Below are 139,448 nucleotides of genomic sequence, written 5' to 3' on the forward strand. Positions count from 1 at the left end.
CACTGTGGGTGTTCCTGCCACTCTTTTGAGCCTGGTTCATCCAAGGCCCCCAGTTTCTAATCTGGTTGGGAAGGATTTATTTTTGGGTCCCCGTAACCTAGCAATGGGCTCACATGACCAGTGGCAGCTGCAGGCTGAATATACCGTTGGATCTTGGCTCCTGGCAGGGGGTGTAGGCCAGACTGTGGGGGAATAAAGGGAATGGAAAGGCTCTCACCTCTGTTTTCCTCAACAGCCCCCTCAGCCCAGTCCCCACATGTTGGGCGCAGGGGTGGGGGCCTGGGGAGCAGACATGGCTGGTGTTGGCACAGGCTCTCTGGGCAGCCGGAAGCTGCAGTGGGGAGGTCCCAGCTGTGAGCCTGCTGTTGCGTGGGGAAAGCTGGATGTCCATGTGGTTATGTGGGGGTGCAGAGAGGATGTGATGCTGGCATCCTGGGGGGCAAGCCCAGGCTGGGGGAGCAGGCGGTTGAATGGACAATCTGTGTTGTGGGATCTCAGGGACACCCCTGGTGGATGCTGGAATCCCAGCATTCAGCTTCTTCCCTTTGTTCCCTGTTACATTGTTAATATCCCTGGGAAAGAGAACACATTAGCTGCTATCAGTGTGAGCGGATTTATCTGCCTCCTTCCTGAGAACAGGTTTTTTTTTTTTAAAGATTTTATTTATTTATTTGACAGGCAGAGATCACAAGTAGGCAGAGAGGCAGGCAGAGAGAGAGAGAGAGAGAGAGAGAGGAGGAAACAGGCTCCCCGCTGAGCAGAGAGCCCGATGCGGGGCTCAATCCCAGGACCCTGGGATCATGACCTGAGCCGAAGGCAGAGGCCTTAACCCACTGAGCCACCCAGGCGCCCCCTGAGAGCAGGTTTTGATGGAGTCAGAGACAACAGAATAGGGGAGTGGGTGCCACTAAGCAGGTGAGGGGCTCCCAGGAGGATGCTGTGGGTGTGTAAAAGGCATTCGATAGATAGTTACTTAGTAAGTGGATGGATGGATGAGAGAAACTTGGTTAGCTTCCTGATCTCCTCTTGAGGGTGTAGGAAATAGTGGCTGGGGGTGGACGTGACCAGGTCAAGAGGTGTGGATTGGCAAGGGCAGGACAGTGCTGCCCCGAGGAGCAAGTCTGGAATGGAGAAATCAGAACTCAGCCCCAAGGGACGCATCATGATACTGATGAGAGGTGGTGCCATTGCCCCCATGGGACAGGAGTCACTCCAGGGCATGCGTGCTGCTTGCGGGGTGATGGATCTCTAATGTGGGTTGTGGGGCCACCCCAGTTTCTCCACCTCCGTCTTCCCACATCCTCCTTCACGTTAAACTCTGAAGGGAGGGATCACCTGGGTGGACTGGGGATGGAGTGTCAACAGCGGCCCCAAACCCTGACTGAGATCATTTGATGAGATACGGCGTCAGCAATGCCTCCCCAGACGGGGTGCCCCAAAATTAGTATCATCACCATCATCATCATCATCACTGTTATTATTATTTCCTTAAAAGATTTATTTATTTGAGAGCGAGAGCGAGAGCGAGAGAAAACAAGCATAGGGAGGGGTAGAGGGAGAGGAAGAGAGAAAAATCCTCAAGCAGACTCCCCACTGAGCACAGAGCCCCACGGGGCTCTATCCCAGGATTGTGAGATCATGACCTGAGCCAAAAGCAAGAGTTGGATGCTTACCTTACTGAGCCACTTACCCCTGGGCCAGGACAGACAGTTTCCCCTCTCTCCACACTCCCAAGCCAAAATGGCTTCCAGCAACTGAGAGGATGCTCCAGGATCTGTGGCCTCGATGAACCACCTTTCCTAACAGCTCTCTGGGAGGAGCCTCAGGACCTGGAGGCTTGGCTCTCCAGCTACCATGCCCATTGCCTGGCCAGCCAGGGTAAACTGTACTAGCTTCCCCAGGCCTGAAAAGAAGGCTATGTTTATATTGCAGGCTTCATATCCTTATTAATAAGCTGTGTGTGTGTGTGTGTGAAGGAAGTGTTGCCCATTTTAGAGAGAGTAAAACTAAGGTAGATAGAAAAACTAAGGGACAGATGGCCAACTCACCAGCCAAGGCCTTACCACCAACCAATGGAGTAGAGCCCAACTAGAATCAAGGTTTTCTTCCCAATCCAGTGCTCCTCTATAGTGCTCTCTCTCTTTCTATAGTGCTGGTGAGTCTATGTCTGCTCTAGCTCTTTCTCGGTCCTTGGAAGGGGACCATTGGCCGGGCCCCTGCAGGAAGCATATGGGTTCTAATTAGGCTTTATCTGACTCAAGAGGGTTTGACCGATCTCAAGATAATCTTGCCAACATGTCAGCACAGGGGTTAATAAAAACATTTTACTGTCTACAGGTTTACATTTGGTATTTTCATTTGATTTCCCCATACTAAGGTGTATGTTTTGGTTTTGGCTATTTCCTGGAAGGCCAATGGCTACTTCTATGGAATAGGCTTTAGGGTTTCAGCCCAGAGGCTCATGACAGGTCTCCAAAGAGGTCCTGGGGGCATGAAGGAAGGTGTAAATACTTTGGCTTCAAACAGGCCTGGGTCTAAATATTGGCTCTGGCACTTTCTATCTGTGTGATCTGGGGAAAGTCTTTTGGGGGATACTGGTGATCACTGCTTTGCCTCTGGGCTGGTCAGTAGCCTCCCCGCGGTTGACTTGCGGCCGGGGCAGCCACCTTGCCCTTTCTGGGTTTTCTGGGTAAGTCATTGTTCTCATGGTTCTTTGGGTTGGGTCTGGTCTTCCTTCCCTTTTGGAGGCAGAAAGAGTTTGTGGATGGACAAGTCTCAGGGCAGAGGGCTCTGGAGTAGGTATCATACCTGAATTCCTGGCTGAGGCTCATGGTTCTGCTATGCATGGCTTCACCTCTCTGAGTCTCAGAGAGACTCAGATGCTCTGGCCTGTAGGGTATCTTACAGCTCTGCAATGTTAGGCTCCCGTCCTTGGGTGTCAGTCACATAGCTGGGGGAACTGAGGGTTTCATGGTGGGAAGCCATGCCCCTCCACCTCACCCCCAAAGCCTTGTCATGTGGCCTTGGGCCCTCTACAGATAGTGTTCCGCAGCTCAGTCCTGTCCTACAGATCCAGAGTGATCTGAGCCTTCCTGAGTTCCTGGTGCCCGGTCTGTCTTCAGGGAACAGTCTGTGGTGGCAGCACCTGTGGAGGCTCGTGGGGATGTTAGATTCCCCGCCCCCATCTCCATCAGTTCTCACAGTCCACACCAAATAATCATACAATCTAAGAAAACAATAGTAATGTGATTTCTGGGGGACAAAGGCAGGGTTAGGACGAGTCCTTTAGCTCCCCTCCAAGCCTGAATGCTGCTCTTGAACTTGTCCACTGTACACATTTGGCAACTGTCCAAGGAGTCAGCCCCTGGGACCTTAGCCCGAGCCAGGCCTAACCCTAGTACTCTGTGTCTCCACTGACTGGCCTGCTGCAAGAGCATCTTTGTTCTGACGTCACACAAAAGCATACAATGGCAGGGCTGTCAGGAGCCTCAGGATTGTCTAGCCTATATTTTCTTTGGACAGATAAGAAACCAAAGTCAGAAATGGGAAGTGACTTGCCCAGGTTCATACAGCTAGTAAGTGCCAGAGCCAGGACTTAAACCTAGATTTTCTGATCCTAAGTACCTTTTATACTTCATTAGGAGGGCCAGGAAGTTCTCTCCTGACCACAGTCACCTGGCCCCATGAGGGTTTTGACATGCCACTCCAGCACCCCCAGAGACGTTGAGAGTGGTTGGAACCACCCCCGAGCGTCAGCCGCAGGGGCACTGGTGCCTGACTCCTTGTTTCAGTGGCTCCAAGGGGCTGGGTGGGAAGCAGGAGGCCATTAGGACCCAGAAGCTCCCTGAGCATGCCGCTCTGCCGGCTGCCTCTCACTGCTCACTGCAGTGGTTCAGGCTTCAGCAGCCCTGGAGAAGCATCAGCTGAGAGGAGCTATCACATGGGAGCCGGGGAGCTGCTCAGCAAAGGTAGGAGTTGCCGACTAGGCCAGGAATGGGACCAGTCCCAGGGCCTGCTGGGTTGCGCTGAGGTACTCTGCAGGAGGGTAGCTCTGTGTCCCAAGGACCAGCCCACCCTACCTTATGGTGGGCAATTTCGTTGAGGGATGGGCTCCCAGGTATCTCAAAGGCAGTACTGGGGTGTGGGCACCTCTGAAGCCTAGAGATGGGGGTTGATCTCCTGCCAGACGGAGTACCCACATCCTACAGACAGGCAGGGTTCCCCATCTGTCTTACTCCATGTCATAGAAATGGGTCCCCCGCATCCTAGGAACAGGTCCCTTGGTATGTAGGCTGATGGGCAGCTCTGCATCCTGGGTGTGGGCAACTCTACTGGGGAGAGGTGTGGTTGCCCCCTGGAGATCTCCCCTGGCTGAGAAGGGCCATGCTCTTGTCTGAAGGAAGGCCGTGCTCAGGTTCCTGGGATGGAAGCTCTCCGTATTTGGGGAACAGGTGCATGCGAATCCCAATGACACCTCTTTGGCCTTGGGCTGGGCACTTATGCACATCTTGCATCCTGACACAAGGATATTTGTAACTTGACCATGCCCTGGTTAGGGGGCCAGACCTGAGCCCCTGTGGGGGCAATGCCTGCTAGGTACTGGGAGGTCCTGGAGGTAAGGGAGGGCTTGCTGGCAGGAGCAGTGTGAAAGACAAGAGCGTTTGAGAAGGCATGATGATGTGAGCTAGGAGTGGAGTGAGGCTCTCTGGGCTTCCCCCCTGACACCATGATGTACAGTCCTCCCCTCCTTAACCCCCATCCGTCAGTGAGGGAGTGCTGGGGAGGAGGAATGTTGGTCCATCTGTTATGACGGAAATGGGAATCCTGGAATTTAGGAGTCAGGGTAGAGATCCTGGCCAGGCCAAGGGGGCTCTGGAAACGAGAAATGTCCAGTGCTTTCTTGTCTAGGGCTTTATCATGGCTGCACAGTAGCCTCTCCATCTCCACGTGGAAACCATGTCTGCTTCCCTCAGTCTGGGACCCTGGGAGGGCCTAGCTGGCAGACTCTTGATGTCCATGCAGACACAGAGGGCCTTTACTCCTTTAGCTCCCAGGGCCTCAGAGCCACGTCTTCTGGGCCCCATTCCCAGCTGGAAGGGACGAGGAAGCCACAGCATGAAGAGTAAGGGGCAAAGATGCCTCCCCTCCCGTAGCTTTCTGGCTTTTTCCTGGCAGACTGTCTTATGAGCAGCTGATGTCTCCACTTTTGAGCCCTCTCTTCACCTTCTCTGTAGATCCCGAGTCTATGTGGCCATTTTAACTGTGAAACAAGCTTCTTGTTATCCCCAGGGAGAGGCACATCCCTAGGCAATTGTCCAAAGTTAGGGTGGCACCTGGAGACCAGGTTACCCTTTCCAGAGCAGAGTCCCCTGGCTGGCACACAGCTGACCTACTGAGTATGTTTGAAGCTGGTACGAAGGGGCAGGGACTCAACAGACCAGTTTGAATTTGATACAACTCACAAAGCTATATTGAACACCTACTGCACTCATGGCAGGCTTGAAGTTAAATTAGTGCATAGCTAGTGATAATGCCCAAACCCAAGGGTGATTTTAAGGCTGTCACAATGGGGAGGGAACAGGGATGGTCTGCCGCACGTGGTTCACTTTATTGTAGTCAGAGAGGTGTGGGTTTTTAAACCGAGTAACCACCAGGCCCTTGGTGGCCCAGGAACTCAAGAGTCATCAAATGTTGTCTGATATGGGAATCTTGGAGGTCATCCAGTTCAACCTTCCCATTTTTACAGATGAGGATACCATGATCCAGGAAACTTGTGACTTGTCTACAGACAGCCCATCAGACTTGGCATGCCCACAGTTTGCCTCAAATTTGCATACTGTCACATATCATACTGGGAGAAACTGGACTGCAAGAATCGGATATGGAAATGAAAATAATTTTTAATTTCATTATTATTTCAATTATATGCAAACTTAATATGGATAATGAGACACATAGAACATTTGATCTGTCATTTGGTCAGGAGAAATGAGAGATGCTGAAACCCCAGACTTCTTCCCCTCCCTATTCCTTCCAGTTGTCTTCTCTGCTTTATGGTCACCCATTTCCTCCCCACTCTTATCCCTGCCCCCCCAGACACCTACTTCTTCATCCTTGCTTTGGAGTGTGCTAACAGTCCAGGGCCAAGAGGACTCTGGGCCAGGGATCTGCTCCAATGAGCAGAGATATCCAGACCCAGGGAGTAGGAGGTTAGGAGCATTTCCTCTCCCACCTGCAGGAGCACAGTGGCCTTGCGAGGCTGATGAGTGGGTGAAGAAGGGCAGCTTTCAAGTGACCTATGCCCTTCCGGCTTTTGGGGGCAGTGGAGCCTGGACGGCTGACATCCCAGTCTCCTTCCCCAGATGGCAGCTCTTTGTCTTGGGGCTGGTGATATCACAGGAGACTAAAGTACAGTCCTCCCCCCTTTCAGGTGATCTCTTCCCAGTGGTAGTCCCAGAGCACTGACAGACATTTTTAGAGACGGTTCAGATCCAACAACTATTTACTGAATGCCTACTGCATTCCAGCTGCTGTGGAGGGCATGGTCAGGTGGGCTGGAGTACTGATCCTGAAGCCGGAGCTCTTGGGTACATACCCAGACCTTGCCGCCTTTGGAAGTTACTTGACCTCTCTGGGCCTCAGTTTCACCAACTGCAAAATGGGGATGAGAGTAATACCTGCCTCAGAGATTGTGTGAGGATTTGAATGAGCTTATTTACATACAGTGCTTAGAACAGGGTTGGGCATTTGGAAACCACCTTTATAAATGTTAGCGCTTATGGGTGGTATTGTTATGAAGTCTCACAGGATCCTCCAAACAGTCATGAAGTGGCCGTTATTCCCTTCCTTTTACAGATGCCTTCATGAGGAAACTGAAATCCTAAAGAGTCACAGTAATTCCCAGACCTGGGACTGGAAACCGGATCTCATGTCCCTTCTATGCCCCAACAGCTCCTGCCATTCTGAGAGACAAGAAATCAGGAAATTTACATAAGCAACTTGAAAACTGGGGCACTATCCTGAAACTCAGCGGGACCCTAGGAGAGGGAGACAGAGGATTTAGAATCTCTGGATAATAGTCCCTGAGAGAGGAAAAGGGCATGGAGAATAGAGGCAAGGAAAAGAAAAAGGAACCGGCGACCAGTCAGAAGGTGGAGTGCTGAGTGAGTGAGGCTCCGGCATCAATCATGTCTCCTGCTTCTTCCAGGTCACCAAAGGCAGACCAGAGCCAGGAAGCAGAGATGAGCTTCTGAGCCCTCCATTCTATTACATGCACAGCCAGGCCTGGAAGGCTGGCGATTAGAGCCTGTCCAGGAGGCTCCAGCAGGAGGCGCTCTCTCCCCCCATCCCCCCCCACAAAATTGGCAAGCCTGTTAAGCCTGGGCCTGGGCTGGCCATCCCAGGGTCACTGGACTAGGATGGGGGATGGGCCTGTGACAGGAGGTGCCCTGGGTGTCCTCTTTCGGCCCCATGGAGTCCTCTCCCATCCCCCAGTCATCAGGGAACTCTTCCACTCTGGGGAAGGTCCCTCAAACCCCAGGTCCCTCTACTGCCAGTGGGGTCCCAGAGGTGGGGCTGCGGGACGTGGCCTCGGAATCTGTAGCCCTTTTCTTCATGCTCCTGCTGGACTTGATCGCTGTGGCTGGCAATGCTGCTGTGATGGCTGTTATCGCCAAGACACCCGCCCTCCGAAAATTTGTCTTTGTCTTCCACCTCTGCCTGGTGGACCTGCTGGCCGCCCTGACCCTCATGCCCCTGGCCATGCTCTCCAGTTCTGCCCTCTTTGACCATGACCTCTTCGGGGAGGTCGCCTGCCGCCTCTATTTGTTCCTGAGCATATGCTTCGTCAGCCTGGCCATTCTCTCGGTGTCGGCCATCAATGTGGAACGCTACTATTATGTTGTCCATCCCATGCGCTATGAGGTGCGCATGACGCTGGGGCTGGTGGCCTCTGTATTGGTGGGCGTGTGGGTGAAAGCCTTGGCCATGGCTTCTGTGCCAGTGTTGGGAAGGGCCTCCCGGGAGGAGGGAGCTCTCAGCGTCCCCCCAGGCTGCTCACTCCAATGGAGCCGCAGTGCCTACTGCCAGCTTTTCGTGGTGGTCTTTGCTGTCCTTTACTTCCTGTTGCCTCTGCTCCTCATCCTTGTGGTCTACTGCAGCATGTTCCGAGTAGCCCGAGTGGCAGCCATGCAGCACGGACCGCTGCCCACGTGGATGGAGACACCCCGGCAACGCTCTGAGTCTCTCAGCAGCCGCTCCACTATGGTCACCAGCTCGGGGGCCCCCCAGACCACCCCACACCGGACGTTCGGGGGAGGGAAGGCTGCAGTGGTCCTCCTGGCTGTGGGGGGACAGTTCCTGCTCTGTTGGTTGCCCTACTTTTCTTTCCACCTCTACATTGCCCTGAGTGCTCAGCCCATTTCGACTGGGCAGGTGGAGAATGTCGTGACCTGGATAGGCTACTTCTGCTTCACTTCCAACCCGTTCTTTTATGGATGTCTCAACCGGCAGATCCGAGGGGAGCTCAGCAAGCAGTTTGTCTGCTTCTTCAAGCCGGCTCCAGAGGAGGAGCTGAGGCTACCAAGCCGGGAGGGCTCCATTGAAGAGAACTTTCTGCAGTTCCTTCAGGGTACAGGCTGTCCCACGGAGTCCTGGGTTTCCCGACCCCTCCCCAGCCCCAAGCAGGAGACACCTGCTGTGGACTTTCGAATTCCAGGCCAGATAGCTGAAGAGACCTCTGAGTTCCTGGAGCAACAACTCACCAGCGACATCATCATGTCGGACAGCTACCTCCGTCCCGCCCCCTCACCTCGACTGGAATCATGATGGGCTTCTAGCCACTTGGAGGGAGATGGGGCTGGGGCCACTTATAACTGAAGTTATTCAATGAAGTGAATCCCACCTTGTGGGATTACCTATTCCCAGCTAGCAGGGGCTGGGGCTGGGGTCTCTACACACAGCTTTTGCTTAGTGTTTTCTGGGTCAGGAACAATGCCAACAGAGAGGATGAACGTGTGGCAAAAGCCTTGGACATGGCTATGATCCTTGACTACTGGGGGAGGGAACCTGGTGAGATGGTAATGAGAATAAAGGGTCACGAAGGTGAGATGATGCCTTTCAACCAGTGAATTTTCCATGCCTCAGAAGCAGGGAAACTCTCCAAGGGTAGGAGTTGGAGGATATAGAGCAGCAGGCCGGGTTTGGAGTTATCCTGGGAATCCCTTAGGGTATTTCATTTTTCAGTGTAATTGTACAGGGCAGTAATTGTATTCAAGCAAGGTAAGAAAATGACCTGTGTCTTCTCCTTTCCTTGCTAGGTTTAAAAAGAACTAAACGAAGTACAGCTAAGTGTTTCCATTTGAGCTAATGGATCTTTTTCTAGTTTTAGAACTGAGGTTTCCTTAACCAGAGAGGGCCAGCTGGGTATATTCCTTTCCTAAGTTTGGCCAGAAGCAAGGGGAAATAGCAGGCAGGGTACAAAGAGGAGAAGGCAGAAAAGCTGACTGCAGCTCTGTCCCACCCTCTGGGAACAGCCCTTCTGTTCTATTTTGCTGTCTCTCTCCTGCACATGGGAGATCAAGCTTCCAGCTTGATCTCAGCAAAGGCAAGGATACAACAAGATGGCTCTTTATCCTTATTTTTTAGAATGAAGAAGTGGAGAGATTGGGGTTTGGGTGGCTGAAGGTGGGGGTTAGTGTTTGAATTGCTAAGGTGGATGCATACAGAGAAGCCAGAAAATCATCTTGACCAATAATACTGTAAATTTTTTTTCTTCCTAGGATTGGCCTCCTTGATCTCTCTCCTCATGGCAGTGACCCACCTCCAGCCCCCTGGACTATCGGGTACAAGAGACTAAGGTTGGGAATGGGAAGGGTGGGGTTTCCATGGTCCATTAAATGCCTCCTACTCCCATCCATCGCTCTCAAAATTAGCTTCAGTGACAAAGACTTAAGTCTCTCTCCTATCTGCAGCCCTGGGTTGGAGAGAGGGCCTGAGAGTTGGGTTCAGATGTTCACTAATTGAGACTGTAGGAACTTGTTGGTTGGTATCAGTGGTGGTATTTGCAAGGGAAGGGGAATAGTTGCAAACTGGACAGGACACCCATCTGGGACTACTTGTCTATCCACTTCCCTCAGTTGGATCAAGTAACATTCAAGGGTTGAGGCAGGACAAGAGGGTGCTTTGATCTGTATTTGAACAAATTCCTGGCTCACTGAACATTAAAGGGAAGACGGGCTGGTGGGAGTGGGATAGTTTCCCCTTTGAATGGCCAATAAATACTTTTTATTATAAAAAGTTATTCTGATATCAACATTTACTATTTCAGTTCAATTCAGTGCATAATAGTTGAATACCTAGTATTCTCTGGGACCCACACAGTCACTGCCTTTGAGGAGTTCATAGTCTACTTTTATCAGGTACCTTGTATTTTTACAGAGCACTTATATCCGGTAAAGCATTAAAGAATGTTTGAGAAATATATTGGAGAATACATTGGAGCTCAGTCCACTGCAGCAAGATACCTACATGGAAGCTTCCTGTGGATTGTGGAACGTGTGAGGGTTGTAAATGAAATTCTAGCTGCAGAAAAGAATTTATTAAGAAACTGGGCAAACAGCTTTCCCCCTTTAGATGTAGGAGAATTTACAGGTTTCTGTCTTCCTACCACCAAAGTTACTTTAGTCTAGAACCTATTACACTGAAGAAATCCCTTAGATAGTACATCTATCAAGGAGAATCCTTCGTGATTGAAAAACATGCTCTTCTCACTCTCCTCCCTTTTAAGATAAACTCAGAAGGGAGACATCTCACTTGTAGATAAGGGGTTCTCTTCAAACATCAGGGTTCAGCTAGTAGGCCTTAAGCATCGCCAGCAGGTGGCAGTGTGAGTCCAGTGGAAACAGGAAAGGAGCTTGCATGGGGGAGTTGGGGGTGGGGAGAGGGAGTGAGGAGAGGGGAGAACAGGAAACATTGTCTGGCAGCCATTTTGTTAATTTATTTTGTCTTCTCCTTTGCCTTGCCCTCCAGCCCTTCCTTCACATCCATCAAAAAAGAAAATTTTAAGTGCAAGGATATCTCTAACTCAGGCTTGTATTTCCTGACACTGAAATCACTGGTGTTTATTACAGAATTTGACATAGGCTGGTTCATTTGCCACTTATTTTTCCCTGAGTGGATCATGAAGGAAATAAAAATTTCTATTATGTTGACAATTCTCCCAACAGTTTCTGCCATGACCATCTTCCAGTTGTTTTCCAATCACCAGGACCACTTGGTAAAGTTTGCTGTGTAGTTCTTGGCTGTGAAAGCTCTTGCTGGACAAAATCTGACCTCTCTAGTGGGCTCAAGAATCAACAGGTTGAGACATCTGACCCGTCAGTTACTTTTCCTGCACCTGGGTGGTGTTGGGGTAACTTCCAAGCCTAGATGAAAACTTTCTGTTGTCAGGTCTCCCCAGTGGCATGGTAGAAAAGGGCTGAATTTGGAGGCAGACATCTACTTTTCACTGTGTGAACTTGGGAAAGATGCTTAATTTCTCTGAGCCTATTTCTTCATCTGTAAAAACAGGGGTAACATTACCTACCTCACAGGGTTGTTGTGAGGATTAAAAGAGATGACCATGTGGAAGCACCTAGCCATACCTGGCAAATAGGTACTCAATAAATAATTGATTCTACCCTTTCCTCTTGCCCTATTCCCCCACAAGTATTGATTATGGCAAAGCCATCCTTTTTATTCTAACAGTCATTTGGGAATGAGTAGGAGGCTTTTCAAACTTTCAAGAACTGGCATTATGAAGTTATAGTGGATGAAGTTGTTTACGGTGGCTCTCAAGAAATCCCTAATTAATGAATTGTCATAATATAGACCTTTCTGTTTGGACCTTATATGCTAAGGTTTAGATTCTATTAGGGAAATAGTTTGTAATCTCGGGGAACGGTTTGGGGGACAACAAGAGTTCTCTCTGGAATGTATGGTGATAGTATTTGTGCAGCTATTTGGCAGTAAAGGTAATTCACGGCCACTGACATGGGTAGTACCCAGGATTATGAATGAAAAGGCTCGGAGACTGGGGCTTTTTCATGGAGGTTTATTTTCAGGTGATGCTAGAGCTGACAGACAAATTTACTAGACCCTCCCTTTTCGGGTAGTACCACAACAGGAAATTTCAGTAGGGAGATTCACAGGTGGCACTGGTTTGTTTTGGGGTGTGGGCCCGAGGTTAACTGATCTTGGTAGAAGTCCGAAGCACCTAACGCGGAATCAGTCATTTATCCGCGCTAAAGTGGCTTATATTGGAGAAAGGTATCACGGACATCTTGTGGAGAACTACACGCTTACCTTTCAGGTAATAGAATATTTAGCGATTTCAGGTGGCCCTCTGTCAACACAGTCGCTAGGCAATTCGTAGATAACGGCACAAGGACCTGGATACATCCTGAGAGCAAGAAACGGGAGGACAAAGGGGAGGGGAGAAGGGGATGCTAAGGTCCTAGGCGTGGTCAGCCTTACAGATCTCAAGATGTGAGGCGTGGCCGGCCCTAGGCTCTGCTGTTTGTTTTCATCCTGTAGATCGGGTTAAGACAACCCCGACAGAGTGTTGTACACTTGGGAAGGGGCTTCGGGTCTCCACAGCCAGAAATCAAGGGGGCTTTTCTGGCCAGTGAGAAATTCCCAGCATAAATTCCTGTGCGCGCTGTGGACTCGTATCTGGGAATCCCCACCCCTCTTCCAAAGCCTGCTGTGTGACCTCAGGAAGGCGCCACCAACTGGGGAAGCCAGTCCCTGCTTTTTCTACATTAACTCAAATAAGGCAGCCGAAAACGAAAAGAGGCACTAAAGTCGAGCCGCGCGTACCAGGTACTCCACGAGCCACCGCTACTCCGCTCGGACTCACCGGTACTCTCCTCGTACTTCCGCCTTCCGTCACTCCTCCTCTACCCCAGCGAAGAGTTTTGAGCAGCAACCGCCTTGGGGCGTTGCCGGAAGTGTCGTAAACGCCGGATATCCGGTTCCTTCGGGCGCTCAAGTAGCTGACGGAGAGGGCCGCCGCCCAGCAGTAGACGCTGTCTCAGTCGGCAGAGCCGCAGACTTCGCGGTGTTGAGTGAGCCCGGGCTCGGTCCCCTCTCCCGGCCGCCGCCATGGGCTGCACGTTGAGCGCCGAGGACAAGGCGGCGGTGGAGCGGAGCAAGATGATCGACCGCAACTTGCGGGAGGACGGAGAGAAAGCGGCCAAAGAAGTGAAGCTGCTGCTACTCGGTGAGGGGCTGAGGGGGGGCAGCTGGCGGGGTGAACCGGAGGGCCTAGGCACTTGGGAGCCCTTGCGGGAGCGGGGGGTGGAGGGAGTCAGTCCCGGCCGGCTGAAAGGACCCCGAAGGGATCGGGAGGGCGTGACGGCCGCGGGGCGGGGTGTTGGGTTGGTGGTTTAGGCCTGGGAGGGCGTGATGAGGGGGTGGGGTTTAGGATTGTAGGAATTGGGCTGGAGGGAGGGTGTGACTCCGAGCTGGATCTGGCCTTTAGTGTAGAGAGCTTGGGAGTACGGGGCAGGAGGACAGTGAGACTGTATTAGGAGTACGCGAAACGCTGGTAAAGGAAGAGCCGATATTAGGGAAGGTTTTGCAAGGGGTTAGAGTGTGTGGGGCTTGTATAATGGATTACGAGTTTAGAACATGGTGATACTCTTGGATGAAGTTGGGATGCTTGAATGATTAATGTAAATGGAGGGGCAGGTACAGAGTGGTCACGTAAGGACCCTGTCGTCTATTAGCAAGTGGGCATTTTGAACTGTTTGTATAAGTGGAGGAACCTTGGATTAACCAGGAACATGAAGGTGTGTGGTTGAGATAATTTACAAGTCTCAGGTATAAAGGAAAAGAGCTTGGGTGCAGAGGCTGTCTATCCTTTTCCACCTTCTATCATTTTTGCTCTCTTGAGGTTTTATAACAACTTCCCTTGTTTTTATAAAAGGGGAGGTGGTGTGAGCTGAGGAAATTTAAGGACTGGATGGTTTGAGGTTTGTAGCAAAAGATGTAGTGGACAATAGATTACATACTGAGAGTTGCTGAATAGTTGCTAAGTATGATGGACAGTGGGAATGGAGTTACCTTAGAATAAATTATGAAATTTGGTACATTAAAAAAGCTGTGACAGACTTCTGGTGAGCTGTCTCTCCAAACTAAAAACATTGGCTTCAGAAAATTACTGTTTATTTCACCTGACATTCGTTTTGAGCAGCTTTTAGGTACAGTCAGATGCATTTTACTCAGCACGATTAGTTTAAACATTTTTGAAACTGGTTTCTAGAGCCTCAGTAAATCATATAAAGTACCCTGGCATCAGCATACCAATTAGTTAAGTCACAGTTTCTTTACTATGAGTATTTTCTACAGTTCTGTTAGAGAAGAATAAGTAGGAGTAATGGTTTCTGTAAGCAATAGAACCTCTTTTTTTTTTTTAATAGAACTTTTAAAAACAATTTTTGAGAAAAAGAAGTTGCTTTAGGAGAAGTGCCAAATTTCATGGTATAAAGCTCTGGAGAGCAGAATGCACCACCATAAAACAAGGGTTATTTTGTATTCCAGGTTGTGCTGGGTCCCCATGCCAGTATCTTCATATTGACATATTTAGTGGTTTGTAGATTGCAGAAGCCCTAGGAACAGCTCTTCAGATATAGGGGAAAAGTTATGCATTGGAGCTTGAGCTTTTGGTTTGACTATCTGACCTTTCATAACAATGGATTCAAATTGTAATTCTAGACTGCCACTCTCTGTTTAACAGGTATCATTTGTGGATGGACATGGTCCGTGGCACATAGTAGATGCTTCTTAAATATTTACTAGTGTAAACCACTTAATGTTGGAGATTGCTCCTTGGGCTCTTTCAGATGTTTAACATAAGCCATAATACTCAAGGCATTAATGTTGTCTGTATTGATTGATTGGTTATGAAATTAAAGGTGTATTTTCATCTTGCCTTGTTTTACCTTAGCCCATCAGAGATCCCCTCAGGACATTAGCCAATTGTAATACAGTTATAAACTGAGGCTTTCTTCCAAATGGCAGGATTTGGCAGGCAGAATTTAGGCAGGCAAATGTCTGGAAAAATCTTTATTCGGGATTTTATAAATAGTGTATTTAATTAAAAACAAAATAAAACACATGATGACTTAGCAAACTGCAAAAGCAGTAAGTAAAAATCAAAGTACTAAAACATTTGCTTTTAATTTTTACCAATTTCATTGTTTTAAGTAAGATTTTTTAATATTCTTGAGCAAGTTAACAGATATAAATAGTTGCAGACACAGATGTTTTTGCTTGAATCATATCATAATGCACAGAAGTTAAAGTCATCCCTTATTTTCTTTAAGCAGAACACACTCATCAAGTATATGGATAACTTTTTTTTTTTTTGCTGTAGAATACCTCCTTTGATGCACATGCAAGTCATTTTTACTTCATCACTTTGAAACTGTCAAACTTAGTCTAAGTGGAGGTATATTCAGTTACCTGTGTTTTTCCTCTCACCTAACAGGTGTTCATTAGATACTACTGGGGTTTTTAATTTTTTTTTTGGAGGGATGTAATTTAGTATAGTGATAACAATAAGAGCTATAAAGTCAGACTATTTTAAATTCCAATTCCCATTTACCAGCTGTATCCTTGGGAAAGTTACTTAGTCAGTTTTGCTCTGCTCCATTTTCTCATCTTTAAAATAGAGAAAATAGAGGCACTATAGGAATGCTATGAGGATTGATATGATAATAATTTAAAGTGGAATACAGCCTGGCACATAGGATTAGCTCAGTGAATATTAGCTATTATTGCTATTATTTATTTATTTTTTAAAAAAGATTTTATGTATTTGACAGAGATCACAAGTAGGCAGAGAGAGAGGGGTCAGTAGGCTCCCCGCTGAGCAGAGAGCCCGATGTGATGCGGGGCTCAATCCCAGGACCCTGAGACCATGACCTGAGCTGAAGGCAGAGGCTTAACCCTCAGAGCCACCCAGGCACCTCGCTATTATTGTTATTATTAAATCAAAAATAATGTTACAGATTATAGGTACTATAGAAATTCAAATTAAGAAGCCAGGGTGGGCTCTATTAGTTAAGGAATACCTAAGTGTTACAGTTTTTTGATTACCTTTGATTTGAATTTCCTTTAGGTGTGTTCTTGGGAAGTTTCTTGGTGTGTTCTTGATAATGTCAAATTAATGTTTAATAACAATATTATGTAGGAAGACAAAATTATATTATGCAAAGCTTCCCAACTGGAGTGCAGTATATAGGATGGTATACAAGTGTGCTGTTTGTAAATTTTTTTATAGTTTTGAAATTTCATTTTTTTATTTTAAAATTTTTAAGGTTTTTATTTATTTATTTGACAGAGAGCTTGAGAACACACAAACAGGGGGAGCTGCAAAAGGAGAGGGAGAAGCAGGCTCCCCAGGGGATGCAGGGCTCAATCTGAGGACCCTGGAATCATGACCTGAGCTGAAGGCAGACACTTAATCGGCTGATTAATCTACTGAGCCACCCAGGCGCCCCTATAGTTTTGAAATTTTATATAATTTTCATAACTTTTTGAAATTTTGCAACAGTTGAAATGATATTTGAACATTTTTTAGTATGATTTCTTCTTTAAACTTTGGAAACATGGCAGTTGCAAATACTAGGAAGGTTTATGCCAATTAGTATTTATTATCATCTGTAATACTTTGTATTTTTTCATGTCATAATTTTATGATATGAAGAAAATACATATTATTTTTTCCAAGCCCTTCCAGCTTACTTTAGTAAGCCTTAGAAATACTATCATTTTCAGTGTGTGCCATCATGTGACAAAAGTTGGGAAGCACTGGTATAATGAATGGATAAGAGTACTTGCTTTCAGAGTCACATAGAAATGAATTCAGTTCTCACCTTCACTTACTAGGTGTGAGACCCAGAGCATATAACTTAGCCAGTGAATCTTATTTTCACATATATAAGGTGGGGGTGATGTCTGTTTTGTAATATGCGATAGGATAATATATGTAAAATGTTTAGCAATAAGTATTGAGTATAGGTAACTTCTGTTATTATGATAATGTCTGTGAAAGCTTTTCATTTTAGCTACTTTTTTCAAGGGTGTTTCAGACAAATGATTTTTTTCAAATAATATATTCTTTTCAAAGGTTTTCAAGGAGTTTTAATAAATATCACTCTTGTGATATTAAAAAGAATTAAGTACTATAATTTAGTTTTGTAAGTTATTGAATGGTTTACTCCTGTGCTATCTTCAGATTTTATTTCTTGATAATTCCCCTTAGCAGATCTTGAGAAAACATTATTATGCAAAATGAGATTAATGCTTTGTTCTCTATGATATTTTTGGTGGTAGTATGTCAGAAATTAAGTTGTGTTCAAAGAATTAGGATCCTCTAATTCACTTAAACCTTAAGTAATTTTTGTGGTGGTATTTCTCTTGTTCTTGAATTTGACTGAAATTAGTTTAATGTAATAATGCTGTTTAGGAAAACCTTAAAGACACAAATTTGTAAAGTGCACATAATGTAAATGTTTAAGAGAATATAAAGAGAAGAAACTGTTGTAGTGTTTGATTTTCCCTCCAGTTTTAACTGTCTTCATTTTGGTAAAATTCTTTTTTCAGTGTTTAGAAAGTTAAAGTTACGTTTAAGCCTTTATCTCTCCAGGCTATCTGTTACCTGCTTAGCAGTCATCTGTATCATACATGTAATTGAAGCTGCTTGAGCTGAGTAACATTGTCTTTGGAGCACTGTTTAATTGCCCCAGTTTTTTTTTTTTTTTTTAAAGATTTTATTTATTTATTTGACAGAGAGAAATCACAAGTAGTTGGAGAGGCAGGCAGAGAGAGGAGGAAGCAGGCTCCCTGCTGAGCAGAGAGCCCGATGCGGGACTCGATCCCAGGACCCTGAGATCATGACCTGAGCCGAAGGCAGCAGCTTAACCCACTGAGCCACCCAGGTGCCCCAAATTGCCCCAGTTTTGATACAGTTCTCTATGTAGATGAAGTAACCTATTTTTCATGTCTTGGTATTAGTAAGTTGTAACAGAAATGAATATATCAGATACAAACCAAACAAAGAAGAACCAGAAAACCAAATTTGTTTGACTTGTACCTGAATAATGGCCTGGTAATCTTAGAAACAAATTTCAGGAGGGTATAGTCTTTAGTGGATTTCCTTTGATTTTCAAGTTGGACTTGGAAGATACTTAAAAGTTTAAGAGATTTGTGGGATGCCTGGGTGGCTCAGACGGTTAAGTGGCTGCCTTCAGTTCAGGTCATGATCCTAGGGTTCTGGGATCAAGTTCTGCATTGGGCTCCTCACTTGGCAGGGAGCCTGCTTCTCCCTCTGCCTGCTCTGCCTGCTGTTCCCCCTGCTTTGCTGTCTCTCACTCTGATAAATAAATAAAATCTTAAAAAAAAAAAAAGTTTAAGAGATTTGTTAAGGGCTAGTGGAGATATTAGTGTGTTCATTGTTCCATTACTATTTTGCTGTTAGGGACTTTGTTTTGTTACCAAGTGTAATTCACAAATGGGTAAATGTTTCTAATATTCATACAAAAAGACTGAGTTTTTGGGATCATTGTTAGTGTTTTATATCTAGAAAAATTTTGTTGCTTAATTTTGAAATAGATAGTATTCTAAAGTTTTTCTAGTTGCTCATGTAAATCTACTGCTGTATAGTCAGGGAAGTCTCACCATGATTAAAACATACACTTATTTATTTATTTATAAAGATTTTATTCATTTATTTGTGTGAGAGAACAAGCAGAGGGAGTGGCAGGCAGAGGGAGAAGCAGGCTCCCTGCTGAGCAAGGAGCTCTATGTGGGTCTCTATCCCAGGATCATGACTAAGCCATAGGCAGAGGCTTAACCAGCTGAGCCACGGAGGTGTCCCTACCCTCTTGTATTGAAATTGTGCTTGTATCTCCTGCCCTTATTTTTTTTTTTTTTTTAGACTTTATTTATTTATTTATTTGGTAGTGGGCAAAGGGAGAAGGAGAAGCAGACTCCCCACTGAACAGGGAGTCAGTCAGAGGCAGGGCTCACTCCCAGGATCATGACCCCAGCCTAAGGCAGACCCTTAGCCAACTGAGCCACCCAGGTGCCCCTCTCCTGCTTTTATTTATGTGGTCTGATATTAATAGTTACTACTCTGGTGACATGGGGACCATATAAATCAGACTTCTTGAAAGCTAATTAGAAAGGTAGCTTGCTTCTTGTCATCTTGTAATTTCCTTTGGTAGTTGAATTTTAAAATCAAAATAGTAATCACTTGAACTTTAAGAGGTTATTATAGAGATTGTATAATGGATTTGGATTTCTGTTTTAGTCATGTATTGATATCCCTAGTTTTTATACTTTTTTATTAAATGGAGAATGTTGTATGGAAATGGATTTTTCCCAGGATCTTGGAAATTATATTTTACAGATGTAAATTATAGGATTGTTTTAGAGTGACATGCTTTTGATGGAAGATTTCCCCCTCTGTTTCATGAAGTTAGAACATCAGAACTGATAACTTCAAAACAGGGTTCTGTTTGATGTAATGATATAATCACTACCATGATTTATATAGGTAAAGTGGTTCTGATGTATGTGTTAGGATAATGCAGTCCTAAACTTTCCATGGCAGTTATTTCAATGTTGAGTTAGTTATTTTTGAAAATAAACATTGAATGACTTCAGGTTAGTGATACAAATCTCTTTCACCGTTTCTTAGCATTAATAAATCCTCACATACTTTAGTTAATTTCAGGTGGTTAAAAACTAATTTCCTTCCTTTCTTCCTCTGCTTCTTTTTTTTTTTTTTTTTTAATTTTATTTATTTATTTGTGGGAGAGCATGTGCGAGAGCACAGGGTAGGGGGTCCAGAGGGAAAAGCAGACTCCCCAGCTGAACAGGGAAGCTCACCACTCAGGGCTGTATCCCAGGACCTTGACCTGAGCCAGCAGACGCTTAACCGACTAGGTCACCCAGCCACCCCCTCTTCTCTGCTTTTTTTTGTTTGTTTGTTTTGGGTTTTTATTGTTGTTTTAATTTTTTATCTTATATAAAGATATTTTTATACAATATACTTATTGTATTATCTATGTTATATCTATATAAATGTATAATATTTATTTTTATTTTCTATATCTTCTATATTATAAATATATCTTATATTTTCATCTTATAATAAATATATTTCTTACCCTTTCATTTTTGTTACTATGGTAATAACTAAAATAACTAAAATCCACATTCACATCTTCATCAGTATTTATAGTTTTTTGAGTTTTTCTAGACTCCTTACAAGTTTGTGTGCGTGTGTGTTTTGTTTTCAAAGATTTTATTTATTTATTTAATGGAGAGCACAAGCAGGAGGAGCAGCAGAGGGAGAGGGAGAACCAGGCTCCCTGCTCCGCATGGGGCTTGATCCCAGGCCCCCTCGGATAATGACCTGAGTCAAAGGCAGACTCTTAACCAACTGAGCCAGCTAAGCACCCTTACAAGTTTTTTAATTAACTTTTTATTATGGAATAATTACACATTTATAGAAAAGTTGCAGAGATGTAAGTACATAGAGTACCTGTATACTCTTCACCTGGTTTCCCTTAATGTTGACATCTCACATAGCTATGGTACATTTCTCAACATTGCACAATATTGGTGCATTAATGTTAACCAAACTACATACTTTATTGGGTTTCAGCAGTTTTTCCACTAATGTTCTTTTTCTGCTTCAGGACCCAATGGGGGATGCTGCATTGCATTTAGTCAGGGCTCCTTTTTATTGAGCTTTTTGGTTTTCAGTGTTGGCAGTATCTCCAGGGAGGCTCATTTATTAACTTATTTATGATTTGGTATCTCTGATCCTCTTTTATGTGCACAGGTACTTTCTTAGCCTGGAGATAATTGAGAAATAGACAAAACTCTTAAGCAGATAGGGGTGCCTGGCTGGCTCAGTCGTTAGGCAACTGCCTTTGGCTCAGGTCATGATCCCAGGGTGCTGGGATCGAGCCCTGCATTGGGCTCTCTGCTGGGCGGAAAGCCAGCTTCTCCTCTCTGCTTGTACTCCCTCTCTCGCTGTATCTCTCTCTCTCTCTCTCTGCCAAATAAATAAATAAATAAAATCTTAAAAAAAAAAAAAAAAAACAACTCTTAAGCAGTTAAAGTTGTGGAGATACAGGAGTAAACAATGGTTAATTTGTATGGAATGTAGTTACAGAAGGAGTAGCTGATTTGGGGAGGAGGATGAAGAAACATGTCAGGGAAATACTCCCAGAGGAGGTAATATCTGACATGGACCTTAAGGGACAAATAGGAACTCTTAAGACAAAGACAAGAGGGAAGTGCATCCAGACAGAGGGAATAATATGTACAAAGGCTCAGAAGTATGAGTGAGCAAATAGTTAGATTTGCCCGGGATAAAGGGTTAGTATAGGAGGAGTGTGGGAGATAAGGCTGGAAAAGTATGCAGGGGATTTGGAGAGTGTTCTTTTGAACTTTTAGTCTTTAAAACCATATTTTATTTTATAGCTAGAAATAAATATAGATATAATTTGGGGCAAATCATTTAGGGACTTTGCATTCTCCTCCCTCATTTCACTGCTAATTTATGCTGTAACAAAAGGTTAGTAAAAGTAAATACATGTGTGAATCCCAAACTTTTGGGTTTTGACTTACAGCACTGATGAACATTTATATGGTAAGGGAAATTGAAATTGTAGGAATCCTTATGACCTGGCAACTCAGATTATAATGGTTTGTTATTTGTGAATTTTTAAAATGTGGTATTTGCATTCGATTGAACAGATGTGTAGAAAAGTGCTGTATGCTGCATCATTGTTTGGGAAACTTAGGTAGGGATATAATTCTAACATTTTCAAGTGTAAAATTTAGGGATATATGGGTTTTGGTGAATGGATGTAACATTACAATTAACTTTGGAAGATACTCCATTAAATATAAAAATTTATTTGTATGGTTTAAAACTGAGTATTTTACATTTCTATCACAAGAAAATTTTGAGGCAGAGCTGGGAAGAAATACACCTTTGCAAAAATAGTTTCAGTCATGTACAATGTACATACCATATAATTTAGCGTTAGCACCAAAATGGCTATTTGGTGCCCTGCTTTTAAAGAAATAAAAGGAAACTTACTCACCAGAGGCCAAAATTAGAACATTGAGGCAGCCAGAGGATAATTCCTCTTCTTGCTCACAAATAACTGCTCCCTTAAGCATTCTTTTTATATATCACAAAAGTGAAGAAGAAATCCCACTCTCCCTCTAATTGGCCACATGATCTTTAGTGACACTTAAGTTACCTTTTTCATATCCTCAAGTGATAACATTTTGACGAGAGCTATGTGGCGAAGAGAGCTGCTTTAGTCTAGGATTTCACATATTGTGATCTCGAAGTTCAGGATGACTTTTTCTGTATCGTCTAGGGCAGAGTCCTCAGATAATCTGATTGGTTTTACTCATCTTTTGGAGCTTGGACACACAGGATGTAGATCCTCTGTCAGCCTATGACTGAGTGGTTTCTGTGTCAGGTGTTTACCCCTATCTAGTCACAGAGAGAGGCGTGACTCAGTTATGTGGGGGATTGCCTACTGAGGAGGCTAAGGAGGGGTTTCTCCAGGGGTTATGGGCAGGCATATATTCTGAAGTTATGTTTAATATATCAGTTAAGGTGTTTTTTGTTTTCTTTTTAAGATTTTGTTTATTAGGGAGCAAGAGAGAGAAAGAGAAAGAGCCAGAGCACTAGCTGGGGGAGGGACAGAGGGAGCAGCGGACTCCTGGCAGAGCTTGATCTCAGGAACCCAAGATCACGACCTGAACTGAAGTAAAACGCTTAACCGACTGAACCACCCAGGCACCCCTGTATCAGTTAAGTTTTATCAAAAACTTCTTATATGTGCTTAAGCCTTTTTGGCTGTTGGTATGTGATTGCTTCCCAGAAAACTCTTTTTCAGGGGCACCTGGGTGGCTCAGCCTGTAAAGCTGTTGATTTTGGCTCAGGTCCTAATATCAGGGTTGTGAGATCCAGTCCTAGATCCGACTCCATGCTGGGCTAGGAGGCTGCTTGAGATTTTCTCTTCCTGCTTCCCTTCTCTTTCCTGCTCCTCCACTCTCCCTCTCTAAAGGAAAAAAATCTTTTTCACAGTAGAGACCCATTATCTCTGTCCCAATCTCAATGTATTGCTTTTACCTTTAATATATTTATTCATTTATTCATTCACTGAACAAGTATTTGAGTAGTATGTTTCATGCACTCTTTTAGGTGTTGGGATATAGGATGTTCAGGACAGATTTGTAGCAGTTTATTTCACTGAACTGGATGGTGGGTGCAAGGGAGCTGGGGTGTGGGGTTTGAGAGGTTTAGAGGGGAATAAGGAGAATAGAGCTTGTGAGTGAGTTCGACTGTATTGTCAGATGTAGTTGTGGGGTGAGAGTTGAAGACCTCTGCCAGGAAGGGGTGTGGCACTGAATAAAGATAGCAGAGGAATGGAAATCTTCTGTTTCTGTTAACTGCCCACATTGAAAATTCCATTCATGGCAGCTGGCATTTACAAAATGTGATTAGGCAACTACGGAATCTCATAGAAACTCAAGCTGTTCATCCCACAGTTATTATGTGCCTACTCTGTCCTAGATATGGGGGGGGTAGTAGAAACAGAAAGAAGGCATTGTTTTGTGCTTTCGAGGAGTGTGCTTTTTTGAGTTTAGGACTAATGGAGTCATAAACAGGTACAAACTCAAGTAATTACAGTAATTTGACCAAGTATTAGTGTTGTGGTGTTTGACATTAGCTAAAGGGCCAGGTTGAGCCTTGTCAGCATGCCTTTGAGGAAGAAGTACACAGATATGGAAGGGTTTTCAAGTCATACTAGAAAGAGTTTAATTATCATTTTAGTAAAAATCAAGAAAACCAATTAGCTTATGAAAAGCAAGATTAGGATCTGGAAAGATAGTCAAATAATTTTTTTTAGAGTAGCCAGACCTGGCTAGAGATAAAAAGAGGCTGGGAAGGACAGTTTAGGACTTAGTTTTAGAAGTTAATCTCTAGGACTTCTGCAGAAAGGTAAGACTTGGTGTCAGCCATCAGGAGTAATGTCTCCCTTAAGAGGGAATGAAGATGGTTTTGGCAAGGAGTTGGAAGTTTGAGTTGAATGAAGTTTCAGGGATGTTCATAAGTAGAGGCTTGGCACACTTAAGAGGGACAGTGGCCTAGGTAAAGCGATTATTTTGATATTTTAGGCTATGGAAACTTGCTGATTTCACAGATAGATCTAACTGCACCATGTGACCACACATTCCTTAACTTTATTGTATTTGTGTCCTGCAGTTCCAGGTACATACAAGAGACGTGTTTGTTTAAAACAAACAAACAAAAAAAACACCTTTTTAAAAAATTTGCTCCATGATGTTTTTCCCAATTGTAATTCTGCTAATGGGTGGGCTCTGGAGAGACCAAGAAGAGTGCCTTGGTCTAGCACTGGCTAGAGTGTTATCTAAAAATAGTGCCATATTGGGACGTAGCTATGCAGACCTCCAGAAAGAGGGCTATGTCCTAGTTATAATGTGTGCTTTTAGAAATTTCAGGATTTCTCCATAGAAACAAAGGAGTATTTAAAAGGAAAGATGTTTCAGTTGCTCCTGGAGCGCTGGGCTCCATCCTGGGACTGCAGGATCATGACCTGAGCTGAAGGCAGATGCTTAACCGACTGAGCCACCCAGGCATGCCTGGCATCGGTTTTTATTTATTTATTTTTAAAAAAAATTTTTTTTTAAAAAGATTTTATTTATTTATTTGACAGAGAAATCACAAGTAGATGGAGAGGCAGACAGAGAGAGAGAGAGAGGGAAGCAGGCTCCCCGCTGAGCAGAGAGCCCGATGCGGGACTCGATCCCAGGACTCCGAGATCATGACCCGAGCCGAAGGCAGCGGCTTAACCCACTGAGCCACCCAGGCGCCCAACATCAGTTTTTAAAATTAGTGTTACGGGACCCCTGGGTGGTTCAGTTGGTAAGCTTCTGCTTTTGGCTCAAGTCAGGATTCCTGAGTTCTGAGATCAAGTCCTGTATCGGGCTCCCAGCTCAGTGGGGAGTCTGCTTCTCCCTCTGCCCCTCTCCCTGGTCATGCACACGCTCACTCTCTCTCTCCTGTAAAAACGGATAAGTAAAATCTTTAAAAAAATAACATCAGTATGTATGTAAGTTGAATATGTTTACTCATGATGATTTACTTACATTAGCAGTTCACTGACCTATAAAAATTTTACAAAGACATTATAAACATCTCTTGTTTTTCATACCTGTAATGTAGTATATATTGCAGGAAGAAGTAGGGAGAACACATGTTGGTGTCTGCTGTCCAGTAGCTCCTTAAAAATAAAATTTAAGACGTTTTTAGGTAAATATGATTTTACAATAGATTATGTACTAGTGAATTATTTTTCATCAGACCCTTGTTGGTGATCATACTTACCTGCACACATACTTCTTACTCATTCTATTTGATTTTTTTTTTAAGATTTTATTTATTTATTTCACAGAGGGAGAGAGAGAGCAAGCAAGCAAGTGTAAGCATGGGGAATGGCAGAGGGAGAGGAAGAAGCAGGCTCCCCCGTTGAGCAAGGAACCTGACATGGTGCTCCACCCCAGGGTTCTGGGATTATGACCTGAGCTGGAAGCAGACACTTAACCAGCTGAGCCACCCAGGTTGCCCCTATTTGATTGTTAATAAGATTTTTCTAGGGGTGCCTAGGTGGCTCAGTCATAAAGTGTCTGCCTTCAGCTCAGGTCATGATCCCAGGGTTCTGGGATTAAGCCCCACATCAGGCTCCCTGCTCAGTGGGAAGCCTGCTTTTCCCTCTCACACTCTCCCTGCTCGTGTTCATTCTTCCGCTGTCTCTCTCTGTCAAATAAATAAATAAAATCTTCAAGAAAAAATTTTTTTTTCTAAATTAATTCTACCCTTTTATCCTCTGCAGATTACCTGCCCTCTTTTATTGAGAAGACCATCTACCTTGGCTATTTCTTCCCCTTTTCTCTCAAAAATCTCTATAGCTTCCTCCTTTATCCTTTCTTCCTCTTTATGTAAGATGTCATTTAGATGTATATTGTTTTAAGGATGAGTCTTCTAAGTCGAACTGATTCCATTCCCTCCTGTTGTTGGGACCTTTCAGACCCTATTCTCTGTAAATCCTGTCCCCTGCCCATTTCCTTCCCTCCTGCCTGAAGTCATCATCAGTTCCTGCCTCTCTAAGCCGTAGGTTGTATCTTTGCAGTTCCTTTGAATTCCAGTTAATTAAAAAAAAAAATTTAAAAAATGAAGCGTTCAGACCTAATAATAAAGGGTTATAGAAAATGTTAGAGAATTATTAGTGCCATTTGGAAATGATAAGAAGAGGGGCTTTGAGCTGGAAGTTTCAAAAAATTAGAGCAGTAACATACAGTAGGTGCAGTGTCAGGCTCAGCCATGTGAAGAATAGAAAGGATTAATTTGAGAAATGCATAAGAAGAGAGATTTCATTACAGCTTGATGTAAGGCGAGAAGAGTGAGTGGGTTCCAGATGATTCTTAGATTTCGTACTTGGAAGAAAGGTAAGATGGTAGCACTTCTTGATGATCTGGAAGCTGCATGGTTCAAAGACTAGGTATAAAGCAGTTCTCTCCCCCCCCCCCCATTCATTCTTTATTTCTGTAAAATGTCCTGGAATGCCCAATAAGATAAATCTTATATTTAGTTTTGTATTCAGTAAGAGGTGCCTTTAAGAGGTGAAACTGGATGCTTAGTAAAACTTGGGTGGATATATGTAGTTTGATAGTAAAGAAAAGGACAAAGGGACATCAGGGAACCTTGAAAAAACTTGAGAGAGGCAGGGCAACATACTTCTTTAAAATCAGCACCTTTATAGGATTAACTTAATGAAATGGGTAGAAATTGATTCTTTTTAAAAATTTTTTAAAAGTTTTATTTATTTATTTGACAGAGATCACAAGTAGGCAGAGAGGTAGGCAGAGAGAGAGGAAGGGAAGCAGGCTCCCCACTGAGCAGAGAACCTGATTCTCTGGGGCTCTATCCCAGGACCCTGGGATCATGACCTGAGCTGAAGGCAGAGGCTTTAACCCACTGAACCACCCAGGCACCCCTAGAAATTGATTCAGAGAGTAATAGACTCATTGATTGTTTCATTCAGTCCAACATAAATGGTAGAAATCCTGTTTTCAATATGTAAAAGAATGTGAACATTAGTTCATTGACCTCTGCTTTTCGTAGTAAATTTAATTGGTGCTAACATGGGATCATCTGGGAATTTTGTGTCTTAAACTAGTATTTCAAATATAGCGGGTATGCTTTTATATTCTCTTCAGAATTGAATTACTATTTTTATTTTTTTTTGTAGGTATGCATGGCAGAAACCACTTTTTAAAAAAGATTTATTAGAGAGTGAGTAGGTATGCAGGCAGAAAAGCAGAAGTGGGGAAGAGAGAATCCTCAAGAAGATTCCTTACTGAGCACAGAGCCCAACAGGACACAGGGCTCAGTCCTCATGACCTGAGCCGAAATCGAGAGTTGGCTACTCAATGGACTGAGCTCCCCAGTCACCTCTGGAGAAAGCACTTCTTTCTAGCAGTATCATTAAAAAGTTCTTTGTTTGTTAGTTAACATAAATAATTAGTGCTACCCCTATTTATTATTAGATTTATTATTATTATTATTATTTTTAAGAGCAGAGATAAAGTCAATTCCTTTTTGAGTCTGTAAAAATGTAGATGCCTGGAATTCTTAAATTATTTGAATTTTATTTTAACTAACAGTTTGGATTGGTAGTGTTGAGAAATATTTAGTAAAGGATCATGCTTATTAAGCTTTAGTAATATATCTGTTCAACAATACTTTCTTGCCTAGCCAATTTATGTCACGCCCAGTTCTAGGCCCTGGGAATACAAGGAAGAATAAACCATTATGGGGTTTATATTTTAGTGAGATAGAAAATGAACAGATTGTAATGTGAAGAAGTGATAAATGCTTTGAAAAAATATAACCTAGAGTGGGGAGAGAGTATGATGGGGTGGGGACTATTTAGATTAGTCAGGGAAGGCTCTTTTGAGGGAAGAATAAAGTATTACAAAAAGTTACTCCGGGTGGATTAGGGGGGTAGGAAAAGAATAAATGAAACAAGATGGGATCGGGAGGGAGACAAACCAAAAGAGACTCTTAATGTCACAAAACAAACGAGGGTTGCTGGGGAAGGGGTGTAGGGAGAGGGTGGGGGTGGTTTGGACATTGGGGAGGGTATGTGCTATGGTGAGTGCTGTGAAGTGTGTAAACCTGGCGATTCGCAGACCTGTACCTCTGGGGCTAATAATACATTATATGTTTATAAAAAAATAAAATAATTAAAAATATTTAAAAAAATATAAAAAAAAAAAGTTACTCCAAGCAGAGGGAATAGTAAATGGCAAAGGGCATGAATTAGGATCTAGCTCACTGAGAACCAGTTTGGTATGTTGGAAGAAAGGCAAGAAAACTGGTCTGACAGGAGCAGAGAGAATGAAGTTGAGAATGATAGGAATTGAGGGTGAAGCGATACGCAGGGGCCAGAGCATGTTTGACCTTATTGCCTATGGGTTTTATTTTGAGTGTACAGTTGAGATACAACATGGAGTTAGAGGTGCCAACACCTTCACACCCCACATACTGAAAAATGTTTTGTAAAACATTTTGACTCCCCAAAATTTAATAACCTGCTGTTGATTGGAAGTGCTGCCATAATATAGTCAGGATATATTTTGTTTGTTATATGCATCATATATTGCATTTTTACAATAAAGTAAGCTAGAGAAAAGAAACTTACGAAGAAACTATTACAATACTGTACTGTGTTTATTGAAAAAGAAAAAGTCATGTGTTAAGTGGACCTGTGTAGTCCAAACCTGGGGGCAGAGTTGTGACATGATTTGATTTTTTTTTTTTTTTAATTTTAAAAACAAAGTTCAGCGCAGCTACTGAGTAGAAAACTAGCTGTAGGAAAGGCAAGGTCTCAAGTGGTGGACCATTTAGGAAGCTTTAACAATGATCTAGGCTTGTGGTTTCCAGTGTATTCATGATGGTCCATGTGGTACAAGAAAAAATGTTACCAGTATATTTATACTTTTTTTATTTTTATTTTTTAAATTAAGCTGGGGGAGTTGGGAGGGCCTGGTGGTGGGTATTAAGGAGGGCATGTATTACAAGGAGCACTGGGTGTGGTGCATAAACAATGAATCTTGGAACACTGAAAAAATAAAATAAAAATCCATAACATGGATTCTTAACCAAAAATAAATAAATAAAATGTATATGCAGTATTGAGGGAAAAAAATTAAGCTTCATTAATATTTGATACACATATTGGTACTGGTGCCACATTCCATTTGTGTATTAGTTACATGTGACCTACCATTTTTGGCTTGAGCAACTGGGTGAGTGCTGGTATTTACTGAGGTGAGAGAACAGGGAGGAACAGTTCATGTTTGGGGGTAAGCACAGGGAAACAGTAGCTCAATTTGGGGAATTTTAAGTTTGAGATGCCTCTTAGAAATCTAATGAGATTTATCAGGTAGGTGGTTAGATATATGACTCTGGTGCCAAGGTGAGAGATAATAAATTTGGAAATCATTAGTGTCGAGGCAGTATACAACAACTTTGGAGCCAAACTGTGTGAATACAAATTTCAGCATTGTCACTTACTGACTTTAATGGTGGACAAGTTAACTTTGTCATCTCTTGGCTTCATTTATCTCACCTATAAAATGGAAATAAGTGTTTGCCTCACCTTATTGTGAGGATTAAATGAATTAATAAAAGCAGAGTGCTTAGAACAGCATCTGGCATATAGTACCCAATAGATACTATTATTATCAGTTTATGAATGGTGTTTGAAACCAGGAGATTAGATGAGATGAGCTAGGGAATGGATGTAGGTAGAGAAAAGGGCCCAATGAAGGAGTGCTCAAATAGTAGAACCTTTAAGATTCAGAGACAGGAGGGAGGAGACTGAGGGGTAGGGTAGGGGTACTGACCAGGAAGTTGTGGGGTCTGGAAGCTTGCCTACTGAAGGAAACATTTCCAGGGAAGAAGTCATCATTGGACAAATTCTGCTCAAGAGGTCGAGTAAGATGAGGACCTGGAATTGATCAGTGGGTTTGTTAAAATGGAATTTGTTGGTGACCATGAGAAGTGGTTTCAGTGAGAGTGGTGGATAAGAATATCTGATTGGAGTGGGTTAAGGAGAGAATTGGAGGTACAGAATTGGAGAACATGAGTATAGACAACTCAGAGGAGTTTTCTGCAAAGAGAAGGAGAGAAAAATAGAGTGGTAGAGGAATATGTGGAGTCGAGGGAAGGTTGGAGTGGGGGGTGTGTGTTGATTTAAAATGCAAGATAATGCAGCAAGCAAGCTTCTATACTGATGAGAGTTCCCCAGTGGGAAGAGAAAGCTTCACATATGAGTGACTTGGGATAGTTACAGTATCCAAGACCTTGAGTAGGTAAAATCTGGTAGTTTAAGGCACAACTGGAGGGATTAGTTTTAGAGACTGGCAGGGACTCTTCATCCATTGTTGAAGGTAGAGAATATTATTGGGGGGGGGGGCTACAGATAGATTGGTAGATTTGGTTTTTGAGTGCTTTAATTTTTCTAAAAAAGAGAGACAGGTCATCAGGTGAGAGTCAGAAGCGAGAAGGAGTTTGTAAGGTTTGAGAGAGGGAGAGGAAGTGGTATGAAATAGTCATCTTGGAAGATGGAAAGTGAATTGACTGGGGAAATGCAGGTGAAATGTCAAGGAGTTCCAAGGGCTGACCTGACAGTTGGTGATCATTAAAGTGATTCCAGTTGAAGGACCAGGAAATGTGGTCTTGAGAGCATATGCAGTGAAAAAGCAGTGGGGACAGTGCTTTCTCTGCTTCTATTTTGAACTCTTGTCACATGACTGAGAGGATTGCTCTTGGAACATTCCTCAGATCCATGGATATTGACAGAGTAATTAATTAAAGCGAATAGGCAAAAAATGAGCCATTTCACTTTTGCCTATGTTCAGTTTCTGTATCATGATATATTTCACATAGAAGATGAGTTCCTAGAGGTGTTTATGTTGCCATAGCTCCTTGAGCATACCTACTTTACACAAAATCAAGTAAGTTCTGGGCTACTTTTAGTGAATTATATTTGGCTGCTAAATTATGTTAAAGTAAAAAACTCTATTAGGGAAAGCTTCGTAATTTTTCTTATTAGAAAGCCTCACTTAAAGTTTTCCCTAGGACCTGTGGTTTCCATTAATCTAGGATTATCACTCATGTTGATTTCATACTTTGTGTTTGATTACAAGTGAGTTCAAAGTCTGGTTTTCTTTTCTTTCAGGTGCTGGAGAATCTGGTAAAAGTACCATTGTGAAACAGATGAAGTAAGTTGGAACATGGCATTTTATAAAACCACATTTCCTCATAATGCATGAAAGTCCATAGTATCTTTTTTTTTTAGGTCCATGGTAATGATTTGTGGTTTTCTTTTTAAAGAATCATTCATGAGGATGGCTATTCAGAGGAAGAATGTAAACAATATAAAGTAGTTGTCTACAGCAATACTATACAGTCCATCATCGCAATCATAAGAGCTATGGGACGGCTAAAGATTGATTTTGGGGAAGCTGCCAGAGCAGTAAGTGTTTCTCATTTCTTCTTCACTTAACTGTCTTTTAGTAGGTGGGTTAAGCAGAATTTGTTTCATCTTTTAGGGAAATGAATTTAAATAACAAGCTAAGATGTAGCCAGGTACTGTGTGCTCATTCGAAAAGTATTAGCCATCTGCTTTAGGAGATACTCGATTACCACCACAAAGAGGAGTCAAGGAAATGGGATTGTGTGGATATCCTGTAGGTTTCTGTGACAGCCATTTTTTATTCACTCTATTATAGCACAGTCTTATTTAGTAGTAGTAAATGCTAGTAAATTGAAATAATCTAAAAGAGATAGCTCTGCTTTCTGTGGTGTAAAGATAAAAGGCACATTTCAGTCTCCTAAAATATACTTGAAAAGGACATGAACACTGGGGTGCCTGGGTGACTCAGTGGGTTAAGCCTCTGCCTTCAGCTCAGGTCATGATCTCAGGGTCCTAGGATCGAGCCCTGCATTGGGCTCTCCACTCAGTAGGGAGCCTGCTTCCTCCTCTCTCTCTGCCTACCTCTCTGGCTACTTGTGATCTCTGTCTGTCAAATAAAAAAACAAAATCTTTAAAAAGAAAAGAAAAGAAAAGGACATGAACACTAAGTCAAAAATTTTTAAAAATATATTTTATTTATTTATTTGACAGAGATTACAAGTAGGCAGAGAGGCAGTTAGAGAGAGGAGGAAGCAGGCTCCCAACTGAGCAGAGAGCCCAATGCGGGGCTCGATCCCAGGACCCTGGGATCATGACCTGAGCTGAAGGCAGAGGCTTTAACCACTGAGCCACCCAGGCGTCCCTAAGTCAAAATTTTAAGGACAGTTTTTAGGTATTCCAAAATACCATATCCCTGTACTACATTGGACAATAACCTACGCAGTTGGGTTATATCATGTCCTAGGATAATTCTTGTACATGTCAGATATTTAAAAGTTGTGTTCATTAATTATAATACTTAGTATGCCATGAAGTTCTTGTTTATAAATTAGGATGTTTGATGCAGCAGGGGGAGGGCCAAAATGAAGGCAAGAGATCTATTGTATCTCCAGCGTACTCCTAAGAGAAGGCTGGGGATGTATAGAACAATTTCCTAGAACTAAGGGAGTCATCAGCTGTGTTCAGGATGCTGTTCGTAGGTGCTATGGACAATAAAAGGAAGTGACTTGGGGAGGCTGTCTGGGAAGGCAAAGCCCATGTGTCTGTGAGGTAGCTTAGGAACTCATAGCTGCTTTTAATTTATCAATTAACAAGCTATTAATGCAGATTAATATTCAGTAAACAAGTGGGGAAATTGTTGTTGGGAGAAATCATAAAAGAGTGGTTATAATTGGATGGTATTCGGCTAAGAATCCTAGAAGTGAAATAAGGGAAGAGAGGAGGTGGGGTAAACGTAAAATGTGAAATTGTAAAATGTAAATATAAAATGATTGGAGAGAAGAGCAGCAGAAGAGGGGACAAGGAAATGTGTGAGGCATGACTTTTATGTTTTTGTTAAAAAAAAAAAAAGGTGCTGCATCACAATTAGAGACTTTATTTTTCTAAGCCTCTGAGAGGGAGAAATAGGATAAGGAATCTAAGAATAAGCAGTGCATTTCTGTCTTACATCTTTCCATCATTTCTTTACCTCCTGCTTTTGTTTCCTTCTTTTTCTTTCTTCCCTCTGCACCCCGCTCCCACCAAGCTCTCTCCAGTGTTATTTTCCTCCCTTTCCTCATGCCTCCCTGTCACCTAACTCTGCGTCTCTTTTGTGTTCACCTGATCCAGAAACTGGTCCATGCCACTGCATTTAGTCCCTTCCGTTTGTTGGCTTTTTCTTCATCTCAGTTATTTATGCCACCTTTTCATTTCTTCCTTTATTTCTCACTGTCTGTCCTCTTTTATATCTCTTGATCATCCCTCCTTTCTTTTCTTTCCCTTGTCAAATTTGTTGTTATTTAATGTTTGGGTCCTCACACTACTTTGTCACCAATACAGTTGACATTTTCTGTCCTTGTCCAGTTGCACTGCTGTAACAAAATACCACAGACTTAGTAGATCATAAACAACAAACGTTTATTGTGTCCACTTCTTGGGGTTGGAAGTCTGAGGTCAGAATGCTAGCATGGTCAGGTGAGGGCCCTGATCATTTGTAGGCTTCTCACTGTGGCAGAAGGAGAAGGGAGCTCTCAGGACTCCCTTTTTAAGAGCACTACCCCTTCCCTTCCCTTTCATCTTTCCTTTTTCTTTTCATTCTTTGGGACCTGGGTTTATTTTTAAACTACCTGACAAGTAAGGGTGGGTAGAATAAAGCAGAATTATCAGAGTTTGCATAGCCCTTTTCTGTCCTCTTTATATCTCATGTTTTAGATTTAAAAACTAGCCACTTACGAGCTTTATGACTCATGAGTTTTGATCAAATCTCTTTTAACTTTCTTTTCCTCTTACTGTCTTCCTCCTCCCCTTATTTACAGGACTTTTATTATTATTATTATTTTTTAAGATTTTACTTATTTATTTGACAGACAGAAATCACAAGTAGGCAGAGAGGCAGGCAGAGAGAAGGAAGCAGACTTCCTGTGGAGCAGAGAGCAGAGAGCTCGATGCAGGGCTGGATCCCAGGACCCTGGGATCGTGGCCCGAGCCTAAGGCAGAGGCTTTAACCCTCTGAGCCACCCAGGTGCCCCTGGACTTTCATTTTTTGGGGAATCTAGAAACTGAATTTTTTCCTGAGGGATTTATTTCCCTCACTAGGCTTCCAGGCTTCTTAAATAACTCAGTCTCCTCTTCTTCCTGTTCCTCTGTCTGAACTGAAGAGGGGAGAAGAGAGTATTTTTTCCTTAAACTCGATTAATATTTTACTCCCTCTGACGTGTTTAGATTTTACTTCTTATAGGCTAGTTTTTTCATTTCTCTTTTTATTGTAGGCTTCCTTTGACAGAATGGGAATGTGTTACATATGCCTATCAGAAAAACCTATCAGTTTTTCTGTCAAAAAATCATGAGTAAGCAGGATAGAGATCTGGGTGGCTCAGTGGGTTGAGCCTCTGCCTTCGGCTCGGGTCATGATCCCAGGGGCCTGGGATCAAGTCCCGCGTTGGGCTCTCTGCTCGGGAGGGAGCCTGCTTCTCCTCATCTCTCTCTCTGTCTGTCTTTCTGCCTATTTGTGATCTCTCTCTCTCTGTCAAATAAATAAATAAAATCTTTAAAAAAAAAATCATGAGTAGGGGCGCATGGGTGGCTTAGTTAAGCATCTGCCTTTGGCTCAGGTCATGATCCCAGGGTTCTGGGATTGCCCCATGTTAGGCATCCTGCTCTGCGGGGAGCCTGCTCCTCCCTCTTCCTCTGCCTGCCCCCTCTTCCCTCTGTGTCAGATAAATAAAATCTTTAAAAAAAAATCATGAGTAAGCAGGATAGAGATCTGTAGGCCATTCAGAAGAGATCTTTTTAAGAGATGGTGGTATGTGGTAGGGGGACCAAAATCATTCCTCAGCTCAGCTCTGCACTTCTAACTACAGTGCAATGAGTAGGGGGAACGACTTCATTGTGCTTCTCTCGGACTGCCCTGCCTGGAAAGGTCTCTGTAATTCTTCTGTTAAAATAATGAAACATATAATGTGCTTGTGTTTGGAGAGACTCTAGTCAAGTCTTTAAGAAGTGGAGAATCATTTGTCTCTCTTTCTTAACTCCTTTCTTCAGGATGATGCCCGGCAATTATTTGTTTTGGCTGGCAGTGCTGAAGAAGGAGTCATGACTCCAGAACTAGCAGGAGTGATTAAACGGTTATGGCGAGACGGTGGGGTGCAAGCTTGCTTCAGCAGATCCAGGGAGTATCAGCTCAATGATTCTGCTTCATAGTAAGTAATTTTTCCATAACAGGAAATAATTGGGTGGCCCTAAGAAAGTTTAGGCTCTGTCCTTAACAAAACATGTAAGTAACAGATACTCTTAGGACTCTATAGCATCCCTTGTAAAGATGGTTTCAGTTTAGGGTTATATGGCCCCTGATCAATTTGTATGACTTGGAGTAAAACATTGCCTCTTGGAATGCAAATGGGAGAATTGGCACCATGAAAAGTAGCTCTGTGGTTATTATTTATAATAAGTGAGTGAAAGAGGAGAGAAATCTTTTGGAGCTGGATCCTGGATCTCCTCCAGTGCTGTTCCCTCTACATAAGAACTTTGCATTAATTTCCAACTCGTAAGGGAAATTAGAATTGTGATATCCTTTTTTATGCACCCAGCTCTGTGGCTGGGCTGCACTGTGGATGTCTTTGGTACCAGTCACCACTAACATCTCTTTTGCCAGATCACAAAGTAGACTTTGTACAGAAAGAGAATGTTGAGTCTTGGAAGGAAGTCAAAGCATCTGTTTGTCAAGGAAATTCTCTTAAGTGTTAACATAGTTTGAGAGAATTTGTAATTAATACTTGAGCAAAGCTTTACATGCTATCCTATTTTGCTCCTTTTACAACATGTTTATTTATAAAGACCTATATTCAGAATGTACTTTTTAATGTGCCCTTTGGGGACTTGGTAAGTCCGTGTATCTATATCTGTACTAATTGGGGACACTTTTAGGCGTTAAGGTATTTTCAACAATATTCTATATCCTACCCCTTCATTATTGTTTAAGTTGTAATAGGAAGGAGTTAATTTATATTTGAAAAACTTAGTTATTCTTGAATGAAAAATTAACTTGAGAAACATTTCAGTATTCTTGCCCACATTTTAAAGTATTTTTTAGTTGCATATGTTGGTAGTTTCAGTTACTCTCCCAATAATCATGAAAGGTGTATTGTTACTTTATTTCATACATTCATTAAGCTCTGAATCCTGTAACTATACCAGAGAACATGTGATTTTATATAGGGTTTTTCCATAATGTTTGATCAAGGCTTGACTCCTTCCTTAACATTAATGGTGGTAAGTACCACCATTTTAGTTATAAAACTAAGTAGTTTTATAGAAGCTTGTTAATGATTGCACTTAGAATAGTGCAACCTGTTCTTCAGTTTTCTGACCAAAAAATCTTTAGTAGGAGTCCTGAAGTTACCAAAAATTAGTTGAGCTTTAAAAAAAATTAACTTAGCTTTGAAGCAGTCTTTTAATTCTTCCACTGAATAAATTAAATTTCTTTGGAAGTGTTTACAATTTGTTTTTGACTTAGATTTAAAAAAAAACACAACTTGGGGCGCCTGGATGGCTCAGTGGGTTAAGTATCTGCCTTTGGCTCGGGTCATGATCTCAGGGTCCTGGGATCAAGCCCCGAATTGGGCTCTCTGCTTAGCAGGGAGCCTGCTTCCCCCTCTCTCTCTGTTGTCCTCTCTGCCTACTTATGATCTCTATTTGTCAAATAAATAAATAAAATCTTTTTAAAAATAAATACCAATGCACAACTTTTCTGTTTTATGAATGAAAACAGGAAATAGTCATTCCTAATGAACATAGTTCTTAATTTTAATTTTAGTAATTCAAACAACATTGTCAAATGTCCTATCAAATATCAGAATATACAAATGACCCATTAACTTTAAATGTCTGAGGGCTTTTGGTTTGGTTTTTGTGCTGTGCAATACACTGTTGATTCAGTATTTAGCATTAAGTCTCAGGAATCTTCTTTTTTTCTCCAAGATTTTTTTTTTCCCCAAGATTCTTTATTTTTAAGTAATATTTACACCCAACATGGGGCTTAAACTCACAACCTGGAGATAGTCACATGCTCTACTGACTAAGCCAGCCAGGCACCCCAGAAATCTTTTTATAATAATAACATTTCCATATTTGTTTGCTTTTAATTGGCCATGACAGCTTAATTTTGGTAGAATTAAAACCACTTTTGTATAGCATATATAGAACCTACTTTAATTGTCCTATGTTAGGTTCATATTTTTCTCATTATCATTTCTCTAATACTGAAGCTCTGATTTTTGCTTTGCCACTTTAATGACAGGTTCAGAATCCACTTTTGGCAAGGAACTAGTTTAGTCTGTTGATTTGCTGTATATATGGTTGACTTCCCCAGATAGTAACAAATACGTGTTTTATTCAGTTACCTAAATGATTTGGATAGAATATCCCAAACCAACTACATTCCAACTCAGCAAGATGTCCTGCGGACAAGAGTAAAGACCACAGGCATTGTGGAAACGCATTTCACCTTCAAAGACCTGTACTTCAAGTAAGTCATTAGCCTTTTTGCTAGATGTGTGAAAGACAAATATCTTTCCTTTAGTTTGTATCTCTTAATCAGGGTAAAATTTCTCTAGGCAATATTCTTCGGTTTAAAAACCTACCATCATATTCATTAGTCAGTATTTGAATGTTTTAACTGAATGGGGGCCCACACCTTTCTTCTTTGTCCAAAATAGCATCGAATACTTTTGTCCATTTGGAGGAATTTAAATTCAAAATTAAATTGTAAATATCAATAGTTATCAATTTATTTTATTTTTAATTTTATTCTTTTCAGCTGCTTTTTTGTTGGAATCATCAAAACAGGTATTGAATGTTTGTTGTTTAGAAGGGTAACAACAATACTAGGGATAGATACTTAGTGATGTTGCTTTGTTCTGCCATTTTGATATTAAAATAGAAATGCTTTGCTTACCAGTGTGTCGATCCTTCCTGAAGCACATTTAGGTTTAATGGAATGGAGCTAATATTGTCATGGCTCTTGGACTGATTTGTGCACAATTACAGCTAAGTTCTTACTATAGTATAGAATGGAAAATTGATACGGCGATAGAGGTATTTTGGGGAAGTACGAGATATAACAAGTGGTTGTTTTAGAGAGAGAAAATTCTAGTACAAAATACAAAGGACTTTCTTATTAGCATAGGTCATTCTAATATAGACTTCAGCTTGTCTCTGCATTAATGGTCTTTTGTAAATATTAGAACTGTCTTTTTGTTTCCTGCTTTCTGCTTTTGTGACCTTTGAGATTGGGAGTAAACTTTCCTCTTCAATATATGATGTTTGTTCCAGCTGCCTCCTTATGTTCATATGTGGTCTGTTTCACTCAGCACTGTTGCATGCAGATGTAACTTCTAGCTGAGAGCTTCTCTGTGTTCTTCTCTCTGAAAATAGTTGCTTCACAGGATTTGTGAAATCCACACAAAGTTTAGGTATTTCTAGATACTACTCGAGGTCTTGAAATCTTAGTAAACCAAAATAGATCAGAAACATGGTGCAGGAAAATAGCAGTTCAGCTAAATATTTGTAGAATAGAAGAGCTGCTTATCTTTAGCACTGATGAATTTATTTAATTAGAGTAGCAAAGGTTATATGGATTTATCACCCTTGCACCATAAGAATGAGATGTCTTTTTGTGTACCGTAAGATTTGTAATCCATTTATAATTAAATGTGGTGAGCTTTATTTAGTGTGGGAAGCATTCTTATTGATGTTCTCATGGATTGATCTTTAGTTGGGTAAATCCTACTGGTCTTCTTATGTCAGGATCAACAGCCAGATGTAGTTAAAGTGCTGCACCAGCTTTATTGTGGGTATGTAGATACCTTGTTATGAAGTACTATCACTTCTTCCTTTTCCTCTTCTCTCTAGGCAGAACCACTATCCATTCATTCAAACATTAATTGAGCATCTACTATATGCAAGGCATTGTGTAATTGCTTACTTGCCTCTCGGTTATGAGGTAATGTTTATAAAATGTTGATCTGTTAGTGAATTATATTGTAAATGTTAAATGTGCTAAAAGTCCACCTCGGGGATGTCACAGTATTCTACCAGTTTTATGGACTTTGTAAAAGAAAATGGAGGGTTGAACTGAAATTATTGGTGTACCAGCGTGTCTGTCTCCCCTTGAAAGACTTCTGTAGTGATATATATGATGTTTGCTTTCCTAAAACATATAATAGGACCGTGTATTAAAGCCAGCTTGTGACTGCATCATTCCAGGTGTCATGACCAAAGACTGAAAAAAACCCTGCTAGATCAACCAAAAGAAAAGGCTGGGTCATAAAGAGATGAGATGACTGTTCTCTTTCAAGCATACATTGAAAAATTACTCAGTTATGTCTTATTTCTCTCAGTCTCCAGGGAAAAATTCTTTGGAAATAGACCTCGAGTCACTTTAGATCTGACATACTAAACCGTTTGGCAAAGCTTACCTTTTAAAATTTTGTCCTCGGGGCGCCTGGGTGGCTCAGTAGGTTAAAGCCTCTGCCTTCGGCTCAGGTCATGATCCCAGGGTCCTGGGATCAAGCCCTACATCAGGCTCTTTGCTCAGCAGGGAGCCTGCTTACCTTCCTCTCTGTCTGCCTCTCTGCTTACTTGTGATCTCTGTCAAATAAATAAATAAATCTTTAAAAAAATAAAATAAAATAAAATTTTGTCCTCATCACGTCTGTCTTCAGAGTATCTACTCATTTGTATGCATGCCTCCTCAGATGCTGGTACCAGCTAAGAAAAAAAGCACTGCATGTGTTCCTTTTACTGTCGGCGGTAGATGAGGACTGTTGACAGAAGTACAGCAATTGAGGCAGGATATCCAGGAAGCCCCCCAGACAGGAGTGGTGGACTAAAACTAATCTGGATTGGAACATAAAGTTTGTGAACAGCTGAGGCTTTGTTGTTATGAATTACGTTCAAGTAAGATGTAGAGTTGGAAAATACTGGTTATGTTTTGTTTTTAGATAATTGGGTTCTTAGAGCCCTACCCTGAAATATAATTTACTTTTCCCCCATAATTAATCTCTAAAATATTTTTTCCCTAAAGTAAGGAAAACATATCTCAGCCATACCTTAATTAAAAAAAAAAAGGAAAGAAAAAAGAAAGAAAGTTAAAAATTAAGGAAAACAAACTTTTTGGAAGCACAATGCAAGTTGGAGATTTGTATTTTTTCATAGTTCTCTTTAACTGAAGAGGTAAAGCATTTGGAGGGGTAGAGTGGTGTTATGGCTGAGAGCCTGGGTGCTGGAGTGCTTGGTTTCAAAGCCCCAGTCCCCCTTTGTTAGTAGTGTGCCTTTAGGTACTTAACATACCTGTGCCTCAGTTTCTTCATCTGTGCCCTGGAAATAATTGTACTTACAGGAGAGTTCTGAGGATCAAATGAGTTAGTGTACTTTTGGTGTTTAGGATCATGTCTGGCATCATGGTAAACAATAAATATTAGTTAGTATTCTTTTTATTACCTTAAGTTGTATTATTCAGCTCTTCGTTTTTCCTTTCTTCCCCCCGCCCCCGCCCTTTAATCCATTTCAATGCTTATTCTGCTGACTTTTGGCACACCTGATACAAGCTTTGATAGAGAGAAGGTGCAACTAGTTATTTAAAATGAGAATTTTAATTATTCCTAGATTTTATTTTTACATGTTGTTTTCTTTTACTTTTAACCACAGAGTACCACAGAGTATTAGATTGACTATATTGTATCTGCTTCTTGTTTGTCTTTTATATTGTAAATGGGGTTTTGAATATGCAATAGTGGGAGGTTCCCTAACCATTTCAGTTTAGGGAGAGGTGTTAATTTGTGACCTTGCTGAGTTTGTGCATTCTTTCCCTTTACTCAGGATGTTTGATGTAGGTGGCCAAAGATCAGAACGAAAAAAGTGGATTCACTGTTTTGAGGGAGTGACAGCAATTATCTTCTGTGTGGCCCTCAGTGATTATGACCTTGTTCTGGCTGAGGATGAGGAGATGGTATGTTGGATCTTCTGGTAAAAAGCCTGGTTCATGTAGCCGGGAGAAGATTTTGTATATCCATTTGTGTATCCATTTTTTCATTGAGCCAAATCTTGATTCCTTATTTTTTTCCCCTATGAGTTAGATTTTTAAAATACTGATCCGCGCCCTACTAATTCTTAAGAGATAGGACAATGTATTGACTATGTATGTGGGCAGGGTTAGGTTCTCTTGTTAGCCAGTCTCTTCCCAGCTCTCAGCCTCTAAGAATTAGGAAAATGAGGACCGACTTAGCTTTTGTGGTATCTGTCTAGCTTATTTCCATCCGTGCCAATCAGTGCTTCTAAAACTTGTTGGTCTGTTTTGTTTTTTGTTTTTTTTTTTTCATTAACAAGTTCATTCACTTTTACTTTTTGCTATTGACACCCTTTTTTTCCCCCCTCAGAACCGAATGCATGAAAGCATGAAACTGTTTGACAGCATTTGTAACAACAAATGGTTTACAGACACTTCAATCATCCTCTTCCTCAACAAGAAAGACCTTTTTGAGGAAAAAATAAAGAGGAGTCCATTAACTATCTGTTATCCAGAATACACGGGTAAGGGATCATGAACGAATTTGTTGGAGGTATACATCCTAGATGAACACTTTAGTGACATTCCTACACCTGCCTTTTATTTTGAACAGTGCATGTATATCCTTATGGAAATTGTTCACTGGTAGTGGTATTAACGTTAAGCATGTGATTAAGGCCCCTTAAGTCCAAAGTGCTATTCCATACATAATTGAGTTTATTGTGTTTATTTTGTATTTCTGTCCTCCTCATTTTTTGAGGAAAAGAGAAAAAAGATAAAGATAAAAATTTGGTCTATGTATGTTCAAAAAAGTGCAAGGATAAGATGCAGTCATTGCACTTAAGACACAAGCTGTAGAAAGAGGGAAACAAAGAATTTCATTGTAGTCGGAAATGTTCACTAGCAGAAGAAGGGGTTACTACTGTGGGTTCAGTGTCCTCTTTTTTCTAGAGGAAATGACACTCATAGTGAGATAATGAGAGTATGAATTAGAAACCACCAGGCAAACAGGATTAAAAGCATTTTAGGAAGAAGGAATAGCATATATGAAAATACAGAGGTAAAAAAAAACCAATGACATGAGGGGTGCATGGGTTGCTCAGTTAGTTGAGTGTCTGACTCTTGATTTCAGCTCAGTTCTTGATCTCAGGGTCACGAGTTTAGGCCCCTCATTGTTTTTATTTTTATTTAAAAAAAAATTTTTTTTTTTAAAGATTTTATTTATTTATTTGACAGAGATCACAAGTAGACAGAGAGGCAGGCAGAGAGAGGGAGGGACGCAGGCTCCCTGCCGAGCAGAGAGCCCAATGCGGGACTTGATCCCAGGACCCTGAAATCATGACCTGAGCCGAAGGCAGCGGCTTAACCCACTGAGCCACCCAGGCGCCCCTCCTCATTGTTTTTAAAAATGAAATTGTTTAAAAAAAAAATTACATGATATGTTTGGAACCTAGAAGGAATTTGATATTACCAGAGCTTAACGTGGTAGGAAGGAGTCTAGTGTGGTGGGCGGGGATGCTCATGGAGAGCCTTGTATCTGATGCTGAGATAGTGCGGAACTATTGAAGGATTTTGATTGGGGTCCCTGAGGTAATGGAAACTGTGCTTTAGAAAGATATGCTATAAATGGCAATAAAGATAGATAGTAAGGGAGTTGAATTAGTAAGGAGTCTCTTAGGATGCATAAAAAACTTTTTGGCATGGGTGTGAAGATACTGGGATATATCCTAGAAGGGAAGGGCAAGAATGCAGACATATCTTAAGATACGGGTGGGGTCTTAATCCCAGGACTCTGGGATCGAGCCCCATGTCAGGCTCCCTGCTTCTCCCTCTCCCACTCTCCCTGCTTCTGTTCCCTCTCTCACTGCCTCTCTCTGTCAAATAATTAAATAAAATCTTTAAAAGAAATGAGTTTAGAACTAGGAAATAGAAAGCTGTCAAAGACCCTGGAAGCACTTCTTTCTCCTCCTCTTTTTTCTCCCTCCCTCTGTGCATCTTCTTCATTCTCTCTCTGCTTAACAGCTTTCTATGCTATTCAGTTTATGTGATACAAGATGGCCCTCCCACAGTGTCTCTGCTGCATTTAAAAGTCCAGGGTAGGGGCGCCTGGGTGGCTCAGTGGGTTAAGCTTCTGCCTTCAGGCCCAGGACCCTGCTTCGGGCTCTCTGCTCAGCAGGGAGCCTGCGTCCTCCTCTCTCTGCCTGTCTCTGCCTACTTGTGATCTCTGTCTGTCAAATAAATAGATAAAATCTTTAAAAAAAAAAAAAAAGCCCAGGGTAGGGGGCACCTGGTTGGCTTAGTCAGTAGTCATGTAGAGCATGTGACTCTTGATCTCTTTGTTGTTAAGTTTGAGCCCCACATTGGGTGTAGAGGTTACTTAGAAGTAAAATCTTAAAAAGAAATAAAGACCAGGCTATGCTGAAACTGGTTGGACCCAAGTTTAAATTCCTAGGAGAGAGATTCTGGCCAAGGTTAAGGCCAGCAAAAATCCTTAGCCCAGTCAGTCAAAGTCAGGGACACAAATATGAATGCCAGTGTTGCACCACTATAACTTTTAGGTCAGAGTTGGGTATTCCCAACTCTGGGAAGGAGAATTCTTGTTAGCTGAGCAGATGCTGTAAAGCTTTCTGTAATAAAGTGAAAGAGTACAGCTAGGGTAAGGAAGTGGGAAGAGTACTACCAGAGTTCTGCTTTGGTTGGCTGCTGGTGCTGTGATCTCAATTGATATTTAGAAATTTCGAAGCATTTTTTGATGATTTCGATGCATCTTTTGACCATCCAGGTGGAGTATCTAATAGGCAGATATATACGTGGCCTTGGCGTTTGGTGGGATGTTGACGGTTACATGTGTTCATCTGAGATGTTGTATAAATACAACATGGAAATGGATGAGATGACGACGACGCCTGATGTTGCAGAATGAGAGAGAAATAGCAGACTCTGTTGGCAGGAGAGAAAGAAAGGTTTTTGCTGGATGCAAAGAGAAAAATCAAGAAAGCCAAAGTATCAAAAACTAAGAAATTTAGAAGTGAGGGGTTGTCAGCAATGTTGTGTGCAGACAAATAAAGTAAGATACACATTGGAAAATGGCCTCTGGAATTAGCAGTCAAGGAGATCACGAGTGTTACTGAGAGCGGTTGTCCGTGAGCATAGAGCCAGGGTCGTGAGTTACTGAATGGGAAGTAGAGAAATGAACGCAGTGTAGCCTGCTCTTAAGCAACTTGGATTACAGAGGAAGGAAAGATTGAAGAATGTTCATCGGCTTAGTGGTAAGTTTTTATAGCAAAAGAGAAGTTGTGAAAAGTGGATATAATTGGTGGAGCAAGATTTGTAAGCAGATGGAATTCCATACAATGGAATATCACTCAGCTATAAAAAGGAACGAAGTCCTGATGCATGTTCCTGCTTGTTTGAACCTCGTAAATGTATGTGAGGTGAAAGAAGCCAAACACAAAAGGTCACATTTGTGTGATCACTTTTATTTTTTTTTTTATTTATTTTTTTTTTATTTTATTTTTTTTTTTTTAAGATTTTATTTATTTATTTGACAGAGAGAAATCACAAGTAGATGGAGAGGCAGGCAGAGAGAGAGAGAGGGAAACAGGCTCCCTGCTGAGCAGAGAGCCCGATGTGGGACTCGATCCCAGGACCCTGAGATCATGACCTGAGCCGAAGGCAGCGGCTTAACCCACTGAGCCACCCAGGCGCCTGTGTGATCACTTTTATATGATATACCCCAAATGGGCAAATCCGTAGAGACAGAAAGCAGGTTGATTAGTGGTTACCAGGATGGGGGGATGGTTAGAATGAGGGGAATGAGGAATGATTACTTAATAGTAATGGGGTGTTTTTCTAGTTGATGAAAAAGTTTTAAAACTAGAGAAAGGTGCTGGTTGCATAACATTGTGAATATACTAAATGTCACTGTATTGTACACATTAAAATGTATGTTACATAAATTTCACTTCAGCTTAAAAGAATCTTGCTAGAGGAGTTAAATTTTGAAACTTCCAGGAAGACCACTCTAAGACCATAGGTACAAATGTGTGGGGGATATAGGTGACTTATAAGTGAGGTGGTAGGCTCAAGAGTTGAGATGTAGTTTAAGCCCCCTGGCCTTTGTTTTCTCAGGGAAGTTGGAAATGTGGCCAGGATTGGGAGGGAGGTGAGCGTTAGGTGAGTTCATAGAAAGTAGCCAGGTTTTAAAGTGGAGAGAAAACTTAAGTAACAGGATTGACAGTGTTCTAACTGGGAATCTTCCACATAGCAAAGAGCCCTCCATGTCATATCTTTTTTGGGGGACGAGGTTGGGGGGAACACCTTCCAAGCCTGCCTTCCATCGACTTCATTCCCACAGTCCTCATTGCCCAAGTATCAGTTATCTCTTCCTACCAGACACAATTCTCTTTTCAGAGCTCTCCTTGAATTTACGGAATTTCTCAGATCTCAAAAAACCTATTTCAGGCACCTACCAAGCTATCTTCCTTTATTATTCTAAGTATTCTGTTTAAATAACATCCTTTCTTTCTTAAGCTTTTCTTTGTTTAGTTTTTTTTTTTTTTTAACCACTTAGTGCTTGGTATTTGTTGTAATGCTTAGTGTCACTTAACTTCATAGATGTTATTTGTTGAAAACAGCCTCTAGTTCACAGGAATAAAATCTCGTGTGTTTAATTTTTCAAGGTTTCCTGGTTCTGTAGTCAATTTCTAGGGATATTCTCAAGGTTCACAGGTAGATGAGATGGTGTAGGAAGCTTGTGGTTAAGAGTGTTAATTACAAATGTTGAAAGTAAGGTTTACTTTTGAGACCCTGCACCTTTTAAAAAATGACAGCTCCATTGAGAAGTAATTTATATGTCACAAAAACACATTTTACTTATTTTTATAAAAACACATTTTAAAGTGTATAATTCAGGCCCCTTTCCCTTTTATATGTACTAGTTTACTAGTACCTTTCATCATATTAGTTTACTAGTACTAGTAGGTACTAGTTTACTAGTACTTTTCATCATATTGCCATAAGGCTCAGAAGCTAAGCCCTTTAAAATTGATATGCTTTTGAAAAGAAGCATTTTAATTCTTTTGAATTGTTTTATTTCAAGATCATTCCAAGGAGCGTGGGCTCTCTGACCTTTTCAACAGTTGTGTTCTAGCAGTTCATCTTCCTGCTTTTCTAATTTCCTTTTATGCATTCTAGGTTTTTTAGTTGAAATATCTAAATGGAAGGGGAAAAAGAAAAAGTTTTGTTTCCCTAGATCTTTTTGTGTGATGATTTTGTTTTTTTTTTTGGTGTCTGCTCTCAAGAAAAATCTAATAATTAGAGAAAAACCTAGTGATTACAGAAGTAAATCTGTCTTACATTCCTTTGGGTCATAATCCCTCTCTTTATATAAGTAAGTGGTGATGGCCTGACATAGTTACATTCAGGCAGCTGTAATGATTTGAACTGAGAATATTGGGTGTCTGCTTCAGGTTCCAATACATATGAAGAAGCAGCTGCTTATATTCAGTGCCAGTTTGAAGATCTGAACAGAAGAAAAGATACCAAGGAGATCTATACCCACTTCACCTGTGCCACAGACACCAAGAATGTGCAGTTTGTTTTTGATGCTGTTACAGATGTCATCATTAAAAACAACTTAAAGGAATGTGGACTTTACTGAAAAGAGGTGGATGTTAATAAAAGGTAAAACTTCAGACATTTTAGTTCTAGTGCTATAATGATGTCTCTTGACTGTAAACTTTTCTAATTAAGGATGTTCTTCTTTTCTAGTTATTACAGTGTGGAGTGTTGAGACCAGACTTCTTTTGCTGTCTCATTGGGCAGCTACAAGCATGAACGGGACCAGGGAATGGCAGCAGCATGCAGAATCTTAGCACTCTTTAGCACAATCTTCTGTATTAGGGAACTCTTAATTGACACGAGATGCTAAAGTCAGACATTGGAATTGGAACAGCTGTAAAGTATGATTTGATCATCAAGACATCACTTGGATTTCATAATCTCAAATGTTTAGGGCTGATGTGAAGTTGAGGTGCTGCATTCCAGAACTTTAATATGTAGCTTATTCTTTTTTTCCTTAACAGACCACCAGTAGTTCATTTTTAAAGATTTGTTTTTTTTTCATCGAGAGAATAACGTGACTAAATTTTATTTGTTTGCAAAAGAATCTTTATTAAAACACAATCTTAACTATGCACACGATGTGGCCAGATCATCTTAAAAATTTTCCTCTTAGTAGGAACTCTTTGTTTTTAACTTTTGGTATGGTCAGAACATAATATTTCCATAATTACTTAATTCTTTACGGTTATTGGGGCTATGATTGTAGCTTTTTTGGATGAAATTTACGTTACTCTCCTGTTCAAAGTACCATTATGGTTTCTAAATGGTAATTACATTGGAGAGTTCTGTAATAAGACTCTAGCTCTCTAACTTTTGTTTAAGCTTATGGTGTAAGGTTAACCTGGTTTATGCTGATTACCAAATCATTAGGTAAATGTTGATGTAGTATGTAAAGTTAGCTTCTTGGATACAGACACAGCCAGGGCAGCTGTTGATTAGAAATGCGAATTGCTAAATTCCAAACAGAAACAGTGACTTTGCTGCTACAGATTTACTAAATTGACCACTTTGGTTCTTGCTTGTTTGTCTCAGTCATAGGGAGTTCTGTAAAAAAAGATGCCCCTTGTTTTCCATCTTCCATGACCTTTTCTGTTGGGAAACATCTAAAGTGTATTAACAATGCATGCTTTTACTTTGTAAATGTGGTGCCAAATCCCTGTTTGCCATTGTTTTTATTGTAGCAATGTTAATTGTAGTAATCCTTAGTCAGTACCTTCTTTTGCCGAAACGATTGCATTTTGGGATTTTTTCCACAATGTTGTGTGTACAGATTTTAATCTGTAATAGTTGGCAGCAGTATTAAAATGGTGAGTAAAGAGTCCAGGTTTGTTCCTGTTTGTAACTAGTTCTTTCTGGAAATATTTTCTTCTGTTTCTTTTTGTCCCCACTGAATGTGCTTTGGCCTTTGTCTAAGAATGGGTTTAGGTAGAGGGTTCCCTGAAGGGCTAGTCTTCTGGTGTAGTGGTATTGTTGAAACTTGGTCTGACTGAGGGTCTTATGTCCTATCTGTGTAAGTGACATGCAGTCATAATCCATTTTCCAGGTTTACATTTTGGTTTTGTGGAGAGCTTTATTCACCTCAGCCTGCAGGTCCTTTTGTATAATGTACAGCAAATGTCCTTAAATACGGAGTGGGCCTTTGGGGGAAGGCAGATAAAGAGAATGCATTTTGAGCATTCCAAATCAACAGATTGAGCAGTGCCTTTTGGGGTCCAGTCTTTTTGGATTGGATTCTGTGTCATTTTTTGATGTAATCTTTTACTAGTTTAAAACAAAAAGATTGGTGATCATCAAAGCTGGTTCAGAAAAGCAAGTGACAGCAGTTCAGTGCCTTTATTGGAATTTTTTTCTTACTCTTTTTGGAAAAGTATAACTATGCAGATGGTATAACTGTTATTATCTGAACAGTTTGTTTTTTTTTTAGGGTTGGGAAAACTGGATCTAAAAGAAAACGATCAGCTTCAATTGGTGATGATTAACTTATGCCCACATAAGTTGATAGTCCATGCGCATTTTGAATATATCTTTTCCTCACTGTATTCTGTGATACAGGATCATCTGGAAATGAGAATTGGTGGAAAATTGTTTTAACTAGTTTTTCTACAGTCAGAGCTAATGGGATGATATTGTTGATGATCCAAAATAACAAATAATCTAAGTTAATTATACTTTTTTAATCATACTTTGAAATGCACTTTGTATTTTCATTCAAATATGTCTGTCTGATATGTTCATTTTTTAGCTTTTCTGTTAATGAAAAATGGTAGTTCTCCACTTTTCTGCTTTTATACCATTTACGTTTGTTCTAAAGATCACCTCCTACCCTACCATTCCATGTAACTTATTTAAATACACATTCCTTGAGGACACAGGCACACAGTTCATCAAGTCAGTGGTTTTCAAATATGCCTTAAGTCAGAATCAGGATCCATCTCAGTGATTAACTCTTGGCCGGTGGGCTAGTGATATATAATTTTTAAAAGGTGATTCTGATCATTGCTTTGCAAATCACTGTTGTTATTTTGAAATAAAGATCTTTTCTAATAGCAGAGCCAGAGTGTGGGGGTGAAACATCATGTGTACTAGCCTGGAGAAAAAGGATTGATACTTGTAATCAATGAAACTAAAAGTTGCCCTGTATCTTTTCTGTGGAGAATGCTGGAGGTTTGTGATGGACCGCATTTCAGTATTCATGTGGCCAGGCTTTGGACCATCTAAGAAACCAGCACATACAAGAAAATTAAATTTTAATGAATAAAGAACAGTAAATAGACTCTAGTAGGAAGGACTGCAAGCAATAGTTTTTATTTTGTTGACAGTCACATCTTCACCTGATTAAAACCTTGGGCTATAAAAAAAAATGCCATTCATTAGGCTCTGTGTAAAGAGGAAGTATTCTCCTTAATGGCCAGTCCTCCCCAACCATATAAATTCACACTTGGAACAGATTGCACCTCCTGACATGAATATTCCAAAAACTTTTGGGGCACCTGGATGGCTCAGTCGGTTAAGTGTCTGTCTTTTGCTCAGGTCATGGTCCTAGGGTCCTGGGATGGAGCCTTGAGCCCCACATTGCCTCAGGCACCCTGCATCCCTCCGGCTCCCTGGCCAGCGAGAAGCCTGCTTCTTCCCCTCTCACTCCCCCTGCTTGTGTTCCCTCTTTCACTCTCTCTCTCTTTGTCAAATAAATAAAATCTTAAAAAGAAAAAAAAAAAAACCTTTACAGTTATTCAAAGTGGATCTTGGGATGACATTTCATCTTGATAGTTTGAATTCTAAATCTCTAGTTCAGTGGATCGTTTTATTATTATTTCCAGTAATGGATTGTTATTTTTTTTACAAGGTGCTGTACTCTAAGAATAGGTGAACCAAATTTTTAAAAAAGTATCTTCTTGCCTTGTTTCTTACTCTCTTATGTGTTGTTTGTGTTTTATTACATGCACATTATTTAGAGCATTTAAAAATAACTGCTGGTTCTTCTAATCCATTTGCCCACCTTATAGTCTTATATCCTGGCCACTGTTCTCCTATACATAGCTGTGACTTTCTTTGGAAATCCTTGCCTAGCCTGACTAGTTACTTCATGTATGTATGCATTTGTTTAGCCTGGTTCTGGAGCATCCTGTTGCAGAGCTGGTCGCTGTATTAGCAGTTACATATAAGGTAAAGTTACTCTTTCCCTCTAATTAAAAACCTCCCTTTGGTTGATCTTTTTCCCCTTCCAGATATTGAAAAAACCACAGTCCTCTACTCATTTAAACATACCTAAAAGAGCACTGATTTTCTTCACTCTTATTATTCGTGAATTCCTTCATATCTTACACTGAATTTAAGAACAAAGTTATTTCAGTTTCCCAGTACTGCCAGGTCATTTTTGTGTTCTTCAGGCTTCATAGTACATACAAGTAGAGCTCTGACCTGGACCAGCCACAGCTTTCCACGTAGCTTTATGGCTGTCTAAGCACAAGAGCGTACCGGCTACTTTGAGGCCTGAAATTAAAAGTTGGTCTTGCTTCAACCCTCAGGAAATAGAAGATTTAGGTGAGGCACTGGGGAACAAACTTCCTGGATGGTCTGGATCTTTGTTTTATTATCTTTGTTTAGTTTTTAACTACCCCCCCCCCCCGCCCACCCCCAGCATTTTCTCATAACTTTTATGAATTACTTCTGCTAGGAGAGCATACTCTAGAACAAGTCAGGACAGGCTAGTTTTTTTCCTGATACTATGTCAAGCTTACATACCTGGCTTGACTCAAGTCTTCTTAGGAATTAAAGCTAATCCAGAAGGTTATAATAGATACCTGAAGTACAAAATTTACATATACAGATTCCCTGGCTAAACTCTACTAAATTAAGATGTTGGAGACAGGTCCTGAGAACATGTATTTTTAAAAAAACTCCTCTGTGGTTCTGATAGAGCTAACTGGGGCAACATTTGCCAATAACTGAATAGGACCTTATGTTAAAGATCAACACAAATGGGGTCCTTGGGTGGCTCAGTCAGTTAAGCATCTGACTCTTGGTTTCAGCTCAGATTATGGTCTCAGGGTTGAGAGATCAAGCCCTGCTCAGACTCTGCTTGAGATTCTCCCTCCCTCCTTTCTGCCCCTCTAAAATGAATAAATACATTTTTTAAAAAAGATCAGCATAAATAGTAGACATATAACCTTAAAAGTCACTAGTAAACAACTGAGGTATTTTTTATTTGCCAATAAATAAGCAGCTTTTGTACCATTTGTACATGACTTGGAGTGCTCGTCACAAAAAAAATTAGTAAGAGAACTGTTTAGTCAAAGAATATTCCACTTTTGTTACAGAGTATTTAGTTTTTATACAAAATTAAGACAAAACAAGAGACTTGGAGTTTCCAAACATTTGTTTCATTTGTGTTACTGCATTTATTCAGTGAAAATTGAAAGAAACATCAAAGATAAAATCCCATGATAGAGGTCTAGCTATATATATGTAATAACATGAATATTCATTTACAGTTGGTAGATAAAGAGCAAAGCTTAGCTCTAGATTATAGACTGGGAAATCTGTTTGAGACAAGGCTGGGGAAGGAGTAGGGAAGGGGAATGATTGAGGAGTCAAATAGAAAAGTCTTTGTATGCTTGCTGCTAATGTTGCCCTGAAATCTAATGGGAATCTATAAGGTAGCAGAAATAATTCAGTATTAGAAAATATGCTGCTGGGATACACCATCTCATATATCAGCATCCAGATGTAAGACCTTTGACAGGTGGAATATTCTGTAAAATGTGATTTATCTCTCACCTATCCTCTACTAACCCCCTGTCCCCCACCCCCATATTCCTTTTGGTTATCCAAACTTTTAACTAGAGGCTTGTTTAAATGTAAGGTTCCCAGCAGACATAATTCAAATCACAAGAAATTAACTGTTTTTTTTAACTTTCCATATTTGCTTATGGAGGATAAAGGTCCTGAGACCTCTCGAAATCTTAGAGAGAGAGCTGTTTGTCACACCCGGCTCTGGTCTTTTCTCTGCTTCAACCAGCTATGAAATCTTTGTCTTAAATCCTTATTTGTTACCTAAAGGTAGACTAAATTATTCCTTCCAGCCATAATGTACTGTGGGTGTGATACAGTTGAAATAATATATTTAAAAGTGCTTTGTAAATATTCTTAATGACACTCAAGACGTACTGTACTGCAAAACAAGTAATCTTTTAAGGTGATACCAGCAGATGTATTCAGTGTAGCCGGTTTTCTTCTCAGCGTTACTTTTCCCATATTCGTTTTGAATGCCTAAAATGAACTTCAACTATAAATTGCTCTAAAATTTGTTAAGCGGGGTGAAAAGAAAGGTCTTCACTTCATTTTGTGTTTAAATCCACTTCTTCATTTCTGTTCATACTAGTGCTTGCTTTTCATGGCCAGAAAAGCAGAAACGTACCCTTCTGCTGTCTGCACTGTCTGTTGGACCTCACAGAAATGTCTTCATGTTTTTACCTAGCAGGAACACCAGAGGCTGGGGCCCTGGGCCAACACTGAAGTCCTCCTGGAATCTGTGCTCCGGGGGCTGTGCCGGGTAGAGAGGGCAGTGGGAGGTAAGAGCTCTTCACCCTTCACCACCTTCTCCACCCAGCATGGCCGGCACACTTTGGTCTACGGCACATCTCCAATTGTAGAGCGGGTTTTGAATGCTGTTATTTCTTCTCCAGGGGATGGGACTACCCTGATTGGAACTGTTTGGGGTACATGGAAGTCCATTTTTTATCAGAGTAGGAATTGTTACAAGTAAATGTGTCTTTTATATTGCTTTTAAGACTGGATTTTTGTGCTGCTTTTGCCCATAGAACATATAAATGCACATTACCAATTATATTGTGTTTTTTCCACTATTTTTTTATTGTGGTAAATCACACATAACATAAACTGTACCATCTTAATCATTTTCAAGTACATAGTTCAGAAGAACATTCACTGTGTGGTACAGCCATCGCCACCATCCATCTCCAGAACTTTTTTCACCGTCTCAGACTAAAGCTCTGTATCCATTAAACACTAACTCCCCATATTCCCTCTTCCCAGCCGTGGTAACCATCACTCCACTTTGTCTTTATAAATTTGACTACTGTGATACTTCTTATAAGTGGAATCATACATTTGTCCTTTTGAGTTAATCATACTGTATTTTTGTAGAAAAAGAAAAGCAACTGTCATCAGATTCACAAGAAATGGAACCTAATTCACATTTGGCTTACTGACATCAGTGTCCAGCTCACTGCAAAGGAACTGCATTCAGATCTCTGCCCTCTAAGGATATGAACAGATCATTAATTACACCTTCAACAAATAAAGCTATTTATATTTTTGTTTTATGCTAAATTCACATTCAGATTTGAGGCTGATTTGTATTCAGTTTGGAGATGATACTGTTAAATAGCTATGATTTAGGATGGCGTAATTTAAAAATAACCAAGAATTTGGTTGGGAGTGGGAGGAGCTTAGGGAAATAAGAAAATTGACTTTGATGTTATAGTATATGGTGGGCTTTCAGTAGCGTGTTGCATATAGAGAACACTGGCTTGGGATTCAGAAGACCTGTTTTGGAATTGTAGTTCTACTTCTAGCAGTTTGATCTTGATGAAGACATTCCACATCTCTGGGCCTCAGTTTCTTACCCATAAATTGCTAGTGAATAGTCCAGTGCCTAGACTATTTTAAAATTCTAGAAGTTTGCTCATTTTAAGAATAAAGATCACAGTTTGTGAAAGTAGGGTTTAACTGGTTCTGACCTACCTTATTACAAAAAAGATTTCTGAGGATGCATAAGATTCAGCATTGTAGTGTAAATTTAAAATGAAGCAAAAATATAAAGATAGTGAAGTGAGTAGAATACCAGAAGATGAGGCCCACTGGCTCTGTTTTCATGCTGGGACTAGAGGGTTGGTCCTACATGAACATCCATAACCACGTAGACGGTTGGTCTCTTATAGTTTGGCCTATAACCCAAGTCCTGCTTGGAGTCAGAGATCAAGGAAAAGATAATGAAAGAAGCAAACAGTCTGGTGCAATTTGTGGTGAGGTTGGGCTACCCTAATTGAAGATGGAATAAGTTAGATACATTAAATTTGGGGCCTGAATAGACAAGATCTTAGCCATAGTAAGGATTCTTAACCTGGGGCTTCAGGGCTTGGAAGACAGAACTATATTCCTATCATGTTGGTTTCCCTTTTAATACTCCAAATTTGCATTTTTAAATACTCTGAGAAGAGGGCCATAGGTTTCATTGGACTGTTAGAGGGATCCATGATACAAAAAAAGAATCATAACCCCTGTATATTGAGTTAAAACAAACAGATTAGTATAGTAGGAATATGCCATTTGGAATGTAGTCCCCGAACAGCTCTTGGATGCATGAAGTATTGCCCAGGTTTTTTCTTTGGTGAAGTTTTTTAACCAGCAATAGTCACTTTCCCTTATTTCTCTGGTAGTTTCTCAAGTTGATTTCTTTTCATGGAATCAGAAAGACTATTAAATGAATCCAATTTTAACAGCCCCAAATTTATTCTTCAGTGTATTTCAAGATCATATGGCTCTCTAGTATCAATATTGCTAGTAGCAGCCTAAGTGTGAATATGTGTTTCTGGCAAGGAGCAGTTTCATTTTAATTGACACTTTCTTTTATATACTAAGTCTTGGATGCCAAGAGCTTTCCTCACTAGTAGTTGTAAATGCTAAATCTGTACTTGACTTTACCACCTCCTGTCAAGATAAATGCAAGCTTCGTTTCCCCTCAGAGAGGTTCAAAGAAATAATTTACTTGTTGTTCTGTATGGGGAGATGTTGTTTGCAGCCAGGCATCACATGGATTCAACTGCAGAGATTTTCAGTGCCTAAAGCAAGATCGCCTGCTTTTTTTGGTTCTGAAACAATAGCAGTTGAAATGGAAATTTTGGCTTTGCTTACCTTAAATTCTGTGATTGAGGGACATCTGGCTGGCTTAGTCGGTAGAGCATGCAGCTTTTCTTCTCAGGGTCGTGAGTTCAAGACCCATGTTCAGTGCAGAGATTGCTTAAATAAATACACTTACAAAAAAAATTCTGTGACCAGTAAGTGGTAGCAATAAAATCATTAGTACTCTAAGTGGGAGTGTGCTGAAGTCTTCCAAGTTTATTCAGAAAGTGTCTTGTATACCAGAGGGGCACCTGGTGGCTTAGTTGGTTAAGCGTCCAACTCTTGATCTCAGCTCAAGTTTCAATCCCAGGGTCGTGAGTTCAAACCCCACACTGGACTCCACGCTGGGCATGGAGCCTACTTTATTTATTTTAAAGATTTAATTTATTTATTTGACAGACAGAAATCACAAGTAGGCAGAAAGGCAGACAGAGAGGGGGAAGCAGGCTCCCCGCTGAGCAGAGAGCCCGATGTGGGGCTTGATTCCAGGACCCTGAGATCATGACCTGAGCTGAAGGCAGAGGCTTAACCCACTGAGCCACCCAAGCGCCCCTGGAGCCTACTTTTTAAAAAAGTGTCTTGTATATCTGAGACAGTTACAGTGATAATGGCAGTTGTGGGGGGTGGGGGTGGGGAGTGGCTGCAGAGGGATAGTCTGCTTAATAAAGATGGTTAATTTTGGACATGTGCCTTAGAAACTCCTATCTCTAGTCCAGTAATTCAGATCTCTGAGCTAAGCTAAGTCTGTTTGTAAAAAATGGTGCTAGGTTTATTGAGGTCTTGTTTTTACTTTTCTTTTGCAGAATATAGGGAAGGTTTGCTGCTTTCCTTGGGATAGTTCATCTAAAAACTTGATCTTGAATTTCTTAAGTGACTGCTTTTATATGTATATTTTTTCTGTGATTCTAACCACATAGCTTTTATGCTCTTTACATTCAATTTATGTTTGTGATCATTAGAATAACCCTGTGAAGTGGTGGAGAAGTTATCTTTATTTTATAGATGAGTGACTCAGGGCTCAGAGAAATGAAATATTTATACCTTGTAGTAAAAGAACCAGTTCTGGCTCCTGGGTCTCCTGACTCCGGCGTTGTGCTCTTTAAACTGCACTAGCTATCCCAATTTGAAAGGAACAGGACACAGTTGCGATCATGTATAAGTCCATCTCTAAAGGAGACTGAATTCACTCTTCATGCTGTGGTATGTTGATCTATGCTTTTCTGCTTGAAATTAGCCAAATTCCAAGCCCGTTTAGGGAATGTGTACATGAAGAGAAATGAGAATTAGAAGAGCCCGCAGTCCTTGAGGTTTTCTTTGATGATAATATCTGTAACTGCGTCAAATACAAATTTGACATTCTGTGTGTCTGTAGCACAGGTCATGTGACTGTAGATTTCTTTGACATCTTTTCGCATGTTGAGGTCAAGGAACTGACTCTTGATGTAATTCCCTGCATCTTCATAAGAGTTGTTTCCTGGTTTCCCAGAAAAAATAGTGAAGAAGTGGGATAAATTAACCCTTCATAACTGCTTACATTTTTAGGTGACCAATTTGATCCATGAAATGTGTTGGACAGCTGCACTTGGGGGCCTATTTTTAGAGGGAGGATCCTCTCCTTTATTGCACTCCAGTATTTATCACTTGAGTTGGACAATGAAATTGAGGAGAGGGTGTCTCCACCCTTGATTTCTGGTAGGTATCATTTGAACAGTTGGCGGCTCTCCTGCATCTAACATCTGTTCTGTTCCAGGGACATCTGAATTTAAACCTGTGACTGAATACCCAAGTTTCTCAGATTAGACATCCAAGGATCACTCGGATAGGCACATAAGAACTGAGTTAAAGGGGTAAGGGATCATCAACCCAGGAAAGCAAAGGAGTTAGACTTAGTACTCCTTAAAGACAGGTTCCTTCGTGTCTCCTTGGTATAGGAAACCAGGTGATCACCAGTCATTAAGAAGAAATCGTTACTTTTGTCTCCAGCCCTTGATACTTACCATCATACTCTGGAAAACAAATACTGAGATGAACTTTCTTGATTTTTTCCTCAAAGAGGTCCTTCTTGTTGAGAAAGAGGACAATGGAAGTAGCCGCAAAGAACTTGTGGTTACATATACTGTTGAAGAGGTGCAGTGACTCATGCATGCGATTCTAGGAGGAGGAAACACCATCAGAGATTTCAGATTGAGCTGACGGGTATATTTTCTCCTTCCTGTTCCTGTTCCCCTTGGAGAAACTAGTGCTCCAAATGTAAGAGGAAGAGTTTATCTCCTTTTGATGTGGTGGGATAGAGCCCAGATGATGTAGCTGCCCTCCTAATTGTTCTGTCATAGCCATGTGACTTGGGGCAGATTACTGAGCTTTTCTGAGTTTCAGTTTCCCTATCAGGGTTATTATAAAGGTCTGATGAGATCGTGTATGTAGTGTCCATGGCAGTGGGTGACGTAGAGTTGTACAATCAATGTTATGCTGAGCTTAGGTTGCCAGGGCATTGCCAGGGACTTCAACGCCCGTAGGTGCAGTGGATACACAATTGAAGCTAGGCCTGAGTTTTCATGTGCCTGTTTGTGTCTCCGATGACTTTTTTTTCCCACCCCTCAGGATGATTTTGATAGGCTTCTATTATAGAGTACTGGATCTCAGTTTGGGCAGAAACAATAGGGATTATTGCCTTGGTGTCAAATGGTGAGGGCTAGAGAATTTCTCTATGCCACACCACAAGCGCTTCTGCCTGTTTCCTCCTCTGAGTGCCACTTTGAGAAGTTGTGCTGTGTATCTGCGCAGTCTAGATGTTTCCAGTTCCCCAGACCAGCCTGTTTTCAGGGAGCAGATCTTTAGGATTTGAAGTATGCTATTAGTTGGCTTGGGCTCATCTAATGAGGAAAGAAAACAAATCTGCTTTTTGTGGCCTTTTATCATTGCTAATACTCCTGCAGAACCCCTTAAAACCTCATAGACTTCAGGGTTAGAGATGGAAGAGATCTTGAAAAATCAATTTGCACAGAAGATACTCATAGAGCTCTCATGTGAACTTGAACTCTGCTAAGGAGAAGGGAGAAAAACTGGAGCAAGGAATAGGAGTATAGGTGCTTTGTCTGATATCCATAAGCTGTGGGCCTCCATTAGCATTTCCATGCAGTGATATCCTCTGTCTCAAACTCCAGAGGTAACTAGGCTGGGCAGACCATGGACCTGCAGAGCCTCTTTTAAAATCTGCAGGCTCAAGAGACTCCCCCTCAGGTGAGGTGGCATCCTCCAGCTGCCAGCTTAAGTGGCACATGAGAAACCTGGTTTGCCAGTCTCTCCTTAGTGCTGTTGACAGTACATATTTAGGCTTGCAAATGAGATGAGTAGTCCAACCCCTCTGTCATGTTGCACAAAGATACACATCATACATTGTCTTTCTGCTTGTTCATTTTCATCTCCTATCCTTTATTTCCATATGCAGCCTGGGAGAGTCTTAAGTGTAACTCCCATGCTTTACCAAGCCCATTGTGATCCCTTGTCTCTTTAATTCTCAATTCCTTTTGTGAGCTGTGTGATGTCCAAGTGATTCTTGGATGGCTGATCTGAGACCAGGCTCACTCCCAATAAATCTGGAGTTCTAAAGTGCTAACCTAGAGCCTGGAAAAGAGGTTTTTCTAGAATTGTTTGCCTGAGACAATGATTTGGCTGCTGGAGGACTGCTAGAGTGTCTTGAAATCATCCAAGTTGAAGAATTGGTGACGCAAAGCTTAGAGGAAGGGTTGCAGGGGAACTATGAAAGCTGCTTTGTGCAAAGGCCACTTACTACTTCATCATCTTCCACTAGCACCATATCATAGGCACTGAGGGCCGCACAGAAAATGATGCAGGTGACTCCCTCGAAGCAGTGGATCCACTTCTTTCTCTCTGATCTTTGCCCTCCCACATCAAACATCCTGAGGGAAAAAAACAGCACATGGACTTGGTGTTTACCCCAGAGAGGTGGCCACTTTGGGGCCAGTTGGCAATGAGATGGGAAAGGGGGAGAAATAGGGAGGTCCTTCAGATGGGGCTTTAGTGAAGGCTAAGAAACATGTCCTTTTGCCCTTTTTTGGTATCTGAGGTGTACTTGGAACCATGTGTTTTATCTGTGGTGCCCCAGGGAACTGTGGACTTACCTGAAGTTCAAGTCTTTGACAGAAAACTTGGTCTCAATGATGCCTGTGGTTTTGACTCTGGATCGAAGCACATCTTGCTCATTAGGAAGGTAGTCAGGGGCTGTAATCCGGTCTAATTGGTTCAGGTAGCTAGGGAAAAGAGCTTAGAATTGACATAAACTTTCCACAGGCAAGGCCAAGAAAGGTAAAGGGTCTTACCCAAAGTTATACAGCTAACTTGGTGATAGAACCAGGACTAGAATCCATACTGTTAAACCTCAGGTTCATTCCTTCAAACTTCATGTGTCCTTACAAAAGGGAGTGTGGGTTGGGCTGAGAGGCATGCCCAGTTGAGGCAGGGGTTCTATCACATAAGTCAAGTTAGATAACATTTCCTTAAGTTTTGCCTGACTTCAAGGTTTTCTAGACCCTTCAGTGAGATTTGGTGGTTTAAATGGGTGCCAAAATTTCCATCAAGACTCAGGAGTAGACTAAAAGGGACTTCAGAGACATTAAGAGATGTGATTCAGTGCCTAGCATGAGACCTTATTTATATTCTGAATCAAGTTGGGAAGCAAACCTTTGAGATTACTAGGAAACTTAAATGAGCACTTACTTGGGTATTTGATGACATTAAGGAATTATTAAATATTTAGGTGTGTGATGATTATGTTCTTTAAGTCTTTTTTTTTTTTTTTTTTTGAGATGCATAATGAAATTTTTAGGATGTTGGAATATGTGGTACTCCCTTCAGAGTAATCCAGTAGGAGATGGAGGTGAAACAAGAGTGGCTGTGAGTTAACAGTGGAAGCCAGGTGATTTGTTATATTATTCTGCTTTCATATATGTTTGACAGTTATTATAAAAAATCTTAAAAGACAGGAAGAAGGCAAATATGGAGTGAGATGACAGAAGTGAAGGAAAATTAACAGTGCTTACTGCGTGTGGGGCATTCGCACATTTAAATTCTCATTTAACCTCACACCTTTAAGTTTCATATCCCATTTTACAGATAAAGGAAAAATTAAGAAGAGTTAAATGATTGGGGCCAAGGTCAAGAGACATTGTGGTGTATTGTAAAAAGCCTTCAACTTTGTGAAATAGACCTGGATTCAAATCCAGACTTTTCTGTTTATCTATAGGACTTGGGTAAGTTAATTAACTTCTCTGAACCTCAGTTCTTCATCTGTAAATGGGACTAATACAAAGTAGTCTCCACCTCAAAGGCTTACTGTACAGGTCAAATGAGACCGTGTACGTCATGCACCCAGCAGTGCCTGGGCCTTGGTGAGTCAGTGCTCTGTGAACGGCAAATGAGAACCGTGTTACAGAACTAGGTGACAGAACAAGGATTAAATCCAGGTCTGTTTGACTGCAAAGTTCATGCCCATCTATGATAGATTCCATGCCAGTAGAGGTATGACTGATGTGCACCTTATCATTTTGGAACCAGCTTTGCAAAGTTGGTTCTTTTTAATCCCTGACCAACTTCCTTTGGTTGCCCCTGGAAGTTTCTGTGTTCCATGCCCTGGCACCCTGGCATAAGATACTATGTATGGGTGAATGAGGCATTCGCTTCTGGTAAGTGGCCTGAGTCTAGGTGACATTAATGTTACCAGCTAGAAAATGGCACCCTGGAAAGACCATCATGATCAAGTGCCTCCAGGGAGAGCCCATGGCAGAACTGCAGGTCTGTCTTCACATTCATGGTTTTGAAAGGAGACGCTATGTGTATGAATTGATGAAGAGGACAGCAGTCTGAATGCTACTAAACAGAGCACCTTTGTTTTGGATTCTGGGTGTCTTCAGCTCTGTATGCTGCAGTGAGCCAGTGTAAAGCATTAGAGTGGTGACGACTATGGCGGCATATCTCTAAGGGCATCACATTCAAAGCATAGTAGAACACTGCTCAAGCCTAAGCAAAACAGGTATCCAGACTGAATTCAGTCCTTTAGACTCCAGCTTTGAGCCTGAAATTTTAGGCTGGGTGTGATTTCTCCTAGAAGTCCTGGTTGCTTACACCTCATCCCACCCCATCCCCAGTCAGTCTTACTAAGATGCTGAATCATTGAGTTGGTATTCTGCAGCTCGGTCAAAGCAGGCTTGCACCCCACCATCCTTCCACAACTTCCTGATGACCTCCACCAGCTCTGGAGGCATGGTGCCCTCCTCCGTGGAGTCAGCCAGGTTGTTGAGCTGTCGCCCAGTATCCTGTAAGGCAGAGACCTGGCTGAGAATGGCACAGGAGTAATGGCTTTCCAGGAGGCTCCTGGGAGTACTGCTGAAAGGAGAGCATTTTGCCTTGCTACCAAAGCCCAAATGGAGATAGTGTCCAGTGAAGATGCTAAGAAAACACTAATTAATTTTGAGTGTGCTTCGGGAATATAAAGAGTGGCAATTTATCCCATCCTGGGATGCCTATGGGAAAATCTAGGTTCCAGGAGCTTCCTCTGTGGTGTTTCTATCTTCTAGCCTTTGTCCAAAAGGGTACCACCACAAATGTGGATCCTCTGCTACAGGGAGGTTGGATGTTTAAAGACCAGATTGACCGTGAAATAGACAACACGGGAGACAGGAAACCATCACCTTCTTTCAGTAATTCAAATCTTGGAAAAAGCCAAAACTGGAACTAGAGATTTAGCTTATAAAAGTTCCATGGCCAGGGCAAGGAGCCCAAGGAGAAGAATTTAAATGGTAAAATAAGACAAAAAGGCGGAGGAAGCTGAGAGCAGATTTTTGTAATTTATTTTAAAGGTAGGGATTGCATACTTCTCCAAGACTGAAGTAAAAAGACTGGAAGCTCAGTAAATGAGATTTAGTTACATGAAACTTTTTTGACTCATGTTTCCTCATAGCTTGTTGGCTGCTATTTCTTGTCATTAGCCTTTCCTCCCACCCTTAACCACATATTGTTAACCACGTACCGCACAGCTTGGTTCAGCATAGTCAATGCCCAGTGTGGACATGGCACGGATGATAGCCAGGATGGACTGCAGCACATTCCCATAGATGATGGACTTATACTCCAGGCATTCCTCTGGTGTATAGCCGTCTTGATGGATGATCCTGCAAGGAGTAGATAGACACCCAGCTCTTAGTTGGACCTGAGTAACCAGATCTAAGGGATTGGGAATCTGGAAGGATTTAAAGGGTCATAAGAACCCCATCTCATGCCTATTGCTGTCCCAAAGTGGAGAGTGAGGGGGGAAAGGCATGCAGATGAGGGGCATTGGGAATCAGGTTCTTTATATCCTTTACATATGGGTTTCTTGAGGCCAAGGAGCCCTTCATCCTCCATGCCTCTGTTGAATTCTTCACTCTACCTCTGTCTTCTGGGGCTTTGTTCCTACTCACTTCATCTGTTTGACGATAGTGCTCTTTCCTGACTCTCCAGCACCTGCAGGGAGAAATTCTTATGCTTCAGTTTTCCACCAGTTCTCCCCAACCCTCCAGTAGGTGGCCTGTGGGAAGTCCAAGCTAGGACTTGCTTGTGAGTCTTGTTAGGGGAGAGCACAAAGGGACGACTGCTGCCCTCAATTTCTGCCAGCCTTGAGCTCGGGTCATTCAGTCTGGATGTAGAGCAGAGTTTCTCAGTCTCTGCACTGCTGACATTTTGGGCTGAGCAGTACTTTTTTGTGGAGACTGTCCTGTGCATTTTAGGGTGTTTAGCAGCATTCCTGGCCACTACCTGCTAAGAGGCCAATAGCACTCTTCTCTTCCACTGTGACAACTAAAAATGTCTCAGACATTTCCCAGTGTCCGGGGGAGGTAGAGGGAGTGGTGGCAAAATCTCACTGAGAACCACTGATAGAGTCAGGGGAATTCCTTTAACACATTTCTCCTCTGCCTATTTTTACTCAAGAGAGTGATCTTGGGGCAGGATTGCAGAGAGCTTTATAACTTCACTGAAATACCATTTTTTTCATCATCATGCTTTTTCCTTTATTGGCTAAAATGTTCTAGTGTCCTAGTGTCCTCCCATTTGCACTCTGTTCCCCCTCCATACACCCTTCAACCCTCTTCCCCAGTTTGCATGGCCCTGATGGGTTAACCACCTCCCACTTAGCCTGCACCTCTTCCCTCTAAGCTGCTTATCCTGAATGTGGAAGAAAGCTGCTTAGGCTTAAAAGATCTCTCAGTGGCCTTGCCATCTCTTTCCCCTTCTGTAGCTTCTTGGGCTCCTTGGAATCTTGTTCCAGTGTACAGCGGTATGCTCACAGAGCAGCTGGGGAAGGGGAGATGCCGTGGCCTGGGGCTCTGGTTCCCTGGCTCCTCATGGGCTTCAAAACAACCCAGCCAGCTATGTCCTGTTGCACAAATGCTGCCTGCTCTAACTTACCTCTGTCCTACTACTGGAGGTTTCCCCCTTAAGCCAGGTGTCCCAAACTCTTCATTGTCTTGGTTCTATTTATGGCTGTGACCAGCTTCTCTGACTGACCAACAGAAGTGCTTTTCTTTTTTCAGCACAGACCTGTGATCTGCTTAGGAGCTCATCGGGTTGATAAACTTACGATCTGGCAGGGACTCTCAAGGCAACTCCTGAATAGAAAGTTAGGAAAGGACTGCCCTAGAAAAAGATTCTGTTCCTCCTCCCTCAGGGCTCCCTGGTTCTAAAATTTATACAAATTGTGTACTGGAAGCAAGGAGAAGGAACCAGTTTACTTGGCAAGCATCAGTGGGCCTATCCCCAGGACTACACGGCACTGATTATATGGTGGGACTTCTGAGTCCACTGTCCTCTCCTGAGTCCTTGACTCAGAGCTCTCTGACTGTAGATTGGGTAACTGTCTGCAAGCCCAGGATTCACTGTATTTGCCAAACTGTGAGGTATTATATTTAGATTTGGAGATGAATGGCTCTGTCCCGGCCCTTGCACAATCCTGATTCAAGGAAGAGCAGAACAATTCCAGGGTAGCTTTGGCATTCTGCATCTCCTTGGGGTGGCTGCGCTCAGCCCTAGAGCCCTGATGCTCTAGCCTGAGACTGGCTGGGGAGAAGAAAAATGACCTGCTGTCCCTCCTCCCCACAGGGTGGGCTAGAAGCCACCAACCATCCAGGATAAGCAGGAAGGAGCAGTACCTTCTCCTTCCCTTGCTCAGCTTCCCATCTCGCTCACCCAGCAATAGCAGCTTGACAGTCTTGGCTTCCTTGTCAGCATCCTCCTGCAGCTTCTTTTCTAGCTCCTTGGACCTCTTGGCTAGTTCTTTGTCCTCAGCACTGGCTCCACTCCCCATCTTTCTGCTGTCTTCTCGGCTGCTGCTTCCAGCCCTTCTGCTTCTTCTCTAGAGTCTCCTATATGAGACGGAAGATAAGGAAAAAGTAACTTGGGATTGAGTATCTGTTTCGTTGTAGTCCTCCTAAAAAGCTGGTCCTATAGGGAGCTAGGTGAGAGAGTGGGCTCTAGGGTTTTGTGCCTGGCCTGTCTTGGCTAAGACTCCCTACCCTGCTGGAGATCTACTTAGTCTAGGGATTGTAGCCTTTATATCTAGCAGTGTGATGGGTCAAAGCCAATTAAGAGCTCAGTATGACAAAGGGCAAGGACTTGGGATTCTGTACTAGGAAAATGATCTGCGGGATTCTGGCACAGGAGGATAGGTGGCAGGTACTGAAGCTCTCTGGAATGAGATCACGGCTGCCCCATTCTTTGGAGGGGCTGATCCCCTAAAAGTCTCTTACTTCCTTGGATTCATTTGCATCTTAGTGCTAGAGATTAGAGGCATAAATGCAGGAAACTCTGCCCATCCTGAGGCTCCAGATTGTAAGAGTCTTGGTTTTAAAGGCTTCAAGGCATCAAAGCACCCTCTCCATCATACCAGGCTGGTCCTGGCAAGGAGTTTTGTTTAGGGTGATGCCCTTTGTGGAAAGATTAGAAATGTTTCTTCCAGCTCCACCTGTGGCTGCTGCACCAGGAAGCTATTAGCATATTGTTCTTTATGTTGGCTCATCTCTCTCTCTTCATGCTTCTGGTACTAGCGCTTACCACTTCATACTGTGTTTTGTGTTGCACATGGGTTCCCCCTGGGCTGAATTCCTTCCCCTGGAGGTCAGGGACCAGATGTGATTCACCTTTGAATCCTTCTGACTTGGTGGTTTATCAGTGGACCCTCAGTAAAGGTTTGGTGACGGAAGGAAAGATAAAGGGTATGTGTAGACAGAATGAGGCTGCTTCCTGTCAACCCACTAAAGCCACCTGAGGCCACCTTCACTTGGCGAGTGAGCTTCTGCTGCTGTTTAGACTGGGGGTCTGCTTCCTTGGGAAACTGGACTCTAGCCTCCGGCTTTGCAAAGGTTGGGATGGCCCTCCCTCTGGCCCTCATTCCTGCTGCCCCTTCCTGGGGGGAAATGCTAGACTGCAGTCCCGCAGTTGCCTCTCGGACCTATCCGAGACTCCCTCCATGGGTCATATTTCTTTATGCCTGTTATTTCAGTTTAATTAAATGAGTTGCTGGTGGAACCTCCTCAGAAGGAGATACTTAAGAATGTGGCCCCAAAATTTGGTGCAAGGCCTAGCACAGTTCATCTGGGAGCTTCTTAGAAATGTAGGATCTCACGCCTCAACCTAGACCTTCTGATTCAGAACCAGCGTTGTAACAGAATTGCAGGTGACTCTAAGGATGTTAAAATTCAGGAAGTGCTGCCCTTGAAAGTATTAGGGAACTGTTTTCCCCTCAAACCTGCCTGATTACGAGGATCATCTGAGATGCTGGTTTCTGTGTATCATCAAATCTTAGATATCACTGGCTGGAAGATCACTCAGATTTCAAAGATCTTAACATATCCTGTATATTTTTAAAGGGGTGTGTTTTAGAATCATTATTTTCTGGTAATGGTGCTAATTCCAGAGCCTGAGAAACTATTTTAAAATAGGTAATATAGGTGATTATCATCATGTGGCAAGTTTGGAAAAAAACCTGATCTCGTTGGCCTGGAACACAATCCAGGCATGAAGATTTCCAAATTTCCCCCAGGTGATTCTAATGTGCAGCCAAGGGCTTGAGGATTTAACTTGAGTTTGAAAGGTTTAACGTGTTCTTTTCTTTTAGTGTGGAAATGTGCTGCAGTGGCCTGTCCACTGGGTCAGAAAAAGTGGGAGGTAGCACCTGGGGCTCCTACCTACTAGGTTCCCTGAGCCCCTGCTGAGCACGAGCATCTTCCTCCTTGCCTTTCAGTTGCATATCTGAGTATCTGGATGAGAAGCTCTGGGCCTGGAGCCCCGACACTCAGGGCTGATGGAGAAGTAGGTAGCCGCCAAGGTGCCTTCCATAGCGATCATGTTTTCCCAATCAAAACTTGGCAAATGCTCCTTGACTTAAGAGAAAACAGGAGAGTGTCTTTGAAATTGTGACTGTCTTGGAATCTCAGCTATAAAGTTTCAGTAATTATACCTCCCTAACCCTGCCCTAGCTTACCCACAGTATTGATAACCTATACCCAGGCCAGAGCTGTGCCGAAATCTTCTCTGTTCGGAGCAGGGGACTGCCAGGAACTGTGCTAGACAAGTTGTGTGGCTCCTATCAGTTCATTCTAATGCTAACTTCAAGGTAAGTACTCTGTCACCAGTTTACAGTGGCTTGAGGGTTAAGTAACTTGTTCAAGGTCAGGTAAGCTTAATAAACAGATACATCAGGGGATCTTTCTACTACCCCCATATAAGCAGCCAGTAAAAGAACACTTGGACATAAAAGACAAATGCATAAGCTTGCTAACAGTAGCGATTGCATTTTGAAAAGAACCATGAACTTGTTTCACGCATAGGGAAAATGTTTGAGCTATTTCTTTTTCAGCTACCACCCTTGCAAACTTCTGTGCTGCTTCTACTTGTTTCCTAGTTGGCTGGGTTCCCATTCCCACTACTAAGCTGGTAAGGTAGCTCCTGACCCATGCCTGGCTTCTAATTGTGCTGACCCATCCTGGCGCCAGTGACCTCCTACCTCCCGTCGTCAGCTCCTGTGCCTTTCCTGTGGCTGTTCTACTTTATTAATTTGAATTCAGTGTCCTAGTGGAGTAGGTAAAGCATGTAGGTGCTATTCGCATTTAGAAGCACAGAAAGAGGATCGTCATCTTAATAGACAAGCTAGGATCAGCTACAGTTCAGGAGTCCTGGTTAATAGCCTGATAACCAAATGAGTGGAAAAAGACTCACCATTTCTCAACAAATTTTGTCCTGTTTCTTGGGCTAAGGGGAGATCTCAGGATCTGTCTTACCCTCAGTGGTGGGGACTGTGGTTAAAGCCTTGTCCTGGCTGGGCTTGGGAGCACATGAATGAGGAACTGCCTTCAGGACCTTCCAGTCCAAAGGAAGAGGAGAGGTAAATTCACAGAGAAGCAGTTTAATGAAAGGAACGCTTTGCTGGAGAATTCAGAGCTGTTCAAAACCCAGCCTCCACCCCTGATAGGCAAGAAAATTATAAACATATTTAACTGTCAGACTGAAAAATTCTGTAGAAGAAAGGAGGAAGTGACTAAATGAACAGACTTTGATTAGAGAAGCAGAACATAGAAATAAGGGTAAGGCATTTTGGGGAGAGGAAAGCATGAGAGAAGGCGTGGAGGTCTGAGGTGCAAACTGTGCTCAGGAAAGACGAAATGGGATATGTCGGCCAGTTGAGGATGGTGTAGGGGCAGCATTGGGGCTAGGCAGTGAGGGCCTGGAGTGGCAGGGCAGGGCGTGGCTAAAACCATTTGAAGACAAAAACAAGTACAGCTGGGTGCAGCTGCATGGTGCTATAAACAGTGTTTGGGGACTGGGGTTAGGGGTGACAGGGCTGTCTGGGCAAGCTGAGAAATAAGAGCTGAGCAGCTTAGTTTGAGAAGGATCTGGGCATAGGGGATGCTTTGAGGCACTGTTCTGGCCAAGGACAGGTGTGAGGCTGCAGGCATTCCCTCCCAAGCCCAGTGTCGGCAGAGAGTGGTCTGGCCTGGGGGGAAGTTGACCTCACATTGGGCTGCAGGCCAGAGTCTAAGAGAAGCATTTATCAGAGAATTAAGTGGGGGCCTAGGGCTCAGGGAGGGCCATTTAAAAGGAACCCTCTGGTGAATAGGGTAGGAGGGAGGAAGCTGTGTTAGAGCTAGGGAAGATCCCAGAAGCTCAAAGACAACATTAAGAAGCTGGAGGCCAAGGGGGATGACTCACTCCTCATTTCCCAAACTGTTCTTTGTAGACGTGAACCCCGCTGAGATTTTTTCTGGTGGTGTGTAGGTGGGGAGATCGATGCTTAGCTGTAATCAGCGCACACTTCCAAGCAGGGATGGCGTACCAAATGGCCTGGAAATAGGAGAGGGTTACCAGGTGAAGGGTGTGTTGCAGTGGGACTGGGGAGGAGCACAAAGGGACTAGTGAACCAGTTTGCCTGTGTGAGGAGGAGGGCAGGGATTGCCACGTATGGGCTGATTAGGTAGGTAGGTCTGAATCAAGGGGGAATCCTAATGAGACCTAGCCCAATACAAGATACCACCCCCTTAAAACTATGTCAAAATTTGCATTTTGTCAGAATATAGATGACCTTCTACATGGTTACCTGCTGCTTGATTTTTAATTTTGAGATTTATTTTGTTACTCATTGTTGAGCGCATAATGGCTTCAAAATTCCTAAAGATCCCAAGACCAATTTATTCTGGGGTTAAGACCCAGGAGAGTCTGTTGGGGGTGGGGTGTGGAGGCTATTACAGATTTGTTGTTTCCTATGCCCTTGATTATAAAAGTAATGGATCTGCATTGTAGACAATTTTTTAAATGCAGATGAGTAGAAAGAAGGAAATAAATATAATTCCCCATTCTACTGCCTACAGATAATCACTTGTAAACCTTCTGGTGGTTTGTTTTCTATGCATATATGTCACATATTTAGGGCCATACTGTATGTACGGATTTTTACGTTCATTTTTTTAAACCAAGCCTTACATTATAAATATCCGCCTCATTAAGAAGTTCTCCAAGAACAATTTTTAATGGTTGTATTTCATTGCGTGCATCTGACAAAACTGAAACATCCCCCTGTTTTGGACCTTAATGTTTCCAGCTTTTCTATGTGATAAACATTGCAGTGATGAACAAATTTGTGCATATTTTTCTGACAGCTCTTTTCAGCACAATTTTCTGAAAGTGGAATTACAGGGTCAAGTAAGTGGAATTACAGGGTCAAGTAATAATGAACTCTTTTTTTTTTTTTTTAAGAACTTTATTTATTTATTTGGCAGAGATCACAAGTAGGCAGAGAGGCAGGCAGAGAGAGAGGAAGGGAAGCAGACCCCTGCTGAGCAAAGAGCCCGAGATCCCAGTACCCTGAGATCATGACCGGAGCCGAAGGCAGTGGCCCAACCCACTGAGCCACCCAGGCGCCCAATAATGAACTCTTTAAAGACATTTGATTATGTATTACCAAATGGCCTTCAGACAGGTTACATTGCTTGTGGTGCCCACCAGTAGTATATGTGTGTCCCATCTCACAACCCCCTTAATCTTTGTTAATTTTATGGGTAAACATGGAATTTCCCTTCTTGTGTTGCTTCTTTGTGAGGTGAACTCCCCCACCCCCAGGTCTGTGGACGCGTGGTTTTTTGAGCTTGCCCATGGTGAGAAGCAGCAGGCAGAGATCAATAGAGGTGAAACCAGATATACAGGGATAATAGGGTTCAGGGTCCAGAATCCAGCCTGGGGAGAGGTGGAGGAGGCAAGAGTTTGGGAAGGAATCTGGCTGTGGGGGTGGTGAGAACTGGGAGGAGCTGGACAAACAGCATTAGTACAGCTGGGTGTGGGGGACAAAGGGCTCCCACAATGGGGAGAAGTAGGAAAAAGACTAATTGCTGCTAACACACTGAAGATACCAGTGGTCTTAGGAACACCCCCCTCAAGTTTCCTTTAGGTAGGATTCTCTGTCACTTGGAAGTGGAGTGCTAGCTGGGTGGAGTGTCTGCAGTCCCCCCAAACAGCCCAAACTGCACTTCTTTATAGGCTGCGAGGAGAATCATTACCGTGTGAGGTTGTCAACAGGGAACCAAGGCCAAGGACATAGCTGGATAAGACATTAACTGAATAGTAACTACAGGCCAGGCACTGTTCTAAGGACTTGACTTAATTAACTCATTTATCTTAACCACCACAATACAAAGCAGTGTCTCACACAGTCATTTTCCGATGAAATAGAGCAGAGACCAGTAACTTTACCAACATCAATCACAAAGTAGGTGGAGGAGTATGGAATTGAACCCATGTATTCTGTCTTCAGAGTCTTAACTTTTAACCAATAAATATAGAAGAAAATGCGGGAAGGGGAGCCAGAATTGTAGGGCACACCCTGTTTATCTATGCCTGCCAGAAGAAAACGGACGACCTAGAGTGAGAATGCCGGGGTAGGACTTCTAAAAGTGATTTAATCTTGAGACACTACTAGTTATCTTTTACTAGCCACCGACTTTATGGCAGGCACCACGAAAATGTGCTTAACAATGCTCCCAGTAACTCCCTTGAGTGCGATTACACCACCCCATTTCACGGATGAGGAAGCTGACGCACATGACTTGCCCAAGACCTGGCCCGGCCAACTGCAGAGTGGCGGCTGCCCACGTGGCGCGGGGAAGCGGAACGCGGCGGGGGCGGGGCCTGCCCGGCAGGGGCGGGGCCTCGGATCTGGCGGGGCCTCAGGCCTCGGAGAAGCTCCTTGGCTCTAACAAGGCTTTGGTGGGGTCGCACCTGTTGCGTGACTCCCCCGCAGTCCAGCCTCGGTAGTCCGATCCCGAACACCCAGAGAGTGTGGAGAGAAGCTCAGACGAGTTCCGGGTCCTGCTCTCTGGGAAGCACGTGGCCTGCTCGCCTCTTGAGCAGAGAGCTGGGGGTCGGGACTCCCGGGTCTTCGCGAAAGGTCCGTGCAGCGGCCGAGGTCTACCGGGGCCCACCTCCCGCCTCCGGGCATTTTTTAAAGACTGCCTTCCTTCTTCCATATCCGTGCCGGGGGCAGGGGACCTCGGAGGGACTTGGCCAGGATCTGGGTCCCAGCCCTCCCCCCCTCCTTTGCGACCTCCGCTTCCCGGCTGGGCAGACCCTGGCGGGCAGCCTCCCCGGTACCCCTGCGGGCTCGGGCAGCATGGCCTCAGGTGAGTGTATGTGCGCGTCTGTTGGGGGTAGGGTCTCTGGGACGGAGAAGTGCATGGCCTGGATGACAAGCGGGTGGGGGTCTCAGCACAGCCAGCAGACCTAGGGAAGGTGGCCGTCTCCTCCTGGGGCGGGCCTGGGAGAGCAGAGCCTGAGTGCGAAAAGACAGAAAAGTCTGAAGTTGTTGGTGTCTCTTTCCTAGCCGCCGCCCCCCACTCCCCCCAACCAGAAGCCCCTGCCTCTTGGCCTCCCTGCCGTCCTAGAAGGTAGCTTCTGCCGGTCAGTGGAATTTTCCCAAGACAGGCTCCTCCCTGCTGGGCCGGGATTCTCAGTTCTCCCATCCTCCCAGAGCTGGACTACTCCTGGGGCTGGGAGTCTGATAGAGAAGAGAAAAAGGGACTGTGCCCCAGAGGGGCTGGGTTTTCACGGAGAACGCTTGCTCTGAGACAGTGTGTTCTGAGTTTGGGGGAGCTCGGGCTGGATTTCTGTTTATTACTATTTTTTTCTCCTATGCTGGCTGGACCAGCTAGCCCGGACTTTGACTCCTGTGCCCCAGAGCCCTGGCAAGGGGCAAGGGCTCCTGAAGGGGTCAGTGGAGTGCTGGGGGCTGGCCCTTCCCCATCTTGTTTGCTAACCTCCACCCTCCACCTCCGCCCCCCAGGCCCAGCTAGCAGCAGTCGCGTCACTCCAGGGTCTGAGGAGGGAAGGGAGGGGATAAGAGGCGGGGATGGAGGCCCCCCTCCCCGAGGTTGCCTAGACAACATCAGAAATCGTGGCCAGGGCCTCTTCCGCCTGCGGGGCTTCTGCTTCCTGCATCAGTCACTCCCGCTGGGGGCGGGGCGGAGGAAGGGGTTGGATGTGGCAGAGCCGGGCCCAGCTGGAGCGGCTCGGACTCCCCCCCCCCCCCCCCCCCCGCCATCTCCGCGGCTGGAGCCATGGCATCCAACCCATCTGGCCCCGGCAATCCCAAGGCCAAATATCCCTTTAAGAAGCGGGTCAGCTTGCAGGCCTCCTCTGCAGTACCAGGTGAGTGTGGGCTTCCTAGCCTAGGGCGCGGGCTCTACCCGACCACCGCTAGCCCAAGCCACTGGTCCTGTATGTGTGTGTTGGAGGGGCTGCATCTGCATCCCCTCTGGGGTTATGCCCCTCCTTGTCCTCCGTCCGAGGGACAGCTGGCTTGGAAGGTGGGGTGGAAGGTGACAGCTTCTGTGTTGGGGGTGCTGCCCTCGGTAACAAGGAGTGGGCGCAGGTGTGGGTGCAGCAAGAGGTGTGTTTGCACACGTGTCAGCGTGCGGATGTGCTCAGACCGTGTGCATGTGGAGCGTGTGTGAATGGAGAGGGTGATGTGTGGGACTGGCTGCTTTGTGGGCTGGCCACACTGCCGGGGGCTGTGTCTTTACCGGGCAGGCTCGGGCTTAGTGGTTAGTTCTTTCTAGGACCCTAGATCTGGAATCCCGTTCCTGGGGAGGGGGCTCTGATATTCAGGCACACTCATTGCTACTGGGCATCCTGGGGGCTGGGGGCTCAACCATATCCATCATTTGCTGTTGGCCCATTCCTGGTTTTCCTGTGGACTTCCTCAGAAGTACGGGGTGTCCTTGGGCCAGGCCTGTTTCGGGGGTTCTGGCTGGGGCCACTGCCTGCTTGTGTGCTTCTGTACCCTTTGGTTTGGCTCCTGCTTTGGGAAGCATCTCTGCACCATTCGGAGCAGGCAGCGTGGTGTGGCTGTGTCCATCTCCTGAGTCTGCCTGAGTCTGCTAGCTGAGGGATATCTACCTATTGTCTGCTGCCCCCAGGCTTTGTGGCTAAGGAAGGACACCTCCACCCCCCATTTTGGTGACCAGGTCAAGCCAGCGTCTTCCCCCGCCTCCCCTCAGCAGCTATCTGTACCTATAGCCTGACCATCCATCCCCTGTATTTTCTTATGCCATTGAAAATCCTGCCCAGGGGTCAGGGCTGTTCTGAGGGTCTGTGTTTTCCGTGCCTAGGTCTTGGCCCTCCAGAGAGTGTGTCCCCTGGGGCTAGATCTGTAATCTTGGGTGGTCACTCAGTGGGAGCATCTGAGACTTAGGGGTTGAAGCCTTGGGCATGTCTCTGCCTCTCGACTGAGGCAGTCCTGGCAGGGAGTGAGGGACTCCTGGTCAGAGGGTAGATGAGGAGGCAAGATCTTGGTTGGTGGAAGCAGTTCCCTCTGGCTTTTGGTGGACTACTTGTGTGTGTGTGTGTGTGTGTGAGTGTGTGTGTGTGTTGCAGTGCGCAGGCTCTGGGGAAGGGACCAGTAGGCAGGAAGCTGGGTCTTCTAGGCCTGGGCTCAGAGCATGGAGCCTCTTACCTCTAGTGAACCCTGTGCGGAGACCTGCAGCCTGGAGGAAGGGTTCTGGCCGCTGGAACCTGTCCTCGTCACTCCAGTGTTTCTGTTGACATCCTGGGCCACCCTGCTCAGATGGGAGGGTGAGATTAGGACCTTCAGTTCAGCTTCAGTTCAGTTCAGTTCAGCTCCTGCTGCCCTGGAGGTCTGTGGGCGGCCTCTTCTGCTGGGGGCTAGGAGGGAGGAGTTGTGTAAGGTCAGGGTTCTTGGGCAGGCAAGGACCTGGGACTCTGTCTTATACTCTGGGTATGGAGCAGGTGCCCATCTTTCTTTCCTCTTCCTACTCTGCCCTCTTCCAAGGACTAGATAGTGTCCCCCTACCTCCCCCCAGTCTCTTCTCCCGTCAAGTTCCATTCTCTTTCCTGTCCTTCATGGTTTGGTTGTGCTGGCCTGCACTGGGCCCGAGTAGGTCTCCCTGGTAGGTTGGACTGTATGTGCTAGGTGTTTTGGAGGGTCCCAGGAGTTCATAATCGCAGATAATGGTGTTTTACACAACACTTGCAGAGCTGTATCTCTGTGAGCCTTAAGGCGGTTGGTGGATATAGATGGGGCTGGCTCTGCTTATCGCCCCTTTATAGACAGGACTTGAAGGCTCCGCGAGGCAGAGACAGGCTAGTAAGTGGGAACTGAGTCAGACTCAAGTCCTCCAGATTCTAGTCCTTTATCTCCTACACTTTTCCTCCTGGACAGTTTGTTCCCAATGATAGGCTTCGAAAGGAGACTGGAGGTCTGGGGAGCCATGGATCAGGCCCCATCGGCAGCAGAGAAGCTCAGTACCTGGTCCCTACCTGTACTGAGTCACTTCCCTCACTGCCTGCCAGCTTCTCTCCCTGGAAGAGGCTTTGTCTGTCCCCAGGGACCCCACAGACAGGGACACAGGGGACATTGGTGAGCAAAACAAGGCTGGCCTGGGGCTGTTATGTGCAGAGATGAGGTCTGCTGACCTCCCCTTCTCCCCCCCTACCCCTGGGCCGCCCTGACCCTACCTGCTCACTGTTCCAGAGGGTGGGAGGCTCAGCCCTGACCCTCCCTGTATCAGCCTATCCTGCTGCGGCCCCCTGGGGGCTCCCCTGTAGGCCAGGCCTTTTTACTGGGCCTTTTTATCTTCTAGGTTAAAGTCATTCCTTTCTGAGCTGGCTTTTATTTCCCAACTCTGGTGCTCCTTCCCTTGATTTCTGGCTCCCCTGGGCCTCCCTAGCCCCCTGCTCTCTGTCATCCTAGGGTCTCCCCTGCATGCAGCAGCACTTGGTACAGCCCGTGCCGGCCCCTGAGCTGTCCTGGGGGACTGGCTACTGCTCCACTCAGCAAGGCAGCGGGCGGGCGAGGGGCCCAGGGCTGCTGGCTGGAGCTGCCCGAACTCTGTAGGTAGGACCCAGGCTGGCACCAGGGAGAGCGGGGGCTGGGTCCTGGTTCTAGGGCAGGCACCTCGGCTTCCCTTTGTCCAGCCTCTGGACCCAACTCTGGAGGATCGTGAAGTGAGCCCACAGACTTAAAGGCACGCTACCTGGGCAGAACCTCCAGTCCATCCCTAAGATGGGGAAGGAGGGTGCTGGAAGGCAGTCCCCTTCCGAGCAGGCTGGGAGAGCGGAGTTTGGTGTGGAGAGCTTTGCGGGGGTAGGGAGGGTGGGCTGATAGCCCAGGGAAGGTCTGAGTTGCCTGGGAGCTCAGGCAGCCCCCAGACTAGCAGCTTCGGGCCTTTAGTGCCTGCGTCCTGGTGGTACAGCTGAGGAGTTCAGCCTTCCATGTAGAGAGGCCCTGGCTTCTGATCCTCCCTTCCCCGGGCCCTCCCTGGGGCCTCCGGCCCAGATCCTGGGGCCTCTGAGTGGCGCAGACTGTTTGTGGCAGCTCCCTTTGGAGGGGCAGCCAGCAGTGGGAGGGGCCAGCTGGGGCCAGGCTGCATCTTGGCAGCCCCAGGGTCCTGGGGGAGAGGGCACGCCCCTGGGGAGGAGGTAGGGTTCCTGCTGCCATCCAGGCCCTCCGCTTCCTGTCCTCTTCCCTTGGGTTCTGGTGCCCAGGTCAGAGCTGAGTGGCAGCTGTATGTTGCCTATGCTCTGAAGGTCTGGGATGTCGGGCACTGGACCCTGGGTTTCTGGGAGGAGGGTCACTGGGTCCAGAAGCAGGTCTGATCAGGGCCGGCCTGCCTGCCTGCCCTGGGAACTGTGGACTGGGAACTGCTGGCTCAGTCACTGGGTCCTTCATGAGCATGTGGGGTGTGTGTGTGTGTATGTGTGTGTATGCGTGCGCATACGTGTACGTGTGTGCCTGCCTGTAGGAGGTCGCCTGCTCACTGAGGCAGCACTTCGTAGTGCAGAATTCGGATTCTTACTCCCGGAGTGAGTGAATCCTCTAGCTCTAGAGGCTGCCTCAGGAACCCCCATGCCTGAGCCTGGAATGGGTGAGGGGCCCTGTGCCAGAAGGTGAAGGTGAGGTCCTCTGGGAGCCACAGGCAGGCTCACTCCTCGGCCTCTGAGGAGGCACAGCCCACTTTGCAGGCTCTGGCCTCTCTCTGGGAAAGGCCTGGGGTGCATGGGGGCCCTGGGCTTCTGGTGTACCCAGGCCCTGCCCTCCACCCTTTGACCCTGGCATCGATGTCTCCACAGAGGCTCGGGGTGGGCTGGGGGCCCCTCCGCTGCAGTCGGCCCGATCCCTGCCAGGCCCTGCCCCCTGCCTCAAGCACTTCCCACTTGACCTGCGCACGTCCATGGATGGCAAATGCAAGGAGATCGCCGAGGTATCACCTGGCACCGCACCCTATGTCCCTCCACTGCCGTCCCCATGTCCTGTCTCTGCTCCCCACCCCCCTCCATCTCAGCCATCCCCTTACTCCACGCTTGGCTGTGCCCTGACCCCTAGCCTCCCCCAGGTACCTCCAGCTCCTGCTGCGCTCACCCCAGCCCTAGATGCTGCAGGGGAGGGCCTGGCATACTGACCCTGCCTTCCCTCCCACCAGGAGCTGTTCAGCCGCTCCCTGGCTGAGAGTGAGCTCCGCAGCGCCCCATACGAGTTTCCGGAGGAGAGCCCCATTGAGCAGCTGGAGGAGCGGAGGCAGCGCCTGGAGAGGCAGATCAGCCAGGATGTCAAGTAAGGCCCCAGCCCTACAGTCCGGCAGGCAGCCATGGCATGGAGGGGGCACAGGGAAGTCTGCCCAGTGTCCCTCTGTCTCCACTGGGACACCTTCAGAGCCCCGTCTCTGTCCCTTTCCCACTCCTGTCCCTTTCCCACTCCGTCCTCCCTCAGGGACCCACTAGGGAGGGAGCATAGAGCAGTGGTCTGAAGCACAGGCTTTGGAGTACAGCTCTTGGGTCCTGGTTCTGTGTGGTACCCACCTGTGTGGCCTAGAACATGTCACTCAGCTTTGGGGTGTGCTTTCTCGTTTATAACGTGGGAGCCTTGAGGAACAACACATGCACAGCAGCCAGCACCGGGCAGGGACCTGAGAGCCAGGGCATCCCTTGTCATTGGCCTGACCTCTTGTGCCTCTCCCTTTTAGGCTGGAGCCAGACATCCTTCTTCGGGCCAAGCAAGATTTCCTGAAGACAGATAGTACTTCAGACTTCCAGTGAGGAGGGTGGAGGGGCGCAGAGGGATGTGGGGATGTGGGGCTGGGGCCTCTCCTGCTGCGGGCTCTAGCCCCCCTCCTTTGTGCTCACGCCTTTTAGGCTCTACAAGGAGCAGGGTGAGGGGCAAGGTGACCGGGGCCTGCGAGAGCGAGAGGTGGTGCTAGAGCGGGAATTTCAGCGGGTCACCATCTCCGGCGAGGAGAAGTGTGGGGTCAGTGTGGGCAGGGCCTTGGGTCTCTCTACCCCTGTCATCCCCATGTGTCCCAGTGGGCTGCCCCAGCCTCGGAGCTGGGTGTGGCTCAGAGAGGGCATTTCTCTTCCCAAAAGCAGGAGGGGCGAGCGGTCTGTGGCTGGGAGCTAGCGGATGCACTCTTTTCCAGGGTCAAGGCTTCGGGGAGGAGGCAAGGGTGAGCCTGGTCTGAGTCTGAGAGCAGGGAGAGTGACCCCAGGGTCCTTGTCTCTAGGTGCCATTCACAGACCTGCTGGATGCAGCCAAGAGCGTGGTGCGGGCTCTTTTCATCCGGGAGAAGTACATGGCCCTCTCGCTGCAGAGTTTCTGCCCCACCACCCGCCGGTACCTGCAGCAGCTGGCTGAGAAGCCTCTGGAGACACGGACCTACGAGCAGGGCCCCGACACCCCTGTGTCCGCTGGTGGGAGCCCCCCTCCCTGCCCTGCTCCAAGCACCCCTATGTCCCCAACTCCCTGGGAAACTCCACCCCGCCTGCTTCTCACTCCCTGCCCTCCCACCAGGCTCATGCCAGCCTCTTGGCTCCCGGTGGGTGGAGGCAGGGGCAGGAGATCTCCCGCTCTATGGGGCCTCTGGGCAGGGCAGCTGATGGCCCAGAAGAGCCCTAACTCTTCCCTCCCTGCCCCGCAGATGCCCCGGTGCACCCCCCCGCGCTGGAGCAGCACCCCTATGAGTACTGTGAGCCAAGCACCATGCCTGGGGACCTGGGCTTGGGTCTGCGCATGGTGCAGGGCGTGGTGCATGTCTACACCCGCAGGGAACCCGATGAGCAGTAAGCGGGTGTGAGGAGTGCTGGGGGGGAGCTGTGTGGGGGCTGCACTGGCTGGGGAGGGCCCACAGGGCACAACTTGCTCCCTCACCCGAGCTCCCCACACCTGCCAGCTGCCTGGAGGTGGAGCTGCCGTACCCTGACCTGCAGGAATTTGTGGCAGACGTCAATGTGCTTATGGCTCTGATCATCAACGGCCCCATGTGAGTTCCTGCCAGGCCCAGACTCTCCGCTTCCTTCTAGCCTGGACCGTACCACCCCAGCCCTGCCGCACACACCTGCCGTCCCTTCATACCCTTTCACAGTTACCAACCCAGACTTTCCCCCCATCCATTGCCCCGTGCGCAGCCTCAGTGCTCTCCCCACCCTCTCCCCTGCCGTACGTGGCCCAGAGCCTCAGCTGCATTCTGTCCCTCCCCAGAAAGTCCTTCTGCTATCGCCGGCTCCAATACCTGAGCTCCAAGTTCCAGATGCATGTGCTGCTCAATGAGATGAAGGAGCTGGCCGCCCAGAAGAAGGTGCCACACCGGGATTTCTACAACATCCGCAAGGTGGGGCCTCCCCCGCAGGCCTGGTCCTGCACCCCCACCCGGCCTCCCTTGGTAGACTGGACTCCAGGGAACCCAGTGGCCATCCCCCCGCTGTTGCACCCCAGGTGGACACACACATCCATGCCTCGTCCTGCATGAACCAGAAGCACCTGCTGCGTTTCATCAAGCGTGCAATGAAGCGACACCTGGAGGAGATCGTGCACGTGGAGCAGGGCCGAGAGCAGACGCTGCGGGAGGTCTTTGAGAGCATGAATCTCACTGCATATGACCTGAGTGTGGACACGCTGGACATGCACGCGGTCTGTCCTGGTGGCCCAGGGCTGAGGGGCTGGGTCAGAGTGTGGCCAGGGGGCACGGGTGACCTGGGCCTGCCCCTCTTCCCCAGGACAGGAACACCTTCCATCGATTTGACAAGTTCAATGCCAAATACAACCCCATTGGGGAGTCTGTCCTCCGAGAGATCTTCATCAAGACCGACAACAGGGTTTCTGGAAAGTACTTTGCCCACATTATCAAGGTGAGGAGGAGGGACCGCCCAGGCCCGTGGGCAGGGGCAGCATGAGACTTGGCCAGCCCTTCACCTGACTGCACAGTAGCCCGGTGTCATGAGTGGATAAGCGGGGCGGGGCGGTTTTTCCTTATCCCCTGCATGTCTTTCAGGAGGTGATGTCAGATCTGGAGGAGAGCAAATACCAGAACGCAGAGCTGCGGCTCTCCATCTATGGGCGCTCGAGGGATGAGTGGGACAAGCTGGCATGCTGGGCTGTGAAGCACCGAGTTCACTCTCCCAACGTGCGCTGGCTCGTGCAAGTGCCCCGCCTCTTGTGAGTGTCCTTTGGGGCAGGAGGGAGCATGCGGAGGCAGAGTTCAAGGGGATGGCACTTGCCTCCTGCCTGCCTGGGATGGCAGGGCCTCCCTGCCAAGCCACATCAGAGTGGAAGGGGAGCCCCCTGGTTCCGCTCGTGGTCCGCCCAGCCTGGCCCACCTGGTGTTGTGCGGAAGTGCTTCTGTGAGTGCAGGCCAGGCTCCCATGCTGACTGACCCACACATCCCGCGTGCATCCGTCTTGCCTGCAGTGACGTGTACCGTACCAAGGGCCAGCTGGCCAACTTCCAGGAGATGCTGGAGAACATCTTCCTGCCGCTCTTCGAGGCCACCGTGCACCCTGCCAGCCACCCGGAGCTGCACCTGTTCTTGGAGCACGTGAGGGGCCTGCACGGGTCAGGGGAGAGGAGGGGGGCCTGCCTCGGTTGGGGGAGCTGCAGTTCTGGGCCTGACCCCCGGCTCCCATGCCAGGTGGATGGCTTTGACAGCGTGGATGATGAGTCTAAGCCCGAGAATCACGTCTTCAACCTGGAGAGCCCTCTCCCCGAAGCGTGGGTGGAGGAGGACAACCCACCCTACGCCTACTACCTGTACTACACCTTTGCCAACATGGCCACGCTGAACCACCTGCGCAGGTGCCCGTCCTGCCAGTGCGGCATCTGCTCCCCCTGCCCTGGGGCCACCGGAGCCCTGACCCACCCATGCCCCCACTCCTGGACCCAGCGAGTTCTTTCCGGTCTCAGCCCTCACAGCCAAGAATCTGCCCCTGGCCCTTTGTCCCAGGTCCACAGGGTCACCGGGTTGGGGCCTGGGAACCTGGGCTTGGGCACTAACACGCTTTCTCTAACCCCCAGGCAGAGGGGCTTTCACACGTTTGTGCTGAGGCCACATTGTGGGGAAGCCGGGCCCATCCACCACCTGGTGTCGGCCTTCATGCTGGCTGAGAACATTTCTCACGGGCTGCTTCTGCGCAAGGTCAGAGTCTGCACCCCCAGCCTCCCCTCCCAGTCACTCACCTTCCTTTCAACCCTTCAAGTCTCTTGAACAGAGCAACTGATCTTCCTCCTTACCAAACCCCCAGTTTGGCCCCCTGCACACCCCAGCTTCTAAACCGTGGGCCTTGTTCAGATCTTGGCTGTAAATGACCCTCTACACGTCAGGCCCAGCCCAGGCTCCCCACCCCCTCCTCCTGCAGCCTGTACCCTCCAGAACCAGTGTCCTGCCCACCTGAGGCCGCCTGACGGACCCTCCCCCACTATTGCCTGCCCAGGCCCCAGTGCTGCAGTACCTGTATTACCTGGCCCAGATTGGCATCGCCATGTCTCCACTCAGCAACAACAGTCTTTTCCTCAGCTACCACCGGAACCCGCTACCCGAGTACCTGTCCCGTGGTCTCATGGTTTCTCTGTCCACCGATGATCCCCTGCAGTTCCACTTCACCAAGGTCAGAGCCTGGGAGGTGGTCAGTTGGATGCTAAGGGAACGCGGGTCCCTGGGTCTGGGGGTTGGTGCTGCCCCCCGCTGGTGGAGTGTGGCACATCTTGTGGCTGTGGCGGATCCCGCCCAGAAGGGGGTGGTGCAAGGACAGGTGGGCGGGGACTGGGTGGCAGGTCCGTGTGCACCCTCCTGAGGGCACCTGGCCTGCGCAGGAGCCTCTGATGGAAGAGTACAGCATCGCCACCCAGGTGTGGAAGCTCAGCTCCTGCGACATGTGTGAGCTGGCCCGGAACAGCGTGCTCATGAGCGGCTTCTCCCACAAGGTACTACCCCCCCACCTGGAGCCTGGTGCCGGCCCTTTCCTCCCCTGTGCGCTTGGGAAGGTCCCTGGGGGGCTGGCCCTGGGGTGGTTCGGGGCTGTGGCCCTGCCTGACAGCCCTGCCCACTGCAGGTGAAGAGCCACTGGCTGGGACCCAACTATACCAAGGAGGGCCCTGAGGGCAATGATATCCGCCGCACCAACGTGCCGGACATCCGAGTGGGCTACCGCTATGAGACTCTGTGCCAGGAGTTGGCGCTCATCACACAGGCAGTCCAGAGTGAGATGCTGGAGACCATCCCCGAGGAGAGCGGGGTCACGACAAGCCCAGGGCCTCAGTGAGCCCAGCCTGCCGTGTCCCCCGCTTCTCAGCACCTCAACCACGTTTTCTCTTCCCCTCTCTCCCTGCCATTGTGTCTGCATGTGTCTGTTCTTTTTTGTTCTGTCCTGCATGTCTCCAACCTGTGTGTGTCCCTGTGCCACCTCCGGGAAGGTGGGGCACAGAGTCTGCTTTGCCCTTGTTTTGACTCAGATGGGACTTGATGGCCCAGGTTTGCTGGCTGCCCTGCCCGTGGCCCTGTCCCGGGAACTTCTGAAGCCTGGCTGTCCTGTGGGCGTCTCGGTGTCCACAGGAGCTTGGGATGGTTGAGGGGGGCTGGCCCCTCCAGCCTTTGGGGTCCCACCTGGGCAGATGTTGTCTCATGTGTGTGGCTGAAGAGCCAGGCGGGTGGGGCCCGAGCAGATCTGCCAGGGCATCTGTGGCACTCAGGCAGCTCTAGCGAGCACGGCTGGGCGGAGATCTCAGTCACACCCCTGGCAGCCTGGACTCGGGCCTCGGAGGCACTGGACCACCATCTCCCCCACGTCACTGCCTAGCAGTCTTTTCTGTCCTTTCTCTGGTCCACATGCTCCTCTGGTGTCTGCTTCCTGTGCCTCTGTGGGAGGGGGCAGCTGCCCTGTGTTGTCTCTGGGGCCACTGCAGGTGGAGGGTCCTGCATCTGTCACCAGCCCTGGGGGTGGGAGTCCCACGACAGTCCCCAGAGTTTTTGACCAGATCTGAATCCACCTGGCCCTCTGCATTGTGTTTTGGACCGAGGCCTTTGCCGTGAAATGCAGTGTTTCATACAATCCCATCTTTCCTAGTGCATGAGAAATAAAGATTATTTAAGTAATGAGGCAGGTGGGATCTCTGTTCAGAGAGGGAGAGCCCTGGGCATGGTGGCGGAGGGAGGATCCAGGAGCATCATGGATCCAGAGACGGCAGATCCCAAGGGGAGCGACTGTGCTTGACTGGTGTGTGTGTGTGCCCATGGAAACGGACTAAGGAAGCTGGGTGGCAGGCGAGGCCTACCGGGGACACAGCTGCTGCCCCAGGCCTTCGTCCAGCCTGCCCCCTCTGAAGTGGGCACTTGGTTCCGGGTCTGGGGCACATTCCTGTCATACCACTTGGAGGACTGGTATCCCCTCCATCTCCTACTTCTTACTTCCAGCCTCTCGGGACCGTGGGGTTAATGTGGGAATCCGCACTCAAAAGCAGACTTGAGGCCAGTGGTTCTCAAACTTGGGACAGGAGGCTCTTCTGGGGGACTTGTTTAAAATGCCGTTCCCAGGTCCTACCCTCAGGGATGCTGATTCCTCAGGGGGAAGGTGTGGCGTGGCCATCTGCGGGCTCCCCCGCACATGATCTTACAGGGGTGGGAGCAGGCCTCTGTCTTTGGGATCCAGGCTTAAATGACTTGGCTCCAGTCCACATTTTACGTGCAGTCTCTGGGTTACCTCCTTGAGTGGGCACAGAGGTTGCTGGAATGTGCTGCCCAAGTAAGGGGGAAAGTGGAATGTGACCTGTGCCGAGCAGGGTCTCGGGTCGGTGACAGAGAAGTCTACAGCAGCTGAGTGAGAGCTAGAAGGGCTGGTGCTTCAGAAGCACTCAGCCCTGGGACAGGAGTGGGAGTAACCGAGGGCCCAGTGAGGGAGCAGGAGGCTGGCTTCCTCTCCTCCCGTCAGCTTGCTGGGCCCCAGCCCCGTCTCTCCCTGGCAGACTCACCAGGCGTCTCTGGGCAGAAGCTCTCCTGCTGCCCCTGCCTCCTGAGGGCCACCAGCCACCAGGCTTGTGCCTGGCCAGAACCAGGGCTCTGGCCTGCTCCAGAAGGCCTCATTTATTAATTCATTCTAGCCATTTCCAGATGGTAAAGCTGCACATGAGAGCAGAATGCCTAGACAGAGATTGTCCCACGCTGGCTGTCCTGGAGCAGAAGGTGGGGGCTCAGGGCCCTGGGCTCCCCACCCCAACCCCAGGCCTTGTCTGCTCAAGGAATGTGACTTTTCCATATAACATGTTCTCATGCTTTGTAACATTCTCAGTGTGTGCTGAGGCCTAACCCTCAGAATAGGACCAATGTTGAAGAGTTCCTTAGCAACTTCTCCCTCTTCTTAAAAAATGACTTGTTTCTGGTTTTTTAGTTTCTCAAGAATTGCTCTTTTAAACATTTACTGAGAGCAAATAATTTTACAACAGTAAGGCCATAATAGTTTTTCCTATCTGAAAAGAAAATAACTTTAATTTAGAGGAATTTGGAAACTATAGAAAAATGGGAAGAAGAAAAAAGCCCGCTCACAGTCTACCAGTTTCAACAACTATTTGCTGATCATTGGCATGTCTGCAATATGTTTACATATTTTATTTTATTTTTATTTATATATTTTTTCTTTAGAGAAAGAGCACATGTGTGGATCTTTAGAGAAAGAGCACATGTAGGGATCCTGTCAGAGTGGGAAAGGGAGAGAATCTTAAGCAGGCTCCATGCCTGGTGTGGAGCCTGACGGGCTCGGTCTCATGACCCTGAGATCATGATCTGAGCTGAAATCAAGAGTCTTCTGACTAAGCCACCCAGGTGCCCCTTTATATATCTTAAATACATATGTATATATTCCTTTCAGCTCTTTTCTAAGAGGGCATTTTTGAGTTGAGATCATATACGTATAACTTCATGTTCCTAAAATACTTTAATGTAGGTCCTTTCACGTTTCATTAAAATAACCTTTATAGGGTCACCTGGGTGGCTCAGTTGGTTAAGTCTCCACCTTTGGCTCTGGTCATGATCTCAGGGTCTCGGGATTGAGCCCTGCATTGAGCTTTCTGCTCGGCAGGGAGCCTGCTTCTCCCCACCCCCTCTGCTTGCCTCTCTACCTACTAGTGATCTCTGTCTGTCAAATAAATAAATAAAATCTTTAAAAAATATATATCCTTTATAAATACAGGCATACCTCAGGGAGATTCCAGACTGCTGCAAGGAAGCGAATATCACGATAAAGTGAGTAGAATTAATTTTTGGTTTCCCAGTATGTATAAAACTTACGTTTACACTACACCACAGTCTCTCCAGTGTGCAATAGCATTCTCTCTAAAATGTAGCCTATGTATAAAATATGTAAAAAATAAAATGGTATATATATAAAAAAACGATGCATACCTTAATTAAAAAAAGAAACCTTTTTTGCTAAAAAATGCTTACCATTACCTGAACTTCTCAGCAAGTTGTAATCTTTTTGTTGGTGGAGGGTGTTGCCTGGACGTGTGGAGGGTCTTGCCTGGACGTGGTGGTTGCTGACCCATCAGGATGGTAGCCGCTGTAGGCTTGTGTGGCTGTGGCAATTTCTTTGGCTAAGACAACAATGAAATTCGCCACATTAATTGACGCCCTTTCACAAACAATTTCTCCCTTTTTTTTTTAAGATTTTATTTATGTATTTGACAGAGATCACGAGTAGGCAGAGAGGGAGGCAGAGAGAGGAGAAAGCAGGCTCCCTGCTGAGCAGAGAGCCCGATGTAGGGCTTGATCCCAGGACTCTGGGATCATGACCTGAGCTGAAGGCAGAGGCTTTAACCCACTGAGCCACCCAGGCGCCTCAGTTTCTGTCCATGTCTTTGTAGCAAGACTACTGTTTGTTAGCATTATACCCCCAGGTGAACATCTTTCAGAATTGGGAGTCAGTCCTCTCAAACCCTGCTGACTTTTTATTTTGTATTTTTAAATTTTTTTAAAAGATTGTATTTATTTATTTGACACAGAGAGAGAGATCACAAGTAGGCAGACAGGCAGGCAGAGATTGAGGGGAAAGCAGGCTTCCTGCTGAGCAAGAGCCTGATGCGGGGCTCGATCTCAGGACCTCCGAGATCATGACCTGAGCTAAAAGTCAGAGGCCTAACCCACTGAGCCACCCAAGCACCCCTTGCTGCTTTTTAAAAAAGTATTTTATTTCTTTTAAAGATTTTATTTATTTGACAGAGAAAGCACAAACAGGGAGAGAGGGAGAGGGAAAGGGAGAAGATGCCCTGCTGAGCAGGGAGCTGATGTGGGACTCCATCCCAGGACCCTGGAATCACAACCTGAGCTGGAGGCAGAGCTTAACTGACTGAGCCACCTAGGTGCCCCTAAAAAAGATTTTATTTATTTATTTATTGAGAGAAAGAGTGCGAGCAGGGGGAGGGGCAGAGAGGGAGAGAATTTCCAGGCAATTCCACACGGAGCCTGGAGTCCCATGCAAGGCTTGATCTCACAACCGTGAGATCATGACCTGAGCCAAGACTAAGAGTTGGTCGCTTAGCTCAGCCACCCAGGCCCCCTTCCCCGGCTGCTCCTTTATCAACTAAGTTTTTGTGCTATTCTAAATCCTCTGTTGTCAGTTCAACAGCCTTCACAGCATCTTCACTGGAGTAGATTCCATCTCAAGAAACCACTTTCTTTGCTCATTCCTAAGTGGCAGCTCTTCATGTCTGATCACGCGATCGCAGCCATTCAGGCTGATCTTCGGGCTCCACTTCTGATTCCAGCCCCCTTGCCGTTTCCACCGCATCTGCCGTTGCTTCCCCCCACTGAAGTCCAGAACCCCTCCAAGTCATCCATGAGGGCTGGATTCAGCTTCTTCCAGACTCCTGTTCATGTGGTTATTTTGACCTCTTCCCATAATTCGCAAATAGTCTTCACGGCCTCTAGAAGAGGGAGTCCTTTCCAGAAGCTTCTCAGTGTACTTTGTGCAGGTCCGTCAGGGGAATCACTGGCTACGGCAGCTACAGCCTTATGAGATGCAATTCTTAAATAGTAGGATTTGATGATGGAAATGACTGCCCTGTCCCTGGGTCAGCAGGTGTGAAGACTGCTTGAATCTCTGTGCTCGTCTCCATAAGAGCTCCTGGGTGAGCAAGTGCATTGTCAGTGAGCAGTCATATGAAAGGAATCCCCCTTTTTCCCCTGAGCAGCAGGTCTCAACAGTGGGCTTAAAATATTCAGTAAACCATGTTGTAAACAGATGTGCTATCATCCAGGCTTTGTTGTTCCACTGATAGAGCACAGGCAGAGTGGATTACGCCTTACTCTCAAGGTCCCTAGGCCTTTGGAATGAGAAATGAGCATTGGCTTCCAGGGGAAGTCACCAGCTGCATGAGCCCCAAAGAAGACCCTTTGGCTGAAGGGAATGTTGTGGCTGGTTTGATCTTTCTATCCAGATCACTAAAAATTTTTCCATATTGGCAATAAGCCTGTTTTGCTTGCTCGCTTGCTTTTTTTTTTTTTTTCTTTTTTCTTAAGGCCATTTTGCTCTCATCATTCGTGGGCTCACTGTAGCAGCACTCTTTATTTCCTTCAGGAACTCTCCTTTGCACACACAACTTGCTAGTTGGCCTAAGAGGCCTAGCTTTCGGCCTGTCTTGGCTTTGGACACGCCTGCTCACTAAACTTAATCATTTCTAGCTTTTTGATTTAAAGTGTGAGACGTGCAGCTCTTCCTTTCACTAGAACATTTAGAGGCTCTTGTAGGTAGGGGTGTTAACTGGCTGATTTCACTATTGTTGTGTCTCAGGGAAAGGGAGAGCAATGGGAAAGCCTGGTGGTTGGAGGAGTCCGAACACACGTTAAGTTTGCCGTCTTCTATGGGTGTGGTTTGGGAAGTCCCCAAGCAGTTAAAACAGTGACAGAAAAGATCCCTGGTCACAGAGCCCTGTGACAAATAACAATGAAAAAATTTAGGGGCGCCTGGGTGGTGCAATCGGGTAAGTGTCCAACTCTTGATTTCAGCTCAGGTTGTGATCTTGGGGTCATGAGATCAAGCCCCGTATTGGGCTCCGTAGTGAGCATAGAGCCTGCTGAAGATTCTCCCACCCTACCCCTCTGCCCACCCCCGCAAACTGCTGTGCTTGCTCTCTCTCTTTCTCTCTCAAAAAAAAAAAGTTTGAAAATTTGTGAGAGGTACCAAAGTGTGACACAGAGACACAAGTGAGCAAAAGCTTTTGGAAAAACGGCACAGATAGACTTGCTTGAGACAGGGTCACCACAAACCTTTAGTTTGTAAAAAAAAACCCAGTATTTTTACATGTGCGATAAAGCAAAACACAATAAAATGAGGTATGCCTGTATACGTTTTAATTACTGTATGCTGTTCCATGGTAAGCCTCACCATCATGACTCTTTGTTAAGAATGACCTTGGCCTAATGTCATGGCTAATGGTGCACTCTGGAATCAGACTGCCAGGGGTTGCATTTTGGCTTCACTGCTATCTGGCTGTGTGACATTGGTTGAGTTACTTCCCCTCTCCGTGCCTCTCTCTAGGTCTTCACCCATTTCATGGGGATAATAATAGCACTGTCCTCATGGGATGATTCTGGATTCATTCAGTCAATCCTATCTCTGGATATAAGATAATAAGTGCTCAATACGTAGTAGCTAGTATTATCTTTACAGGCTTTATGGATATTCCCCCAGTCTAGATACCCATGAATGAGATGACCATGTCCAAGATATATATATATATATATATATATATATATATATATATATAAAATAAAACATATTTAATATATATATTTTATTGCTTATCAATAGAAATGAATGAAAATATATAAACCGAGCTTAAAGTCCTTTCCTTGCCCTCTACCTCCCCAAAGCCTCCCATGTGGTCCTGCCACCTCCTTCCCCTCTTCCCTTTTCTTGGAGTCATGTCCTGCCCGTCCTCAGACCCTGCTTCACAGGTGTGGGCGGACGCCTCTGTGAGGGAGGCACCCGCCGCTCCTCCACAGTGAGAGGACATTCTCTGAGAGGAGAATCTGCTTAAGATTCTGTCTCCTCCTCCCCCCCTCCCCCACTGCCCGTGCATGCATAGGTGCAGGGGCACTCTCTTGCTCTTAAATAAATAAATAAATAAATAAATCTTGAAACACAAACAACTGATCTGCTTTAGGTGCCCCTGGCTGGCTAAGCCAGTAGACCATGCAACTCTGGGTCTCAGGGTCATGAGTTTGAGCCGCATCATGGGCATATAAAAAACAAAACTGAAAAACTGGTATGCTTTAAAAGGCCCCCACCAAAGTAATGATGATGATGATGATGATAATAATAAAAGTCCCAGAGTGCAATACCCATGTCATCCAGTCTGCCTTGCAGGGCCAGTCCTCAATGACATCTACACTGGGGGGCTGTTCCTGGTCTGTCACAAAACTTTCACTTTCCCAGTGGCCCTTTCTGGGTGGGTGGGTGGCGGTTGTGGGAGGAGGGATGGGTCCTGGCTATACCCCCCACAGGAGAGGGGAGTGGTAGGGTTTGGTTAGGATGACAGTCATCCTAATTTCCAACAACAACGTCATAACATTTGCCCCATCAAAGTATTGCCTCATTTGTAAATTCATTTCTCTGAAACGCCAATGATGGTTTAAGTATTAAATCACATTTAACCGAACGTTTGGCTAATTATTTTGTTATCAAGATGAGAATAAGGTTGTCCAGATTAGGATGCCCTGAACAGTCAAGGGTGGGTATTCCTGTGGGGGCAGCCTGCTGGTCTGGAGGGCTCCAACTGTGCCTGCTCTGCTGGAAGAGCAAAGCTGTCCTCCCCAGGGCCCCGGGCGGGCTTGCCAAGGCCTGGGAAATGTCTAGAGCCCTGAAAGAAAAGATTTGGGGGCTATAAAATATTAAGTAGACTGCATGGTGAAGGTTTATTCAAATGCTTTCGGAAAGTAGCATGTCAATTTTAATATCGCTTAAGTTTGGTATCCATACATATGTCATTATATTTGAAAACAATCTGTAAGTTGGATTTTTGGCAAGAGTTCCAGGAGATGCAGGATGATTGAAGGGAAATCACAGCCAAGAGTAAATTAAATGACTTACTCATAGTCAAGTATTTTCAAAAGTAAATTTATAAAAGCCCTTTTACATTTAAAGCAAAGAAGTAGGGGGGAGGAGGGGTGGGGTTATGGACATTGGGGAGGGTATGTGCTATGGTGAGTGCTGTGAAGTGTGTAAACCTGGCGATTCACAGACCTGTACCCCTGGGGATAAAAATATATGTTTATAAAAAATAATTTAAAAATAGTTTAAAAAATAAAGCAAAGAAGTATTCTATCTGATGAGGGATTCGGGTGCATTTTAGTTTGCTGTGATGGGGGCGGTGGGTCTGAGTCAGATGCAGGGTCTGTAAAGGGCTGAGAACAGCCCTACCCCGAAGGCCTGCTTGGCGTCTGGGGAGGAGCTCGACTTCCGCTGAAGGCCCCTTGGCCTTCCTGCCTCCCGGGTAGGCCGCACGGTGTCCCAGCACCTGCTCCCGCCGCCTGTCTTCTCCAGGCAGACGCCAGACCACGTGCAGCTGGAGTTTCCATCTGCATCTTGCAGACAAGAAACCGCCCTGGGTTTGGAACCTGCGTGTTCCATTTACGAGCTGGGCAGGTCCCCCAGTCCTCCCTGACTTCCCAGCTTTGGCAGCGACATAGGAAGGGGAGAGAGTACCAAGCTGTCTGCCGCTTTGTGTGTCCACCAGCGAGGCAAACAGTTGCTGGGCTGCCACGGGGCTGACCTCTTCACAATTACACATGCATTTAGTGTACCTGCGGGCCGCCCACTGGCCCTCATAATGGTGCTCCTCCTAGAGAAGACCTAGGGCCGAGGAGGTGAAGCGCCTTGCCCCAGCGGACCGAACTAGCAAATAGCAGAGCTGACATCTGAACCCAGAACCGTCTGGGTGCAAAGTCCTTGTTCCTCCCACTCTATTATGGTCCATGCGGTGGGCCTGAGAGTGCTGAGTGTCTACGGGGCTGGGACTCTGTAGGATTGGGGTCTCTGGGAAAGGATGGGGTCTGGCTCTGGGGAGCAGAGGCTGGAGGCAGAAAGGCCATGGAGAAGGCTCCTCCAGCCTCCCAGGTGTGGGTGATGAGGCCCTGAGCGGTTGCAGTGGGCCTGGAGAGCAGCTTTTGCCGGGAGGCAGTAAGGACTAGTACTTGATCCAAGGGTGGCAGAAGCTTGGGAACATGAATGCCCCCAGGTGGTGGGGTGCCCTCCAGTTGCCACAAGCCTTACCCCTAACCCAATCCACACACTGCCAGCGAGGCCTCTGAGTCCGTGTTCCCTGGGATAAAAATCACTATTTCGGGTTACAGCTCTTTCACTCGTTACCTGTGAGATCTTGGATAAATTACAGGGATTCTGAGCTTCAGTTATCTTATCTACGCAATGGGGCCGGGGCTCCTGGGCGGCCCTTCTTCCCACTCATGCACACATACTCTCTCTCAAATAAATAAAATCTTTAAAAAAAATAGGGACCCAAGGGTCTACTGAGTTGATATGCAATACTGCATTTAAAACTCTTAGCAGACTTGACCAGCGCATAGCAAACCCTCCGTGCATTGGTGGAACTTTGAAAGCCACAGTGGAAGCCAGTGGGGGAGGAGACAATCATACATCATACCTGAGTTCAGCCCAGAGGACTTGGAAAATTAAAGAGTTACCATTGGGGCACCAGAGACGCATGGGCTAAGTCCTTTTGGAGAGAAACAGCAACAACATCCCACCTGTATTGTGTTTGATTATTTTCCATGTTTAATTTTTGCAAGAGTCTTATGAGTTAGACAGGGGTGTGCTTACTCCTGCCAGCAGCCCAAAATTATTTTGAAATAAAATGGAGTCCAAGCAGAAATTTTTTAAAAAGTTAGATATCCATGGTGGATAATGGAGATTATCCATTATCCTCATATTGCAGAGTCTGGAAAGACATTTGCTTGGGAGGGAGGCTGGTGCCCAAGCAGGGTGGGAAAAGGGGTGGAGAAGGGAGGGGAGACTCCTCTGCAGTCCTCACCAAGGGCTGTGGGAGGATAGCAGAGGTCGAGATGGAGATGGGGTTCAAGAGGCTGCCAGGGGCGGGTGGTCCTACAGCTCAGATGCTGAATCTGTCACAGCGTCCAGAGATAACCAGTCCCCAGGAACAGACTTCCACTAACTCAGCTCACAGAAGATGTACCCCGGACCAGGAAAGCTACTTTCCAGCTTGTGATAGGGGAATCAAAGCACCAAGCATAGGATTTTTTTCCAAAGGTCAGCGAGCAGTGACTTGGAACCAGGATTTTGAACACCCTGGTCGGAGCTGCGCCCTCTCCTTGTGCCCCAGGGAGATACATTCTGGCTTATAGGGTGCCTTTGTGTGTTTAGAACAAGATGCCCCTTCCTTGGGTCAACACAGCCTCATGCGGGGGAGCACAGCTCGGTGAGCAGAGAACAGTCTACTTTCGCCCCCTGATCATGCAGGGGCTCTTATCAGTGCATATCCTGCCTGACAGAGGTGGCAGTCTGGTCCTCAAGTCCCTGGGCACCATCAGCCTGAGGCTGTGCATACAGCTGTGTTTCCATCGAGGCCACTGGCACTTGTCCCTGCCCATAGAGGAGGTCCCCGAGTTGGGCCTGGGATTCCCAGCAGCATCCCGCAGAAGCTTATACATTAGGAGAAGCTACAGTTCCCTCCGCATCACCCCAATCCTGTTCTGTAGCAGAACTGGGCTCAGGGCCCACAGAGTTGTCCGGGGGCTCAGTACTGCTGTGGGAGTGGACGTATCATGCCAAGGCTCCCCCAGGGTGGCCTGCCGGGCGTTGGAGCCCCCGCCATGAATGATCCAGGTGCATGGCTCTCTCCCTCCCCCTGTGCCATGTCCTGTCGCTTTGCACCAGGCAGCTTGCGTGACTGCTTGGGCACCAGGGTCATGCAGAAATCCAGGATGGATGCTCACCCAAGTGTTGCCTTTGAGTAAGGAAACCGTGGACCCTCTGGGCAGACATAACCCTGACAGCTCACAGAACTGCTGGTATGTTTGGGTAGGAAAAAGGTCGTCCTTCCCTCCGGTGGCTGTAGCTGCGCCAGGACCAGATCCTTGGTGAGCAGAATATAGGCTGGATTTCAGCTTCTTGAACTTGATCCTGACTGGTAGCCCTTTGCAGTATCAATTTGTCCATGGGGTGGCGGTAGTGAGACCTCCGTGAGGACAGCTTTGGCTTCTGCATTCTGAAGCTTCTGGGTCTGGGGCATCCTCTGGAGACACCCACACCCACTAACTCATGCAGTGGGCACCTGTGGGGCCCCACTCTGCCAACCCAGTAGACAGGCTGGCTCACGTATGAATCTTCCTAGTGAAAGCTATGGTTTAGGCTAAGCCAGGACTCCTGCAGGAGAGCTGCTCAGGGGCCAGCTGATGTGGACATGGTTTCTTCTGGACAAGGCTGGAGGCATACACTCTGGCCCTTCGGTTTTACTATTCAAGATCCTGAGCCCCACTCCACTTTGCTCCCCATGGATGGTCAGGGAATGGCACTGGCAGGGAGTTTGGGGCCCTGAACTGAGCCATGAAGGGTAGTAACAACAGCTAACATTTATTGAGAAATTACATATGCAGATAAGACCTGATTTAATCCTCAGATCAGGGGCGCCTGGGTGGCTTGGTGGGTTAAGCCTAGTACAAACCTCTGGGGATGTCTGGGGGAGGAGGGGTATTGATAATGTTCTGTTTCTGTCTGGGAGGTGGTTGTCCAGAGTGTTGAATTTGTGAAAATATATCGAGTTGCAGACTTTGAACTTCTGTACTCTCTATTCTAGTAAGACATTAGAAACCAAAATTGTGGGGAGAGGTCAGCGTGGGGCTAGCCCACAGACCTGGCCTGGGAGTGCCAGGGACCCAAATCTGGGTGTTCCGGTGCACAGGACCGTAGCAGAGCCTGCGGAGATGGTTTGGGCTTGGCAGGGTTAGGATGGGAGACACAAGGAAGGCTCTCTGACCTAGAAGAGATTTGCCTCAACCTGCTCACCTTGAGGCTCACCTCTTGCAGAATCAAGGTTGGGTCTGGTTTTGGTTGCTGGAGGGGAGGCAATGTAGGCCACAGAAGAGTGACACATGGCATGCATTTGTTTTTCTACCTCCAAACCACAGGCTTTGTGTTTGCCAGTCTTAGCTGTCCTCTCCACATATGCCATGCTATTATTTTTCTTATTAGTTTCCTTTGTTTTATTTCATTTTTAAAGGATCTTTTTAACAAAAAAATATTTACTTATTTGAGAGAAAGAGAGTGAATGAGAGAGAAAGAGAGAGCACAAGCCAAGAGGGAGGGGCAGAGGGCAAAGCACACTCCTTGCTGAGTAGGGAGCTGATATGGGGCTTGATCCCAGGACCCTGCGACCATGACCTGAGCCGAAGGCAGAGGCTTTAACCCACTGAGCCAAACAGGCACCCCAAATCGACTTAATATTTAAAGAAAACTACTAGGGCACCCAGGATCCTGGGATCAAGCCCCGTGTCGGGCTCTCTGCTCAGCAGGGAGCCTACTTCCTCCTCTCTCTCTGCCTGCTTCTCTGCCTATTTGTGATCTCTGTCAAATAAATAAATAAATAAATAAATAAATAAATAAAATCTTTAAATATTAAGTCGATTCACTTAAAAAAAAAAAGCAGCCTCAGTACAGCTTCACAAACACTCAGATGGCTATAATTAAAAAAAAAAAATACATCAAAAATAACAAGGGTCAGCAGGACATGGAGAAATTACAACCCTTATTATCCACTGCTGGTGGGAACGTGAAATGGGGCAGCCACTGTGGGCAACGGTTCAATGGTTTCTCAAGAAGTGAGACATAGGGGTGCGTAGGTGGCTTAGTTGGTTAAGCCTCTGCCTTCAGCTCAGGTCATGATCTCAGGGTCCTGCGATCCAGCCCCACATCGGGCTCTCTGCTTGGCAGGGAGCCTGCTTCTCTCCCCCACTGTGCCTGCCTCTCTGTCTACTTGTGATCTCTCTCTCTGTCAAATAAATAAAATAAAATAAAATTTTAAAAGTGAGACATAGAATTACCACCTGAGCCCACAATACCACTCCTAAGATAGAGCCCAAAGAATTGAGAATTGTTATTCAAATGAATAAATAAACGGGTATAGCAGCCCTGTTTACAATAACATAAAAGTGAAAAGATCCCAAGTGCCCATCAACAGATGAATGGATAAAATGCGGTATAACCATACAATGGAAAATCATTTGCCACAAAAGGAAGGTCTCACACAGACCACACCGTGGGTTAACACCAAGGGCAAGAAGCTGAACACAAAAGGTCAGCGAGATGACTCTGTTTATGTGAAATTACCAGAATGCGTAAATTCAAAGAGACAAAGTGCAGGCTGGGGGCTGCCAGGGTCTGAGGAAGGGGAATGATGGGGGACGACTCACTGCTTAATGGGTATGGCGGTCCTTTTGGGGTGATAATAATGTTTTGGAACTAGAGATGTTTGCACAACACAGTGCATGTATTGACAGCCACTGAATTGCACGCTTTGCAATGTTTAATGTGACCTTATTAGAATTTCACCTCAACAGAAAACAAGCCAGGACAAACAAGCAGTCTCCGTTTTCTTACGGGTGAAAAAAGGCTAGTGCTACTCTCCGCCTCATGGGAGCTGAACATGTGTGGAGGGGCTCGCCTTCAGCTAGTCAATAAAGGACAGCCACTGTCTTTCGAATGCCACTTACTAGGGTCTCACCAAGGAGGCCGCGTCTCCGAGCCAACCCCGGGGTGCGGGGTTGGGGGGCGATGGTGAGGCTTACGGACCTGAGTAGAGAACTCGAAAACCTAAAGAGTGGCAGTCTCAAGGTGACGCCTAAAGGGTTGTCCCCGTCGTGCGGACCCAGGTGCGCCCCTCCCTAGAGCGGTGCCGCAGGTCGGGGCGCGGAGAACAGAGAGGCGGGGCTGTCAGTGCTGGGCCTGCCGGGTTCCCGGTCTGCAGGGCTGAAGCGGGGCCTTTCCCCGCGGGGAAGCTGCACGTTCGGCCACCAGGGAGCGCTGTTGGGAGCCGTCCTGCCCAGGAAAGGGGAGACGACTTGGGTCTTCCAGAGGACTGACTGAAACTTGCATCCTCCTGGTAACCGCGCCGCCTACTAAACGTGGGATGTGTCAGGCTTCCCCAGCCTTCTTGCGTGGCTACCCGAAGCCAGACGACCCCCCCCCCCACACACACACCCCGGATCCTCTCCTGTCCTTCTCTAGCCTGCACCCCCTCCAGAGTAAAGGGGTTACTGCATCTTCTGTGGTGAAGGAGGTGAGCTCAAAGGGGAGAGCAGACATTTCTGGGCCCAGCCACACCCAGCTACGGCACCAGTAGCCTTGCCTCTGCCTTCAGAGTCCGCCAGTGCGAGAGGCAGGCCCCACCTGAGAAGGTTCCCACCCAGCAGGTGGTGGGTGGGGGTTGGCCTCCTAGCTGAAGTTTCCACCTGAGGGTGGGAGAGGTGTCCTGACCCCTCCATGCCAGGAAGCCACAGCTTTTCCTTCCCTCCCAACCTCTTTGGCATGAGCCGTGTGTTTATAGGGCTCTTCTCAGCCAGGCTGGGGTCAGCCTGGAGTCTCAGTTTGCCCAATGAGACCCAAGCTCTCTCAGACCCTCCTCTGGGGTGGTCCCCAACCCCTGATGCTCCACCAGGGACAGAGCATCCTGAACCACACCACTGGCACCACAACCAGCATTGCTGCCTGGAGACCCCTGCTTCTCCCCTGCTCCTGGTCAGACCTCCTGAATGCATGCAAGAACATGGCCAGCGTCCTGGCCCAGCCTATATCCTGCTTTGTGCTCCTGCCAGACCCAGCTCATTACCTTGCGTGCCTGGTCCCATCCTTCCTCTGCATACTTGCTTTGTGTTTGTTTGTATTCAGAATGCCACTGATCTTCTCATGTTGTCCAAAAGCCCAGAGGTTTAATGCAAGGGGCCTCTTGCAACTCAGTGAAGTTTTTGACCCCTGGTGCACTGCTCTGAAGCTTTCCAGCACATTCTTTCTGACTTATGGTCTCTCTCTCTGACACAACTGTTGCTATGCTTACACCACTTGAAGTGTTTATAAGATCTGGCCTTGGGAAGTTGAGTTTCTTTTTTTTTTTTCTTAAAGATTTTGTTTATTTATTGACAGAGAGAGAGATCACAAGTAGGCAGAGAGGCAGGCAGAGAGAGAGGGGGAAGCAGGCTCCCCACTGAGCAGGTAGCCTGATGTGGGGCTTGATCCCAGGACCCTGAGATCATGACCAGAGCCAAAAGCAGAGGCTTAACCGAGCCACCCAGGCACCCCAGAGAAGTTGAGATTCTTGCTGATAATGAATACAAAGGCACAAAGCCATCTAAGAAACATCTGCTGTGCTGGGCATATGAGGGCCTCTTAGGTTATTTGCCAAGTCTGCCTAGTGTCAGCTCCCACTGGGTTTGGAAGCAGCCTTGGATCGTCGTTGGATCCTCCGTCCTGTGGTTTCACCCTGCAACCTTTGGTAGGCAGTGTGATGTCCTGGGTAAAGCCAGTCCCAGAAGTTCTTTGGTGACTTACTGTGTGTCCTTGGGCAGGTTAGTTCATTTCTCTGGGCCTCAGCTTCCTCACCCATAAAATGGGGGAAGAAATATGTCATTCAGAGAGAGTTCAGTGAGAAAATGTGTATAGTAGACATGTGACGGGCATTCAAGAACTGTCGGCTGGGATTATTAGTAAATTCATACGGGCCCCTTCTTTCAAGAGGGACAGTGCCCTTTCCTAAACAACTTGGTCACACTTAAATTGGCTTCTGGGAAGTTATCACTCCTCAAGGTGTCCAGGAGCAGAGGCCAGGGGAAGGAGATGTCCCAGGGTGCTGAGGAGCGGTGCTAGGTTTCTGTGCCCTCAGGCAAAAAGCAGGAACAAGACCATTTCCAGCCTCTGCGGGTTTGAGGAGTTGAGCCCTTGGTTAGGGCAGAGGCTGTGTTGTTCTCAGAGATATTAGGTGGAAGGTCCACAGCCAAATGTGGGATCAATTCTCAAAGAACAACAGAGTCTTGAGGGACCTTGGATGGGAACCCATAGGACCAAATATGCTGACAGCTGCTGGGAGCCCCGCAGCTAGAGGCCAGCAGAGCCAGGCATGGGTGAAGGTGGTGCCCATTTATTGAACATTTACTGCGTACAAGGCGCTGCTTCTAAAGGCTTCTTGTGTCTTAGCAGATTTAATCTCCCGAACAACTCCCACTGAATGAAAGCTCTGTCAAATCTGAACTTTTGTCTGTTTTGGTCACTGCTGAATTTCACAAGAGTGCCGAGCACATTAATTAGATGCTCGGTAAAAATCTGGAGAATGAACAAACCGTATGAGACATGCACGTACTATGGTAATCCGAAGAGGAGATGCAGGTGCATGGAGATTGAGTAACTCGCCCCAGATGGTAAAGGGCAAAGTCAGGATTTGAACTCAGGCCAGGGTAAGAAGCTGCCTCCAGATTCCCCCTCTTCCTCCTGCCCATGGTTCTGAGACCTTCCTGTGATCCTTCCCTCCAGCTTCACTGAGATAAAACAGGTGTATAGCACTGTGGGACTTTAAGGTGTACAACGTGACGGTTTGATACAGATATAGATTGTGAAACGGTTGCCACAATGAGGGAAACGAACACCTCCATCATCTCACAGAGTTACCATTTCTTCTGTGTGTGTTGAGAACTTTTTTTTAAATTTGAGAGCAAGTGAGAGAGAGAGAGAGAGAAGGGGAGGATGGGAAGGAGAAGAAGAAGCAGTCTTCATGCTGAGTGGGGAGCCTGACATGGGGCTTAATCTCATGACCCTGAGATCATGACCTGAGCCCAAATCAAGAGTTAGGCACTTAACTGACTGAGGCATCTAGGTGTCCCCTGGTGACATTTAAGATCCACTCTCTCAGTGATTTAAAAAAAAAAATTTTTTTTTATTCAAGTAGGTTCCACATCCAGTATGGAACCCAGTGTGGGGCTTGAACTCACAACCCTGAGATCAAGACCTGAGCTGAGATCAAGAGTCAGATGTTCCACTGACTGAACCACCCAGATGCCCCAACAAAGGGGCTATTTTTTACTGTCATAGATAAATCCCTGATTTGGAAAATTGGAAAATGGAAAAATTCAGAAGTGGGAAAAGTTGCATAGTGATGAATTTTGTGCTCTTGGAATGGCTGATGTGTAGCACCAAATATATATTTTTTAAGATGTGATTTATTTATTTGACGGAGAGAGACACCGCAAGAGAGGGAACAGAAGCACGGGGAGTGGGAGAGGGAGAAGAAAACATGTCACACTGCTGACAATGTCTTAAAATATCATGCCAAGGTAGGATGTGGACAAAAACCAAAGTCTTGAGAGCCCTTCATACTTGCAGATGGACTTTGTATAGTTCCTCTAGCAATGGATTATAAATATGTTTGGGTTATTTTCTGTTTTCTTCTCACAGAAGATTAAAGATTTTTCTTGCCAGGGAGCTATGATACTAATTGGAGAAAAAACAAAAAAAAATTTTTTTTTTTTTGCTTGATTTTGTCTCCCACCCTGGGAAATTTCCATTTGTCTCTCTAGTAATGACAAACACTCATTTTACTGGTACTGGTATTAAGAAACTCTATAAAGTTTGCCTTTTATCTCAAAACTTTTGCTATTCTTGTCATCCATAGTCCTAGGAAAAATAGAACTAATGGAATCCTAAAAGTTGAACTTAACAAAGTTTCCTTAAATTCCACGGCCTAAAATACTACCATTAGTTTTTTGTGGTTTTTTTTGATTTTATTTATTTATTTGACAGACAGAAATCACAAGTAGACAGAGAGGCAGGCAGAGAGAGAGGGAAAGCAAGCTTCCCGCTGAGCAGAGAGCCCGATGTGGGGCTCAATCCCACGACCCTGGGATCATGACCTGAGCCGAAGGCAGAGGCTTTAACCCACTGAGCCACCCAGGTGCCCCTACCATTAGTTTTAATGTGTATAAGATCAACCCCCACTGGGACTCAAGGTTATACCCTTATAAATCAATAAAAGGTTGGTTCATGTGTTTGAAAATCCCGCCCCACCAATCTCAGATTCTAGCCTATTACAGGATTTGATTGAAATATGATTCTGTTCTACAAGGGACTCAGACAATACCTCTAGCTTTATCATTAACAGGTCTGAGCTACCTTTCCAAACCACTCACCTGTGATCAACAGCAGAACAGTCTGTTCTGGAAAAGACACCTGAGTTAAACTGCCCTTGAGCTTCGAGGATCTTAGTATCCTATTAACTGACCCAACATTAGAATTGCAAAGTATTGATCCTCAGGTTAATATTTACCAGCTCAAAAGATAGACAACACTTCCTCCTGAGGACTGCACGTCCATTCTATTGGAAATCTTAAACTGAGATTCTTAGGAACCTTCTAGAAGATGCTGCTTCAGAAGTGGACAGCTTCTGCTCAAGACTTTGGATCGAGATTAACATTATGTCAATTCAAAACCGAATCACATCAATCCTATTAAAAAGAGGATAACTTAATTCCTTTGCTTCCTTGAAAAGGAAATCAGCACTGTGCCTTTTGGCTTGGAGACCAATTGTTAGGACCAATAGTCATTTTGTTTCTGTTAATAGCTGATTTTACAGTTGTCCAATGCCTCATGCCCTTCAATGCTACTGCACAGCCACTGTCACACTGACCGTTCAACCACTCATCCTATAACTGAGGGAGAAGGAAAAAATGAGCTCTGGTTTAACTATAAACCATGCTCCATGCACACTCTTCTGACCTTAGGAAAATGTCAGCATTGGGAGAAATCTGGATTTCATAAATTAATGTCTTGGGGTCTGACTTTGTCATTGGCCCAAAGGTGGGGTGGAAAACTGAGAAACAAAGAAAGTAGCCCCTGCTATCTCAGAAGAGTGTGCATGGAGTGTAGACCTCGGTGTCGTTGCAAGCTGCTCAGATCCAATAGGACCCTGTTCTTCTCTTGTTTGCTTATTTATTTTTAAAACTTAAAGTATAGTCCACATACAATATTACATTACTCTCAGTCATACAACATAGTGACCTGACATTTAATATACTTTGGGAAATGCTCACCATGAGAAGCGTAGGCACCAATCGTCACCATACATTATTACAACGTTCCTGACCGTATTCCCTATACTGTACTTTTTATTTCCGTGACATATTTTTTGATAACTGGAATTTGTACCTCTTCATTCTATTCCCCTACTGGACAAGTCATCCCAGTTACTCTGAGACCACAAAAAAAACAAAACAAGACCACTTTATGATTTTACCTAATCACAAACAAAAGGGCACTGTGATAAGATACCCAACCATAGAACTCTCCCCAACTCTCTGACAGCCCCCCACCACCCCACTTCCTAGGACCCTTCCTCACATCACCCAAGCAGAACCCGGATCTTCTGATGAGGTTCTTCTCACACTCTCTTCCTGAGACACTCTGGTTTTCTGCGCGTTCTACTTGGCTTCAAGGACCAATAAAGCCAACTTCCTACTTCTCTGCATTTCTCATGGTCTTTTGTTGGAGGGCAGTGACAGTGTCCATCATGGTCATTTAAAATTCTCAGCCCTTGGGGTGCCTGGGTGGCTCAGTGGGTTAAGCCTCTGCCTTCCACTCAGGTCATGAATTTAGGGTCCTGGGATCCAGCGCCCGCATTGGGCTTTCTGCTCAGCAAGGAACCTGCTTCTGCCTGTCTCTCTGCCTACTTGTGATCTCTGTCTGTCAAATAAATAAATAATATCCTTACAAAAAATAAAAAATAAAATTCTCGGCCCAGATAGTAAAGCAATGCTTTGTCTGATGGTGACTGTTCAGGCCCGTTGCTTTCTTTTACAATAAGTACACTTCTCAGATGCCCATGACTGTCTCTCTCCTACTCTGGTCTTGCTCTCTCTCATTCTTTTTTTTTTTTTTTCCCCAAAAGTCTTATAAAAAGATATACAAAATTGTAGAAAGTGAGTGAATCGGGGGGAAAATGAAGTAAAGAGACAAGAAACAGCAGTGAGTCAGGGCCCAAATTTACCCAGAATGAACATCATGAGATCCTGTTTTCTTTCCAGATGACAGAATTTGGCTATGACTTGCCTAGAACTCAGGGCGAGAGTGAAGTACAATTTGTTGGGTAATTCTGTGCCTGGAAAAAATAAAAGTGAAAAAGTGAACCAGTGGCTTGGGGAAAGCCACCTGTTCCAGGAATAACCCCTTAGAAGAACGTTTCCTGCTCCCACGAAATGTAACGAATACCAAACATATCCACACGGGAAAAATCCAATGACATGTTTCAAGGCACTATCCTTTGCAACATCCTTCTAAGGAAGGGTTTTAGGATCCACTGCAATAAGGACTGCCACCCTTCACTGGCCGCTCTGCCCTGCTGACACCACTCCACCCACTCACACCCCCCCCCCCCCCAAGAAGCCATTCTTCATGCGCATGGGCAGTCCGGGGCTGGCTCCATCCATCCGCAGGGCTTTGAGGAATGCCAGTTATCTCTTTCCAGGCCTTCCTGGAACCCCGTGGGCAGCTGGCTGAGGCAGAGGACCTAGTCCCTTCCTCAGGATGGGCCCTGTGTCACCTGTAGGTGACAGCCAGTCAAGATTCCCTTCCTTCTTCCTGCCCCAGAGCCATAGCTTTCTCCTGCTTCTCTGATGGGAACCCCCAAAAGCAAGGGGACTGAAAATACCTGAGGTTCTTTCTTTGTCAAAGATCTATAATAAATACTCTGGGAAGGGGCACAGAGGTATTTGAATTCCTTTTGTAAGAGCCATCAGCAGTAGCGGTGTGTGTGTGTGTGTGTGTGTGTGTGTGTGTGTGTGTCTTTATTTATTTATTTATTTATTTATTTATTTATTTATTCTTTATCCGTTTGACAGAGAGATAGAGAGCACAGGCAGGCAGAGGGAGAGGGAGAACCAGACTCTCCACTGAGCAGGAGCCTGGACCAGGACCCTGGGACCATGACCTGATCCACTCAACCGACTGAGCCACCCAGGCACCCCAAGCCAGGGGGTCTTAATCCCTTCTGCTGGTTCTGTTTGTAGAGATGTCTGAGAGCCTCAGGGGTCAAGTCTCACAAAAGGGAGCCTGCTTCCGCCTCTCTCTCTGCCTACTTGTGATCTGTCAAATAAATAAATAACAAATCTTAAAAAAAAAAAAAAAAGAAGATACATTAAAAAAAACAAAACAAAACAAAAACTGCCTTTCAGAGAGCGAGTCTTCAGACCACACTTAAAAAATTGTGGTAAGGTACACATGACATGAAATTCTCCTTCTGAACCCAGACTACACTTTTGGGGCCCCTCAGAGGATGGCTTTAACAGAGCTGAGCTTTGGCATTTGATACCCGCCTGCTGTGTCGGGAGACCCTGAGGAAAATCCTTTTTGTGGGATCCAGGACCACCTCCCAGCACTGCCATACCAGGTGGCTCCTTGTTGACCTCCTCTTGCTCTAGACCAACACCATCTAGTGGAAATATTCTGGCTATCTGTGTAATTTTAAGTGTTCTAATAGCCACATTAATAAGTACAAAGAGAAAAAAAAAGTAACTTTAGTATTCTATTTTATTTAACCCTATATATCCAAAATATTATAATTTCTACATGTAAATCAATTTAAAAATCATTAATGAAATATTTTACAAGCTTCTCCCCTCCCCCTACCCTTAAGTTTTTGAAATGTGATGTCTACTTTATACTTAGAGCATATCTCAAATTGGACCCTAAATTTTCACTGGAAATATTTGACCTGTGTCTAGATTTCAAAATATTTACACTTGAAAAAAATTGATTCACATACCCAGCATGTCCCAAACACACCTTAATGCTTTTTATACCCAAATGGAGCATCAGTTTTATTTTATTTTATTTTTAAAGATTTTATTTATATATGTGACAGATCATAAGTAGGCAGAGAGGCAGGCAGGGGGTGGGGTGGGGTCGGGGAGTGGTTCCCTACTGAGTAGAGAGCCCAATGAGGGCCTTGATTGTAGGACCTGAGATCATGACCTGAGCCAAAGACAGAGGCTTAACCCTATGAGCCACCCAGAAGCCCCAGAGTATCAGTTTTAAAAATTAAACTCATTAAAATGAAATGAAATGAAAAGCTGAGTTTGTCAGTTGCACCCCATGCCTAGCACGATTCTAAAGCACAGGTTCTTGATGGTTGGAATTTTTTCTTTCATTCTCAGAATCAAACATAGAGTCCAGCATGTAGAGGTACTGAAATGTTTGTTGAGTGAAGAGCTAGTAGGGTTAGGACTTTCAACAAAGGGGCAAATCAAGAGCATAGCAACATGTTTACCTAACAGGAGGGGCCTGGATCCATGCAGCCCAACCTCTCTGGGATAGACCTCCCTCACCTAAATCCTTTTAAGATTCTAGAGAACCCTCCCATCCAAGCCTGTGTGGATGTTTTCACACATCCACGAAGCCTTGCAATATCCTTTATACAAAGGGAAATGAACCACGGGGCCAAGCTCTGCCCTACTCGCCTAGTTTGAAATAGTCTCCTGCCTTCAGGGAAGAAAGTTGGCCAGTAGGACATTGTTGTCACAGATCACAGATCACAGAAGAACCTGAGAGGCCACCTGAGCCTCCCTGAGCCACAGAAAAGCACACATGGATGGGAAGCCAGGGTCAGGCCAGAATGCGTGCACTAGAGGACTGAGGGTCTGCTGGGGGCCAGCCAGACTGTGATCCTGTGGGGAGACTTCCGCCCTCCTGCAGGCCACCCCCTCTGTGGCAGGACGGGTGACTGGCCAGGCAGAGTACTCCCCTTCCCCCTTCAGTCACATTCTGTGTGTGACACCATCAACTCCGTGTCACTGTCCTGGCCATGTAGGGACATCCTGCTGACTGGCAGGGCATCTCTGGGACTGCACCTCCTAACCCTGCCCTTGGCTAGGACTGGTTCTGGATTTACATTCACAACTTCAGTCTCAAGGGTCATTGATTCATTTCCGCTTGAGCTAAAGGGTCTCAGCCATGTGACCGAAGGGCTGAGGCACCGCAGGTCCTGAAGGAAACACTGAGACCAGGGTTCCATTTCTCTGGCCCTCATCCTGGGCGGTAGTTCCCACTCACCACCGATAGTGTGTTCTCTGGGGCTCCTCCTGGGAGGAATTTTCAGACTGGCCTGAGACCTGGGCTTCCCGGGACAGGCGCTGCTTTACACTCCCGGTTTGAAGGACACCACTCTTTGGCTTTATTTTGGCAGCCAGAGGCTCCCCTCATCCCTGAGATCTGGGCAGCATAGGGGCGAGGCGGAGTGATGCCCAGGGAGGAGAGTGTGCGCTTTCTGTGATTCAGGGTCGCCTCCGAGCGCCCCGCCAGCTCCCAGACCTGGAGAGAGAGCTTCGTACAGGACAGGGAGCCGCGGGCTGTCGGGGAATCCGGGGCGCCCGAGGCCAGGAGGTCATTCCTCACTACGCCCCTCCTGCATCCGCCCGGCGGCGGCGGATGGAGCGCGTCTCTTGGCACAGCTCTGGCGCCCAGAGCCTCGGGTGGTGGAGGCTGGCCGGGGCGGGGCAACTAGGCCCCGCCCCCGATGAAATTTCAGCCTAGTTCGGCCTAGGCAATACGCTGAGACCACCAAGCGCTTGCAGACCATGGCCGTGATCTTGGGTTATTGGGACATCCGCGGGGTGAGCGAGGGAACCGCGGGGCTGGGTGGGAAGGAGATGAACGGGGGCAGGAAGTGCTGTATGGTAGACACCAATACAACCAGAATGTTCCTGCTCAGGACTGGCTGCAGTTCAGTCCTTTCCAGCGGTCTGCCCTTCTCAGGTGGGCCCGTTTCTGAATCCCCTGTGTGTGTGTGGCGGGGCGGGGGGATGGGGGTGGCGGGGGTGTGGGAAGGCAGCAGGGAGATGAGGAGGCGGAGCGGATGAATGTATGTGCGTGTGCTCGCAGGTGAGGGCCCTGGCGTCTGGGAGGGTACCTGCAGCTGTTAAAGGCACCGAGTCAGGACTTCCATCTCTGACCTTGGGCATCTCTGGCAGCTTGCTCACGCGATCCGCCTGCTCCTGGAGTACACAGACTCACCCTACGAGGAGAAGAAGTACACCATGGGGGACGGTAATAGCATCTACCTTGCAGTCTGACTTTTGCCCTATTCCTGCTGTTCTGGTCCCCTGAACCGCAAGCCCTGGCCACCTGCAGCTCCCTCTGCCGCCCTCCCCCAGCTGGAGCAGGGCCTGCCCTTTCCCTAACTCCTTCCAGGTGCAGCTGGCCTTAGGAGGCAGGACATGAGAGGGCATTGCTGGACCCCCTGTATGGGATTTGGGATGGGTTTCTTTTAGGGCTTGCATAAACATTCTGTAAGCTTACTCACGCAAGTTCCAGAGCCTTTTAAGCCTTCTTTGCCCCCAAACCCAGACTGTGAGATTTAGTGTTTCAGATTCCCCTTTTGGAGAGCTTGACCACTATCCTTGGTGGGCGGCCTCCAACCCCCAACCCCCTCCCCAGACCCAATGAGAGTGGGCTCTGGGGGGGTTGTTTCACTCCATCTTCACTCCACCACAGCTCCGGACTATGACAGAAGCCAGTGGCTGAATGAAAAATTCAAGCTGGGCCTGGACTTCCCCAATGTAGGTGCAGGGGGTGGTGACGATGTGGGGCAAGTGAGAAGGGTGTCTACACTGCCTGCTTTCCCAGCTCCGAGGTGACCCGATTTACCGGCTTCTGCTAGCTTCTCTGCTGGTTCTTGTCCCTGCCTGTCCCCCATGCTCTCTGTTCCAGCTCATTCCTCCATTTTACAATGGATTGATTAAGCGGCTAGCAGGGGCAGGCCGTGTGAGTGCCAGGTTTCGTGTCTCCCCTTTTTTAAGGGAGGGGGTGCCGGGGAGCCCGTGGCCTACCCACCTGCCCGTGTTGTCCTTATAGCTGCCCTACTTAATTGATGGGGCTCACAAGATCACCCAGAGCAACGCCATCCTTCGCTACATTGCCCGCAAACACAACTTATGTGAGTGGGCTGGGGTGGGGATGTGGGGAATGGTGGGGTGCCCCTGGGCCTGCCTGGGTGGGATCCTGAGGGTGAGTGTCTGTTGTGTTGGCTGTAGGTGGGGAGACAGAAGAGGAGAAGATTCGTGCGGACATTTTGGAGAACCAAGCTATGGACACCTCCAATGAGCTGGCCAGGGTCTGCTATAGCCCTGACTTTGTGAGTCCCATCCCTGGGAGCTGGGATGGACAGGCTTTGGACAGGACACTGGACTCTTGTGTCCCCTCAACTTTGTATCTATTTGCCATTTGAACCCCGTGCAGCTACTTTTCCCCCAAGCCAATCCCTATACTGTCACTGCAGTGACAATGCATGGGATGAAACTCTGCCTCAGTTCTTGCTAATCTTAAGAAGAGTCCAACTGCTCCCCGTATTGGAGCCCAAATCTCTGGAAGCATTCCAGCTTGGTTGGAAATTCAGTTACTGTGCAGTTGCTTGTTCGCTCAGCACTGTCTTCTTGACAGCCCCGGGCCTGAGCACAACTGGCCAGCAAGCAGAGCAGGGAGATATGGCTTTGTACCTCCCTCTCCTCTGTCTTTCAAACTCCACACCTTTCCAGGGGCTGTTCAAGGGCCGCTCCTATCTGCCCCCCAGCAGGCAGAACTGGGGACTTGTTTCCCCAGGCCATTTCAACTGATCACTTCATTGCCTCTTGGAGATGAGTGGTGACAGATCTAGGGACAGCAAGGTGGGGTTCTCTGCCTTCCCACAGCCTCCCACAGGTGGGAGGTGGGACTTAGTAGGATCTGCTGAACACAGTTCGGAGAAATCATCGCCTGGGCAATGATGCCCCCTCCAGAGGGGGGCCAGAGCCGCTCACCTCTGGCAGCTGGGGGTCAGGCACAGCCCGGGGGACACCTGTCTCTCTGCCATGGGAGTCTGAGTCTGAGGATGGTGACGGCTGTTCTGTGCCTCAGGAGAAACTGAAGCCTGGGTACCTGGAGGGCCTCCCTGACAAGATGAAGCTCTACTCACAGTTTCTGGGGACGAGGCCTTGGTTTGCTGGGGAGAAGGTAAGGGGAAGGCTTTGGGGGGGTGGGAAGCTATGGTTTTCCCCAGGTTCAAGGTTAGGTGCTCATTGTTCTTTGCTTTTCTTTAGCTCACTTATGTGGATTTCCTGGCTTATGACATCCTTGACCTGCACCGAATATTTGAGCCGAAGTCATTGGAAGCATTCCCGAACCTAAAGGAGTTCATGGCCCGAGTTGAGGTGATTCCCTGAGCCTCCTCACTGATGACAGGTCTTCCGTCCTCTCTTTTCTCTAATACTTTCCTACCTTACAGCGAAAACAAAGAATAAGTAGCACGTTAAAGAAGATTTGTTTATTTATTTGGAGAGAGATAGAGGGGTACAGGGGGCTGAGCGAGAGGGATATTAAAGCCTCAAGCAGACCCTCCAGTGAAGCAGAGTCTGGACACCAAGCCTCCTGAGCTCCCAGATGCCCCACACCAAGTAGCATTTACTGAGGGTTTGCTTACACCAGGATCTGGGCTCACAGCTGACATAGAGTGTGTGAAGTGAAATCTTGATGGCATTCTTACACAGCAGATCTGTTACCTGCCGTACAGTACAGATTAGAGCATTGAGGCAGAAAGGAGAAGTCATGTGTCAGGGTCGCAGAGGCAGGGCCGGCTGTCCTGGGCTCCCCGGTAGTGACTGCTTGCTGTAGACACCAGAGAGCGGCTCTCCCTTTCCTGGACCAGTACACCATGGGTCCATTCAGGTCTGGGTCACAGAGATCAGGACCCTAGGGACGTAGCCAATGCTCAGGGTTGTGCGTGGAGCTGGCATTAGGAGAGCAGAGCTGTGGTAGGGATGACAGTACATAGAAGGGCACAGAAGGCATTTCCTAGGTATCCCCGGGAAGCTTTCAGCAGTCCGATCCCCGTTTGGGGATGCCCTGACATCCCCAGGAATGATGTTGGTCCTCGGCTGTGAGTGTCTAGGTGGGGCCCCTATGGAGGGAGTCTGTCTTGAGGCTTCTGTGCCGGGCCCCTTCCTTACTTCCCTGTGTTCATGCCCTTCTTTCCCATGAGCTGAGATCCTGGGTCAGGGATGGGGCAGGCCATTTCTTTCCAGTCCTGTTGGCCGATCAGATCTTATCCCGGGTGTGAGCCTCTGTGTCAGGCACAGTGGGGACGCCAGGCGACCCGGGCCTGGAACCACCATTCTGGGGCTCAGAGCACTCAGAGAACTCAAGGAACACCCAGCCATGTGTGGTGTGTGGGGCTGGGTGGGTGCTGAAGGAGCAGGGGCTGGACCTCAGCTGATGGCACTGGTCCCTTCGTTCCTCGTTGGAGGGCAGCGGACTGACTGTGCTTTGTGAGCGTTGTGGGGCCGGAGGCATTTGTCCAATGGGAGTTTCAGCCTGCAGTATGTTTGTCTTCTGCATTCCTCAGCAAGAGATGCGCTTTTTGGGCTGGTTCTTCTCTGGGTGACTGGCCTTGGGCTTGATGCCAAAGCTCCAGGAATAGCTAGCAGGAGGGACAGAGGATGGCTGTGGGCTACACTCTGTGGCCCCTGGGTCTAGGCAGTGCCAGGATCTTCAAACACTTTAGAATTCACTGGGCCCATGGTGTGCTGGGACGATGGTGCTCAGACACCCCTGAGAGCCACATGCCCCATTGGCTGCAACAGGACGGGGGACGAGGTAGTTGGTGCCCATGACATTGGGTTCAGTCAGGCCAGTCAGTTGGACCTTCACCTTTAAGAGGAGTAATTGAGAGTGTGGCCTGGCCTGACTTCATGCTCCCAGCCTCTCCCCCTACATACAGGTTTTGCTGAGTCACTGGGTGAGGTCCGGCCTCCCCTGCAGGCTGCATGGGCGTATTCTGAGGCCTCTGTTCTGCTGGGGTTCCCTGTGTGGCGAACCCTGAGAAGCCAGGAAGCTCCCTCTGCAACCGGGGGATGTCTGTGATCCGGAAGGGACAGGGTCTGCTGGAGGGTAGGGGAGGAAAGAGGCCAGCAGGAGGAGCCCAGCCCTGGCAAGAGAGCCAGCTGCCCTCCAGCCCTTCCCACCTGGGAGCCTGGGAGCCTGAGGTGGCCGCTGAAGCCACCTGGGCCTCTGCTTTCCTTCTGCTGGATGGTGATAGTGGTACATGTCTTGTAGGGTGGTTGGTGGGGGTTCCACACCCATCATCGTGTCTGGGGGATTTAAGACTCCAGGTGGAGTCTTGTATTTTAGTCAGGTGTCCCATTAGTTACAGAGAACTAGAAGGGGTGACGTCCCAGAGCAGGGGACCGCAGGCAGACTGTGCTGTGTGTCATCGCTGACTTCACAAGGAAGCGTCCCAAACTTGGTGTACCTCAGTGGGGCTGCATGAATGCCGGTGAGGCAGCAGACCCTGACATTGGACCTTCTTTTTCCACCCTCAGGGCCTGAAGAAAATCTCTGCCTACATGAAGTCCAGCCGCTTCCTCCCACACCCGATATACTCAAAGCTTGCTGTGTGGGGCAGCAAGTAGGACTGAGTGAGGGTAGCTGCTGGCAAGAAGCAGTGCTGTGTTGTTGGGCCGTGCCCCGGAGCACAGCTGGACCACCCTGAATCCCTGGAACCAGCGATCTTGCTTCTTCCCCTCCTGTTCTTTCTGGTAACTCGCATTCAGCCTTATTGGGCCCCTTTACCTTCCCCAATGCAAATTTGTCTAGGGCCTTTAAAGGTGAGCAGCACCCCACCTTTCTTCAGCCGAGTGCCCTGCAGACATGATCCTTCCTGCACACTTTTCTTCCCTGAGTGCTGGTTCTGTGTGTGGAGTCCGACCGCATCCCTGGCCCTCGGGCTCTGCCTGAGTTCCCCAGGCATTGCCTGAAGACTGGGGTGCAGGCCTGGCTGAGAGGAAGGCTGGAGGGAAGAGACCACCTTTCTCATGGGTACAGCTCCTTGACCATTGTCACCATATTATGGCTTTAAGGGGCCTTCATCTGCCTATATATTTTGCTCATCTGAGGTCTATGAGTGTTCCTGGGAGGCCAGTATGGCAAGGAAACTGGGGGAACAGATCTGTTTGCACAAGGACTCCTCCCTGGATGTTCATGTTTAAGGCAGTCCATGGCGTGCTTCTAGACTCCACATTTGGCCGTGCCATCTGGCCGTGAGAACCAGAGTCAGTCCCAGTGTAGACCTCAAGAGCCGGCCTTTAATTGTAGGAACTGTGCGTACAACCTTCTCAGTCACGGTAGATGCATTTGAAAAATAAATTCAGTTCTTCGTGTCCCAGCTTGCCCCCAAGGCTCCAGAAGAATTACTATCCTGGCCCAGGACTCAGGGCTGCCTGACCCTGAACAATGGGCGGAGAGCTTGGAGGGGCTTGCTGTCTGACAGCCGGAGTTACGCCCTGCAGGCCCCAGACCCAGGCTGCCCAGTGCAGTCCCTGTCTTCCTGTCTGTCACCTGTCATCCTTCTGACCCTGATCTGCAGCCTGGGGCCTGCTGTGCCTGGCCCCAGGGTAAGACTGTCCTCTTGGAGACAGCCCTCTGCCAGTTGGTCTCCTTTCAGTTGCTGGCATTGCTGGGACAGTGTTTGTCCAATTGTGGTTTTCAACCCAGGATCAAGCTAGGGTTTCTTCCCCTTGGCACTTCCGACCTGTTGAGTGCAGAATTCTTCGTCAGTGCCATTGTGCTGTGCGAAGCCTGGAGTTTGCCAGCGTTCCCAACCCATACCCCGCTAGATGGCAGCAGCCTGCCCTGGTCGTGACAGTCAGCTATGTCTACAGACATTACCAAATGTCCCCCAAGGGGTGAAATCACCTTTGGTTGAACACAAGTCATTAGGGGATGGAGACTGTCATTAAAAAAAAAATAAATAAATAAAATCTTAAGACATCAGAGTGCTACAAGTAGTTAGGGTAGGTCTTCCTTGATGAAACTTGGATTTTGGCAAAGAATATATGTAGGTCCAGGAGTGGCTGGGTGGCCCAGCTAGTTAAGCATCTGTCTGCCTTCCGCTCAGGTCATGATCTCTGGATCCTGGGATTGAGCCCCACCTCTTGGGCTCCTGATTCAGCGGGGTGCCTGCTTCTCCCTCTCCCTCTTCCTCTCCCCCTGCTCATGCTCTCTCACTCTCTCCGCACTGTCTCAAATGTATGAATAAAATCTTAAAAAAAAAAAAAAAAAAGAATATATGTAGGTCTGTATGTCCTGGATAATGCTGTCAATGTGTTGTTTCTTAAGTATGGCTACATCAGACTTCTAGAAAAGGAGAGTAGTGTGAAAGAGTCCTGTGTACCCCAGACGTGAACTTTTCCACATGTGCTCTCCCGTCCCTCTCCTCCCTCCTCTGTCCTTTCCTTAGTCAGTTCTGCAGGAGCACAAAGGCATTTGTACCCAAATCTTCATATTCTGTTCTCCAAGCTGTGGTCCCTAGTAGTAGAATTTAGGCGCCAAGTGACTGGGAGGCAGAGTCCGCCCCACCTGTGTCCTTTCCAAGTTAAGGTTCTCATGCCATACCTGAGTGCGGCTTATGACAAGCTCTGGAACCCATGTCCTTTGTGAAAGCTTGAAAAGTTCCTTAGAAAATTCCTGACAAACAAATGTCCTATGGGTTATTATTTTTCTTCACTAGGTTCTTACTACATGATTCAGAGCTTTTCTTTCTTTTAACATGTTTGCTGTATTTGGGTTTGCTCCACGGTATCAGAGAATTAACTAAAGGTTTCACGAGCGGAATGATTTCTACTTCAGTGTTTTTCTTCTGGGTCTTGCTCTAAATGTTTCACCTCGAATACCATTCCTTTCCTAAATTTTGGAGGCCCTAGTTGTCTTTCCTTATACAAAATAAGATAAGCCCATAGAATATTTTCTTTCTAAGTTCCAGTGTGACATCGTCTTGTAAATGGTTCTCTTTATTCTCTTATTTTCAGATTAAGTAGTATTCTTGCACCCTGGATTGCCTGAATTTACGTATAATATTAATGACTTAAAAATATTACCATGATGTACGGTATTTTCACTGTACTTTTGGCATTTCTGTCTTTTTTTTTCTTCGGATTTCTTTCTTTTTCTTCCAAATTTTTATTTAAATTCTAGTTAGCTTGGCATTTATTACTAATATGTAGTTATAAATCCTGAGGCTATTTTATGTAGGACTTCTGCTCCTTTACCTTGAGAGGACAAAATGTCAGCTGCGGAACCTGAAGGAATTGCAGAGCGCTGTTCAGAAGCCATACCAGAGACCAGACTTCCAAACTGGATGTGTTCTTAAAAATATTCAAATTTTCAATAATTTAAATCAGTAGAGAACACATATATGTCCAGAAGACCTGACAACACTGAGACCGACTTTCTCCAGGCAACCACTGGCCACATTCCCTCCCTTCAAGCCACTCTCCAGCTTCCCTGCTCCCCACTGCTCCCCGATGCCTTGCACCAGTGCCAGCATCCACTGCTCTGGTCCTTTGGGCCCTGTGCCCCTCAGTGAGCCCTCCTTCTCCTCCTTCTGCAGAACTGTCCTCTTTCTTCGGAAGGGGCCTTGGGAGCTCTGGGCGCATCTCCCGTCTCCTCAGGGTCCTTCCCTGCCAGGTGTCGCCTCTTTTCCCCATATTCTTCCTCTCTGCCTCTCAGTGATCTGGGTGTTTCCACAGGAAATGTGCCCCATAGTTGAAGGCATCTTTCTTGGCACTTCCCTTGGGCCTTCTAATCGTTCATGGCCAGGATTGTCTTCTTCGACGTGCCTACCGGGTGACAGCATGGACGAGGGCCAGGGGACCAATGTCTGTTCTATTATTTCACATGTTCTCATCCTGCTTCTTGTTTAGCTTCAAAAATGTAATGTCTCAGTGGAATTTAGTGATGTTTGCTGTTCTAGGCTCAAGATGTAAAGAAGTCAAAGTGACAACTCCTTAATGTATTATGAAAACAGACCCACCTAGAGGCCAGCTCATGCTTAGGCACTTGGCCCCCATCTCCTCCCTGTGGCCAAACCTACCCAGAATTCACCTTGACCCCAAAGGCTACTTCCTGAGCCTGGACCCAGACCTGGAACACTGGGGATTGGCAGGGGTGAATTGTGGGGAGCACATGCAGCAGGGGCTGAGCTCTGCTGGGCTCAGGTGACACCCCCACAGCTCCCCAGCGTGGCACGGATGGACAGACCTCTGACTTCTGAGATTGAATAGTGATCAGCTGAAGCCTCTGTGTCCTCTTTCCCCACTGCACTGTCGATCACGGTGCTTGGAAATCCTTATGCCAAGACTGGGTTCACTCCTTGCTGTCCTAACATAGTGTTACCTATTTTAAGCTTCGGTAATGCATTTTTCTGTGCTTTAACTGTAAACCCATTTGTTTTTTAAAGTTCCCTTCTTCCGTTTTCACACATCCCCGCAGCCTTGCTATACCCTTGGCCACGGGCCAAGTCTGTCCTACTCACCTAGTTTCAAATAGTCTCCTGCCTTTGGAGAAAGTTGGCCAGTAGGATATTGTCACAGATCACAGAAGAACCTGAGAGGCCGCCTGAACCTGCCTGAGCCACAGAAAAGCACATGTGGGTGGGAAGCCAGGGTCAGGCCAGAATGCGTGGACTAGAGGGCTGAGGGTCTGCTGGGGGCCAGTCAGACTGTGATCCTGTGGGGAAACCTCCACCCTCCTGCAGGCCACCCCCTCTGTCTGCCCTCTGTGGCAGGATGGGTGACTGGCCAGGCAGAGGATTCCCCTCCCTCTTTTAGTCACATTCTGTGTGTGACACCATCAGTTCCGTGTCACTGTCCTGGCCACGTGGGGACATCTTGCTGACTGGCAGGGCATTTCCGGGACTGCACCTCCTAACCCTGCCCTTGGCTGGGGTTTCCATTCACAACTTGGGTCCTAAGGGTCATTGATTCATTTCCACTTGAGCTCAGGGGTCTCAGCCAGGGGACTGAAGGACTGGGGCTCCCCAGGCCCTGAAGGAAACACTGAGACCAGGGTTCCATTTCTCTGGCCCTCGTCCTGGGCGGTAGTTCCCACCCACGGATGGTGTGTTCTCTGGGGCTTGTCCTGGGAGGAATTTTCAGACTGGCCTGAATTCCGGATTTGAGGGATATAGCTCTTTGGCCTTAACTTTGGCAGACTCCCGGAGCTGGCAGGATCTAGGCCGACCAAGGGCGAAGGGGAGAGATGTTTAGCGGGGAAGAGCAGACCTGTGGTTTTTTTTGTGTGTGTGTGACTTAAGCGCATCTCCAAGCGCCCTCTCCGGTTCCAGATCTAGAAAGAGAGCTCTGGATTGCGCGGTGAGCCAGGGGGCGGCGGGGAACAGGAGCGCCTGTGGCCAGCGACGTTCAGAGGCGGCCCCGCCCCCAGCGGCTGCGGACTGATAGAGGGAGCCTCCTTAGGTCTGTGCGTCCCGCGGGTGGCCCGGCCTCCGGCGCGTCGTGGGGGCGGGGCCGAGAGAGGGGAGGTCCCTTTAGGCCCCGCCCACCCTTCCTCCGCGGATAAATTGGCAGCACAGCTTAGCGAAGTCTTCGCACTCCACTCAAAAGCCAGCGCCATGGTCATGATCTTGGGTTATTGGGACATTCGCGGGGTGAGCAAAGGGGCTGCCGTGCTGGGTGGGATGGAGGCGCACGGCGGCAGGAAGTGCTGCGCCCTGAGGACCCTGTCTACCTGAAGGGCCCTTTGGAGCTCCCTGCAGCTCAGTCCTTTCTAGCGATCTGCCAGCCTGTGGGCGCGTTCCTGCGTATGTGTGTGTGTGTGTGTGTGTGTGTGTGTGTGCGCGCGCGCGCTCGCTCACGTGCCCACGGGTGGCGGGGGATGGGTCTGTGAGGTTACCTGGTGCAGTGGGAGGCAGCAAGGCAGGACTTCTTCCTTTGACCTCCTCCCTGGGCGTCTCTGGCAGCTTGCTCACGCGATCCGCCTGCTCCTGGAGTACACAGACTCACCCTACGAGGAGAAGAAGTACACCATGGGGGACGGTAATAGCATCCACCTTGCAGTCTGACTTTTGCCCTATTCCTGCTGTTCTGGTCCCCTGAACCGCAAGCCCTGGCCACCTGCAGCTCCCTCTGCCGCCCTCCCCCAGCTGGAGCAGGGCCTGCCCTTTCCCTAACTCCTCCCAGGTGCAGCTGGCCTTAGGAGGCAGGACATGAGAGGGCATTGCTGGACCCCCTGTATGGGGTTTGGGATGGGTTCCTTTTAGGGCTTGCATAAACATTTTTTAAACCAATTCATGCAGGTTCCAGAACATTAGAAGTGTTCTTTGCCCCCACACCTGGACGGTGAGACTTAGTGTTTTCGATTCCAGATCCCCCTCTTGGAGTCTTGGCCACTGATCCTTGGTGGGCGCCCTCCAACCCCCAACCCCCTCCCCAGACCCAATGAGAGTGGGCTCTGGGGGGGTTGTTTCACTCCATCTTCTCCACCACAGCTCCGGACTATGACAGAAGCCAATGGCTGAATGAAAAATTCAAGCTGGGCCTGGACTTCCCCAATGTAGGTGCAGGGGGTGGTGACGATGTGGGGCAAGTGAGAAGGGTGTCTACACTGCCTGCTTTCCCAGCTCCGAGGTGACCCGATTTGCCAGCTTCTGCTATTTTCTCTGCTTCCTGGTTCTTGTCCCTGCCTGTCCCCCATGCTCTCTGTTCCAGCTCATTCCTCCATTTTACAATGGATTGATTAAGCGGCTAGCAGGGGCAGGCCGTGTGAGTGCCAGGTTTCGTGTCTCCCCTTTTTTAAGGGAGGGGGTGCCGGGGAGCCCGTGGCCTACCCACCTGCCCGTGTTGTCCTTATAGCTGCCCTACTTAATTGATGGGGCTCACAAGATCACCCAGAGCAACGCCATCCTTCGCTACATTGCCCGCAAACACAACTTATGTGAGTGGGCTGGGGTGGGGATGCAGGGAATGATGGGGTGCCCCTGGGCCTGCCTGGGTGGGATGCTGACGTTGAGAGTCTGTTGTGTTGGCTGTAGGTGGGGAGACAGAAGAGGAGAAGATTCGCATGGACATTTTAGAGAATGAGGTTATGGACAATCGCATATACTTTGCCAGGATCTGCTACAACCCTGACTTTGTGAGTCCCGTCCCTGGGAGCTGGGATGGACAGGGTTTTGAAGGCAGCTGGACTCTTGTGTGCCATCTGCACTGCGTCTCATTGTCACGTGCACCCCGAGGAGTGACTGATTTCCAAGCTACTCCCTATACTTTCACCAGAGTGACCCTCATATCTCAAGGCATCCGATGAACACTGTGACTCAGTTCCTTAGGGTACTAATCTTAGGGTAGAGTCAGTGCCCAGGGTGGAAATTCTGTTCCTGGATAGTGTGTTTACTTTGTTTGCTCAGCACTGTCTTCTTGACAGCCCCGGGCCTGAGCACAACTGGCCAGCAAGCAGAGCAGGGAGATATGGCTTTGTACCTCCCTCTCCTCTGTCTCTCAAACTCCACACCTTTCCAGGGGCTGTTTAAGGGCCGCTCCTATCTGCCCCCCAGCAGGCAGAACTGGGGACTTGTTTCCCCAGGCCATTTCAACTGATCACTTCATTGCCTCTTGGAGATGAGTGGTGACAGATCTAGGGACAGCAAGGTGGGGTTCTCTGCCTTCCCACAGCCTCCCACAGGTGGGAGGTGGGACTCAGTAGGATCTGCTGAACACAGTTTGGAGAAATCATCGCCTGGGCAATGATGCCCCCTCCAGAGGGGGGCCAGAGCCGCTCACCTCTGGCAGCTGGGGGTCAGGCACAGCCCGGGGAACACCTGCCTCTCTGCCATGGGAGTCTGAGTCTGAGGGTGGTGACGGCTGTTCTGTGCCTCAGGAGAAACTGAAGCCTGGGTACCTGGAGGGCCTCCCTGACAAGATGAAGCTCTACTCACAGTTTCTGGGGACGAGGCCTTGGTTTGCTGGGGAGAAGGTAAGGGGAAGGTTTTGGGGGGATGGGAAGCTGTGGGTTTCCCCAGGTTCAGAGTTAGGTGCTCACTGTTCTTTGCCTTTCTTTAGCTCACTTATGTGGATTTCCTGGCTTATGACCTGCTTGATATACTGCGTATGTTTGAGCCCAAGTGCCTGGATGCATTCCCGAACCTGAAGGAGTTTGTGGCCCGCTTTGAGGTGATTCCCTTATCCTTTGTACTATTTATATCTCTCCTGTCTTCCCTCCTTTCACTTGATGCTCTCTTCATCCTCTTTGTAAAATAAAGAATAAGTAGCATTGATTGAGGCTTTGCTATATCGTGATATGTGCTCAGGATCTTACATACTTGGTGCAAAATTAATCTTTACCACATTCCTACATGGTGCAAAACTTACCACCTGTTATTTACTGGTGTGGAAACTGAGTCTGAGAGGAGAAACCATTTGCTGAAGGTCACAGAGCTGGTTCAGTGTGTGCTGGGCTCTGACTCAGCCAATGGCTTCTGTAGCTAGCAGTCCATGGCTGTCCTTTTCCTGGGCCAGAAGGAAGCTCAGTTTCTTTACTCCGCTGGGTCACAGAGCTCAGGACTCTGGGGACATAGTAGAGGTTCAGGAGTGTGCGTGGAGCTGGCGTTAGGAGAGCAGAGCTGTGGTAGGGATGACAGTACATAGAGGGGCACAGAAGGCATTTCCTGGGGATCCCCATGCAGCTTTGCAGCAGTCTGATCCCCGCATGGGGATGCCTGACATCCCCAGGAATGTTGTTTGTCCTGGGCTGTGAGTGCCTAGGTGGGGCCCCTGTGGAGGGAATCTATCTTGAGGCTTCTGTGCCGGGCCCCTTCCTTACCTCCCTGTGTCCATGCCCTTTTTCTTTTCCATCAATGGAGATCCTGGGTCAGGGATGGGGCAGGCCATTTCTTTCCAGTCCTGTTGGCCGATCGGATCTTCTCCCGGGTGTGAGCCTCTGTGTCAGGCACAGTGGGGACGCCAGGGCAACCTGGGCCTGGAGCCACCGTTCCGGAGCTCAGAGCACACAGAGAACTCGAGGAACACCCAGCCATGTGTGGGGCTGGGTGAGTGCTGAAGGAGCAGGGGCTGGACCTCAGGTGATGGCACTGGTCCCTTCGTTCCTCATTGGAGGGCAGCAGACTGTGCTTTGTGAGGGTTGTGGGGCCGGAGGCATTTGTCCAACGGGAGTTTCAGCCTGCAGTATGTTTGTCTTCTGCATTCCTCAGCAAGAGATGCGCTTTTTGGGCTGGTTCTTCTCTGGGTGACTGGCCTTGGGCTTGATGCCAAAGCTCCGGGAATAGCTAGCAGGAGGGCCAGAGGATGGCCGTGGGCTACACTCTGTGGCCCCTGGGTCTAGGCAGTGCCAGGATCTTCAAACACTTTAGAATTCATTGGGCCCATGGTGTGTTGGGACGATGGTGCTCAGACACCCCTGAGAGCCACATGCCCCATTGGCTGCAACAGGACGGGGGACGAGGTAGTTGGTGCCCATGACATTGGGTTCAGTCAGGCCAGTCAGTTGGACCTTCACCTTTAAGAGGAGTAATTGAGAGTGTGGCCTGGCCTGACTTCATGCTCCTAGCCTCTCCCCCTACATACAGGTTTTGCTGAGTCACTGGGTGAGGTCAGGCCTCCCCTGCAGGCTGCATGGGCACATTCTGAGTCCTCTGTTCTGCTGGGGTTCCCTGTGTGGCGAACCCTGAGAAGCCAGGAAGCTCCCTCTGCAACCGGGGGATGTCTGTGATCCGGAAGGGACAGGGTCTGCTGGAGGGTAGGGGAGGAAAGAGGCCAGCAGGAGGAGCCCAGCCCTGGCAAGAGAGCCAGCTGCCCTCCAGCCCTTCCCACCTGGGAGCCCAGGAGCCTGAGGTGGCCGCTGAAGCCACCTGGGCCTCTGCTTCCCTTCTGCTGGATGGTGATAGTGGGCCGTGTCTTGTAGGGTGGTTGGTGGGGGTTCCACACCCATCATCATGTCTGGGGGATCTAAGGCTCCAGGTGGAGTCTTTTATCTTAGTCAGGTGTCCCATTAGTTACAGAGAACTGGAAGGGGTGATGTCCCAGAGCAGGGGACCGCAGGTAAAATGTGCCATGTGTCAGCGCTGACCTCACGAGGAATAGTCCTGACCTCAGGTTGCCTCTGTGCGGTAGCAGACCAGAGATATGACCTTCTTTTTCCACCCTCAGGGCCTGAAGAAGATCTCTGCCTACATGAAGTCCAGCCGCTTCCTCCCAGGCCCTCTATTTCTAAAGGTTGCCATGTGGGGCAACAAGTAGGGCCAAGTGGGAGGAGATGCCAGCGAGGAGATGCCAGAGCTGTGCTCGGTGTGTGTCCCCGAACAGCAGTCTTGCCTCTCTATCCTTTGGTGCATTCCTTTGTTCCCATGAAATACCCATCAGTCCCCTTGCTTCTTCCCAACCCTATCTTCATCCGGACCCTTTGCCGTAGCTCTCTACTTCAGCAAATTTCCTCCCCCACCAGTGTTATCCCTCCTGCACTAAAACCAACTGGAGCATTCTTCAATTGGCAGTTGCTGTTCCCTCTCCTGGCCTAGGGAGCTCATCCCCAAGTCCCCCAGCACTGCCCCAAATCCCCGTGTGACCCGGGGTCCCAGGCCCGGCTGTCCCAGGGTGGTCCTGCCCAGCCCTGTATGATCTGCAGTAAAGCCTTACTCACTCTGACCTGGCTTGTGTTCTTCTGTTCTGGTCTTTGGAGTCAGGGCCACATGTGTCTGGGGACATGGCGTTCCCTTTTCCAGTGTCTGTTATACCAGCTCAGTGGACCGGGATATGTGTGAGGTGCCAAGAAAGGGGATATGTAGGATTATAAGGATTCTTGCTTATTTCTGTCTATTTCATATACTTCTGTGCCTGAGCATGGGGTCTCTACAGAACCAGGGAGGCCCTTCCGTGCCTGGGTCCCTCCTTAATGCAGTATTCCTGGAGTGTGTCCTGAAAGCTTGCAGAAGCTCTATGTGTGGCTGTCTGGGGGCTCTTTGGGCTTGGGCAGTCCACTGATAGTGTGGGATCCTGGCCAACTGCACACTGTCTCCCTTCCCTGGGTGTTAGCCCTGCCTTGGAAACCCTTCCTCCGTGCCGCCTGTTCCATTATGAAAGGTGAAAGGAAATAAAATCACTAATGTTGAGGAATTTTCCGAAGCAGCCAGGAGGCTATTAAGGAGATGGACATCCTCATTAATGAAACAGTGAACTTTGAACTGGGCCACACTACAAATATTCCAAGGACTCTGCCCAAATACCTGCAACTTTCTTTGGAACTTCCTATAGATAACATTTCAGGGGGGTCCCCTGTTGGTTTTGACTAGATAATCCTTATCTATAAGCCTTGAATTTATATTGTTTCTTCCCATGTGCAGTATCATTTTTTTCCTACAAAGAGTTTTGGGTTTTTTTTTGTTTGTTTTTTTAAGATTTTATTTATTTATTTGACAGACAGAGATCACAAGTAGGCAGAGAGGCAGGCAGAGAGAGGAGGAAGCAGGCTCCCTGCTGAGCAGAGAGCCCGATGCAGGGCTCGATTCCAGGACACTGAGATCATGACCTGAGCCGAAGGCAGGCCCCTGGGATCACGACCTGAGCCAAAAGCAGAGGCTTTAACCCACTGAGCCACCCAGGCACCCCTGTTTTTGTTTTTGTGTTGGGGGTGTAAAGGAAAGCAGAACTTTTTTTTAACATTTATTTTTTATTTTTTTAAAGATCTTATTTATTTATTTGATAGACAGAGATCACAAGCAGGCAAAGAGGCAGGCAGAGAGAGAGGGGGGAAACAGGCTTCCCACTGAGCAGAGAGCCCGATGCAGGGCTCGATTCCAGGACACTGAGATCATGACCCGAGCCGAAGGCAGAGGCTTAACCCACTGAGCCACCCAGGCACCCCAAAAGCAGAATGTTTTATCATGATTTTTGCTTCAGCAACTTTGGAACAAATTAAAAGTCCTAAACTCTGGTGCCAGGAAAAAAAAAAAGAGAGAGAGATCTTGCTTAGTAATGGCCTTAGCAAACCAATTATATTCGGTTAAGATTAGTTTTCTGCCACCCACACAAGTCACAGTTCTTTGTAAATAACACATACAAATGTCTTTTTTAAAAGATTTTTTATTCATTGGGCTCTCTGCTCAGCAGGGAGCCTGCTTCCTCCTCTCTCTCTCTGCCTGCCTCTGCCTGCTTGTGATCTCTGTCTGTCAAATACATAAATAAAATCTTAAAAAAAAAAAAATGTTAAAAAAATAAATAAATAAAAGATTTTTTATTTATTTTAGACAGAGAGAGAGTGTGTGTGGGGACAGTGGGGGTGGGGCAGAGGGGGAGGGAGAGGGGACACTGACTCCCTACTGAGCATGTGCAGCCGTGACCACATGGGGCTTAATATCACCACTAATGAGATCATGACCTGAGCTGAAACCAAGAGCCAACTGAGACACCCAGGTTCCCCCATACAAATGTCTTTTAACATCTTTGACTTTTGTTCCCTAAAGGAACACAATTTGGGTTGCTACCCACATCTGCACTCCCTGAATTAAACTCTGAGACCCCAAATACATGCTTTTGTCTTATTTCAGCTCTACCTCTTGGTTAACAAATGTATCTCAATAGAACAAAAAGGGATGAGAATAAAAAGGAAAGAAGTAATAGACATTAGAAGTGACATTAAGTTAAAAGATAAGCAGAGAGAACAAAACTATTAGGTTGAATAAAATAGATCCAGATCTAGAAGTGGAGTTGGCCGGTTCTTTTCTGTGAGAGTCTAGATCGGGCATGTTTTTGGCTTTGTGGGCCCTGCAGTCTTGGTCACAGTTACCCCCTGGCACTGTAAACTGCAATGCAAGTTTGCAAGGTAATGTCAGTTTGCAAGTTTGCAAGTTCCTCGGCAGCTTGCCAGGTGTGATTTGAGACCGTTCTGTGTACAGGAGGGCAGGCAGGGACAGAGGCAGGTCATTCCAGTTTGGTAGGTGGCCTGTTTACTAAGCATGGGAATTTGTCATGTGATGAGGAGATCTCCATACCCATCTGCTGATCTTTTTTTTTTTTTTTTTAAGATTTTATTTATTTATTTGACAGACAGAGATTACACGTAGGTAGAGAAGTAGGCAGAGAGAGGAGGAAGCAGGCTCCCTGCTGAGCAGAGAGCTTGATGTGGGACTCGATCCCAGGACCCTGAGATCATGACCCGAGCCGAAGGCAGCGGCTTATCCCACTGAGCCACCCAGGCGCCCCTATCTGCTGATTCTGAAAAAAGTTGATAGAGAGGACTTAACTGGGTCCAGTCACAGGTGCCATCCAGATGGTCTCAGCATCACATCAGTATCTGAAGGCTGCGTCCTCAGGGCAGCTTTGCGGAACAGGGAAGGCAATGGAATGCACCTGTTAGGGATGGGGAATGAAGACTTTCTGATTGCTGGGGTCCAGCCCATGGGTCAACCAATGGTCGTAGTATCTGGATGGACACCCCCCCCCCCCCAATCTAGGGTGAAGGCAGCCACGGATAATACATAAATGAATTGGGTGGGACTGTAATCCAACACAAATTCAAACACAGGTGGCCAGAGTTCCCTGACTCATGACCCAGAAGCTCAAATTAAAAGGGCATAGCTAGGGGCACCTGGGTGGCTCAGGGTGTTAAAGCCTCTGCCTTTGGCTCAGGTCAAGACCTCAGGATCCTGGGATGGAGCCCTACAATTGGGCTCTGCTCAGCAAGGAGCCTGCTTCCCTCTCTCTCTCTGCCTGTCTCTCTCTGTCTACTTGTGATCTCTGTCTGTCAAATAAATAAACAAAATCTTTAAAAAAAGAAAAGAAAAGGGAATAGGTATACAAAACCTTAAATGTTACCATTTAGAATTTAAAAAGGTGATTACCTGAGCACCTGATTGGCTCAGTTGGTAGACAATGTGACTTTTTTTTTTTTTTTTTTAAATTTTATTTATTTATTTAACAGAGAGAGATCACAGTAGACAGAGAGAGAGGGAAGCCGATGCAGGACTCCATCCCAGGACCCTGAGATCATGACCTGAGCTGAAGTCAGCGGCTTAACCCTCTGAGCCACCCAGGTGCCCCAGAGAATGTGACTCTTGATCTCAGGGTCATGAGTCTGAGCCCCATGTCTCGGGTAGAGTTTACTTAGAAAGAAAGAAAGAAGAGAAAAAGAAAGGAAGGGAGAGAGGGAAGAAGGAAAAGATGATTATTGAAGAAAAGAACGAAATAATGCAGTCTTTTAAAAGGAGGAAGATATGATAACAAAGATAGTTGTAAATGAAAGCAATTTTTTAAACATGGTCAAAATCGTAAAAGGTAAAATAGTACATTTTAAAGTCCAGGGGTAGGAGTAGTAGAATGTATCTACTTCAAACTGAGGCCATCAAGAAAGATTATTTTACTGTGGCTAGGATCTAGCAGAGGCCCCAAGATTTGGGATGTTTTGGCATCTGATGACGGGGCCCATACACCATCTAGTGTGTGCCTTCCTCTTCTAGAATGGGAGAACAAGATGGGCTCTGAGCACATGGCTGGCTGCCTGGTGTCTTCGGCAGGGATCCATAATCACTTGCTGTTAATTACAAGTTCCCCGTGAAAGACCCCCCCCCCTGTCGTTAACTAATTAACTGCTCCTTTGTTGTGTCAGAGTACCCCTCCTCCAGTATTTCTCCATTGCCATGGTGTTAGCAGAGAAAGTTGAAGTCGGTAGAGACCCCAAGACAGCAGCTTCCAGAACGTGGAAGTTTATTCTCATTTCACGTCTCACGGGGAATGGTCCAGGCTGTTGGCGCTCCAGGAGATTATTCAGGGACCCAGGCTCCTTCCATTTTGTGGCTGCTGCCATCCCTGAGGGGACATCCTCTCCTTGGTTGAAGCTGTATCATGAACATGGGAAGGAAAATAGAGAAAAGCCAAGGAAGCAACTTCCCATGATGCAAGTGGGCAGATTGCCTGCCTTACACTCATGAGGTTCAGTTGCGTGGCTGTGGCTATGCCTAGTCACGAGGGTAGACCCTAGTTTGGACAGAAGAATGGATGTTGGTGGCCAACAATAGTCTCTCCCACACTCAGAAAAGCAAGGATAAAGGTTACATTCAAATCCATGAGAAACTTTGGGTTTCAGCCAGTGGTTTCAAACAGGTAAGATAGGGTCTAAGGTATGAAACACAAGATCTTTATTTTCGATAAACCTAAAGGGAGTGCCCTATCCCTTAGGGATCCTTGCTGCTGAAACAGGAAAATGACTTATCAGAGGTATCATATTGCTCACTGAATCCCTGAGAGGGCCAGTGAGTTGGCCTTGGAAGCTGGGTGGCCAGGAGATGTGCCTAACCAGATGAGAGATTGTTCTAGAGAAAGCCTCACAGCCATTGCTGGGTACAGACAGTGGAGCTCTGAGACCTGACAGGCAGACCCAGATGCCAATGTCTCACCACTGCTGCCTCCAAAACCCTGACCCTTCTACTCCTGTCCTTGCCAGAAAAATAAATTCTCAGGGCCTGCTTCTTTAGAACTGAAATCCTACACCACTGTGCACAATTAACAGAACCTGGGTCCCAGGCCTGTGCCTCAGCCACAAGGAGGGGCTGGAAAAGCAATTGGATTAATTAGGATTAAGTTCTGCTCTATAGAACTAGATAATAACCTTGGTTTAAATGGTTTATTTCTCATGCAAAGAAAGGTCTGGAGGCTACCGGGTAAATACTAGTCACGTTGGCTTCATTGTAGCCTTAATGGCCTAGTTTAGCTTTATGCTGCCCTCATTCTCAGCATGTGATGTCCTTTCTTTTTGTCACCTCATGGCCTCTGTGGCTGCTAGAGCCCCCCACCACATCTGCATTCCAAAAAACGGGGGTGGGGGGGGAGGTGAGAAAGAGGAATGGGGGTTGTTTTTTTCCTCTTGAGGAAACTTTCTGGAAGTAAAGTATAACACTTCCATTTATACCTCACTGGCCAGAGATTTAATCAGGTTGGAAATGATATCTTTTACCTGGGAAGCAATGTGCTGGCAGAAATGGGGGGTCGTGACAGCAGAAGTTGGGGAGACAGATCTCAAGAGTCAACTGGCAGTCTTCTACCATGGGGAGATGGGATTTAAACCCGAGAAATTCTCCACCTGTAGGCAGGACTGTAGGAAGGATGTTTCAAAGATGCAGAAGACAGGTTGCTGGGTGGCTCAGTCAGTTAAGCGTCTGCCTTCAGCTCAGGTCATGATCCCAGAGTCCTGGGATGGAACCCCGTGAGGCCTGCATCGACTCCCAGCTCAGTGGGAAGCCTGCTTCTCTGCCATATCGCCCCTCCTCATTCTCTCTCTGTCAAACAAATAAATAAAAATCTTTAAAAACATAAACGCTTTCTTTCTTTTCCGTATGTGCGTTTCCAAACAATAGCCACCACCATAAAATCCTCTTGCAACCATCCCTTATACAAACAAAAACATTCACTCTCTTTTACCCAAAACAGGAAAACTCAAAGTGTCATCAACCGCTGCATCGGGTTCCAAGTTGGAGATCTTTGAGAAACGTTCAGGTTGATATTTTAAAAAATGACCGTCTAAAGTGTAATGTCAATGACCCCCAATTCGCCCTATAGAAAATACTAAGGGAATGGGAGATAGAAAAAGGAAAATTAGGTGAGTGCAATAATATAGTAGAAAGCAGCCTGCACTCAGATTTGCAGATAAGCTGCTATGCATTTATTTGTATCTATTTACATCTTGCATTTATTTAATACTTAACAGATGCCCTTCTTTATTGAATTCCAAAGGGATGGTGCATAATAAGGCTTTTTATACTTGGATATCAACAACCTAAAGGCACTCCCTGGATTGGCCTTTTTTTTTTTTTTTTTTGTAAAGATTTTATTTATTGGTCAGAGAGAGAGAGAGAGAGCACAAGGGGGAGTGGCAGGCAGAGGGAGAAGCTCTGGCTCCCTGCTGAGCAAGGAACCCAATTCTATGCGGGATTCCATCCCAGGACCCTGGGATCATGACCTGAGCTGAAGGCAGACGCTTAACTGACTGAGCCACCCAGGTGTCCCTGGATTGAGCTGGTTTTTTTTTTTTTTTTTTTTTTTTTTTTGGTCTCCATCCCTCTGATCATCACACTTTCAGGTTCACTGTCATCCCACTTTGTTAGCCCACCCTTTCCTAACTCCCGTGACATGATGAATGAAACCTTTGCTGAAGACAGACCCTCAGAGACCAGCCAGCTGCTACATCGTGAGGCAGAGAATAAGAGGGGCCGATCCTTATGGATTCCAGGACAACTCTTCCTGGAATGCTAAATGCCATATTCCTAGCTAGCCGGATCTGGCATTTCCCAACAGATTGTACCTTTTGAAGTAGCCCCAGCAATATCCTGATAAATCTCAGTTCCATCCTAAAGGCCCAGGGCCCGCACACCCTGTGTTTTCCCACATTCTTCTTGTTCTCTTTCCATTTGAAGCATAATTTTGAAAGGAAGCAGATAGGGCCTCGGTCACAATTTAAAAAATATTAACGCAGTTTGGAAGCATTAGACCATAGAAGAAAAAGTACAGACCTATTTGAATTGTGCTTGAGACCTCTAACACAAGACGAACATTATCCTGTTTGCTTTAATCCAATCCCTGCGCACCACTGAAAACACTCCCTACTACCGACCTGCGGCTGGCCCTCTGTCTCCATGTGGGGTGACACAGCAGCCGTTATTTACCTGAAATTCAAATATACACACATCCATTTAATCTTTTCTTCTGGATTACATCCCACATGAGTCAACTGTAATTATTTCCATGGAAAATGCCAAAAGAACACTGACAGCCCATCCCTGTTGGCTTTTAGAATTGTTCCATTCGAGGGACGCCTGGCTGGCTGTTAGTTGAGTGTCTGCCTTCCTCGCCGGTCATGAGCCCAGGGTCCTGGGATCCAGCACGGGCATTAAACCCTGCTCAGCAGGAAGCCTGCTTCTCCCTCTCCCTGCTGCTCATGCACTCTCTCAAACAAGTAAAAATCTTAAAAGAAAAAAAAAAAAATTGCGTTCCAATTTGTCCTAAGCAAGGAATAAGCCAGACTCCAGAATCATTGAAACCCACTCTCCATGCTTGGAACTCTTTTGCTGATCCTTGGGACCTCCCTGAACCTGGGCTTTTGTCCTGACTTGAAACACTTCTACCTGGACCATCTCTACCTGTTTTAAAACCAGAACATTCCATTTTTCCAGAATGGGGGAGAATGTGAAAAAGTTTTTTGAGAGCAGTAAGCGCTTATTTGAAGCAAACTCCTTTTCTCCTTCCAATTCTCATTAGGACAGAGTGGAGTCAATGCATTGTGAGTGTCTGCTTTGTGTTGGGCTCTATACAAGCACTAAATATAAAAATTTGCTGAAGACACATGTCCCTGCTCCCAGGCAACTTAGAGTTTAGTAGCGGAGACAGACTTTTAAAGATTTTATTTATTTATTTGACAGAGATCACAAGTAGGCAGAGAGGCAGGCAGAGAGTGAGGGAAGCAGGCTCCCGGGTGAGTAGAGAGCCTAATGCGGGTCTCGACCCCAGGGCCCTGAGGATCCCAGGATCCTGACCTGAGCTGAAGGCAAAGGCTTAACCCACTGAGCCACCCAGGTGCCCTAGAGACAGACTTTTAAACAAGCAGTTAAGAGTTCAGTGTGGTAAGTTTATGGGAGAAAACACTGAATCCTAAAGGAAGAGAGATTTAACATAACTGTATTTAATTTTGTCTGGGGGAGGACAGATGTCAGTCCTCAACCAAATCTCAGTGGCTTTTCTTTTTTAAGTTTTTTTTTTTTTTTTTTTTTTTTTATTTATTTCAGAGAGAGAGAAAGCACCAGAAGGGGAATGGGCAGAGCGAGAAGCAGACTCCTTGCTGAGTACGTAGCCCAACTCGGGACTGGATCCCAGGACGCCAGGATCATGACCTGATCCGAAGGCAGATACTCAACCAACTCAGCCACCCAGGCACCCCATCAGTAGTTTAATAAACATTCATTTCTGACTCATACTTTATGTTGGATGTGGTCAATAGGGGCCCTGCTCCTTGTTGTCTGTCATACAAGTAGAAACTTCAGTTTGATACCTGCTCACAGAGGCATCACAGCGATAGAGAGTGGATAGGGCAACCCATGCTCGTGCTCTTAAAGCTTCTGCCTGGAATATGTATGTAATTTCTCCTCGTATTTAATTGACCAAAGCAAGTCACTTAAAAGCAAGAGGGTAGTGAAGCTTTCCCCAAAGGAAAACAATCACAAATTTTGGGTGATCATCACTAACCATTTTGGTGGGGGAATGTCAGTTGTGGCCTCCAGAGGCAGCAACTTCTAAGCTTACCTTAGAAGATGAATGGTCATTAGGCAGGCAGGGCTGGAGCAAAAACATTCCAGGCAGAGGCAACAGCAAGAACAAAAGCGTGGAGATAAAAGAGAACATGGTACTTTCGGATTACTTATATTTACAAATGTATGTACCATTGGTCTGTTCTGAGCGCTCTAGAAATATTGGCTTCATTCTCCTAATAACCCAGTAAGGGAGGGTTCACTTATGGGAGAAGGCACTGAGGCACAGGAGGCTAGAAATTACTGGGGCAGAGCCAGGATCTCTACCCAGGCAGCCTCCAGACCCCGGAAGCTTGCTTCTCTTTAGGGAATTCAGCAAGGCTCGTAGCCAGTGCTCCGGGGCGGGGACAAGACAGAGGTCAGATTATGAAAGATAACTAAAGCAGGGGAGGGCCATGAGCACCTTTGCGCATTAGAGAAATCACTGGCTAATGGTCCATTCCTTCTCTCTTCTCTACCATCCATCTCCAGCTAAATCCCTTTAGCTGGTGTGGCTCAATGACCCACCTAGTCCTGCAGATGAAGGATAAGGAGTGTGTAATTTCTGTGCCAAAAGCGGACATTCTCGCAAGCCCTCGAGCTGGCTGTCGAGGCAGGTCTGTCCATCCACATCAGTGTCCCCTAGGCCACTCATCCCATCAATGAGATAGCGCTATTTCTCTTGAGTCCCATAAGCTATTTCTTTCTTCCTTTTTTTTTTTTTTTTAAATGTTTATTTATTTATTTGGCAGAGAGAGAGAGAGAACAAGTAGGCAGAGAGGAAGGCAGAGAGAGAGGAGGAAGCAGGCTCCCTGCTGAGCAGAGAGCCTGATGCAGGCTCGATCCCAGAACCCCAGGATCATGACCTGAGCCGAAAGCAGAGGCTTTAACCCACTGAGCCACCCAGCCACCCCAAGCTATTTCTTTCTGAACTGGGAGTGCCTTAATCCAGCTGCTCAGCCTTCAACAATGAACACAGGTGAATTTCCCTAATACTTTGGGAGACCTGCTCTACCACATTTAAAGCGCTGATTAAAGGTTTTTGTTTTCATTTGAAAGCTCTTATGGATGGATGTACCTTGTACAACCCCATTGTTGGTAGACTAATTTCTCAATGTTTGTGTGTTGTGTGCCTCTGGGATGACAGGGCATGAACTTCCCCTCCTTGCTTGGAGGCTACCACTGTGACAGTAGTTTCTTCCCCGCCTGTGTTAGAGTCAGTGTTGGGGGTGGGTTGGGGCCTGAGGGAACTGTAGCTCCTGTAGAATGGATCTATTCCTCTCAGTGTCCTTCCCAGCTTCCTGGGCCAGTAAGTTCACTGGTTTTGTATAACCGTTCAGTGGATTTTCCCTAACAAGCATAATGACTAGAAAAAGTTGGAACATGTGATTTACCCATTATCCACCTGGAATTCATGTGAAATCCATTTCCCTGGCAGATTTATGCTTTTAAAACCTCTCCCTTGTAACTGCCTTGTCACTGTTTTCGGCCACCCATCTTTCCCAGGAGTCCTCTCAGAGGACCACGCGGCCAATTTCCTGTTTCCTTGCCTTCTTCCCTGTGGGGAACAGACAGTCTCCCATAATCCCACCCACTGGTGCTCACGTTCTTGTGAGAAATTCTCTCCCCCTGGGCGTGGGTGGGACCAGTGATTTGCTTCTAACAGAGGAACCCAAAGGTGATGGGATGTTGCTTCCATGATTATATTACACAGGGCTGTAGCAGCCATCTTCCCAGGAGACTTTCCCTTTTACCAGTGTTAATGAAGCAGGAAGTCCCCTTTCCAAGGAACCCAGGGTGGCCCCCAGCTGACAGCCAGCAAGAACCTAACACCATCTCTCAGGCCAACAGGTCATAAGGAACTAAATTCTATCAGCAATCTCGTGTCTCAGAAGCAGGTCATTCTCGATCTGAGATCTCGATCTTGAGCCTCGAGATGAGATCGTAGCCCCGGCTGACACACAGATGGTGGCTTTCAGATGAACCCCTGAAGCAGAGGACCCTGTAGAGATGTGTCCAGACTCCTAACCCACAGAAACCGCGAGATAGTGTGTGTGGTTTTAGTGTGAAATCGGTGGTAATATTGTTACACAGCAATAAATCACTCATTCCCTTTCTGACTTCTGGTCACATCCTCTATCTAGTGACAGACACATTCTCAACTCCTCCGGCCTTCCCTAAACCCACAAGTCCTTCCCTTCCCTGAGGACACACTTCACCCACTCAGATTATGGAAATTCATGTCAATAGTTCATGGGTCACCGAGAAACTCCAGCTTCATATCTCTCCTGGCCAGTGGTTCCCCGTATCCAAGATACGGCCCTAGGTATCTAACTACTGTCACCGGTGCTGACAACAGGTGGCAGTTGAACCACCTGCTTAATACCTTGTGTCTAATACCTCCTGAGGCCGCCCTCCTGACATCACCTGACCATTCAGACCCTCTGTCCCTGAGAGGAAACAGAGAGAGAGATCTCTCCCAAGAGAGATCTTTGCCTCCTGGTCCACTGAGGACAGGAATCTGGCCCTCATGTCACTATCTAAGACTGGAAACCACTTAAAGACTTTGCATATGGAGTGTGGTGCCAAATAAGTCTCCAGAGGAGTTCACTTCCCCTTAGTTTCTCTTACACAGTAATATATGGACACACTCCCTTTGTTAAAAGAGAAAACAGATGTTCAGGTGGCCAACAGACACATGAAGAGGGGCTTCATATCACTCATCATCAGGGAAATGCCTCACACCTGTCAGAATGGCTAGACTAAAAAAGACAAGAAATAACAAGTATTGGCGAGGATGAGAAGAAAAGCAGAACTTTGTGCACCCGTGGTGGGAATGCAAACTGGTGTTGCCACTGGAAAACAGTATGGAGTTTCCCCAAAAAGTTAAAAATAGAAATGTTGTATGATCCAATAATTCCACTATTGGGTATTTACCAGAAGAAAACAAAAACACCAATTCAAAAAGATACATGCACGCTATGTTTCTAGCAGCATTATTTACAATAAAATGTGGAAGCAATCCAAGTGTCCATCAATAGAGGAATGGATATGGAAGATGTGGTATATGTATACAATGGACTATCACCCATGTAAAAGAATTGGATTTTGTAATTCGTAACGACATGGATGGGCCTAGAGAGTATTATGCCAAGTGAAATAAGTCAGACAGAGAAAGATTTTACAGATACATGGACTCAAAAACCAAAACAAGTGTAAAAATGAAACAACAACCCCTAAGCAGACTTAAATAGAGAGAGCAAACTGGTGGTTGCCAGAAGGAAGGTGGGTGGGGGATGGGTGAAATGGATAAATGGAATGAAGATGTACAAACTTCCCATTATAAAATAAATAAGGCATGGAGATTAAAAGCACAGAATAGAGAATATAGCTATACATTGTATTGTGACAGATGGGGACTACACTTACTATGGTGGGCACTGAGTAGTGTACAGAGTTGCTGAATTGCTATATTGTCCACCCGAAACTAATAAAACATTCTATATTAACTGTACATCAATAAAAAATAGATATATATAGCACAGTAATGTGGGAGGCCACGTTAAGGCTTGAGACGAGGACCAAACCAGGCCCTGACTTGTGCCTCCTTTAAAGGCTGAATAGCCGAACAAAAGGCTAAGGTCAATAAAGTTGAGTAGCACTGAGAAAGGGACTGTGCTATGTGCTGTGCGCTCGCCTACATGACTTCCCACACGTTTGCTAGTCAGATAGAGACGATTTGGTCAGGGTCAGAAATTCCTGGCTGGTCCTTGCTGTCCTTGTACAGGCTATAGACTACACCACTGTAAGACTGTGCTGTGTCTTGAGTGGCCTTGAAGTCAGTACATCTGGCGCTAGAGGGTCTGCTATTGGGGCTTGGGAAATAGATAATGGGAAAGCTTGAAGGATTTTCTCTGCATGTTACAAACTCTTTAGTAAACAGCTAAAAATAGATACTTTCTTATGATTATTTCTGTTAGCTATATAATGCCTCACAGCCTTGAATAAAATCGGCACTATTGGACATCCTCCTTGGTGCTCCTCCTGCCCCCATCTCTTTGTCTCTTAATTTCTTTTCACCATCCTCTTACCCTCACGTTCCTGGTCCATTTGTCGCGCCGCCGGCCGCGACACAGTAAAACAAGCAAAACATGGAATTCACCCTTTTGAAATGTACATTTCAGTACAGATGGTCCCCAGTGCATAATGGTTCTAACAAAGAAAAAAAAAAAAGAGAGAAATCCTTACCCCTATCTCTAAGATTCCCTTGAACTTCCATCCTGAAGCCTGGGGCTCTCTCCCATTGGCCTAAAGTAAGCATTTTTCAGTGTGTCCTTCCAGCCCTTTTTCTGTTTCTTTCTTTCTTTCTTTCTTTTTTTTTTTTTTTTTAAGATTTATTTATTTTAGAGAGAGAGAGAGAGCACAAGCTGGTGGGGTGGAGTGAGAGAAAATCTCAAGAAGTCTCCATGCTAAGCGTAGGGCTCAACGTAGGGCTGGATCTCATGACCCCAAGATCACAACTTGAGCTGAAACCAAGAGTTGGATGCTTAACCGACTGTGGCACCCACATGGCCCCTTCCAAGTCTTTTTCTACGCATTTACAAACATAAATGTATCTGTAGAAAATGCTTACCTTATAGTTTCCTCCTTTAAAATGCAAAAGGTTTTGCACCATACATGCTTATCTGCAATCTAATTTTTAAAATTCAAAAAATGTGTCTTGGGGGCTTTCCACATCAGTTCACACAGTTCAATCTCATTCTTTAGTTGCCTTATGGTATTCCATGATACTGATGGGCATGGACAGGATTTTCACCTGTTCCCACAAACCATACCCCAGTCTTAGCATATGGCTTAGGTGCATGGAGAGGTTTTCACCAGAATGGAAATTGTTGGGTTACGGGACGTGATTTGATTTTTTTTTTTTAAATGATTTTTTTTTTTTAAGATTTTATTTATTTATTTGTCAGAGAGAGAGAGGGAGAGAGAGTGAGTACAGGCGGACAGAATGGTAGGCAGAGGGAGAAGCAGGCTCCCTGCTGAGCAAGGAGCCCGATGCGGGACTCGATCCCAGGACGCTGGGATCATGACCTGAGCCGAAGGCAGCTGCTTAACCAACTGAGCCACCCAGGCGTCCCCGTGATTTGATTTTTAGAAGATGTTGGCAAACTGTCCTCCAGTGTAACTAACTGATTTACAAGCTCACAGGCAGGAAATGCCAACACTTCACAAACATCTTAGTTTTTATTCACTTGATAGATGGAAAATGGTCTCTCACTGTTGTAACCTGTAGTTCTTGGATTATAAACATCTGTTTAATATTTTTTTTGGCTAGCACATTTCTTTTTCTGTAAATCATTTGTTCATAGATTTCTGTCCATTTTAATAAAGTCTTAATGATTTATAGGAATTCTTTATATAGTCTTTACACTGGTACTTTATTTTGTCCTTTTTTGTCTCGTTTGCCATCTTGTCATTTAATTATACTTATTTGTCCCTTGTCATAGAAAATTCTTAAATACTGTTCAATTTGCAAATCTTTCCCTTTATGGCTTTTTGTTTTTAATGTCCTATTTAGAGAAACCTACCTTAAGATCACAAATATTCTTACATTTTCTTGAACACTTCTACAGCTCTGTTTAATGTTGGGACTGAATTGAAGATGAGTTAGTTTTAGTGAATGGTTTGAGGTTAGGGGTCTATTTTTTTAAAAATTTCTTTTTGGTGTTCCAGAATTCATTGTTTATGTACCACATCCAGTACTCCAGGCAATACGTACCCTCCATAATACCCACCACCAGGCTCACACAACCTCTCACTCCCCGCACCTCCAAAACCCACAGTTTGTTTCTCAGAGTCCATAGTCTCCCATGGTCCGTTTCCCCCTCCAATTTTCCCCATTTCCCTTCTCCTCTCCATCTCCCCATGTCCTCCATGTTATTCCTTATGCTCCACAAATAAGTGAAACCATATGATAATTGACTCTCTGCTTGATTTATTTCACTCAGTATAATCTCTTCCAATCCCATTCATGTTGATACAAAAATTGGGTGTTCATCCTTTCTGATGGAGGCATAACACTCAGTAGTATATATGGACCACATCTTCCATATCCATTTGTCCGTTGAAGGGCATCTTGGTTCTTTCCACAGTTTCACGACTGTGGCCATTGCTGCTATGAACATTGGGGTACAGATGGCCCTTCTTTTCACTACATCTGTATCTTTGGGGTAAATGCCCAGTAGTGCAATTGCAGGGTCATAGGAAAGTTCTATTTTTAATTTCTTAAGGAATCTCCAGTTTTCTAAAGTGCCTGCACCAACTTGCATTTAAGGTATGGGGTCTATTATTATTATTATTATTAAAGATTTTATTCATTCATTTTATTTATTTATTTGAGAGAGAGAAAGCACTTAAGTGCACCCTAATGTGAGGTTCAGTCCCATGACCCTAAGATCATGACCTGAGTTAAAACCAAGAGTGGGACACTTAACCAACTGAGCCACCCAGAAACCCCACTATCATTTTTAATTGGTAAGTAATTGCCCCCACTTACTTATTGGTTAGCTTACCAGTTTGAAATTTCATCTTTATCACATTACATTCCCACATATAAGGGACTGTTTCTGAACTTCAGTTCTGCAAAATCCAGTGTCCCATACAGTTTCACTTGTTATCTATGCCACATCTTTACAGGGCTCTAGTCCCATGTAATGGACCTGTTCTCTACAGTTGCACAATCTCACCTTTGTTTCTAGTGCTCGCTCTCAGGACTTGGGCAAGCACCTCTAGCTTGGAACACAGTTGTGGTGTAGGGGGATTGTCAGTGTTGCGGGGATTGGATTCACATCTTGGAAATTTTCCACATATCCTTACTCTCTTCTGGCCTTTACTCCCAAAAGAAATTCCAGCTAGACATCAGTAGCCTAAATGCTGTTTATTGAAAAGAGCGGAGAATCGAGGGTACATGCTCCCTAGGGACAGGATGGAATAAAACAAGCAGTGCAAATCCTTCTCCGGCTCAGCATATTCTCTTGCTGCCCCACTGGGCCATCTTGTTATTGACGGGCATCTTCAGGAAGCGGTCAGACTGCATGTAGTTAGCTATCTTCTCCAAAGCCTGAAGGGAAAGCACACCAAATCTGGTAAAGACGCTAACCCAGTCCAACAGACACATCCCAAACCAGGGACATTCCCATATTGCCCGTCTCTATAGCATCCATCCCACCCCTGGCCACAATTTCACGCAGATAGTGCCATTAGGGTATAGAAGCCAGGCCCTTCCTAAGACATGAAGGTTTAGAGGTGTCCAACCATGGACCCCTTTACGCAAATGCTGGTGCTGAGAAAGAATATACCATAATGGGGTCCTCTAGGGACCAGGGAAGTAGGGGAGTGTTTCTGAAAGGGAAAGGTGCAGGGAGCATCACCTCAAAACGGCACATGAAAGCCTTCAGGTTTGGAAATTCATCCAGGCACTTGGGCTCAAACATACGGTTCTGATCTAAGACATCATAGGTGAGGAAATCCACAAAGGTGAGCTAGGGGAGCAATAAGATGGTCAGGTTTGCAGGGTTCAGTAATATTGGGGAGATAGGAAGGCATCTTCCCCTTTTCCTGTCTTCCTACCTTTTCTCCTGCAAACCATGAGAATTTCCCCAGGAACAAGGAAAACTGTTTCAGTTGTCCAGGTAGCTGTTCCAAGTACTGAGGCTTCATTTTTTCCTGGGAGAGAGGGAAAAAGAGAGAAAGAGAGAATAGTTGTTACCACCTTCAGAGCGAGTCAGGGCATGAGCCAATGAGGGGACACTTAGCGGCCCCCTCCTCCGTGTGCCTCCCTCTTACTGCCTTCAATAGGGGTTGCAGAACAGAAAGAACAGGGGGCCAACACCAGAGTTATAGGACAAATGGAACCCCCCCGCCCCCGCATTTCTGACAGGCTGGGTTGGTGGGACAGCAGAAGTAGCAGAATGGAGCAGAATGAACGCCAGGGTTTTTAAACACTCCTTTTCCTTAATGCCTGCCTGCTAAGGAGACTTACAAGGTCAGGGCTGTACCACAGCCGGATCAGCTGCATGCGGAAGTCCATTACTTGGTTCTCCACGATGTCCACTCGAATCTTTTCTTCTTCAGTCTCGCCACCTACAGGCCAGCGGATGAGAAATCACCCTTGGAATCATCCACCTCCCGGAGAATTGCCAGCCTGGTCTCCCCTGCTGGCCCTACCCCACTCACACATATTGTGCTTGCGAGCGATGTAGCGCATGATAGCATTACTCTGAGTGATCTTGTTCTTACCATCCAGGAGGTAAGGCAGCTGGAAGGAAAAGGACAGGTCAGATGAGCAACCAACCTCTCTCTTGCCTCCCTGCTTCTCTCTCCTGGGGAATTTGAGACTTGCAGGTAAGTAGTAGAGAGAAAATGCTGTGTTAGGACAAAGAAGAAAATAGCTGTTGGGTCCCCACCTGGTTCTATTTTTTTTTTTTTTTTTAAAGAAAGGAGGGCTTCTATTTATTTATTTATTTGACAGAGGGAGGGAGAGAGATCACAAGTAGGCAGAGAGAGGGGGAAGCAGGCTCCCTGCTGAGCAGAGAACACGATGTGAGGCTCGATCCCAGAACCCTGAGACCATGACCTGAGGTGAAGGCAGAGGCTTAATCCACTGAGCCACCCAGATGCCCCTCCACCTGGTTCTAGGCCAGGGCTCTTAATCTTTCTGTGTGTGTATGTGTGTGTTTGTGTGTGCGTGCGCGCAGCCACAGACCTTTTGTCAGAATACGATTTTTAAATACATAAAGCAAATTATGTAGGATTCCACAATTTGTAAAACATTAAAGAAATAGAATTATCATGTGTGTCTATTTATGTGTTAAATAACGAGATGTAATAACTATCATCATTTCAAAGTCTGATGCACGTAACTACTATTTATGTACAAGATCTGCCACACATGTAATGTAATGTGAAAATACCCAATTTCGACTAGTGACAAAGTCACAGCCATGGCTAATAACCAATGTCACTTATTACCTATATTCACCAGAGAAGGAATTCTTAACTTTTCAATTGTGGTTATTGGAAATGAAAATAACTTTTTTTCCAAGCTCAGGCACCCTTGAATTCTACCTATTTTATCCAGGTTAAGAGCCCACATTCTAGATCCCCCTAGACCAGAGAGGAAAGAAGCAAGGATATACTTGAAGGCCTTCCCTTCTGCCCCCTCTTCTCCTAAGGACACCTACGTTAGGAAAGTCCAGGTCGAGCTTGAATTTCACATCCAGCCACTGGCTTCTATCATAGTCCGGAGCTGTAAGAGAATGAAGTGGGGCCCAACCTTCTTAACATCCTGCCTGAGGAGAGTAGAAAGATCTAAAGAAATAACCTCATCTCAATACCTCACATTCCCAGGATCCCAAAGTTAACCATTTACTCTCCGGGCCTATTAAGTAAACTGGGTTGGACCGTGGCAGAGGGAGGATCCCCAGGCTCGATAAAGGATGCATCCACCTCTCCCCACGCGGGACACAGCAGGGGGGTCCCGGGTAATTGGGACAGATGTCCCACCCAACTTAGGCGTGATGCCACCCTCTGGGCATAAGACCACAGAGACAGTTCGAGGGCCGGGGGCTTAGTGCTGGACACTGGGTCACAGACACGGGACGCATTACCTTCCCCGCACGTGTACTGTTTTTCCTCATAGCATGTTTCGGTGAACTCTAGGAGCATGCGGATGGCATGCGCCAGCTGGGGAAGAAAAACCCGCCGTCAGCGCCTGCGCGGCGGCCACAGGCCCCCCAACCCCCGCCCGCCAACGTCCCCTGCCTGGGGCTGCGGCGACCGTGCATACTGCCCAGGCGGTCGTTAAGAGCGCGCCCCCCCCCCCCACCCCGCTCCGCCCGAGATCGACCTCAGCGTCTTGCTGTCCTCAGCCCTCTCCCGGGCCAGGCGATCCCAGAAGCCAAGCGGGATCGGTCTCCGCGGTCGGGGATCCCGGCTAGGGCGGGCTGCGCCGTGGCTAGGGTCGGCGGGCTCGGGAGTATCGCCCCCTCCTCTCGGAGGCCGCTGACCCTGAGCCTCGGGTCGCCTCCGCGACCGTCTCCCTGACCGAGCGGCTCGGTCGTCGGGACGGCACTCACCCCGCGAATATCCCAGTAACCCAGAACCATGGTCGACTTGGACAACGACATGACGGCCCTTCAGTGCCTTCGAGGTCTGGGGGTACGCGGCAAACGGGCAGGACTTTATACCCGACGTAAGTGGGCGGGGCCAACGCGAGAGCTCTGACTCCGCCCCCACCCAGCGTCCTCCCTTCTCTCCGCGAGTCCACGGGAATAGCGGCGGGACAACCTGTGTAGTCTTAAGGGCTGGAGGTAGGGCGGTGGCGGAAGCCGCTGGGTTTGGGGCTTTGCGCTCCCTGGTGGTGGCGCTGCGCTCAGGTGGTTAATAGTGCCAGTCAGGGCTGGAGGAGCACCAG

General features: G+C 46.5%; 7 protein-coding genes and 1 long non-coding RNA gene across 11 annotated transcripts; 5 read left to right on the forward strand and 3 right to left on the reverse strand.

The window, feature by feature from the left end:
• The first annotated feature begins 3,837 nt into the window (after positions 1-3,837).
• Positions 3,838-11,968, forward strand: GPR61 (G protein-coupled receptor 61). Its single transcript, XM_059137685.1, has 3 exons — positions 3,838-3,968; positions 6,856-9,102; positions 9,780-11,968. Exon 2 carries the CDS (start codon positions 7,471-7,473, stop codon positions 8,824-8,826), a length of 1,356 nt encoding a protein of 451 aa, XP_058993668.1. The 5' UTR covers positions 3,838-3,968; positions 6,856-7,470; the 3' UTR covers positions 8,827-9,102; positions 9,780-11,968.
• Positions 11,969-12,075: 107 nt separating this feature from the next.
• LOC131810082 (uncharacterized) lies at positions 12,076-12,978 on the reverse strand. The gene is made up of 2 exons (XR_009345401.1): positions 12,859-12,978; positions 12,076-12,439 (listed from the first exon to the last, which is right to left on the reverse strand). It is a non-coding gene; the product is annotated as an uncharacterized LOC131810082 (long non-coding RNA).
• A 28-nt stretch (positions 12,979-13,006) lies between these two features.
• Positions 13,007-49,600, forward strand: GNAI3 (G protein subunit alpha i3). The gene is made up of 9 exons (XM_059137686.1): positions 13,007-13,261; positions 31,428-31,470; positions 31,583-31,724; positions 35,403-35,560; positions 37,756-37,884; positions 41,238-41,367; positions 41,795-41,948; positions 46,896-47,109; positions 47,197-49,600. Exons 1-8 carry the CDS (start codon positions 13,144-13,146, stop codon positions 47,084-47,086), a joined length of 1,065 nt encoding a protein of 354 aa, XP_058993669.1. The 5' UTR covers positions 13,007-13,143; the 3' UTR covers positions 47,087-47,109; positions 47,197-49,600.
• A 6,856-nt stretch (positions 49,601-56,456) lies between these two features.
• On the reverse strand, positions 56,457-64,883 carry GNAT2 (G protein subunit alpha transducin 2). Its single transcript, XM_059137687.1, has 8 exons — positions 64,711-64,883; positions 62,949-62,991; positions 62,519-62,660; positions 61,648-61,805; positions 59,616-59,744; positions 59,264-59,393; positions 57,471-57,624; positions 56,457-56,947 (listed from the first exon to the last, which is right to left on the reverse strand). The coding sequence occupies exons 1-8, from the start codon at positions 64,826-64,828 to the stop codon at positions 56,757-56,759; spliced, it is 1,065 nt and encodes a 354-aa protein (XP_058993670.1). The 5' UTR covers positions 64,829-64,883; the 3' UTR covers positions 56,457-56,756.
• A 6,313-nt stretch (positions 64,884-71,196) lies between these two features.
• On the forward strand, positions 71,197-82,934 carry AMPD2 (adenosine monophosphate deaminase 2). 2 transcript variants are annotated; one of them, XM_059137684.1, is made up of 18 exons: positions 71,197-71,684; positions 76,651-76,781; positions 77,001-77,131; positions 77,541-77,609; positions 77,710-77,821; positions 78,075-78,261; positions 78,489-78,630; positions 78,741-78,830; positions 79,049-79,178; positions 79,283-79,477; positions 79,564-79,695; positions 79,839-80,002; positions 80,255-80,381; positions 80,475-80,638; positions 80,858-80,978; positions 81,274-81,447; positions 81,653-81,763; positions 81,892-82,934. In XM_059137684.1, exons 1-18 carry the CDS (start codon positions 71,675-71,677, stop codon positions 82,099-82,101), a joined length of 2,400 nt encoding a protein of 799 aa, XP_058993667.1. In that variant the 5' UTR covers positions 71,197-71,674; the 3' UTR covers positions 82,102-82,934. The 2 variants fall into 2 exon arrangements, with proteins under 2 accessions (XP_058993667.1, XP_058993666.1); XM_059137683.1 differs by lacking the exon at positions 71,197-71,684 and adding an exon at positions 72,572-72,708.
• Positions 82,935-105,363: 22,429 nt separating this feature from the next.
• LOC131809368 (glutathione S-transferase Mu 1) lies at positions 105,364-111,668 on the forward strand. Of its 3 annotated transcripts, none has more exons than XM_059136363.1 (8): positions 105,364-105,494; positions 105,852-105,927; positions 106,375-106,439; positions 106,735-106,816; positions 106,914-107,014; positions 107,773-107,868; positions 107,955-108,096; positions 110,232-111,668. In XM_059136363.1, exons 1-7 carry the CDS (start codon positions 105,459-105,461, stop codon positions 108,075-108,077), a joined length of 579 nt encoding a protein of 192 aa, XP_058992346.1. In that variant the 5' UTR covers positions 105,364-105,458; the 3' UTR covers positions 108,078-108,096; positions 110,232-111,668. The 3 variants fall into 3 exon arrangements, with proteins under 3 accessions (XP_058992346.1, XP_058992345.1, XP_058992347.1); XM_059136362.1 differs by having other exon boundaries at positions 107,955-108,065; XM_059136364.1 differs by lacking the exon at positions 105,364-105,494 and adding an exon at positions 105,516-105,636 and having other exon boundaries at positions 107,955-108,065.
• A 3,534-nt stretch (positions 111,669-115,202) lies between these two features.
• LOC131809369 (glutathione S-transferase Mu 1) lies at positions 115,203-120,356 on the forward strand. Its single transcript, XM_059136367.1, has 8 exons — positions 115,203-115,351; positions 115,664-115,739; positions 116,192-116,256; positions 116,556-116,637; positions 116,735-116,835; positions 117,577-117,672; positions 117,759-117,869; positions 119,862-120,356. Exons 1-8 carry the CDS (start codon positions 115,316-115,318, stop codon positions 119,949-119,951), a joined length of 657 nt encoding a protein of 218 aa, XP_058992350.1. The 5' UTR covers positions 115,203-115,315; the 3' UTR covers positions 119,952-120,356.
• Positions 120,357-135,896: 15,540 nt separating this feature from the next.
• Positions 135,897-139,259, reverse strand: GSTM3 (glutathione S-transferase mu 3). Its single transcript, XM_059137594.1, has 8 exons — positions 139,111-139,259; positions 138,643-138,718; positions 138,217-138,281; positions 137,210-137,291; positions 137,016-137,116; positions 136,604-136,699; positions 136,405-136,515; positions 135,897-136,094 (listed from the first exon to the last, which is right to left on the reverse strand). The coding sequence occupies exons 1-8, from the start codon at positions 139,159-139,161 to the stop codon at positions 135,996-135,998; spliced, it is 681 nt and encodes a 226-aa protein (XP_058993577.1). The 5' UTR covers positions 139,162-139,259; the 3' UTR covers positions 135,897-135,995.
• Between the last annotated feature and the right edge of the window lie 189 nt (positions 139,260-139,448).

This window comes from Mustela lutreola, chromosome 10, assembly GCF_030435805.1.
Source record: "Mustela lutreola isolate mMusLut2 chromosome 10, mMusLut2.pri, whole genome shotgun sequence".
NCBI lineage: Eukaryota > Metazoa > Chordata > Mammalia > Carnivora > Mustelidae > Mustela > Mustela lutreola.

Bases quoted from the DNA above. Each gene is read 5' to 3' on its own strand.
- AMPD2 (XM_059137683.1), top strand. From the start codon at position 72,618: ATGGCATCCAACCCATCTGGCCCCGGCAATCCCAAGGCCAAATATCCC. The intron at 79,696-79,838 runs GTGAGGAGGAGG...CATGTCTTTCAG, and splicing joins ACTTTGCCCACATTATCAAG to GAGGTGATGTCAGATCTGGA. The intron at 81,448-81,652 runs GTCAGAGCCTGG...TGGCCTGCGCAG, and splicing joins TGCAGTTCCACTTCACCAAG to GAGCCTCTGATGGAAGAGTA.
- GNAI3 (XM_059137686.1), top strand. From the start codon at position 13,144: ATGGGCTGCACGTTGAGCGCCGAGGACAAGGCGGCGGTGGAGCGGAGC. The intron at 31,471-31,582 runs GTAAGTTGGAAC...TTCTTTTTAAAG, and splicing joins ACCATTGTGAAACAGATGAA to AATCATTCATGAGGATGGCT. The intron at 31,725-35,402 runs GTAAGTGTTTCT...TCCTTTCTTCAG, and splicing joins TTGGGGAAGCTGCCAGAGCA to GATGATGCCCGGCAATTATT.
- GSTM3 (XM_059137594.1), bottom strand. From the start codon at position 139,161: ATGTCGTTGTCCAAGTCGACCATGGTTCTGGGTTACTGGGATATTCGC. The intron at 136,516-136,603 runs GTAGGAAGACAG...TTGCTCCCCTAG, and splicing joins CATGGTTTGCAGGAGAAAAG to CTCACCTTTGTGGATTTCCT. The intron at 136,095-136,404 runs GTGATGCTCCCT...CTTTCCCTTCAG, and splicing joins CTTTCATGTGCCGTTTTGAG to GCTTTGGAGAAGATAGCTAA.
- GNAT2 (XM_059137687.1), bottom strand. From the start codon at position 64,828: ATGGGGAGTGGAGCCAGTGCTGAGGACAAAGAACTAGCCAAGAGGTCC. The intron at 62,992-64,710 runs GTGAGCGAGATG...TTCTCCCTGCAG, and splicing joins TGTCAAGCTGCTATTGCTGG to GTGCTGGAGAGTCAGGAAAG. The intron at 61,806-62,518 runs GTACGTGGTTAA...TCTGCCTTACAG, and splicing joins ATGCTGAACCAAGCTGTGCG to GATACTGGGCGACAGCTCAA.
- GPR61 (XM_059137685.1), top strand. From the start codon at position 7,471: ATGGAGTCCTCTCCCATCCCCCAGTCATCAGGGAACTCTTCCACTCTG.
- LOC131809368 (XM_059136362.1), top strand. From the start codon at position 105,459: ATGGCCGTGATCTTGGGTTATTGGGACATCCGCGGG. The intron at 105,928-106,374 runs GTAATAGCATCT...ACTCCACCACAG, and splicing joins GAAGTACACCATGGGGGACG to CTCCGGACTATGACAGAAGC. The intron at 108,066-110,231 runs GTGATTCCCTGA...TTCCACCCTCAG, and splicing joins AGTTCATGGCCCGAGTTGAG to GGCCTGAAGAAAATCTCTGC.
- LOC131809369 (XM_059136367.1), top strand. From the start codon at position 115,316: ATGGTCATGATCTTGGGTTATTGGGACATTCGCGGG. The intron at 116,257-116,555 runs GTAGGTGCAGGG...TTGTCCTTATAG, and splicing joins TGGGCCTGGACTTCCCCAAT to CTGCCCTACTTAATTGATGG. The intron at 117,673-117,758 runs GTAAGGGGAAGG...GCCTTTCTTTAG, and splicing joins CTTGGTTTGCTGGGGAGAAG to CTCACTTATGTGGATTTCCT.